Source organism: Episyrphus balteatus, chromosome 2 (genome assembly GCF_945859705.1).
Source record: "Episyrphus balteatus chromosome 2, idEpiBalt1.1, whole genome shotgun sequence".
Lineage (NCBI taxonomy): Eukaryota > Metazoa > Arthropoda > Insecta > Diptera > Syrphidae > Episyrphus > Episyrphus balteatus.
Window position 1 is genome coordinate 8,661,539 of NC_079135.1, and position 123,029 is coordinate 8,784,567.

Below are 123,029 nucleotides of genomic sequence, written 5' to 3' on the forward strand. Positions count from 1 at the left end.
ACAGAAACGATCTTAGTTTCAAATTTCAGGGAATTTTATTGCCTTTAAAATTTTTTAACAAATTTATTCAAATAGACCGGCTAGTTGGGCTATTTTTTCTAAATTCTAGGAGACCACAAATAAACCAATTTTGCACCAATGACTTACGAGACTTGAAGATACGTTAGTACCTACATAGGTTTTGAGTCACATGGCTGATATACCTCTGGCCTACCTTACCTACGTCATTGAACAAAATTTATGTTTATATTCGTGGTGGGCCACCCCTTGGGACTTTCCAAACAAAACATACATCAACGACGATAAATAATAAAAATTCTTTAAACTCGCACCACCATAAAAATTACAAACAAACAAAAAATTTGCCTAGAAACCACACACAACACACAAATTTCATTCCTATAACAATCCTATACAAAAAAAAAGAATTTATGTGTAAAGTTCCCCACTAGGTCACCCTTTGTTTCTACATCATCGCACTCGCGGTGAGCGGCTGATAATAAAAACAACAACAACAAAAGTCGCCATGCGACACCGAATTTGTTGTGCCAACATAATTGCACACACACCAAACTTTTTTTTCGTTTTCTTATAAAAATACACCTCAACTCGAAAACCAACAACAACACCTGCTCAAAAAAAAGAGAACCAGCCGTCTGCCAGTAATTTTCTGTGTCTTATATTTTTGTATGTCTGTCTTCCAATTCCCGTTGTCAGTTGGTTGCATATTATCATTAATAAAAATATATGCACCAAACACAAGTCAAGTTGTAGTCATAGTCACTAAACATCTTCAAACAAACCAACAAAAAAAAAATAAGGGGAAGGATAAAAAAGAGAGAGAGCAAGAAGTCGACTCACCTTTTTGCAATAAAAAAAATTATGTTATAACTGCACAAATCAATTCATTGACAGTTTCATTTTCCGAATTACGACAAATTATCGTAGTTTTTGTAGTAATTTGTTGCTAAGAGAGAGAATCCGTTTGAATTTTTTTGTTAATCGCACAAAATTTTGCACTCTTCTTGAGAAGAAAAAAATGATAAACACGAAATTTTTTTTTGAGGGCCAACAGCGAAGAGAGTAATCCCAAAAATATTTTTCTTGTCACTTCTTGGTTTTTTCTTTGATTTTTCAATATTTTCTTCACTTTTTCTTGCACTTTTCTTTCAAAATTCTGATCGAATTTTCTTTGCAAAATTTTCCACTTTTCTTTTTCGTTTTATAAAAAAAAGCCACAAAATATAGATTTTCTAGCGAGAGATATTGGAATGAGAATTTTTTTCTTTTATCAATAAATTTTTGTGTTTTTATTGAAATATCCTTTTTTTTTTTGGTCGAGAGAATTATAATAATAATTTGAGAGAAAAAAAACACGGTTTTGGTTGGGAATAATTTTTGTATAATATCCTTGCTCTGCAACGAACCGTTCGCAACTGAATGAGACTTGCTATCGAACGAATAGTTTTATAGAAAACACCTCCTCCGGCAGGCGATTCTTTTGCTTCTGGCACTGGCAGACACTCGCACTCTGACAGGCGGCTAGCAGCAGAGCAGAAGAAAAAAGGCAGACAGTCGTCGTCATCGCCGTTCGTTTTGTGTTCACCGTTTTGTCTGCATTTTTCGTTGACGTTCGATTGAGGTTGGTTTTTTGGTTGTATCAAACAAATTTATGCCATCGGCAAAATTTTCTTATCTTTTTTTTCTTAGTAAGTTGGCGTTGGATTTCAAAGAGAATGCGCAATGAAATTGAATTTTGTTGGTTAAAAATGTTCGAAAGCGTTTGATGACTCTCTTTACAACTCAAGTTTTCTCTTTTTCTCATAAAATAATTTATGCTTATCGACCATTAGAAACAAAAAATTGATATAACTTTGACTTGACTTGAATATGATTATGAGTCATTCTTAAAATTTTCATTAAATTTTGTTTTTATTATTATTTTTTATTTCATTCACCTTGTTTGAGTTCGAGAGCAATGTGTCCATTCAACAACGACATCGAGCATTCGATTTTTTTTTTTTGCCTTGAAGGTTTTTGTTGTTTTTTTTTTATTATTATTATTTGTGTATGATTTGAGTTGGTGAACATTGTGTTGACCCATGTTTGACTGGTGTTTTTTTTTTGTAATTGTGAGGGCGGGTTATTGTAAAGGGATGAGTAAACATCTGTTTTGAGAAAGAGGGTAGGTAAAAAAAACAATGATGAATGGAAAATGCATAGAGGAAGGAATACCTTCCTCTATGGGAAAATGTGTGATGAAAATTTATATTCCCTTTCCCATTATCTTAATTAAGAGATTTTTTTAGAGCTCTTTAAAAGTGAGTGGTGCAAAATTCAAATTTAAATTTGCATAATTTGAACTGACTCTCTTTGGATGATTTCATTTTTTTGTAATTTTTAAGTGATTTTATGAAATAGATATGTATTTGGAGGAGGTGGTGAAATTTAAAACACTTAGCAGGTAACTCAAGTTAATACTTATTTGTGTTTTTATTTTCATGTTGCAGTAAAAATAGAAACCTGCAGTTGAAAAATCCTCCTCCAAAATAAAGGTTATGAAGAATTCTAATTTCTAATTAACAAGAAAACCGTACCTACCTATTTACCTTCAAAAAATAAAATTTCGATTTTTGAACACGAAAATGGCATTTAAATTATTTATTTACCTATAAAGCGTTTTGCAGATAGGAGCAAACAACAAATTGTTGGGTTGTGATTGGAATTTACTTACATTATGGATTTAATTTTTATTTGATTAAGTAGGCAAGTAGTAAGAAACCTACGAATATTGCAAATATTGTCACTTTCGTAAGTTTTGACAAGTTTACATACAAGAAATTTGTAATTCAGTGTAATTTTAGTGCTTGGAGAAAGAAGATGTTAAATTTTCAAACATATTCGACATATGTATACGAAATTTTAGCAGCTTCAAGCCATTATTTGAAATTTGACAGGTCAAACTGTCTCTAACCACCTCAAAAAAAAACACTCGTATGTATGCATGAAGTATTTCTTAATAATTTACTGTAATAAGTCGGCTTAGAACGATTTTAGATTTTTCGGTATAAAACTTAAATTCAAAAAACCCAAAATGGGCAAAATGGCCTACTTAGTACTCGGGTAAAATGGCATACTTACTTTCACATGCCATTTTATACTTACTTTCACATTTTCATTTGTTGATAGTGAAAATGGTTGCTAAACATAAACGATCTACCAGAGAGCAAACCCTGGACTGAGGAAAGTCTTTGATTTCGTCCAAAATCTGAAAAAAAGCATCCAAAATTCGAAGTTCCAAAAACTACAGTAAGGAGACGAGAAGCCAACGTGTACAGGGTTTTGAATAACTCGCAGATAGATTTGGGGGGATTAAGCACCACTTGTTTCAAGAAAATGGAAAAGGAGCCCTTTGACTCGATTTTTCATTCAAAATCACTTATGTTTGGACAGTGTGCCATTTTACCCGGGTAAATTTGATCAGTGAAATTTGTAGACGTCTTGAAAATTAAAAAATTTAAATACTTTTTGGAATTTGTTTAACTCGCAAAGCAAACAAATGTGAGAGTAATTAAACTTTGAAAAGTATATAGCATTTAAGTTTGAATGTTACTTTTTTCGAGATATGGGACATTTTCCTTAGGGGGGCATTTTAGGCCACCTTCCCCTACATATATATTGATTTTGAATATAAAATATGATGCTCTATAATTTTCCCTGAGATTGAAGACATAAATTTTGAATATCCGACCAATAGAACTCTTAATATAAGCTTTTTAACCCAACACTATCGAGGCTTTTTTTTTTAAAGTGATTCAAACTATACCAAAATATTGAACAAAAAACTCAAAAAAAAAAACTCTAAAGTGCGGCTTTAAAAATGTTATATTTTGGTCTCTATTTTTCCGATATTCAAAATTAGGGTCTTCAGGCTCAGGAAAAATTATATAATATCAGCATTTTGCATTTAAAATACACTTTTAAGCTGTAATATTGAGAAAATCCATAAAAAGTGTTGAATGCAAAAATGCATTTTATCAATTTGTTAGGCACGTCACAGGGAAAAAACTTTTGCAAAATACTTTTGTGTAAATTTGCCCATTCTCCTTTCTTTATCATTTTTGCTCCCTAAGCCATCAGGGTTTTCCTTTCAGATTTTCGGAAAATGCTCAAATTATACCTAAATATTTAATAGTTTGTCCTTCGAATTTTTTTTATAATAAAATTATTAATTTTTCACGTCTATATCTACGCTTTATTTTTTTTTTTTTTTTAATAAATGATTTATTTTATGTATTATTACGATTCATTGTAATAACGATCATCTCAGGACATTTGAGTTAAAATTTAAAATCTGAACGTTTTCTTAAAAATTGTTGCTTAATAACATAGCTTTTGAGGATAAAATGGTCAAAAACTTCATACCCTCTTCTTAATAACTGAACATCAACAGAAATATCTTCCTTACCTTAAAATTCAAATATTGAAAATTTCTCATGTATTGAATAAGTAAAATTTGAAAAAAACAATTCAAGAAGTTTCTCATATACACTGCCGCTCATCTGAATAGGTTCACATTTTAGTTCATCTTACTTTTAGCCTGTCTTGGTATTTAATGCAATGGCACATCTTTTTTATATAAGTAACGAGAGAACATCTTTATGCGCTTAGTTTAGGAGAAAAAAAATTGTCTTGGGGCCTACCGTTCTTCTCACACGGTAGCTAGACCAAATCTAGTCAAAAAATCAAGCATATTTTTTGGCTCATCTGAATAGGTTCAAAAGCAAAAAATGTTAATAAATGATGAGTTGCATGGGTCTGTTTGACTCAAAATTGTGTCTGTAAATAAATCTGATTGTGTATAACCTGTAAGGATGAAAACGGGTCGTGAAAAAATCTTTAGGCGCGGAAAAAATGGGGAAAATAAAAGAAGTCTTTGAATCAGCCCGAAACCAACAATGCATTGGGACAAAAACAAACGCAAGTTAAAATTTAGTAAGCAGTTATTTGCGCAATATCCAAGGGTATAGAAACAACATTAAAAGTCGATGCAACTCAGTCACAACATGGGCCGATAGATGTGCAACGATCACAACAGCATGACTTCGGTCTAAAAACTAAGCTGAAAACCGGTATAAAATGCAGTTTAACGACAACAAAACGGGTTGTTAGAAGTGGTAAACATTTGAGAAGAACAAATCTTCGCAAAAATTACCACTTTATAAACCACGGAAAGAAACTCGCCGACAATAGTAAAAAAAAAAATGTGTTACAAATTGCAGATCGAAAATTTTGTAGAAGGAAATAGCTTTGCACTTAATGACACTGCCTTCACAGTTATCTAAACACATTAAAATAATGCTTCTCTCTACGAAGGTCATAAAAATAGGAATTTACCCCTCAGCGCCGGTTGCAAATTCGACTTTCACGACATATTTTTTTTTTTTTTTTATTGTAGGCGAGTTTCTTTTCGTGGTTTGTAAAGTGGTAATTTTTGCGAAGTATTGTTCTTCTTAAATGTTTCCCACTTCTGACAACCCGTTTTGCCGTCGTTAAACTGCATTTTATACCGGTTTTCGGCTTAATTTTTAGCGCAAAGTCATGCTGTTGTGATCATTGCACATCTATCGGCCCATGTTGTGACTGAGTTGCATCGACTTTTAATGTTGTTTCTATACCCTTGGATATTGCGCAAATAACTGCTTACTAAATTTTAACTTGCGTTTGTTTTTGTCCCAATGCATCGTTGGTTTCGGGCTGATTCAAAGACTTCTTTTATTTTCCCCATTTTTTCCGCGCCTAAAGATTTTTTCACGACCCGTTTTCATCCTTACAGGTTATACACAATCAGATTTATTTACAGACACAATTTTGAGTCAAACAGACCCATGCAACTCATCATTTATTAACATTTTTTGCTTTTGAACCTATTCAGATGAGCCAAAAAATATGCTTGATTTTTTGACTAGATTTGGTCTAGCTACCGTGTGAGAAGAACGGTAGGCCCCAAGACAATTTTTTTTCTCCTAAACTAAGCGCATAAAGATGTTCTCTCGTTACATATATAAAAAAGATGTGCCATTGCATTAAATACCAAGACAGGCTAAAAGTAAGATGAACTAAAATGTGAACCTATTCAGATGAGCGGCAGTGTAGGTAATTTTGAGCTTGAAGTGAACACTCATTGGTCGTAATGAAGAAAAACAACATACCTAAACCTAGAAACAAGTAACCGTCCCGTCCTACATACCTATTATAGGTATGCATATTGTTTATGACGGTCTAGAAAAGTACAAATTTTTAAGATCGTTTTTAAAGAATTTTTCACTCAGAGTGTTGAGTTTTCATAAAATGTTTAAAACAAAATGTGTGAACCAATTTTACTCATATTGGATAACTCGAAATTTGATATAAATGAAACTTTTTAAAAAAGTTATCTTAAAAGTAAGACCCAAAAAAAGCTAAAGTTTCTTTTTTTCCATAATTGACTTTCTATTGATCAGAATATTGAAAAACGTTAAAAACTGTTGCAATTTTGCGAGCATACCTAATAGACAATATATGTGCCCATGATTATGAAAGTGGACTAAGTCACTTTTTGCATTGTTTAAAGAAAAACGTACATAATAATTGTCCTATAACGATTTAGTTATATTTCTTTTATGAAATCACTAGAGGAGCAATAAAGAAGTTTATTTACTGTAATTTTGCTTTTAAATAAACCCTACCCCTTAAAAAATAATTATTTTAAGGCTAGATTTGAGGCCATTTTTAGTAGTGACTTAGTCCACTTTCATAATTAAGGGCACATATCTCAATTTTACTCAAAAGAAACACGATTTGGAGCTTTTATTAACCTGACGGGCTTATTAATGCTAGGTAAATTTCTATTCTTTTCATATTAATTAGTAGGAGGAATTATAAAAGATCAAGATGCCTACCAAGCTACCACCTATCAAAATTCCTCTCCTACCGTTGCTTTATGGGTATCTTTTTTTATACATTTACCTATAAGGCTTCAATTTGAGCTTGATTTAATATAAGTATCGTTATTCATCATTTCTGCAGTAGGTACCTTACGTATGCAATTCCAATTTAATGAGTCAAATGGAAGTGTAGTTAATAATGATAAATGCTGCGAAAATTTCCAAAATTCTTATTATTTCTCTAACCACAGTGACATTGCGTAGTTATGTTTCATCGTGATTAATAGGTACATGAAAGATTTAAAAAAAAAAAATATTCAGGTTTTAGCCATAATAATCATGAATGCCGACAATGATGGGCGATGACTGTTTGTTTATTGAATGACAAGTTTACAAATTTATTAATAAGAAAAATGCACCGGTACTTGACTGACTATCGGAAGTTCGGAACTGCATTCCACAATGCTCATACATTCAAATGTCCGATCTAACAACAATAAATAATTCTCTCTTACCTCTATAATCAATCGAATTCCGTAATTCAATTTCATTATTTTTATTTAGCAAAATCCATTTCAAACTCAAACATCATTCTTTAGTTTGAATTGAACACAAAAAAGAGCATAATAAATAACTTTGATAGAAAGAGAAATAATTTCTTAATCATTTGCCGGAGCTATCAAAGAGAACTTGTCCCAAAAAAGAGAGAATTATACTAACATTTATTTTGTCATCTTTTGAACATTTCTCTTAAAATATTAAAACATCATTCTCTTTTATCAGTTGAAAAAAACAAACAGTAGAAATGATTATTTGGTTAACAAAACAAATAAAAACAACATTGGTTTGGTATCTCTCTTTAAAGGTCGAGGGGCTGGCCTGGCACGGGCAGCGATCATAAAACCATAAAAATAAACCTCAACCAAGGTTTTACGTGATCTTCCAATCAGTGCATTGGGTTTTAAATTTTATTTCCTACCTGGCTGAATTCGGGTTTGAAAAAAAAAATTGAAGGAAAAAAAAATGGTCGATAAAAAGGTTGACTCTGAAGAATGGGCAGAAAAAGTTTTAGGTACCTAGTTTTTCGGCTCCTATTTAAATTTTGTTTTCTCAGGTACAATTAATTCGAAAGAGTTTATCAATCAATTTATAACCAATGACAGCGGAGTAGTCAGAGGTTTGGAGGCACCAAGTAAAAATTTGATTTTTACATAATGTTTCCAAATGCGATTAAATGTAAGTTTAAACATTTTTTAAAGTTTTAAAGGAAGAAAAATTAATTACGAAGATACCTACCTATACTTTTCAGTGTTCAGCAACATAAAACTTTTTTCACAGAACCAAAAAAAAAATCAATTTTCTAAAGGATTTTTGTGTCGTGAGTTCAAATCCAAAGTCAGAAAACTTCTATCACAACATGTTTTTTAGATATTCCCGTAAGAAATTCAACGATACAGCTTTCTCTGTTATGTCTTAGAGCGGGGTTATTTGTTTTTAATGAATTTGTAATGTGTAACTGTTTTTAAAAGAACTTATTTTTTTTCTTTTAAGCCCTTTTAAATCTTATCAATATCTTTTTTCTTCTTCGAGAAATTTTAAGTTTCCTGCAACTTTTCTCCGAGAAGCTTCAAACTATAGGTACGTTAATACCTACTTTAATTTTTTCAATGAGGAATAACGTGACACTCTTATTTTGCAGAAGCTTCTAACAGTACATTCAAAATTTTTTGTTTTGGTCCTGTGTTTTGTGTCATGGCGTTTTCCACAATATAAAAAGGACCTAATCCTTTTCCTTTCCCTGAGATAGACGAAAGACGATAGCAGTAGCATAATAGAGGTTGTTTGATTTTTGGAATAACGTTCTATGATCTGTGAGTAGTTCTGCTAATCTGGTTTCTGGTCTTCTAAACAGCAATTTCGTCTTTTTGTTAACAGGTTTGGAAACCCGATTCATTCAAAAAAGAAACCTGCGAAAAATGCGTTGAGTGATTTTTTTTGTCGTAGGTTTAGACAAACTCAAATCTTATTAACAGTTCTCTATACAAATTTTTAAGGTTAAATGAGAATGGAATACCTATAAAGAACCGTTTCTTAATTAACAGAGATTTTTAGCATTTTTTTGTGGGATTTCAAGGAGATAAGTACCTACTATCTGCCTTTACTAAATTGACAAGTTTACTGGGCTATGAGAATTTCAAAATATTGTCTTGTTTACCAGTTCATTGACTTGACTATTAGTCCATATCTTTCATCGTTTTTGTATTGTTGTAGATATTCCATGATAAAAAAAATGCCCGTTATTACATTTCTTATTAAAAGGCAATAAATTGAGTACTCTCATATGCATGTCCTTCAATGTCCTGTCTTACATTGCTAAGGGTGAAATAATATAATTTTTTTCTTCCTTCAAATCAAAAACCAAGTAGGTAATTATCTAGAAAATGATCAATGCAGCACATTGAACAAAAAAAAACACGACAGACATAAATAGACCAGCCAAAGCCAACAGCAAAGAAAAAAAACCCACAACGCAACTATACACTAATGACCCAAATCAAAAGAACAAAGGATAATTGCACAACACGATGGAACGTTTGTCCAGATACGACGATACGCATAACTACTTTGCGGCGCTGCCATGCGATCGAAACCGACAATCACAATTTGTGCCACCAAAAAAAACAACACACAAATTCCAAAAACCTGCCACATCCCAGAGAAGAGAAAAACAAAAAGACCACGAGAATATGCCTTTTATATTTGTACAACCAAACACCATACACCTGGTCTAATTACGTTTGGTGTTGACTTCAATTAGATTTGCCCAGTACAAGTACATGCCTATGCCTGGTATACTTATAGATAGCTTTGTCCTGAATGTCATTAGGATCTGTATTTATCTGCAGAGAATTCTAACTAAAAAAAACAACCCTTTTTCTATCCAAAATCAAAATGTTTCTAGTTTCCACAAAAAAAAAAAACCAAAGGGGTAGAGGTAGAGAGATATTTATAGAAACTTAGGTGTAGGGAGAATTCCCACGGTAGCCAAGGGATTGTCTGATTAGTGGTATAATGCAACCCCTTTTTGTATAGGTAGCTGTTACCAATATGTCTGGGCCACTGTCTGTGACCGTTCGGTGGGTAAGGTGAAATTGATATATATCTCTTCTTCATCCCTTGATTAACGAGTGACAATATTCAGATTGAATGGAAGCACACAAAATGAGGGAGCAGGCTATTGAACGACACGACGACGACGCATTTCCAATTTTAGTTGCAGTCTATGTGTAGGTAAAGGTAATTTGAAGTTGCACAACACAATGTTGCTGTCGCGCATATTAGACCCCCCTCACACTACCGGGAACCCTAAATTATGAGCCAGCTACATTATGCATAGAGCCAGACCGACACTAATCCTTTCGGTTGAGTGCAAAGGTTGTTCCATTGCACTCTGTATTGCACCGCAGGCCCAGGCCGCCTGCCGCCACACCGACCGATTCTGCTAATTATTCCTTTTTGCAATATTCGCCTAGATGTTTTGCAAACTCGTAATGTGACACTGTCATGTGCTTACTGCCTTAACACTCTCCCTCTTTTATTAGTGATGGGATTTTCTTCTCTTGTTTTAACTTTTGTTGTTGTATTCTTCATAACCGATAACTACAAAAATTATTGCAAATGAAAACAGTGCTGTCGTCGCCGTCGCTAAAATTCGCGAATATTGGCGCCATAAACGATGAGTTGGTCGATCTTGTAATACAATTTAGGTGCCCCTAATATATTATGCCAATGAAATCCTCAATTGGGCGCCATTTTCCACCAAATTAACGGGACATTGTAGTGAGTTTGTTTTTGGCAAGGGAAAAAGAAACAACTAAATTTTACTCATGTATGTCAAGTTTCACTTTTTTTCCAGAGCTTAAAATGATTTTTTTATCAGATAAGAGTCATAAAAGAATTGGTTATTTGGAAAGTCGGTTTACGGACGATGATTTTACGTGATAACGTCGTAAGAAAACAGGTTTTGTGCTTTTAAAATGAGTCAATCGAAGCATTTATTTATTTCAAACAATCATAATTTACAAGAAAAAGCTAAAAAAAATCACCTTTTTTTTCTCATTAATTTTTTATTTTAAAAGCTTACAAATAAAATTATACCATTAAAAAGCCAAATATTTCTTCTAAATAATCAAACCGTTTTTAAATTTTTACAATGCGCAAAAAGTATTAAAATAATTTATTAAAAACAATCATTTCTTATGAAATAAATTGCACGACTGGGGTCGCACGTACTTGCTCTTATGCTTAAAGTAACTATAATGTTAAAGCTTTTTATTCAAGAAATTTAAAATTCGATATTTTGAAGAAATTTCATAAGTAGTATAAAAAAATTAAATCTGTTTTTATAATGAACTAGCTAACACCACCCGCTTCGCTGAGTGCATTTATGAAAAAAATTGAACCTGTGTGAAAATAATTTAAAACCGAAAAAGTGAATTTATATTTTTGCAGTGAACATTTCTCAATTTATTCTAATGTTTTTTGGTTAGATCAATACCTCATATTTTCAACAATGGACTTTGCGCTTTATTTATGTTTAAAACGAATGTTTGAAATCATAAAGCAAGTCCGACGGAATCATTTAAATTCGAAGAATCAAAACATCTTTTTCTTTGAATTTTCCCACACAAAATGGTAGCTGCAATCAGAGTTGCCATTCAATTCTTTACGGGAAGTCTGGTACCATTACAAAGTTTAGGTTGATTGATATTATATCATGATAATATAATTGGCGCTCCTATTGCGGAGTTCCTGGTTAATCGAAAGAATTCAATAACTCCGTCGGGTAATTAACTACATAGTTTTCACTTGTAATTGTGTCAACTGATTTGTGTAGGCTAAAAATTTTTATTTAAAAATACAACTGACTTTTCACTGAACGATAACAAATTGATAAAAAATCACAAATATTACAGTAATTTTTCGCCGCCTCAACTGAACTTGCTTAATTTACAGACGTGATCGATCATACTAAAAGACACGTATTTAATATTGCAAGTGTTGCCAATTTTACTTTTTTTCATACAACGTAGTACAAAAACGGTCTTGCCGCCATAGGCGCTCTTGCCCCCACTTCCCCTATAGTTTTTTATTTATACACGAACATTGTTCCAATATTTTTTGACTTTTAAGCCTCAGTTTATTTCCTCTCCATCATATTTAAAATCACCATTAAAAATTAAAAATCTGTCAAATCGCATACAAATTTTATAGTTTACCGTTTAAAGTTTCCCATTTTACGTTAAAAATCACAAAAAATTAAGAATTGAATATGGAAATATGTATGTAGAAATGGTCACACTTTTTAACTTAAAGTTTGTTTTGCTGACCAAACAAAAACACTTAAATATAGTAAAGAATTTTTCTGATTAGGCTAGTTCCATTATCAGCTTACACATGTGGTTTAAATATCACACGACGCTTGCGATTTGCTATCCTGAGTAATGTTTTCTTAATAATAATGCCAAAGTCAGGCTTTAAACGATAATAATTAAAAATTATTTTGAAAGCCTGTCTTAATAAATTTGTTTACAAATTAAGCTAAGCTAAAATTTTTAAAAAGCGAGAGTGGTTTTTTACTCGTACATATTGACAGCTATGCTATGTATGCGAGAAAAGGTATTATTTTTTTTGATACAAACCATCTACATATTAATACCTTTCAAACAAAAAAAAAATTACCAAAATCGGACCAGCCAAACGCGAGTTTATCGGCCACACACACTAAACGAACTCATTTTTATATATAAGATAAAACTCCGTTTTAAAATATCTTAAAAAAAAAAAAACAAATATGCCATTTTGTTTCTCGTATAAAAAGGTATTTTTAGAAAAAAAATTTTGAAAATTGTAGTAGCCGTTTTTTAAAAAAATAATTTTTTATATATTAAATTTTTTTAACATTTTTCAAAAAAAAAGTTGGTATGCCATTTTGAAGAAATAATTAATTTACACATAAAAACTAAATTTCAAAATTTTTCATTGATCCGTTTTCAAAAAATTGATTTTTCAAAAAAAAATTTTGAAATATTTTTTAAAAAACCAAAAATGCGTTTTTTGAAAATTTTCTAAAATTTTAATATTATCTTTACTTACACACTTTTGTATAAAAATTTTCATTTAAATCGGGTTAATTTTGTACGAGATATTCAGAAACGAAAAAACCGTTCTATGACAGGTACCGTTAATAACGGTACAAAAAATATTTTTTTTATTTAAAAAGTTGGCCCTTATGTGTAGTATTACACACAAAAATTTTAATCAAAATCGTTAGAGCCGTTTTTGAAAAAAATTAACTTTTCTATTTCCGTTATATGGCAGGTACCGTTAGTTTTGGTCATAAAAAAAAAATTTCAATTTCCCCTCTAGGGAATCACCAAAAACTGCTAACACCAAGTTTGAAGAAAATCACTTCACTCGTTTAGGCTGCAGCTCCAGATAGAGACAGACGGACAGACAGACAGACAGACAGACAGACAGACAGACAGAATTGCCGGACCCACTTTTTTGGCATTCTCCATCATCGTAATGTCATGTAAAATTGTTATCTCGAGTTCGATTTGTTTTACGAATCCTAAACTTGCCCTATAGTACCTATATCGCAAGTAAAAAGTGAAAATATATATATATCGATCATGTCTTGGCATCTACGAAAAGAGCTAGAATTTTTTGAACTCGATCAATTTTCATCAAAAAAAAAGCAAAAAAAAAAACATATAATTTTATGTTCTCACGCTATTGAATCAATTTGTTTTAGACAACCTATAAAAAATTGTATATCATGTAAAAGCCTATAATTTCACCTTTCATATGACGTTTCAATCTTATTTCTGCGATGCCTAGAAAAAAAGTTAGAACTTTTTAAAGCCAACCATGTCGAAATTCCAAACTGAGATTACGGTATTTCCCACACTGGTGGCTGTTCATGATCAACAGATTTCCACAGGTGTTTTGAGGTATTTCGCAAGTTTTTTCATTCAACATTGTGTAGCTTGTAGTGAATGTACAGTTATGTGTGATATACCAAATGAAAGGTAACATCATCAGGATGATCAATAAAAATTTGTATTTGCTTTAGATCAAAAGATAGAACCTGTTGAATAATAAAACTTTATTTTACCGTTATCTCAAAATTGTGACTACAAAACTTATATATTGCACAGATATAGTCCTGTCTATTATCTATCTACAATATAAATTTCATTTATTTACCTGTTGAAGAGAAAAAGATAAAAATAAAAAACGGTTAAAAAAGGTCAAAAAGGGACAAAAAAACTTGTTTTACCCGTTATTCGGTCAAAAACCATTTTGAAATACCAATTTTTTGCACATATATGCGCACAGTCATAGACTACGTGTTCTATAAGCTTGAGATTTTTTGAATGCTACAAAAAATTTAATAAAATTAAAACTCACCCAAAAATACCCCAAAATAAGTAGGTGTTTTTCAACAATTCATATTTCGAAACGCAGAGACTTAAAAAAAAATCCGTGTCAGACCCCTAACCTTTTTTTTATTATCTTTCGAATGAAGTTTTTCAAATTGTTAACAAAAAAAAAAATTCCCCTACCTATAATCACTACTTTGTCAAAGGTCTACCTCATGTTGTAGTTTTAGAAAACCGTTAATAGCTTGGTTTTGAATTTTTTTAGGATTTTTTTAATAATATTGTCAGTCTTGCAATAAATTTATCTATTGAATAAAAAAAATCAACTCTTTACATTGTCGCGTTTATAAAATAGCCAATTTTTTGAAATTTTGTTTTATCGCTATTTACCCTATTAAAAGATGGAAGTTTTTTAAATCCTTCAAATGTAGGTATTTAACTTTAGGATAATAATCTTTCAAATAAGCTATAGAAGATTTTTGTATCTCTAATAGTTTATTTTTAATTAAAGTGCGAGAGTGGAACGGGAGAAAATGGTGTCACTTTTTTGTGGTGGCTACCATGGTTCATCGATTTATAAGACGTTATCACGTAAAAAAAACTCATTAAACTTAATGTTAGCTATTGATTAAAAAAAAAAGAATCTTTTGATATTTTTCTTCTCGTCTAAATTCTTCTTTACCTTTTTATGTCCTAACTTAAATCTCTTCTGTTTAAAAATTCAATATTATTTCAATTAATTTTACAATAAATCTCTTCACTTACTAAGAAACTTAAAACAAACCAAAGTTAGTTTTTTTCGGGATTAAACTCTGTAGCTTTTTAATACCTTTTCCCAATAAACTTTAATTATCTTTTTTTTCCCTAAAAACTGTTAAAACTAAAAGCAAAAAAAAAAAAAGGAGCAACAAACACAAAATAAATAAACTTTGAGTTGAAGTATACAAAAACTTTGAGTACACTTCATGACACCTTTGCGAGTTGCACTTCAGATCGAAACCCCTAATCCATTAATTGGTTAACGAACATTTTCAATTTCCTAAAAACTTTTTCGCCATCTCATTCTCCTATCTTTAGACTCGTTCATATATATAATATAAACGAAATTCTATACTCGTATACCGAATATATTTCTTTTTCATAAAAATATATATAAGGGTGAACATGGGCAGGGGGCAGCAAAAGCAGTCATGAACTATACTCAAAAACTTTTACCACGATGAAGAAAACGTCCTCCTCGACTCGTCCGTCCATCGTCGTCGTCGTTGTTGGAGGTTTCACTTTGAAAACAGTGTGTTTTCCATTAATGGAATGACTATGAAACTTTAGTCCGTGGGTTTTTTTTTATGTTATACCTTTCCTCTTTCTCCTTTCTCTGAATTTTTTCGATCAGTTTTCTTTTTATACATATGGGAGGTACTTGCACTTCGAAATCGATTTCTCTTGCTGCCAAGGGCTATGTATAGTACTATCCAGTCTTCAATATACTTTACAACTTCTTTTTAGAGACAACACTAACAAATGCCAGAAAAGTATAGTTCTGACCGCATCCTAATAATACCACTGACGTTGGATTATGTCAACTGATTTATTTACCAAAACCAAAAACCAACCCTTGTCTGTTGTCTCACACTCTTATACTAATGACCATCATTGTGTTGTAAAGTTGCAACTTGCATTATTACAACCCCCAAAACCTGGTGACTTTTATCACTACCAAGCCAGAGGCCAATTCCTGAGCAGAGAGCATACATGCAAAATAATGCATTTCGGGGGCTTCCTAGCTGTTCCACTGTAACTGTAGACAGACTTTAACTTTTTTTTTCTGCAGTAATGCATTCAAATGCGTGACAGGTAGAAAGCAGTGCTGTCAAAATAGCAATAAGAAGGTACTTTTCAATTTTATGAAATACTAAAGTTAGTATTGATGGAATATGAAGCTAGAGGGCTTAAAATTCAAAATCACCAAAAAAGAACATTGAGTCCTTTTTATGTCAGTCCTTGACTACTTGTTAAAGCTAATTTTTTCACTGCTAGCTCTGATCGGGCGCCATTTATCAGATTCCTTGAAATTAGACAAATATGTCAATCTATTATCTATTTTATTGGATCCAATGTATTTCGGGGGCTTTATAGTCGTTTCACTGTAACTGTAGACAAACTATAACTTTTTTTCTACAGAACGTGAGGGGTACTCGTACAGTTTTTATAGTTCATGTACAAGTAGGCGAACTTTCTGTAAGGTAATAATTTTCTTAAACGTTCAAAAACACTTGAGCTAGAAGAATAAGTAATATGGAAGTGTATACGTGCAACCTAGTCACGTCATTTATTTTTTCAAAATATGACAATGACGTGGCTTGTCCTTTAATTTATACAAACTCCTCTATTACAATAAATCTAGATACCAAAAAAAGTAAAACTACATGGGCTTATCTCATGACTAAAATCCAACCACGTTTTAATTTTAAAAAGCGTGCCATACTCGACAAATCCCTTTTTCACCTTTTTACAAAACAAAAAGAATTAAAGAATTTCCGTCTAAAAACAATGTTTTTTAGTAGCCACTCTCCGGAACTGAAGTACGAGTAGGAGTACTCAGCTATACATCGTAGATGAAACAAAAGCCAAGCTTTGATATCGATCATCTCATCTTGTTGGCAAATAATACCAAACCATATAAAAGGTACTTCACATCTCTACCTTCTTTATACATGTTGGTTATAGGTTGTATAATCTCGTTTACCAAATTAAGTGATTGCCATCGACATTTATCGTGTCATCTGCCACTCTAGCACACACTTTTGTATACCCTTAGAACAATAATAATTGGCTTCGTCTTGAATTACCTTCAATCCGTACAATATACGTACCTATCGTTCTTTTGTTATTTGTTATTTCTATATGAATATACGATAACATACTCGTACTAAGGAAAAAAAATAATAAAGCTATGCCAACGAAAAATAAAAGAATATGACATGTAAAACTGTGTGCACAACCACCGAAAGTAAATAAAAGTAGAATGAAAACTCGTAAGGAAAAAAAGCAACTCCATTACAAGGAAATCATTATATCCTATACCTTCGTCGTCCCTCCGTTGGCCATCATCACACAAGAAGCCAAAAATACCGGAACACATTTTATCAACAACCATAGAGCTCAATATTTTAACAGGGTGTTTTTTTTTAGAAAAATAAAAGTAAGTATTAAAAATAAATTTCTGATTTTGCTTCTATGTATAAAGTCTTATGTATAAAGTTTTATGTATAATTTTTTGTCGGGATATTGCAAAGGCCAATATAAACAAAAGAACATCAACTTGAATTGATTCATTGAGTTATGGAAGAATTTCTTTCAAAAACATAGGTATACAAAAACTAGTCCTTTGAAATCATGAGAATCAACAAGAACGAACATTTTCATATGATAGTTTATATTGAAATACTGATTGAATTGCTTGAATGAGCAACCACCATCAACTTTATGGAAATATATTGAGACACTTCATTCAATATTTCAATATAAACTGCCATATGAAAATGTTCGTTCTTGTTGATTCTCATCATTTCAAAGGACTGTTTTTTGTATGATTTTTAATGAAAGACTTTTGTTTCTCAGTGAATAAATGATATCACATTAAAAATATAATAAAAAATCAACTGTGAATGTTTGCTAAAAATCAGAACTACCCTTAATTTGAAACACCCTGTAACTGAGTGGAACGAAAAAGCAAAAACACCTTCCCTTAACAAAAGGATGTAATTTGAGACGATCAACAAAGACGATGATGCATTAGCATCAGCATCAGCCTCACACTCCAAGCTTCCTTAAAAATGTGTTCCTATGCTGCTTCTAAGGCTTTAAGGATATATATCAGAAGAAAGGTGCACGCCATATCGCCCAGAAGTTAGAACCAACAACTGCGAGATGTATAGATGAATCAAGAACGGCTGGATTGGATGTTAAACGATAACAATTCGTACGCTCGCTCGTGTCATATCAAGGTCGACGAGATCGAAGTAAGAAAAAAAAAAAAATACCTTTGCACTGCAGAGATGACAAAGATACGGAGCGAGTGATTGCATATCCGGCATGTGCAAAAATTTCCACTTTCGTCATCTCCTTATCATCCGCCACTATAGTGGCAGATCGTTGTCGTTTCTTGTTTGTTTTTTTTTTTCCTTCTTATTTTTATTGTTTGCATATCCTGACAAGGACTCTAAAGAGAAAGAACGAGGCTCTCGAGGAGACCACCATTATGGTGTTTGGCGTGTGTTCGGCGGATTTTTATTCGTTGCAACTATCTGACAGATACAATCTTTGCAAATCAAGTTGGATTTTTTTTTTCTTTTTTTATATTTTTTGATTTTTTACTCTGATTTTTTGTCGGAAATAAGGGGGTGAGTTGAATAAGCAGCAGCAGCTTGCGTGGTCCTTTTTTTTATATGTTTTTTATGTTTTTATAAGCCAACATGCTTCTGTAGAACGTGTTCTTTGAAGGAAAAATTTTATTCGTATTTATTGTGCAAACACAACGCAATAGGATAATTATAGCGTTGGGGAACGTAAATTTGTAGTTTGTGTCAAAAGGTATGGTTAATGAGATTGAATGTAAGAAAAAAACATGTTATCAGTGCGGAGAGAAGAAGGTGTGGCGCATATAGCATATGGTTATGAATCAATTGACATTTTTTTGTTTTGTATATGAGTTGCAAATATGAAAGGTGCATCTTGTATTTTAAATGAGGCTGTGATGGGCGTAAGAGCTGTGTGATATTTGAGATGAAGCCATGTGTGATGTTTGGTTTTTCATTCAGTTTTTTTTTCTTTATTTAGGTATTTATATTATTTTTTTGGATAGAGATGTGATGTTTTCAGGATTCTTACCCAAAATAAATGCAGAAAAATCAAAAAAGAGATAACTAGTATGTAGTATGTCCTGAAGCATTCTGTAAGGATTGCTGTCTTTGAAACATATTAAATGAATCCTTTGTGATATTTCTTATTGAAGACATAGGTATTTGCTCTTTAAATTACAATTGTATTATGAACAATACTGAAGTTTATTTTTTGGTAACCAAGCAAAAAATGTTAAAATACCAAGAATTGTTTTGAAATCACTGAGTGGGACATATTTTTTTAAATACTTTATTCCGTAGCTTTTCTTAGAAAACTGAAGAACTTTTAAGGGACCTCTCTGATAAAACTTCAAACCAAATCCCCTATTTTTTGAAGTGGTCACCTTCAATGTTTTTTATTAAAATCAGACCCTTTTAAAATTAAAAGTGTAAATCCTTAAAATATTAATTGGCTTTTTCTAGTACTAATTAATAAATCACTTCTACGTATTTTCATTTTTTTTTTTTTTTTCAAAACCTTTCATGTTTAACAGAGCAAAGAGAAACTACCAGCATACACAAATTAATCGTTAGAAAAAAAAAATAGATACAAAACATTCATACTCCTTTGATTTTATGAAAAGGCACTCAATAAATTTTGCTATTTTTGCATCATTTGTTAGCCTAAATAGAAGTTAAACTAAAAATATTTTTGATTTTGTTTGGTTCAATAATCCGTAAGGATTATTTCATATCGCCCCTATTTTGGTTTTGAATAGCAAAAACATAGAGAAAGATAAAGATACCTACAAAAAAAAATTGTATCAAACACAAAAACACATCGTTAAAATCTGTTTTGAAAGATATAGAAGATTTGTATTCGATCTAACAAACAAAAATGGCATCAAAAGAGGAATCAGATATCGAATTGGTATTCATTTTTCTTTGAAAGGATAAACGAGGAGATTTTAGCTATCAATTTGATTGAACCTTATCGTATTAACAGACAGAAGAATTCTGGTGTTTGAGGATGATGATGAGAGATGATGGAATGTTATGGTTGTTGCGCCCTTATACAGTAGAACGAACACAAAAATTATGTGGGTCGAGAGAGGCTAAAATGTATTTGTGTGCACCTTAGTTGAAATAATGCTATCAATCGTTTTTTGAGGGCACCAATATGCTTTTCGACGATATATAGCAACTGTTATCCTTGAAGGATTTCTGTTTTTATATTCTAAAGGAGGAACTGCTACATGTTTGTAACAGGATTCACAAAATGCATCGTGTATAAGTGGTATAAGGGTCGTTGACAACACAGGCACACACACACACAAACATATAAATCACGGAGTCGTAACAAAATTGTACCTAAATAAAGTTGTTATAAAGCAAAAAAAAAAAAAAAACACAACAAGAAAACTCCATAATAACACGAGGGATATAAATAATGAAATGAAGTCAGCGGATAATTTTGTTGCATTAACCTCCTGCACCACGTCAACTTGTTCCGGTGTCAAATTACATCCACAACACCATACTACATGCGCGCATGCAGGCATATCTACACTATACGTACGTGCCAGCAGTTCGAGGACCTATTATACGTGCTCGTATACAATTAAATATTAGAATTTGTATGAATTTTTTTTTTTTTTTTGTTAATAAAATAGATAGAGGACGTACATATTTTTGGATTAAATGGTTTATGATTGCATTGATAGTCGAGTAAATTTATAATCTGAGCCAGCATTTTTGCAAATCTATTTTTAAATTTAATTTTGGGGGAGATAATAATAAATCTGATTTTTCGAACACCCGGAACGCATGCTTTTGAATTAAATTTAAATTTTAATTAATAATATTTATTTCAATTTGTGTCTATTGTACTGAATTCAGATTTTAGGTTTTTAACCTTGTTAGAATATAAATTAGATATCTATTTGTGTGATCAATTTTTTGTTTTCATTGACGATAAATTGAGCCTTTAGAAAGTTTAACGAAATTTTGCTATAAAATATAAACTCCAAGAAAATTAGGTATTAACTCTTGCCGAAACATCTAATGTGTCAAGAACTATGATGTTTTCAATATTTATATTAATTAAAATATGAAATTAAATTAATAAAATATAAAATATTAATCAAATATTTTTTTTTTTTAATTTTAAAACAAAATCTTTTTGTCCAAAAATATATTTTTTCCAATTTGAACAAAATTATCAAAATTTACCACGTTTAAAATGTCTCTAAAAAGAAAAAAAATTCATAAAATGTACATAAAAATGACCATTTTAGATAGTTGCGTTGTTTTTTTTTCAAAATTTGTAAAACTAATATTTTTACACAAAAAAATCTCAAAAAAAACATAGGGGTGATCAAAGTTAAAGGATTGACAATGGTGTATCAATAAAGCCCAAAATCCAACAAAATTAATTTTAAAATTGAAATTTACGTAAAACATAAAAAATAGGTACATTTTCACAAGCTTTTACCAAACTCGAAATATTTGTGTTAAAGATATAAAAATATAATCGGCATTTTTTTCAATATTTTTGTAGAAATGTTAAAAAAGAACTTTTTTAAATAAACTTTTAAATCCTGCAACTTTAACTATTTTTTTGGAAAATAGGTCTACTTTTGCCCACAAATAGAAAAAAAAAGTTTTTTCAACTCAACCCCCTTTTTTCTCTTAATCATATTCTGCTAATAATTACCTATTTAAAATTTTGGACTCTGAAACCTTGTTAGAATTTTGACTATCTTTAAAGACATCAAATCACGTGTATTTTGGATACAAAAACACCTTACTTTAAAACAAGAAACATTATAAAAAGAAAACAAAATGTATACCTTTTACCTTTTTTAATTTGGATGCACCAAAACCATAATTTATTCAACCCTTTCAGAGTTTGTCGTTTTTACTTAAAACTTAATTCAAAGTCTCATGAATATAAAATTTATTAATTCCTCTGCAATAAATTTAGAACTTTTCTTATATAAACTGTGTCTTATCTACACACAGTCTCATTGAAATAAATTCAAGAACAAACGAATTCACAACTTTCAATTAAAATAAAGAAGAGTACGTGTGTGATGCCTCTCGAAACAAAACGTATTACACAAAAGTTACACCAAAAATTCATATGAAAAGGAAAATATTTTAAGAAGAACACCTGCACTTTGAGCTTAATTTTCCTTGAATCTTTTATATGCATTTATACATTTCCAATTCCAGTACCTACCTGGAGTTTTAGTGAAATATTGGAAAAACAATTTTAAAACTTGGATACCTATATGCATGAATGTAGAAATAGGTACACCCTTACCTTCTTTCTCATTCATGTATACGAAACTAAATATTAGACAAAAGTTTTATATCAAAAACTTCGCAGATCAACTTGCATATAAGCACTCAACAGCCCTGAAATACGATTTATCCCTCCTCAGCATCACTGGCATTGGCATGGCTTAGGCTAGCTTTGAATTTTTTGGTGCACTCCACCTCTCTCTCAACTCTTTTGGTTCACTTTATTTGGGAATTTATTCTTTAAAAAAGCGAAACAACGTATTCGCTTAAATTATTCAATTCATTCAAAATTTACATATGAATGCTCCCTCGTTCCCTATATTTTCAAGAGCTGCTGGCCTGCGTCGGATTTAGGAATTCCAAGTCAAAATCGGAGCATGCCACTGGAACTAACCTGCTGGCAATAGGTATATAGCAGAACAGTACACACAGACACATAAATTCTAGACTTTTCTACGCTTGAGATACTCTTTATAACGTTTTCCAGAGTTTTACGTTTTCATGGAATGCACGTATTTTGGTACTTTTGTGACCGACCTTATATAGTTGTATCGTGGTGTGGAATTGTGGTATTCCGCCACACTTTATTCCGGACGCGCGAAAAGACTTCTTTTATATATATTTTTTTGTGTTTGGCCCTGTGAATTGGAGGATTGAAAACAAAAGTCAAGAAAGGAAATCCCAGTGTCTGAAGTTGTTAAAAACCAACGACCCAGAGTTGCAGGATTTTGGGATCCCCAAAAAAAAAAAAAAAAAAAACAAAATTGTCATTTTTTTTGTAAGGATTGAATTTTTAAAAAGCAACACGCTACACGGACAATATACAGATCCTTGCTTTGTAACGTGTGCTGCACGGGTACACGCTGCTGCTGCTGACTCTTGTGGCGTGTAATTCGCTTTAATCTGTCGTCGAGGTTGAAATAAAAAGGGAAAATACGGGATTAAAGGGTTATTTGTGTCTATATGAATTGTGATTAGGGGATATCCTTGTACCAAACATAGGATAAAAAGGGTAGGAAAGGAAGAAATTATTCGGGCATTATGTGGTGGTAAGTGAACCGTTTTATTACACCGGGTTTTGATGGTAATTTAATTTTTTTTTTTTTTTGAAGGGGGAACCTTGTTTGTAATTCGTGGATAACATCCCCAGTGAGTATAATGACTTATCTAAGGTACTGGAATAGAGGTGGGCATTAGGCATCACTGACGCAGAAAGAGATTATTCTTTGGGGTCCGCAGAGCAACACGATATGGGGAAAATTCGTTGACTTTAGATCTCGAAAGGGGATGGATATGATTTATTCTGAAAATATGAATCCTTTAATTGTGTCCTTTGGTTGGTTAAGTAATGTTTCTAAAAGTCATTTGTTAAACTGACACATTTTAGAGGAAAGAGGATACCTTTAAAGTCATTGTCAATATAATGTTGTTTAATTTATGAAGAAGGAAATATTACACGAGGTATATTTATTTTGCAAGCATCAAATATAAATAAATATAATTTATTTATGTAAGCATACCTTAAACGTAATTGAACTTGATTTAACTGCTTAAATTTGGTAAGCTAAATTAAGAATTAACTCATTAATTACACTTTAAATTCAGTTAACTCAGTTGGGTTTTAAAAGTAGTGTAGAGCAGGGTTGTAAAATATCAATTAATTAAAAAAAAAGTATTTACTGCAAATAAAAAAAATTTGCATTAAAAAAAAAAAAAAAATATTTATTGCAACTGAAAATATTGCATTAAAAAAAAATTTTATAACAACTGAAAAATATTTGCATTAAAAAAAATATTTATTGCAAATATTTTGCATTAAAAAAATGTTATTGTGACTGAAAAATATTTGCATTTAAAATAAAATTTGTATTGCAAGTAAAAACATTTTGCATAAAAAAAAATTTATTACAAATAAAAAATTTTCACCATTAAAACTCTAAAAACTTGTATAAAATATATTTTTTTTTTAATATCCGTCGAATTTCTTAAAATTTTGATTACTTCATCAGCTATGTCAAAATTGTAAGATATTTGACGAATATTTGAAAAAAAAAGAATATTTAATGCACTCATTTGCATTAATTTTTTATTTTCAATACTTTTTTTTTAATTCAAAATATTTTCATTTGCAATACAATTTTTTTTTTCAATGCAAAATATTTCTACTTGCAATAAATATTTTTTTAATGCAAATATTTTTTAGTTAAAACAAATTTTTTTTTAATGCAAGTTTTCTTATTTGCAATAAATATATTTTTTTTAATTTGTAATGGAAAATAAAAATGCCGTAAAAAAATATTTTTTACAACCCTGGTGTAGAGTAATGTTGACTGAAACGAGGCTTCTGCATTGCCAACGTTATATTTCTAAGGACGAAATGTAAGTACAAATAGACCATTATCAAACTGTTTGGAAAATTGCGAATTCTAGCAATTTTCTTAAAAAACATTTCTAAATACATTTCAGTCTTTTAAATTAAAGTTGGTTAAAAAGATATTTATTGAATTAAGAACGTTTATAAAATTTATTTTCGGTGGTCGTACCACCTGATTTGAGTAAAAATAATCACGACTGAACGCGTTTTACTCAAAATCCCTCCACCATTTCCTATTCCTATACACAATAAAAATACGTGAATGAGGAAGCCTCCTTGTTCCTTTTTTCATCCAACAGGAAGAAGAATGAACGAAAGAAAAAAATCAAAGAAAGGAAGAAATTCCTACATAGCTGAACCTACAAAATAGAACAGATGTTTTGAAGACCGTGTGTGCAATAATTAAAAGGAACCGTGTGCCGTATACTTTCACGTGCTCCTTTTAGTTCACCGTCAAAATATCCTTACTTTTGTGTATCTAAACAAGGATATACCCAAAATATGGAGACAACAGAAAAAAAAAATCCATTATTATTGCAGGTTGATATTTGTCGAAATGTGTTCCATATCAAATTCCACTGACTACACCTATTTTTGGTCCCAATTTAAGACGTGTTTAGGAGACTGCAACGCAATTCAGTGCCTTTCTTATAAAACAACAACTTTCAGTTCAAATTCAAAGATCTTAAAGATAAATCACCTTGAAGAAAAAAAAAACTACTCTACGTGCTCCTGTTTCGAAAAAAAAACTATCCCAATTCTTGATAAAAACAGAACCCACCCACCGTCCAAGCAGTCAAGTCGAAGGAACAACATTTGATGAGCCTATTTATATCGGATTGCCTGCTTGTAAAATTATACTAAACGCACGTGTCATTGAATTAATTCTCTAGATATCCAAGGGATCCTTTTGTATGTTGTGCAGAGAGAGTATATATCTATTCATTCGGTGCAATGCGTATTTTCACTTGTCCCGCAGGATACGTGTACATTTGACAGGACAACGATTTAATTCGGTCGGGAAAATGTTCGAATTACATTCACCAAACTCTATACAACACAATAAACATATTGATAATATTCCACAAAGGATTAAGAATGTGCATTGTTAATGCTCGTAGCACACAGACACAGGGTTTTCCTCCTCAGAGAAATGCGTGTCATTGTAATATTATCATCAGCTGTATCCACCGGCTTGTGTTGCGGGCACGTACTTTGGCACTTTTATTCATCTTTCTTCGATCCTTTTGGTATATGGGCATCTGCAGAAATTTCAATGTTGTATTCAATATGAATCCCTCTATAGTTCCTCAGCTCAGCAGGTTACCCTATCCCCTGGATCTGACTTCTCTTTGGAACTTATTGGGTTGATTGTTGGGTTTTTGGGTATATTCTATCCTGATGACTATGTTCTATCATGTGCGGGATGTTTTGTGGATGGATACGGATATACAGAAAACGGCAAAACGGACGTGCGTTGGTTTTGTGAGATTTCCATTTTTGGGATTTGCAATAATTTTATTTGTATTGTGTGTTGATTAATTGCCGAACATTTAACTCTTGGGCAATTTCATTTCTTTTGCTAATAATAATGCCATACCTATCAAGCTGGCAGATTACTTTTTGTTCAATAAATTATTCCTTAACTGAAATGGGATGTTTTGAATAAATATATTGGGTTGCTGATTATTGGGATAAATTCAATTTGTATTGGTTTTTCATTTTTATCACTTTAACCTTTTTCCAGGCGAAAATGTGTAGAAGCATCTGCCCGCATTTAACATAGAAACCTTAATTTTAATTTGTGTTGTTTTCAAAACTAATTGTTCTCAAGGGAAATAGGCATTTCACCTCTGTAACTAAACTACTTTATGTGATGGAGCATGACTTCTTGTACTGCTGCCTTCTTGAACTGCGCTGACATGTTTACACATGTAGGTGATTATTTAAGGAATGTCATGATTTACGACCGCCCGTGCGCTGTCATGTTAAGGTCCTCAGGATGCACTCTCGGTACACTGAAGTGTTTTTAGTTGACATGAAGAATTCTAACATGCGTCGGTAGAAACAAAATGATCCTGAACTTCCGGCCAAATGTAAAGAGCATGGTGGGTCTTAGTGAAAAATTATAAACATCGATCGTTTAAAGGAATTATCTAATTGGAAAGATTGTTATGTGGAATGTTGGTAATTTTTCAAAAAAAAAAAAAAAAAATGTTAGGTAAGATTTTATTTTTACCAAAAGTTAAAAGCAGTGATAAATTTATGAAATAGATACGGTTTGAACTTAAACTCCTTGACCTTACTTGCCAAAGCCAGTCTTAAAATTACTATAAACTGCAATGCATAAAATCTGAAGTGCATACATTACATAGGTACCGGATTGGGCGAAGTAATTGAATTGAAAAGGTTACTAGCCGTAGTTATTGTAAATAAGATATTTAGGTACCAGTGGCGAAGGGTTCATATAACTCGATTATTTCCGTCTTACCTTTTGAAATTCTCAAACTCAACAACATAAACTTCTGGCAACATGAATATAATTTCAATCAACACCTGCACACGCCGTCAACATTATTTCAAATAGGGTCAATGTGGGTAAATGTAAACAATTTCATGTCTTTTTTTTCTTTTGACTTTAGATTTTAATATATTTTCACGCAACAACTTGAATGGTATCTTCAAATGCAAATATGAAATGATGGCAATTCTTCTTTATAAATAGAAACAAATATTTCCCCAATTGTTTAAATTACTGTCAAATATGACATGTTTACAAATACCCCACCGTGTTTGTGTTTTTTTACAAATTCGGGGTAAATGTAAAATGGTTTAAAATTTAAGATTTTCTCTTTATCATATGGATAACGACTTGAAAAACGTTCAAGAAGGTATTTGACAAAAACTTTTTCAAAGTCCAATAATTTTTTTTGTTTTCTTCCCTTGATTCTTTATATAGGCACCCAATATGCATCCTGAGCAGCTCTGAAAGTCATATTTTTTTCTTTTTACGTCAAAGACCGATTTTGCAACATCATCCACTGAAAATTATGGTGTTGACTTCTTTAAAATGTGACTCCGCGGCACTTTAGCAATAGTAATTGACTAAAAATACGTTATTTTTATTAAAACCAATAATTTCAGCAAAAATATATGTTTATATTTACCCCCAGAATACGGTGTTTACATTTACCCATTATGAAAAATATTCTGGGGTAAATGTAAACACATGCAAATCGACATAAATGTCCTGTATTTTAAAATTTGCTTGTATCACATAGAATCTACATCAAAATTCAAAACTAAAAAGTATTTGCAAATTATACTGACTTAATTGAATCTTCAAAAATATTTAATTTTTCTGAAAGACTAACGACTTGTTTGGCACTTTAAAAAATTATCTTTCACGGAAAACACGCTCGTCGAATGAATTCTCTCTTGACAGCAATGAGCTTGACGTAAAAGTTAAAGGATACATGCGTCCGCGATTTGTACTTATGTATGCATCAAAGAGATTTAACTGAAGCTTGTTATGAGCCATGTTTTCATTTACCCCTGTTTACATTTACCCACATTGACCCTACTCTTCTTTCAGTTCTACTCTACACACCTATCTGCTTTTCAACTCACTCCATGTGCGCATGTCAGTGTCTGCGTGAAGTAGGTTTCATTTTTCATAGGAAGAAAAAAAGGTAGAATAAGACGGTTTCCTCCGACTTATTTGGGGAATTTGTGTGTTGTGTTTTGTGTATCGCGCAATCGCTGAGCTGATGAGCCAAATTATGTTGCGCAGGTTGTAGGTGAGGTAAGTTTTATTTGAAGAAAATCAGTTAGGAAAATATAAAAGGCATAGAACAAGAAAATAACACGCTCCTTTCTGACTTATTATCTGAATTTGTATGTATCTCTCCACTGGGCTGCTGTGTCAAAGGTTTCCACTATGATAAGAAATATGCGTGGATGTTATATTTAATGTCATAAGGTATTTTTGTTGGCAGATAAAATAACCGAAATTTGCATAAAGTGGAACAACTGCCCCAATTGAATTCAGCAAGTCACAACTCCCAAGCAGAACGCAGTGCAATTTTGAAAATAATAAAAATTTAGAGGATGCAAAAATTGTGAAAAGTTTTTAGATACATAGTAAGATTTAGTGTATTGATTATGAGTTATGACTTTAATATCATTGTTCGACAAACAAAAAAGTCGAAAGCAAGAACTATGCTTTGTGATTTTTTTTTAATTTAGTGTTCTGAATTTGCTAACCTCTAAGATTTTGAAATAAAAATTTCTATTTGCAATAATCTTTGAAAACAAATAATTTTGAAAAGAAATAAATATGTATATTTTATACAATAAAATACGAGTATGACTTTTTGACATTCAAAAATTTGTTTTCTAAAAAATACACGTTGGTAGAATTCCACTTCAAAAGTACCGAAAAAAAAAGTTTTCTATCAGTTAATATTCAAGTAGGTATTTCAAAAACGTGACGGTCCAATGCAATTCTCACTTCGGGAAAATCCTTTAGAAAAGTATGATGGTTTTGTTCAAGCTCTATTTTGTTACTTTATAGGTATTATTTTCTCTTAGAGGATTCAAATAATTTTAATCAGTTTAGTTTTATGAAGAAACCAAAATTGTAGTTAAAGGACGTATACACCTTAGATAACTGTTGCTTCTGTCGGCGTCGAGAGATCTTTTTAGTTCTAAGGCGATGAAATCGCATAGAAGATAGGCTTTCTGATCTAGCACTTATATGTATGTATCTATAAGTAGAAAAAAACTTCTTCTAAATTCTAATTACTTAAAGTAGACTTGACTTTTAAGAAAAATTCTTGCAGAGTTTTATGAAAGAAAAACGTAGAACTTTGCACACTTTTTAATGGAAACTTTATTAATAAAAATATATATGTATGTATATATCTTATGTTTTTGAAAATTAGTTTGAATTGCTTAACTTCATGGCTTGAAACGCAGAAATGCATTAAAAACTTGGAATTGAATTTCTTGGTGACTAATTTTTCTTCGACTTACTATTTGAAATCATTCACACCTCGCCACTGTTAGGTACACCTACTGAATTTCTTATAAGCAAACGGGTCTAAGATCCTTTAATATCTTTTTAAACTTATTTTTGTATGTTTGTTTAATTTGTGTCATTTACCTATTTCACATAATCTATTTCGTATCTATTTACCTTTTCAAACAAAATGCTTATTTTTTTTTAATTTTATAAAAATCCGAGGCAATATTTAGATATTTTGTTAATTTTAGCTTCTGACTAAAAATATGTAGACAAATACAATTATCAACGTCATCAGGTAATACGGAACAAATAAGTGGTACTAAATATAATTTTTGGAGGGGATAATCATTTTATTAATAGCCAGATCATTAAAATAAAATTCAAATTCACCTTATCACGTCACTAAAGAATTTCATTCACAATTTGATTTTGAAACAGCAGGAATAAAAACTATACGTATACTCGTAAACTCGTGGTTATATAAAGTGGGCGTCCGAATAAATGCTTCATACGTCATTGATGATGAGTCTCTGTTCATCATCAGTAAACAAATCGATTGAATGATCCAACACACAAAAAAAAAAATTGTTATGAAGTAAATATAAATTGCACAATCCATGAATGTACACAACTTTATTTGGCTTGATGATTTGATGGTGAAAATAGGGAATGTCTAGTACAAAAAATGCAATTCAACTTCCTTTGAAGAAACAGACTTTTTCAAACAGTAATTTTGGAAGGGGAAATATATCGGTCTCAGAACTTTGGGATCTGTTGAGGTAATTCCGTGGAACACATTTCCTTACTCAATATAGTTGACTGTTTTGCGAAAACCCACGTTTTTTCACGAAGAAAGTTTTCACGTTAAGTTTTAGTTAAGTTTTTCAAAAATGTTCGAAAGAATTTTTAAGAACTCAATACACAATCAAGTGCGAATATTTCTTTTGAACGCATTTTCTATCATATTTCAAACTTGTATGACTTCAAAGTTCAAATCTGAAACAAATGCCAATAACGAACTATAAACCTCTCATGTAATTACCAAGAACTTTCCTCATTATCATCGCCAAACAGAACATTAAAACAAACAAAAATTGTAAATCGAAAAAAAAAACTACCTCAGATGAATGCATTTTTCTGCAACAATATGTTAAATTGTCGTGTATCTGATGTTGTCTGCCGCTTTATTTCGCTGACAAAGTGTCACCTTTTGCGACCGGATTACCAACCTTTTCCACCCGCTATATACCTACTATCGAGGCTATACCGCTGTACTACAATATCTCTGCCGGGGACTACTAATGCAGCTGAACAAAAAAAAAGAACTGAAAAAATATCCAACTACACACGTGAATTTCATAATCGGATTGCACAAACACGGGATTTCGGTGTCGGCTGATAGCTTTGAGAATTATTTTTTTTTTCTTTTTCATTTTTTGATATTTTGTTGTTTTATAAATGTAAAGTGAGGAATTTTAATGCCACCAACAACAAGCTGCCGCCACCACCGCCGTCGTCAGAATTAAAAAAAAAAAAGTAGACAATCCGACAGATTCAGATTCGACTAAGTGAAATGTTTTGAGATTTAAAAATAAAATTGGCTAAGAAATCGCATGATTATAAAAATGAAAGAGAAATGCTTTACAGCAACAGTAGCAGAAGGCTCATCATTGGCACTAAAAAGTAAAAACAGAAACAGAGTGTGTGTAAAGTGTATAAAATTGTAAGGGCTGCTGCAATCAATGATGGGGTGTTTATTTTTAATTTAAACAATTTATATCATTTTCTGTTTTTTTTATTTTTTTTTTTGTGCAATGGTAAGTTGTAAATTGTAAATCTATACCGATGTAATGGCATCAAGTTATTGAGATTTTAATGTTTGGCAAGTGCATTTCAGTCATTAATTATGGGGCTTTTTAAGTGTTTTTCGGTTTTTCTTTTCTTATTTTTGGTTGAAAATGTAATTCAAGGTTTGTGGAATAATTTTTGCTTTTTTTTTTAAGAAGGTGGGTTTTTTAAGTTGCCTTATTGAGATGGATTTAAGATTTAACTCCAATGAGATTTTTTTTAATTAGAACCTAATTTCTATGAGTACTATAGGCAAGTTTAGAATTCGGAAAAAAACAAAATCGAACTCAAGCCAACAATTAGGCATGATAATACTACGATTTTTGTTCGAAAATTACAACTAAGCGTACTTCGTATAGAACTATTTTGTATGCGCACTGTGGCGTATACGTGCTATTTTTTTAAAGAAAAGAAAGTATTATTTTTATGTATAATTATTATTTATTTTTGTATTTCTTCGCAAAAAAAAGAAAACAAATACATACTTACTTGTATTATTTGTTTTTGTTTGGGGTTTAAAATGAAAAATTATTAACTTCTGAGTAGTACCTAGTAAAAACACGACTTGAGTAAAAAAAGTTGTTTGCTTTTTTTTCCTCTGAATTTTATGTTTGTTTGGTTGTTTTAAATTTAAATTTACCAAATTGTTATACCAAAAGTTTAAGTTTAAAATTTAACAAACTTGTGACCCAATCGCGTATTTTCTTGACATTTAATAATTTTAATCAATTTTCTACTGCATGAATGGGAATATAAAGTTTTGGGAGTTATTTCGTTATAACATTGGCATCACAATATCGTTAAGCTCCGTAAACAAACTGCCAATATCTAGACTCCTTTTCAAACTCTAATTGAACTTCCATAAAATGAAATGCCAAACATGATGATAATATAAGAAATGAACATGACTTTTACTTTAACTTTGACATTGCTTATAGCTCAAAACCAGGTAACTCCTATACAAGAACAACAAAAAACGCCAACTCAACCACGGTTGTTTTTCCCATAAATAGAAAGATAGAAACACCTAAGATAGAGTAAACTTTCATATAGATACATCTTCCTGGCAAATAGCTCGCTAGATGTCGTGATGAGGATTACACCGAAAGTTTTATTTTTTTTTTTTTTTTTTTTGTTAGGGTGGATCCTTTGATTTATATTTGTGGAAAATTGTGAAAGTTTCACAAGGAACACATTTTTGCTGGGTCAGAGATGGCTTGCTTTTTGTTGTTAGAATTTAGAAGAAAACATGACAACGTTTCTATGACACTATGGCACCGCGAGCAAGACGATCCACATCTACCGCCAACGCCACTATCTACCACCATCATAATACCAACAACACACAACAATAATATGGCAAAAGTTTTTCGCAAAATTCTCAAACACTTTGGATAAGTTTCAAGTTTCCTTGGCACAATAAAACTATTAATGTTATTGAAGTTTTTAAGTGTTTTGACATATGCCGTGGTCTATCCCGCTCTCGCTAGCTATCTTCTACTTGCTGCAAGAGTAGCCTTAGTCTCTCTGCAACATAAAATACTGTACAAAAGATGATGATTCGTTGAAAGTTTCTTTTTGTGTAAACTATTCCCATTAACCTCGACCAAAGAAGGAAACGAACAAAAATATAGCTATTGCAGAAAAAAAAAGCTATTAATTTTGCACCAGTTTTACTATGTGGAAGGAATACCTAAGTCAACGAACTTTCGCATAGAAACACTTTTGATGGAGAACAAAAGTGATTCTTTCCATCATCATTTGCCCAATCTTTGTATAAAATAGGTGCTGGGGCTGGTATTTGAAATCAGAGAACGAAGAAGTGGAAAATTTATTTCAACAGCTGATAAAAAGCACACAACAGATCTATGTTTAACGTTTAACGTTTAACATCTCCTCGTTCTCCGTTTCCATACACTAAAACGGAGGGTGACACTTTTAAAGGAAGGCAATGTCAAATATGTACGTTCTGGTACTCCGTCTAGACAGGATGTCCCGCAATGTCTGTGTACACGACTACCCAATCGGTCGTATAGCAGAGTGGCACTTGCAAAATTTCATAGAAGACGACGAGAAAATGCAGTTATTTTTAGCCAAAGTAAATGAAAGTCTCTCGCTGAACAACTCTGTCCCTCCTCGTTCCTCCTGCCTATATAAAAGTTTGCTGGAGAGACTTAATGATGTTTTTGATGTTGTCTCCAGACTTTCGTCATTTTAAGATTTTAGAAAAAAAAAAAAAAATTATACACGAAAATAGCTTTGAATCGGCTTGAAATAGGGGTGGTACTAGACGCCGCCGTTTCATTATTAAAACGAGTGAGTGTGTCGACAGAGTCGAAATGATTTATTAGCAGTGAAAATAGCAACTTGTTGCATCAAGTTATTAATGTGTCAAGTTTTTTTTTGTGTGATTTCGGCAAACATTAAAATTAGTGTGATCTATGTAGATGATGCTAGTTTCCGGCGGATAACACCAGAGAAAGATGATGATTTAAATCATGCCAAATGGAACGACAATGAATTGTCATGTTAAGAAATGAATCAAAAGTTTTGATTTATGATGAGTATTTATATGTTTCTTTGTTCTTGTAGGGGGTAGAGCTGTGGAGAAATATGCAACTGCTATTTCGTAGGGTTATCAATCTTATATGTTTATATTTTTGAGAATTCTCTTCTACGATTTAAAATGAAAATAATGAAAATCTTAAAATACAAAACAGTTTTTAGAGCTTAGATGCAAGCTTACTAATAAAAGTATACGGAACATTACGACCGAAGAAAATGTTGGCTGTGTTTTGAAACAAGAGACTGAAAACTTCTTTCTCTCTACCACACTTCCACGAAGGGCAATGTTAAAACGATGTTATGGCTAATTTTTTAAAAGGATACCCAATTTTATCGAAAAATAATTTTGATCAAAAACTGAAATCATTTAATTTTTGGAAAATAAATATTTTTCAAAAAGTTGATTTTTCAAAAATTAAATTATAATCCAAGAATGCGCGTATTTCAAAATTGTTATTATTTCAGTTTACGGCTACTTAAACACTTTTGCATCAATATTTTTGTTGAAATCGATTGAATTCAGAGTAATTCAGAAGTGAAGTGAAGTGTTAGGTTTAAACATTTTTTTTTACTTTGAAAGTATGACCTTATTTGTCATATCACACACAAAAATTTTAATTAGAATCGTTAGAGCGATTTTTGAGAAAACGCAGTTACCGTTAATTTTAGCCCTTAAAATAGAATTTGAATTTTGCCTTTAGAGAATCTCATCTCAAAAAACTTATAATTATCAAGTTTTCAGAAAGTCGTTTAATAGTTTAGCCTCTAGTTTATGATACGACTAGATACAGACTGACAGACAGAATTGCGGGACCCACTTTCTCTATCATCGTAATATCATGTCTGATTCTTTTGTAGAATTCGATTTTTTTGCAAAAAATAGTACGTATACGCCACCAACACCTACCAAATACACTAGCTCAAAATTGAATTTTTAAGTGATAAAAAAGCTTTTCATTAAGCTTCAAGTTTCTTTTTGTTTGACTCTTCTACGATTAATATATCGCACTAGATAGTCTCACAACTCAAAAAGTGTCGATTTTGATTTTTGGGTTTCTCCTAGGCATTGTAATATTAATTAAAACCTCGAATATTTATCTATCCTATCATTTAATCGAAAAACGGGGTTGACTCAAAGAAACTTATAACAAGAAATATGTAATACAAAAAAACGCTTTGTGTGATTTCTCAAAATAAAAAAAAAATCATTCCAATTTTTATTTATTCTCAGTTGGCGTCCTTTAATATTTTATCAAACTATTTTTATGTTATTGTGAAATATAAAACCAGATATCAATTCATTTGGCATGAAAAAGTAATTCATATAAAAATAAAAAAAAAAATAAAAAAAAATAGTACGTATACACCACCGAGTCCCAACAAAAATTATTAATTTCATTAAAAAAAAAGTATTTTCAACTTACACAATGAAACAAAATTACTACATTTTTGTGAAAGAAAATAACCTTCACACTTTTTTTGACGATGAGATTTTTATTTTCAAATTGTAATGTTTCCCTGATTTATTTCCTCTTCCGACCAAAAAAAAAAATATCTATTTTCCCATTCAATGAATCAACCACTGTCGAGCAATAAATAATGGCAACTAAAAATAACTAGACTAATGCATTTTAAACACCCACTACTTACATACATTTGCCAGTCATTTAAATGAAGAATACACACACAAAAACAAAAAAGAAATATATTCGCTAGTATCATTTTCTAAAACAATACAATCCTGTGTCGCCACAAAACTCATAGCGGAAAAAGGATATACAAGTAGTGTATACTTTTAATTTAGTTCGAAAATGAACTCCAATTGTTTTACGGATTTACGCGAGTCTGCTGGCTATTGTGAGTGACAAAAAAAACTGTGAAAAAAATCTACAAACTAATGTGGATCCTGCAATTCTTCATATATAGCTTCTATTTGAATGGAGATGGCCTTTTGTAGATTGTCGACATAGTATCTACGTAATTGCACACCAAACAAAAAAATGCAGGCAGAAAAATCTGCAACAAAACCATATACAAAGTAAGTTTTGTGAATATTTTTTTTGGCAACTGGCCAATAAACTCCACCAGTCCGTCGCCAGTTTCGGAGCTATTGCCCCAATTTTTTTTTTTATTCCGTTCATTCGTCGTATTTCTCCTTACAGTGGCAATAAAAATGCAAGTTGAAAATTTGGTCGAACGCAGCAATAAACGTCACATTGTCTGTTGGACTTAATTTTACTCCTTATCCTTTTTCTTATCGATATGTTGTAGAGAGACAGAAACGATGTCGGATGTTTATGGTTGTGTGGGAGCCGACATCTTATTTCGATCGCTCCATTGAACACAGATCCAATAATGGGATTCAATTCAGCATGGCGTACATATATCTATCGGAACACACCAAACTTAGATTGTTTTCGAAAACCAATTGCAAGCAAACGAACAATTGAATAAAACCAAGCAGAGTACCCTTCACAACAATGTTCGGTGTAATGGGTTGAAGATAAAGTTATGTTCCATGTGAGTTGAGTACTATTAAGGGCGATATAATAGAAGATGGGAGAAGGGAGCTTTGGAGCTTGATTTGCTTTCACAAAGGACAGATATCGAATTTCATTCATTCAGGATATGGTGTGTCCTTTTCAATTGGTCGTCCGTTGGAGGGTTATAATATTGGCATAGTTCAAGTTCATTGAGAAGACAACATAGTTGCTGGATTTTCAAAAGTATCTCTCTAGTGTATTTCCACTTATATAAATGTCGATAGATAGAGTTAAACCAATTGACCCAAAAATAAACATTGAGTGTGTTTTTTTGGGGAAAAGGATTTCTATCTGGCCAACAATATAAGTGTTAACTGTCTTCTTATACTCGTCCATTTATATCAAGGAAACCACTCTTTCTCTCTCTAAGGATCTATAAAATTTTCTTTGTATATCTCACAGAACGAATTTTGGGTTCAATCAACAATAATATTTATTTGTCAGACGTCATTGAACAATGTGAACATGTTTGAGAGTAATAGGAATATTTTCATTCTACATTTTGTTTTATTTTATTTTTTGTTTTTTTATTCATTTCTATTCAATTGAAATCGGAAAAGAAATCAAAGAGCCAATATACATTTAGTTTGTGTGTGTTTACATCTGGCAAGTGTTGTATTCTTCCTGCCGTAATACGATTTCCTAATCACATGATATCGACTCGACTCGAGGGTTATGGAGTGTTGAACAAATAGAGTGGATAATATTTGTCGGAGAATGCTTAAAATTATGAGGTGAAAATTTGTTCAATTAGAAATTAGTTTTGATCAATACTTTTTATATAGATAGACAACATCACGAGTTGGATGCAGAAATTGAAAGAAAGTATTTTTGTTTTATATTTTTTCTTACAGTATTGGAAATAACATTTTTAAATATGTGAGCACTGATAGAAATCAAATTAATCCACTATGCATCGATGCACGATGCATCGTTATGTCTTGTAATAAACAAAAAAAATTAATAACAACATAAAAATAATAAACAATGTGAATGTTAATAGAAACATTTTCAAAATAGTACTTACTAAAGTCAGCTAGTTATTTTATTTTAGTCCTCTTTTTTAAAATCGTCAGTTAGACCATCAGATGAATACAGTCTATATAAAAAAAAAAAGAGTTTATTCGTAGGAATAAGCCTTAACTGGAGTTTATCTAGATAATGAAGAATTGGCTCTTAATGAAATAAAAGGATTTTGAAAGGAGTTTTCAAGATTTTATAAGTAATCAAAGCGAAAAAACCAAAAATTTTAATAATTTTGTTCTTTAAAAGAACTTTGCCTAAATTTAAAAAACCAAAACTTGCTTTTTGTGCAAAATATTTTCTATTTGACTTTGAACTTAATGGGCACGTTCAGGAAATATTAGGGACTAAATATTTATTCAACGTCATTTTCTGAACGGAAATTTGAGTAAATTGACTAAATTAGTTTGGATACAACATTTTTGTCAAATTTCGTACACTCTGAGTACACTCAGAAAAAAACAACAATTTTAAAATTATTGCTCAAGAGAGATATGAAAATGGCTTAAAGCTATTATGAAAAGCGACATAGTGTAAGAAAAATTGCAAAATTGTGAACTTTTCTATTTTTTACTTGAGAATTTTACAAATCGCGTGGGGCAGACACCAAATTTCACTTTACTTTAATGAATCATATTATTAATTATTACCGATAATGCACTTTTTACTTTTTTTTCACACAAATAAATTTAATTCTGTTATAATTAAGAACAATCATCTGTCATGTTGACAAAAAAAACTTTCCTAAATATTTAGGGAAAATTTTCTTACCTAACTTTCCAGTCAGCTTTCCAATAAAATTACCTAAATTGGAAGGATTTTTTTTTTGACAATTGACCAATCAGAGCCCGAGAAATTACCTAAATATTTAGTGCCTAACGTTTCTGAACCTGCCCAATTTCTGTACAAAATTAATGTTACAGAAATCTCAAATTGTAAAATAACGTTATCACTTTTCAAACAAATTGTTAAAATAATACAAAAACCAGATAATAGTCCTGGGGGGTCATTCCGTAATTTTGAAAACGATAATCGAATCGATGATAATCGTTTTACAGTTTGAGAATCTTTAAAGCTATTTTAAGTCAATTCTGATTCAATATTTCCTAAATAGTTTACATATATAAATAAAAGTTATCGTATCCTTAGAAGTCGTGTTAGTCTAGGATATTAAGTAGTTGCCTCTTACTCGGGTGTCCGAGGTTCGATTCCAGAAATTAAAATTATTTTTTTTTATTTTCTCAATAATCGTCAATAAATAAACGATAGCTAAATAGGTCTCGTTTTTGGAGAATTTATTCGTTTTTGGATGCAATATTTGATTTTTTAAATTCTCCAAAAACGAGCTAGAGTTTATTTATTGTCGATTGTTGACGATTATTGAGAAAATAAAAAAAAAAAATAATTTCAATTTCTGGAATCGAACCTCGGACGAGTAAGATGCAACTACTAAATATCCTAGACTAACACGACTTCAAGGATACGAAAACTTTTATATATATAAACTATTTAGGAAATTATTTCTATCTTCGTGACCTTTTTTAATTTTAATTTTGTTTATCTTAATAAATATTAGGATAAACAAATTTGACCTCAAGCCCACTTAGGAGTTAATATTATCTATTTAGGAAATATTGAATCAGAATTCACTTAAAATAGCTTTAAAGATTCTCAAACTGTAAAAGGATTATTATCATCGATTCGATTATCGTTTTCAAAATTACAGAATGACCCCCCTGTTTAAAAACTGTTAGAGATCAACAAAAGATATGGGGCGAGTTCATAAATGTAGGACTGCAGCAGTTCTGCAAGAACTTCCATTTATCCAGCCAAAGACTGTCTGTTGAAAAATTAATCCAACTTTTTTGAACTTTTTTGGCTTTGTTTCTAAGAACGAGTACTAAATTAGTCAAAATTCACTCGTAATTATAACAATATTATCAATTCATTTTTGCAGCAATGTTGCAGTCCTGCATTTATGAACTCGCCCATTATCTTAATTTTTTCAATTTGTATCATTGTTTTTGTGACAGCCTAAATAAATACAAGTTTTCAAATTCACATCTTAAGTCAAAATTTCAAATTTATTCGGAAGTTTTTTTAAGAAAAAACAATTTATTTTAAATATAGTTATGCAAAAAAATTAAGGCTTCTAATTTTTTTATAAAAAAAAAATTGTTAATCTGGTTGAACCGTTTAAGAGATAAGCAATAAGAAGACGGTTTTAAATTTGTAAAAAAAAGAAAGGTGAACAAAATTCTGATTTATATTTATGTAAGTAGTAATAAGTTTTGAAAAAAAAAAAAAAAAATCAATTGAATAATAAAAAAAAACTCTGATATTTATTTATATAATTTTGACTTTGCAAATTAATGAAATTAAAACTATCCACCAATAGAACTTGACTAAGCAACAAATTTTAATGATGAATTTGTAGCTTAAAGAAAAGCTGTAAGAAAAGCTCTAAAAATTAAATTGAATATCATTTATTTTTCAAATTAGTTCATGGGTACAGTTTTTACAAAGATCATAACACAAAAACCAATTTCAATGTAATAGCTTAGTAAACATCACTGTGTCAAGGTGTTCAATAGCCTTCAATTACAGGATACAACAAATTAATTAAAATCAATCAAATGTATTCAAAAAAATCCATACCTATCCTATCATTTCTTGTTTTAAAGCTGACGTCATTACTTATGATTCTCTTAAAACTACTTATGTGGTCTTAAAAGTTACATCAATAAACAAAAACACTCTGATAAATCGACACAATTAATAAATTCACCCCAAATGCACTTCCCTAAACAAAACAAAAAAAAGAAAAAAAAAACTGTGTTCAAATCAATGTGTTTTTACATGTTTATGTTTAGTCTACAAAACAAAAATAATCTATAAACTATCCACCATGTAGTTTTCTATATGAACCTCGATCTATAAACACTTTAAATATTAATGGTAAAATTGTATCCAAAAAGTTAATTATATCTCACATCAAAAACTATGTTTAGAATTGAACAAAGTTGAGCAACAGAGGGCTTCCTATTTGATTTTGGTATGCTTGTTTATTTAGCCCAGTTTTTTTGAAAACAAAATATACTTACACTCCCTTTTGGCCAAAATTCAATTGAGTTTGATTTTCATCAACAAAGATTGAGTGGGTAGTGATGTACCTCTGCAATGATACTTTCCCATGGAAACGATCCCCCATATTTAACAAAATCAACAAAAAAAACTACTCAACAGATAGTTTTAAAAAATCTTAAAATCATGACATTAACACTCTTTTCACATAGATTCTAGAAGATTTTTCATCGTTAATCAAGTTCTTTCCCATCATTGGAAACTGTGATCGACAGATAGTGTATGGTTGAGATCCATTAGACCGCCCTCAAGTTTCGGGTCACCGCAATCAAAATAAATGGCTTTTTAAGTTTTTTGGTTGGTTTTCAATTTCAAGTGCATTCAAGTGCAATTGCAAAAATTTAAATTCAATTTATTTCAGTTTGTGATCGGTTTGATGGAATAAGATGACATCTTTGTAACGATCACTTTGGAATCATTAATCCTGCCCGTCATTTTGAAACCCGCATTTCTTTTGTCGGAGTTATTCCTGGAATCTAATAATTCCTGACGTGTGCCTCATAATTTTCCATCCATGAAAAATGAAATATGAATATTAGTAACAAGTAAGGCACGGAAAAAGGGCGTAACATTAATGGCTTTTAGAAAACATTAAGAAGTTCCCCCATACGTCAGGACCTTAAGACCCGTGCTCCGATGTTTAAAAAGGAAACAATGAATATAAGAGCATCGTTATATTTTAAGGGTGAAAAAAAAATGAAACACTTAATTTTATTCTTCTTGCTACCAATTATCACATATTTTTGAACATATCTTCACCGTTGACATAAATAGGGCACTTAAGAGTATATGACATCGTCAAGAGTGAATACGTTTAGGAGGTTATATAGACGACAAAGGTTGAACGAGAGTGTAATTTAAATTTGTTTAACAGCCTTCTTGTTCTCCGTTTTATTAAAGGTAGGGAGCCATATTTGAATGAGTTTTTTTTTTTATTTATTTTTATTTTTATGAATTTGAAATTATTTTGAAAAAAAAAGGAAGCTATTAGGTGTTTAGGTACATATACTTGTCTGGATGAGTATGGAAATTTGAATTAATGATTCGAAAATGAAAGGAGCGCCTGATATAGACTACTTATGGATATTGTTGCTCTTAACACATTTTGTGCGTTTACATAAATGAATTTTTTGAAATTTAATTTTAAAAGAAAATTAATTTTGATGATTATGTTAACTGGATGTATAGGGTAGGTATAAGCATAATAAAAAAAATAGTGTTTTTGTTCGGGAGTCACTAAACGATTGTTCAGAATTAATCATTTATTTGGCAAGACAGAGCTTTTCGGTGCTTGGAGGATATAAGTCCACAGATTAATTATGGATTTAAAACCCACCGAAGTCTGTCGAAAATCTACAAAATAGTCAGCCAGTATAAATATTTTAGAGAGAGATTAGGTGATCGGCCAAATTTCCACAAAAATTTTGTGTGAACTTTTGACTCTTTTGAATGAGTTGTACGTCCATAATTGATTTGTGGGCTTATATCCCACACGAGTGGGTCAATATTCCACAATGAATTTTTGGCCTGTGGACTTATGACTAGGGCTATAAAAGTATCGACAAAATGAGTACCCGCATGTATACGTTACTTTTGATACTAGTACCCGCATCAATAATATCGTTACTCGTTACTTTCGTATGTTTCGCATTTTTCGCATATTTCGTATGTTTCGTGTGTTTCGCATGTTTCGTTACTTTCGCATGCTTCGTGTGTTTCGTACATTTCATATATTTCATGTATTTGATACGTTTCGTATGTTTGGTATTTTAAGTATGTTTCGTACGTTGGTATACCTAAGGGTGTAAAAAAATTTTTTTTTTAAAAAAAAACAAAAACAATTTCTATAATCTAAGCTACATTTTAAGGTCATAAACATTAAAATTAGTTGCAGCATTCTCATGTCATAAGAGTTTAAAGGTAGCTATATTGAATTTTTTTCGTTTTTTTTTTTTTAATCAAACGTGGAAACTTTTTTGATTTTTTTCCAAATTTTTAGACAAAACTTGGGTAATTTTTTGTTTATATTCTTTCAGTAATCTTATCACAATTCTTTAGAGACCTTTATTTCAAAAGTGCAACGCGCAGATCTCGAAATATTGACACTTCAATACAACCGTGTCGAACAATTTTTCAGTTATTTTTTCTATTGAGAGTGATTTTCAAACCTCGTTTTCTCTGCTTTTTTTTGTGTTGAAAATTTTGCACCGAAAATAAACTAATTTTTTGAAAAACCAAAAAACTTTTGTCATTCTTAAGCTAAATATCAATGCCATTAACACCAAGGCCATAAACAGATTGGTTGCGTCGTGGATATACATATTTCGGCCAAATAGAGAAAATACAAAAACGTCTCCTTTGATATTTCTGTATAAATTATCGATAACACAATGATTATTGAACCTTGACACTACTGTTTTAATCAAGACAAAAGTAAACTCCAGATAATTATCTGCAGTTAGCATTCTGACTATGGTTACGATACCGACACGAGATGCGAAATGCGACAAATTGAGTGTAACACTTCATTTCGTATCTCTTACATCGGATTTAGTATTAAAACTGGAATCGCGTCGTTACTTGTATGTTTCGTATCTCGTACGTTTCGTATGTTTCGTTACTTCAGTACCCAGTAACGAAACATACGAGTAACGATACTGTTTAGAAAGTAACGTTTCGTTACTCGTTACTGAAGTGAATACCCGCATTTTAGTAACGAATATACATATACGATTTGTTACAGCTCTACTTATGACCCTACACTTACATTATTTTTAATTACTAGCTAATCTGCTAGTTGATAGAATAAATTATTTAATTGTTTGAAATATTGAAATATATGTACACATCCTTATGGTGTGCCAACTTAATATAAAATTTTAATTTTTCTAAAAGTCATTAACTTAAGGTGGAAGCAGGTCAAAATTTAAGAGGAGTTTCTACTTACATTAAATTTATTCTTGTTTCCTTTAAATTATCAATTAGAAATAATAAATAGTAAGCTAAGCTAACATAATGTTGAAGCCTTAAATTCGTATATCATTGTTTGTTATTGTAGTTGCTTAAGTTCCTTCGCCTTATGATACAAATTTCAATTGAAAAGCAACATCTTTAATCAGTAATATCAATAATTCTACTGTTTATTTTTGACTTCATCAGACCAAACAAAAGATTTATCATGAATTAGTTTGTCATGTCACATGCAATTTCGAAAATGACAATATTATTTCACATCCCTTGACAGACAAGAATACATCAAACTTATCATACATATAATATAGTCAAAAGGTACCTACTTTCGATACTTCCTTACAAAGACGATGATGATGGACAGAAATTAGGTTCATATATGTATTGAATTCATTTCCATATATTATAATTAAATATGTATTGAAGTATCTGAAATAATCGCTTCATTTCACAATACACACCCTACACTTTTATGCCTTAACGCATTTCAAGCAAATATTATAGATTTTCAATTGAAATTATACAATATGCAATGTTGAAGGATGATAATGATGGTATAAGGACGAATTGATGCACTTGTGACATATAAGTAAAGTATAGAGAAACTTAACATAGACAAGTGTGTAGATATGTATATAATAAATAGTTGTGTGTACATATTGAATGACTCTTCTCTATAAAGGTAATCCTTCTTTGAGTCCTTTTCAAATGCAAGAGGGGCTCTTCAATTTCCCAGTAACAATAATAAATTCATCAAATTCAAAGAGAATTGCATGTGCTGTGGAAATACTGTCTGTCTGTATACATAGTTAAGGATTTTGCATAATCCAAATGGTGATTGAAATTATGGCATATCGTTGAATTTCATATACTATAAATACCGACCTCTCCAACTCGACAAGGTGAGTGTTCATATCAAGTGTTTTGAAGAATATATGGAATTAAATTTATAAATTTTATTGAATTTCTATTATAATAATATCTTGATGATGATAAGATACTTTATTTGATAGTTTTGTTATAAAATATTAAAACAATTGAATTGAATTGGAGAATGAATATTTATAAAGTACCTAGAATTTTACACTTATGCGGTGTCAAAAGTTAACAAGATATATTTATTAATATAATAGAAATTATTATTTCTAAATGCTACAAAAATCGGTATTTAATGGGACTAAAATTATATTTTGATGTTTAGAAATAATTAGGTACCAGCTTTTCAAAATATCTATTTTGAAAATATATTAGCCATAAATGCAAAATTTTATAGCAGACCTATTAGACTTCTAATCATTGGAAAGTCTTATATGTAAAAGGTTTGAAAATGATTGTCTATGACACATTGACACTTTTATTTTGACGCTTAAATAAATAAACGTTGGCATCGATATACTGTATGACATAATGTAGCGTTCACAATTTTAGAATTAAATTAAAAACTCATGTGAATCAAAAAGTACGGCAATTAAAAATTTCTGCAAGTTGACTGGTTTGGGTTGGGGTCGAAATTTTCTGTGTGTGCCAAAATTGGGATTCCAAAATTCTGTATTTTGAAATTCTGTAAATACAAAATTCTGGATTTCAAAATTCTGTATTCCAAAACAGTGGCGTATCCAGAAAAAATTTTGGAGGGGGCTGGAAAATTTTTCAAAAATTTTATATGCGAAAAAATTTTCATTTCTTTTTATTAATCTTTGATCGAGAGTTAAACGCCTGTGCTGCGGTACTGAAAGTGGTATAGTAGCATTATATACTGCTCTCGACAGATTCGTACTACTGTATCCTCCTTTCACCTTCAGAGTACTTAGTGTTTTTTCAAAGTTCTTGTGTCCCAAACATTTTACACAAACAGCAATTAGTTGAGTCATCCTTAAAAAAAAACAAAAAAAAAAAACACTTTATTTCGTTCGAACTTTGTCATGTGCTGAATCCAAAACTGTTTACAGATTTATTCCTATCACGTCAAGAGTTTTTGAGCTATACTCATCAATATTTTCGTTATATATGTACACTCCCATGTTCCGAAAATCGAACGAAAGTGAATTCAAATCACTTTTCAATTTCACGTGAAATAAAATATCAATATTCTTCATTTCGATCGGTTTCGAAAACTTCAAAATTGTTTCTAACTGTCAAAACTGAAGGATCTTCTATTTTTATTTTGTTTCTAAAGCGAAATTACTGCAATTGCAGATTCATTCAAAAAGGCTGCCAAATTCACGAACAGAAACATAGTGAATTGAATTCGATTAGAAAATCTAAATGAGTGAAAAAATGCAGAACACCTATTTCATTTTCGGCAAGTGAACATGCAGAACGTGAAAGTCCCAAAAACTAATTTTGAATTAAATTCTTTTTGATGTTTAATCCGAAATATATATGTTTTTTCGTAATATGTTGCTGTTTTAATCCAAATTGGAAGTGCAAACTGCAATTTTCTTAAAGAAACCTGTTGGCCACTTAGATTTTGAGATATCAAAAATATCTATTTCCAATATCTTTGAGAAAAATATTATTAAAAAAAAAGCAAATATAGGTACTTAAGACGATCAAATACACTGAGGAAAAAAAATAAATTGAAGTTGAAACGTCGTTGTTTCAAAGATGAACTACTTTGATTTATGTGACTTTAAGATACGAAACCATCAAAAATTAACATTTTTTCCACGTTGATTTTAAAATGTTTCAACGCAAAATCATCCCTAATAATAGTTAAATCAATCTGGTTTTTTATTGATTTTACGTTGTTTTATGGTGGTTTTTCCCTCAGTGTACGGCGTTTTGAGATTACATAAGAACTTTTGCAAAAATTTAACGGTGATGTAATTGGACGTCAAAATACTAAAAAAAATGATCTAAAGAATTCGGAATTGGACTAAAATCCGAAAAAAAAATTATTCCAACCCTCATCGTCAGCTAAGGCTCTTACTCAAATAAACCCAAACAGCCGTTTCAGAATTTGGAGGGGGCTCGAGCATCTGTGCTGCCTCTAAATCTCTAGGATTAACGAACAAGTTTCAGTTAATCATGTACATTATGATGAAATCAGCTATAAATAAAAACATGATCTTGAAGGCTTGGGGGGGGCTTGATCCCCCTGAGCCCCCCCTCAATACGCCACTGTTCCAAAATTCTGTACGTAAATGATATAAAAAATATTGTTTTGATAATGAAAAAAGTGTGCACTTTTTTTCATTATCAGAATAATAGAAAAGCAGAATAATGGAATACAGAATTATGTTCATACAGAATTTTTTAATCAGATACAGAATTTTGGAATACAGAATAACGACCCGTTCCTGACTGGTTTTATAAACTGCCAGCACGTTCAGTCAAAAAAATATCAACTTGCATTCAAAATTTAAATCAATTAATTTCCAAAAGAAATTTGCAGATGTATACTCAACAAAATGCAGAAAAAAACTCAGCATGACAAAGAAAGCGAAGCAAAGTTGATTAAAAGTAGAATATCTTCTATACATTTTAGTATTTATATTATTTAAGTCTATTAAAATAAAATTAAATTTAAATACAAACTAAGTCATAAAATTCATTTTCTATTACCATAATATCAATTTACAATTTGTTCAACCATAGAAATACATATTTATCTAAACATAAAAATTAACTCAAAACACAAAAAAAAATTAAAATGTTAGGTGCCGCAAATATGTATAATTTTGGAAAGAGGCACTCCCCATACCATTCACTATGTTTTTTTTTTTCTGACTCACTAATATGTGAATAATTGCAAAATGTATTTATCACTTAATTTGCATTTAAATGTGTTTAAGATAAGTTTTCAACGGGTTCATCTAATTTACATAAAATAGATTCCAGCTCTTAATAATAATACCTTGTGGCTATTAAAGTATTTCTAAATGTTATAGGTATATAATTGACGTAGAACATGGTGTGGGTGGGTTGGGTTTTTGGTGTACCACCGAATTGGATACTTGAAATATTCACACAATACTTAATAGTTTTTTTTTGTACATATTTCTTAAAAAACAAGTTCATTAAAATCTTTAAAAACAAAATCAGACAAATTTCTTGAAATATTTGGATAACATTTTATTGGAAACTTAAAAACACAGTGAAAATTGATCTGATTTCCATTAAATTTTTTGTTTGTTTCTATTTTTAAGACAAAACTGAGGGTAAGCTTGATTTAGTAGCGAAAAAAATATTTGGCGACACTTGAGATAAACAAATTTGTATAACTTGACTTAATTTGCGTCATTTAACGCCTACAAGAAAATACTCAAAACTCTGCACAACTTTTCTTCGCTAAATTCTTTTGATTTTTTCCAAATTTTGTTATTTTGTATTCTTGATTAGTGAAAAAGAGCCAAATCATGCAATTTATTGAACGAGTAAATTAATGTATTTTCAAACAAAACAAGTAATAAACTGAAACAAAACAGAAGCATACAAAGAAAGAAAAAATAAATAAATCACAAGCAATATTTCGTAGAGTTTTTGTGTTGATTTCATCAATCACAACAATCTCAATGATTCAATACCTAAATAACTAATTATTTTTACCTTATATTCGGTTATTATGAAAGAAAAACAAGAGGATTCTATTTTCCGGAACAAAATCTGTGTACACTACCCCAAAAATTTTAGATCTTTTTTTTTAAAGATAAACAATTTTACTTCCTGAGAAAATAAACATTTTTTTATTTTGTGAATTTTGTCTACATTTACAAACGACCACAATAATATAAATTCCTCTTTTCCAATTCTAGAAAAACCAATGTTTGGAATTTTCACATGAGTCTTAAGAATACAGTAGGTATAATTTGATCGCTATATTGATTAAACATAAATTCAATTCAAATTTATTTTTAGTAACGATACTGAAGGAAATGCAAACTACATTATCCGCTTCCGGTAGCGAAACTATGTGGTTTGTGTATAGACTAAGTTAATACAATTTGAAGTTGGTGAATGTATGTTTTTTTAAAAACTGCAATAACACTGGTGTTTTGTATATAAATTTTATATACAAAGCACTGGTGAATGTTTTGAAATTTTTTTATTGATTGGTTTGAATATTAGATAAGTTGCTGTGTCTGTATGTAGATTTGTATTTCCGCCGTTAAAAACTTATGATTTGAAAAAATTCTTTATATTTTCGAAGACATAACCATGTTCTATGCCACTTTTTGAATTGGTCTGGACATTTTTTTCGTATGTACTACATATGTCTAATAAAATTGTCAATACGCTTGCTCCTACTAGGCATATTTTTATTAATTTTTGCCCCCATAAATTTGTCCCTCTAATATGCTATTGAAAATAATGTTATCTGACAGTTTTTGTAATAAATCAATTGAATAATTAAGAATATTTTATAACAAAATTAAGCAGGACAAATTAATGAAACCAAGAAACAAAATCTGAAAGAAAAATCAAAAAATTATATTTTTTTAATTTAAACATTTTTATACATTACTAAAGCTTTTGATTAAAAAAAAAAAAACATTATAAATTTTCATTGCAATTTTTTTTTTACAAAAGTTTTGATATAGTTACGGTGACCATCCGTCCCGGTTTACCCGGGACTGTCCCGTATTTCTACAACTTGTCCCGTGTTTTTATTTAAGAAACCCGGGACGTATAAGTGTTCCGTATTTTGTTATTTGTCCCGTGATTGTCCCGTATTTGCACATTCTATTTTCAATATTTGTACAGAAAACAAGAAAACAGTGGTTGGAAATTAAATTTTTTTTATAATTTTTAGGATAAAGCATTCAGCTCAGTACGCTGATGAAGCAAAACGAAAATTTTTCTATGTCTCCAAAGTTAAAAACATTTTGGAGCCAGAAAAATTGACTGGACAAATAAATGGGAGTGACAAACGATTGAAAACTCTCCAAATATTCTAGCACAGCTAAGAATTTCGTTGGCTAAACTGCGTAATGAGCAACGAAAAGAAAAAATTTCCCTTACGATTTCGTTGTGCTGGTTAAGTATGAACATTTTCTCTAGAATAGGTTTTAGTTCTTAAAATTGTTAGTCAATTAATTAGTTCCAGGTTCTGTTTGTCAGGCTACACCAAGAAATTTTTTTTTCGAATAATGAACAACAAATGAAAGAGTAAAGAAGAAGAGTTTATAAACTTTTAAGGACAAGTTAAAAGTTGAATTAAGGGTCATACAATTTAAAATCATTTTTTTTTTGAAAAATTAATATTTTCAAAATGATCTACGATTTTTTTTATCTGTCCCGGGTTTCGCTTCCAGAAATATGGTCACCGTAAGTAGGCATAAACTTGAAATTGAATTGAACAGTTCCGAAGGGTTCTAACAATAGCCAAACAAAAACGTTGTGTGATTCGTTTGGTTTTGTTTAGAATTAAGCCTTAAGTCTGACCAATTAACACCATCCTGTCCTTAAAGTACAGTGTAATGTATAGGGATAGGATTTTCATGCACTTAAAAACGAAAAATATGCGCTAAAAATATGCTCTTAAAAATAGAAAATATGCACTTTAAATATGCATTTAAGGCCGCATGAATTTGTGAAATATCAATATTTCTTTAAAATTATAAAAGGATTTTACGTAACTTTTATAAAATCTAAATACGAAACCATTTCCGAGTTTAAAGATGTAACTTTTTGGAAATATTGGGGTTTAAAAAAAAAAAAAGTAATAAAATTGCCGAAAATGGAATAATCGTGTGAATGATCGTGTTTTTTATGAGTTTGGACAACGTTGGTTTGTCAGTTTTGCACAGCATTTGCTTACGTTTTTGACTTTTTTCCAATTGACTTTCAGTCACTTTTAGTCACAAATTTCAAGCGTATAATTTCGTTATTTTTGCCAATTTCGGGAAAATAATCACGAAAAACATGCATTTATTTCCAAAATATGTCAAAATAAGCACAAAAAAAAGGCAAATAAATGCAAAATATGCAAAAATATATGCACAATGCACTAACAATTGATTGCCAATTTAAAGTAAATCTCCTGATTCGTATACATAATTCGTTGCCATGCTTCTAAGGTGTTCCTAAAAAACATGCAGTTGCATGGAAACCCGATCCTTAGTAATGTACAAGTCCTTCGATTCAATAATTTGCCTTTAAACACCTCTGCATTGTTTTCCGCTAGTCCAGAATTATTTTACAAGTTAAAATAAAAATCATTTTTATTTAATAACACTGGTAACTTTCGAATTAATTGTCTTCCTAACCTCAAGCAAACGAATAGCAAAGTTTTGCAAAAAAAATTGCATTTGAAAATGCAATTTTTTTTTAATTTTGTTTTAAAATTGTACGCGAATTTGTATTTCCTTTAAGACGAGGGGGTTACAGGATTCAAATACCTCTGTCAAAATAATAAAGACAAAATAATATTTTGGGCGTAACAGAAGATATTAAACAAAATTACGCTAGTTTTAGGGTAGATGTCTTTTCGAAATTTCAAACGGCAATACTAATTAAAGTAATGCTTTAGATTACTCACTAAGGATTTTACAATATTCGGCTCTGATTTCGTCAGCTTTCAGGTATTTATATATTCAGTTATATTTATTAGATTTTCTTAAATTGATTTTCGAAGGTTATTTTAAGTGACCTAAGCTTTCTTAAATATTTAATTTGCCTTTAGACAAGGTTGCTTAATTAAAATAAAAAGAAAGGTAGGCCTAAAAACTCCTGGTACAAGCAAATGCAAAAACACCAGCATTCAGTTGGCCTCAGAAACGGAACAATACAAAACCGGGAGGCTTGCCGCCGATTTCTGAGGTCAACCCGGCGAACCCTACAGGCGGATCACTAGTGTGAAGCAGTAACGTGGGAAGGTTATGATCCCCTCGACATCGAGATCATAACAGCGCCGAGAAAAAAGGAAGAAGAAGAAGACAAGGTTGCTTAATTCGTATCTATTATCGGTTTAGTCAAAATTAAAAAAAATATTTGGATTTTAAATCCATACAAAACTCTACAAGCTTAACTACAGCTAAACTTGTAGCCTATCAATGCCTTATATTATCGAACGAATCAAAATAATCCTAATCCAGCATAGCGGTAGCTAAAAATATGACCACATCCCCAAATATGGGAAAATAGTTAGTTTGAATACCGAAAATTTTTTTCACTTTTAATTTTCGTTCATGTTCTAAAACTTCGACATTTTGAACATTAACAATCCATTGATTTGGCAAAACACAAGAATATCTAATTTTACTCAACATTTCGAATTCAAATCGAGAAATTTTAACAAAATTTTGAACTTTGAAAACACAAAACTTGCATAGATGGTTTTTCAAGAGCCATCTTTTTATTGGAAATCTACAAATCTCAATAGTTGATAGAAAATGTACGTACTAAGTACAACCATCTGTCATCTTCTTGAGACCACAGGGTTTTTAAACTAATGAAAAGAAGTACCAATCATTGGCGAAACCGGGGGATCCGGTTAAATATATCACAACAAAAACATTACTGTTAAAAAAGGAGCCAAGTTCTCCTATGTTGAAATTATGCTGGAACAAAAAGTACTGAGATGTAAAAGTGTACCAAGTTCTAAAGTTTGGGTTCAAATTCGTATCAATAAAATTTTGATTGGAAGTTAGAGGGGGGTCGAAAATGGCCTGAGTTGTTTCCTGTAAATGAGGGTGTAGTGCCAAAATTGCTAGAGAACTTGGCTGGGCACTACCGTGCCCCTTGATTCATAAATTTTCAAACGCCAGCCGTTTTCTCAAAATCATACGTTTCTCAACTAGACACCTAAATATTTCTTATATCATTTCTTTTGGGCATTCTTTTTTATTCCCTATCCAAAACTTTAGTTTCTCAAAAAGTTAGATCATTTTACCTAAGGCAAAACCATTTGAATTTGTACTCGGGCAACACAAGACAAAATTTACCTTAAAAGGCTTTTCACATTTAAAATAAATTTAAAGACAGTTTATCAAATTACCTTTACTTCCTCCACTCGCAAAAAAAAATGCAAATGAATGAGTATGAGTACATCAAAATTGCCTATAAATGCAATAATTCTCATCATACAATAATTTAAAAAGCTTTATTTTGTTTCCGTTTTTTTTTTTGTAATTTTATTTCAATAAATCGTCTGCGACCCGACAGCTGCTATCACTGAGATTTTCAATATCAATGAACTTTCCCAAGGTCAAAGTATTACATTATAACAAAACAAATCAATGTAGGTGTAGCTATGTAAATTAATACATATTCAATTTTAACAAGTTTGAAATTTTACAAAAAAAATTTTTTTGCTTTTATTATGATTTTGTTTAATGTCGACAACCGCTTAAAAGCCTATTAAACTAAAAAATACATTTAGCTTTGTTGCAGTGCATCAGCTTGCTTGCAAAATTGTTGACAATGCACACATGGCTCACCATATCGCCACTCAACAGAGTTCAGTTACCAGAAAATACGATTCACTGCACAGTGAATGTGTTTCTGTTTCTGTGGTTTATATCTCTGAGTGATGAGCTTTTTTCAGCATGACCAGTGTTGCTATTTTACTTCACTACTTTGTTTAAAAGAACGAAAATTAAAGACAAAAAGCCTTTTAATTTTGTGAGCAGACTGCAATGCACTGTCGCCTTTTCGTCAAAACATTGAAGATCCTTTAACAACATCCAAATACGGTTTTTTCGTATGAAAGATGTCAAAAATGTTCAGGACATTTCCTCACTTCATATCTCACAAAAAAAAGGTCTTAATATTTTGAATAGTAGCTTAATTCTTCACATGTCACCTTTATATATTAGGTTTTGCTCAAGTTGTGAAGAGTAATAAAAACAACTTTTGTTTCAACCTTGAAAAGCTTTTCTATGAAAACTGAAAACGGCAACACCTTTCTGAAGTAAGCGAAAGTTCCTATACATTTTTGTTCACTTGTTTAGTCTTATTGAAGATTGGAGTCTTGATACTGTAGTAGAGAAGTTTCATTTTCAGTCAGAGAACTTCTGTGTTTGGTTAAGGTTTCGTTTACTTAACCAACCTTATCTGTTTGAAGTCGGTAGCTATAGTGCGTTTCAAGTAGTGTGGCATCCTCATCTCTTGTCAAAGTTGGTTTAATACTTAATTATCCAGCGGCAATCAATTGTTTACGTTATTATTTGTAAAATCGCACTCTTGTCAATAAATCATAAAGCCTGTGTGTTTTACTTTTCACAAAAGAAAGTCCAAAATTAAACAAGAAAAGATTGTGTGTGTAACATCGCATTTTGAGAGTTGAAAAGTGATTTTAAAAGTGTCATAAAAGAATTCATTGTTTACCGACAATTTAAATAGGAGAAATCTACCACAAAAAAGAAATAAGAAGAAAAAAAAGAGGCCCAGCGGAAGGTGTAATTGGTGACATGTCTCAACACAAAAAGACACCTGATCTACAAGATGATCAAAGATTTGCCTTGATGAAGGTAGGTAGCTATAAACCTTAACTCAATTACTACTTTGCTTGATGATAATGATGATTACAATTTTTTGTTTGTGGTGATTTCAATTAGTGTTGACTTACAACAAACAAATTCGTGGTGACTAATCGATATTTGAGCGAGCATTCATCTGTCAAATTTGAGATGAAAACGATGTACTTGCGTAGTAGGTAGAAGATTGTTTGTTATTTTTTTTCAAGGGTTGTTTACAAATTAGGCTCTAGAGAAGATTCTATAATTGTTTGGATTTTGGGTCTTGACTCTATAAATCAAAATCTTCTTGGACAAATGTCAAATTCGTGCAAAATGTCTGTTAAACATTTAAAGCTTAGTTATAGGATTGCTATGCAAGTTAGAATGTATAAATTGCTGAATTAGATTGTGTCTTGGCTTTTTGCCGCTTTGTAAGCTTTTTATAAATCTTGGTTTGCAACTTCTTTTGTAGGTCAATAATGTTTAAGAAAAAAAAAAACAACGCAAACAAAACTTAACTGATTTATTTTGCAACGTGACACTAATGAAAAAGTATAAAGTAACCAACGGATATTTAGTTTCTTGAATGACTAGATTCTGAAAGAAAAAACAAAACTTGTTTTGAATTGTTATTTCCATAAAGATATTGGTTAGATGTATACAGAATTGTGAAGTAAGGTTTTAAAGTCTGTTACTTGGTGGTGGACATTTACGAGCCAATATAATTGGCATAGAACGAGTTCTGGTGTTGGGTTTATTATTGTATATAGTTTTTGTTTTTTTTTTTTTTTTTTACCTAATTAAAGTCAAGCTTTTAAGTAATGACATTCAAATTAGAATGTTTTTTACCCTATGATAGTTGAATGGGTAAGGTATTAAATTTTTTGCATAATTAAGATGTTTGAATAAGTAATTGTCAATGACGTTTAACATTAAATTACTTATTTGTTGGTTGGGTTGTCCCTACGTATGTAACTAGTTTAAATCAACTGCCATATTATTGGTAAATATGTAAGTTACATAAGATAGGTACCTTCACGAGTAAAGGTACTAAGAAGCAAATTCTTTTTGAACGTTTTTCGTACTTTAATCTGAATAATTTTGCATTTTAATTGGGGTGCTTGCCCTTTTAAGTAAATTTGGTAAGTTTGAAATTTGTTAGGAATGAATTCTATCTGCCTACGCAGATTTGGGAGATTTTTTCGCAGTCACATGAATAACCACAGACGGACAGGGTTTAAGAATTCTTCACTCATTGCCATTGTTTGAGCAGGCAGCTTTTTGATTTTTAAAATATTATACCCGAAGTTGTGTTTTTAAGTATAAACTCATAAGAGATCTCAAAAGTTGCGTATTGACAAGAACATTCTTAGAATGTACTTAACTTTGGAGATAACTTTTGGGCCTCTACTAGCAATTACATGAAAACCCTATTTTTATCCTTTAAAGACTGGGCGAGCCCAAAAATTATTGTTTAAATATAAGTAAGTAAGACCATAAAAAAAAAAAAAAGCAAAACAACAAACTCTATAAAATGACGGACACTCTAACTCCACAAAGAGTTATTTTTCGTATGTTTTGCAATACAAAAGTATTTTTTCACATTGCTTCAAAGTATCTTTATTGGGTTTAGGGACTTCTCAAGAATGCAAAAGTGGTTTCTTTCTAACATTCAAGGAAGTTTTCATTAAAATCTATATAAATGTATTGGTTGGATCGAAAACCAAGTTTTTTTTCAAAAACAATAATTTAATTGCACTAGTATTATTTAATTACATTTTATAAAATAATCATAAGCATTTTATTATGATAAAAAGGTAAAAAAGAAACTTTATCATTATTTTATTTGCACTACTATTATTTTAATCGCAATTATATGTCAAATTATTTAGTTTGATTTAACAAGAGCTCATATCTTATGCAAACTAACAAAAAAAATGTGGGCTTGTCCATGAATGAATTGATAAGCTTTCTTCAGATAAGCATTGATAAGTTATCAAAATAAGACCATTATAAAACAAAACTATTCATTGAAGAATTCTTGAAAAAAGCATATTCCTTAAGAACTGGTTAAGCGATAGATTCCACGGATTTATGGGCCTTAATTGATAGGTTACACCTCCTTGCAAAAATTTAAGCTTTTTAATTTTTGGGAAGCATGAAAGAAAGTGAAAATGTGTTATTCGAAGAAATATTAACTGTATACCATTAATTGAGAAACTCTTTAATAAGTTTCTGAAAATTAAACATAAAAAGTTCAGTATTTGAAAATTTTAATGAGAATCGCTTAGCAATTTATTATATACAAACAGTTTATTCAATTCATTTTTTTTTTTTTTAAACAAATCACCAGGATAAGATCATGTAGTTTTAAAACTTAAGTATGTATAACTGTTTTAACTAATCTTTAAAATAAGTATTAAATTAATTCGAAGATGATAATATAATTTTTGATTTGTTGTCTCATTACAATTAGCAATCATTTTAAATAAAAAACCAGACTAAATTTGTATCACTATGATTTATTCTAATAAAATTCATTATTCCAAATACTAGTTACGTTCTTGCTTTAATTGTTTAATTTAGTTTCAATCATTTCAAAATATGATTTAAAAAAAAAAAAACAACAACTTTATAGTTATATTTTTTGCTATAAAGAATTGCATTTGCATTTGTTTTGTTTAATCACATAACCATAATCATATAGAATAATAAATGCTACTACGCCTTCAAATCATATTTGTAACACAATAATTTGGTATCAAGTTCGATTGAAGAGCCTTGTACTGTCTATAGTCTATACAAGGGTTTTAGATGTAAAATGTATAAATATCTCTGAGATACATTCGCATGTTTAATTGCATACACTTGATTCATTTCTAATTTTTTGTTTTTATTTCAAATGAGTAATCGTATACTCTGACGTCTAACCTTGCGGATAAAACTTGCTTTACCTGCAATACTATATAATTTAAATTGTTTTCTTGAACAAAATGAAAAAAAATTATAATGAAATTACTTCTAACGAACTTTAACTTTTTAGCTGCAATCAAAAATAATTTTATTTCAACTACAGGGTGTAACGTTCTTGTGGGAATTACATATATCTAAAAAAAAAAGCAAACAAACAAAAAAAAAAAACAATTTTCAAGGTCAATGGAAAGATAAATGGTCAAAAATCTTCTTTTTTTTTTTTGTTGATAAAATTGTAAATTATTTGTTCAAATAAATCAATTTTCTTTATTAAAGTTTAATGGCCCAAATTGTTGTGACTTATTGAATTTTATAAAAATGTTTATTTTATTGATAAAATAAATTTTCAACCTTTCAAGTACCTAATTTAATCGTAAGACGTAATTGCATTGTTTACAAATTCGCATAAATCTAAGCTCGAAAGAGCTTTTGTGACTTAAAAAACACAAACTACCTGTGAGTGCCTTTTAATATAATCTGCACGATATGTTAATGAAAATACCGACTTGTCCTTCGCAGTATTTTTTTTTTTTAATTTTTATACTTCAAGTTGGTCATTGAAGTTCGACTTAATTTATGAACTTTGCATAGATTTTTGTTTAGTTTTATTGTAGCTTGTATGGTATGGTACCATATAGAATGGTGTATTGCATTTAAATATATCTAATTAAAAACAAATACACAAATATACGGCTAAAGAAACTGAATGTCTGTTATATCTTAAGAAAATAAAAACATAAACATTGGGTTCTAAAACTGAAAGTACTGTTTTATGCCATATCAAATTGGTAACCATGGAAATTACCAAATAAAAACAAGCTTTGCAAATATTTGTACAATAAAACAGACAAAGTAAAAAAAAAATTTAAAAGAATATTATCGAATCTTAGTTTTATTTCGGTTACCTATTAAGTATCATGTTTTTCGTTTGTTTTTCTTACAACCGGTTTGGGAGAGTAATAAATTTTAGAGAAGTTAACGAAGTGAATCACAATGTTGTTTTATAAAATTTTACAACCACAGAACCTGTTTTCGCGCCGATAAGATTAATATTATTCTTGTGCACAAATTGTGTTAAAACAATTTATTACTTGAAATGACATTGAGACATTCAGAATTTTGCAGTTTTTTTTAATAAAACAACATTGATTGTTGACCTTTTTACTTGCGATATAGGTGCTATAGGGCAAGTTTAGGATTCGTAAAAAAAATCGAACTCGAGATAACAATTTTACATTACATAACGATGATGGAGAATGCCAAAAAAGTGGGTCCGGCAATTCTGTCTGTCTGTAAGAACCTCGAGCTAAAGCCTAAACTACTGAACCTATTTTCTTCAAACTTGGTAGTTAACATTTTTGGGTGATTCCCTAGAGGAGAAATTGAAGTTTTTTTTAGGACCAAAACTAACGGTACCTGTCATATAACGGAAACAGAAAAGTTGATTTATTTCAAAAACGGCTCTAACGATTTTGATTAAAAATTTTCTGCTTACTGTTACAAATAAGAGCCTCCTTTGATAATGAAGAAAAATATTTTTTGTACCGTTATTAACGGTACCTGCCATAGAACGGTTTTTTGGATTTATGAATTTCTCAAAAACGACAAAACAGATTTCGACCAAATTTTAAATACAGAAACGTTTAAACAATCATTATTTAAAAAAAATTTTAATTTTTCAAAAAACACATTTTTGGATTTTTAAAAAATATTTCAAATTTTTTTTTTGAAAAATCAATTATTTGGAAACGAGTTGGTAAAAAATTTTGAAATTTTGTTTTTATGTGTAAATTAATTATTTATTCAAAATTGCATACCAACTTTTTTTTTTTTAAATGTTAGAAAATTTTTATATATAAAAAATTATTTTTTTAAAAAACGGCTCTAACGATTTTCGAAAATTTTTTTTTAAAAATTCATTTTTATACTAGAAATAAAATGGCATACTTAGTTTTTTGTAAAAGATCATTTAAAACGGCATTTAATTATTTATAAAAACAGATTTAATTTTTTTTGCACCACTAACGAAATTTCGTGAAAATATCAAATTTTTAATTTTCCCTTATTTTGTTCAATGAAAAACATTCAATGAAAAACATTAGAGTAACTTTTACCATAAGAGCAAGAGCGACCCCAGTCGTGCAATTTATTTCTTTTTGATGTCTCAAAATTGGAATACACCATGTTGCGTAATTTTTTGTATCATAAGTTATTATGATTCTAATGAATTAAAGCGGAAATTTTGGAAATATGAATTACCTAAAATTTTTTTTAATTAACAGACCATTCCCTTACATCCAAAGTTTATATTCCTTAATTCAAACGACACTTTACAGGGACTCGGATAATAAAGTAGGTCAATAAAGTTAATTCACTTTATTTATTTGGGGAAATGAGAAGAAAAAACATCGGTATTATTTTACTGATTTAAACCTTTTTTATTTTCCGCATTTTCGTAATTCAATCGTTTAGTCTTGCGTTGAAGGTTTGAGAAAAAAGACTCGCAAACACCACAGCATCAACGCAAGAGCAGAAGATTGATACTGAGTCACCGCACTGGACCGTGTATTTTTCCTGTAGCAGCAAATGGCGTAAAAAAACGCTAGTTTGCACGCTGCCTTATTATTTTTAGTTGCCAAGAATGGTACCTTGAGTAAAGGAACACAAATCGTTAGACATTTAGACTTGAACTTTACTTTCCCTTATTAGAAATTTTGTTTCCTTATACTATATTTTAAATAAGAATCAGCATCGCAGACATCAATTTTGTCAACCACCACCTCATCTCTCTTATTTTAATGATTTCTAATATTTGTCGTGAAAAAGTATAATTAAACAACATCAGATTCGTGTTCAGCACCTCCAAAAATATAAAATTAGCCATTAAAAACAGTTTAAGCAGAACTTTCCACTCCAAATTACCATTTGACTATAAGTCATTAAGTAACGTGAGAATCACCAAGAACGAAAATATTTCTTCTAATTCAAAGTTTCATTGCGTAAAAGCATAAAAATATTATTTAATAAAGCCATTTTATAGCCTTGTCTTTTTTCACATTTTGTTCACGAAAAACAATTTAAACTAATAACGTTTTCTTGCTTTTGCGTGTTGTATTGAATAAAAAGAAGACTTTTATAGCTGTACCAAACTAATGTCAGATTCCCAAAATTGAAACTGTTGACTTAATTTCGAATTAATACTCAGCAATGTACTTGAAAAAATAATTTTTATTACATTAAAACATCCAAAAGAACTGTGAAAACAATTACAAATTCATGAAGCACATTTAAGGTGACCCTCATTCCATCTCTCTTTGGTCAAAATTCCTTCTCTGTAATTTAGAGGTACGCAGCAAACAAACAAGCACGAACAAAAAACGGGTCTCTTTTGGTACGTAATTAATGATATTATTATTTAAGAAGTAACTCTTTGCTCGAACATGAACTCCTCATTTTTTTCTTGTTTGAAAATTTTACTTTCAAAGACGAATGAGAAGTAGAAAAATAAACAATACACAAAAATACAACAATACTTTAAGGTCAAAGACATTTCTTGAAAAAAAAACTATTTGCATTTCAGAGCGCTCAATTAACTTACTAACTAGCTATAGGTTGCGCCTGCGCGCGTGGATTCATTTGCATGCCAAGCAAAACCTTCATTCATATAACCGTGCCATTGTCAGGTAAAAAAAAAATAAATGAAAGCTTATCAGTAGCTCCTCCGATTGCCAAAATATGCCCCACATGGCAATATTATAGATTTCCGGCTAAAATAAATTTCCGATTATTTTTTTTTTATTTTAAAAATTGAAAATGCAAAGTTAACGATAGTTTTTGATAGCGTTTGCATTATTTTGCTTTCGATTTCATTTTCGATTGAAATTCAACAAATGTGTTTGGCTGGTGTCTTATTTCAACTTACGTCTTCAACTCCACTTTGTATATAGTGAAAATTCAATATAATTTAGGTGTTGTGAAACAAGTTATTGACTTCGTGCATTACCCGTAAAACAATAAATTTTGCTGCGTGCAAATTGTTGCTTCGTTTTTGTTGTTGTTTTTCAAAAACAATTAAATTATTTAATTTTTTCTTCTTGAAGAGTTTTGGAATAATTACTATGGTGTTATGGAAGTTAAACGCTGCATTGGTTTTTTCTTTCATTGCTGAAACGTTGCACGCTTCAATTCAATTAACGTTACTTCATTAAAGTTATAGACTAGTATGTATGCACTATATAGATATATAAATATGATTGAAGTTTTTCTTGCATTCGTGCTGAGTATTTATAAAAATATATTTTTTTTATGAAACATTTTGTTATTATTGCGCCTTTTTCTTCTACCACTAAGACAAAGTAGTTTAAAAATCGAAATGGAATTTGTTTTACAAGCCACATAAGCTACTTTGAATCCTTTATGGCTTAAGAGTATCTTAGGATAATAAAGGGACGAAAATTAAATGAATATGTAAATAAAATTTACAAGGTTTTTATGAGCTCATATGCTAGTTTTATGCTATTCTGAAAATAAAGTTGATTTTCTTGGACACAAGGATTCTAGGAGTTCACGTTTTTCTCTTTCTGTTTTATTGAAGTAGTATATATTGATAAAATAAACTTAACGATAAAACCTAATAGAGATTTTTTTTAGTCATTATTTAGTTATTACAATTTTTTAAATTAAAGCGGTCACTGAGGCGTATGCGTAACATATTTTTTTTGTTTTGGGAAAAAATAAAAAAAAGACAAACATATAAATTCGTGAGACAAACATTTTTCGCTATTTCAATAGTTTATGGAAAACCTCTATATCACAAGTAAAATGCATCAATTCCAAAAAAATAAATTCATATCAAGCTGTAGTAGAATTATACGATACTTTAATAAATGATGCGGAACATTATTATACAAATTATGGCTGATTATATTTTTCAAATCCATATTTACAATTAAAAATAAATGCAATAAAATATTTATCAAAAAACATTTATTAATAATAATATGTGCCCATGATTATGAAAGTGGACTAAGTCAGTTTTTGCATTGTTTAAAGAAAAACTTACCTACATAATAATTTTCTTATAACGATTTAACTATATTTCTTTTATGAAATCACTAGAGAAGCAATAAAGAAGTTTATTTACTGCAATTTCGCTTTCAAATTAACTTTACCCGTTAAATAATAATTATTTTAAGGCTAGATTTGAGGCCATTTTTAGGAGTGACTTAGTCCACTTTCATAATTAAGGGCACATATTGTAAAATACTGCAGCAATGAATCTTATCTTAATCTCTACAGCTCATTGCCTTAAGCACATTTTCTTTGTTTCCTGCTGTTTTTTTATATATTTGTTTTTTTTTTTTTCTATATTCCTAAGTCAAATTATTGTAATCAAGGCAATTATACTCCTATGATGACGATATTGACAGTAATAAATTGCTGATAAATTAGAATGCTTTATAGATTTCAATGTACTACGCAGCATAAAGCCGATGAGCAAAATGTATATCAAATCTAAAATTTGTGTATTTCTTATAACTACATATTAAACATTTTATTTAATTAAAAAATTGGAATAATGAATGTTTTTGAAAACCTTGTAATATTTGTTATTTTTAAGCAAAAGTTGAAACTATTTTTACTTTTATTAGCTGTTTAAGTACAAAGTATAGTTTATCAGCTCAAAGTTTATTCAAAATCCCATAGGAGGCGTAACTATGTCGTATTTCTCTTGATAACAACTTAATATCTGCTAAACGTTTTACTATCACTTCTAAATAACTTTTCATTCAATTTTTTTTTTAGTTTCGTCGAAGTGTTGCTGATGTTATTCAACCTGAACATGATGATTACTACCTTCTTCGATGGCTTCGAGGTGAGCATAAAATTTGAAACATTGCATTTGAGAGAAGTTAGCTTTTAAAGGCACCTCAATTGATTAATTTAATTTTGTTCAATCCTTCTTTTCCTTATTTCAGCCAGAAAATGGAATGCTGAAGCAGCGGAGAAAATGTTGCGAACTGTAAGTTCTAAAAAAAATTACAACAAACTCAGTTTTGTATTTTATCATATTTTAGAGTCTTAAAACCCGTGCCATGTGGAATGTAGATAACATCGACAAATGGGATTGTCCTAAAGTACTAATTGAATATACACCATCTGGACTTGTTGGATTTGATAAAGAAGGATCACCAAGTAAACTTATTTTAATCTTTATAAAAAAAATGTAACAAAACTAATACATAACTTTCTACTTGCAGTCATTGTTTGTTCTTTCGCTGGCATGGATATGTGGGGAATGCTTCATTGTGTTACAAAATTTGAATTTCAAAAATACACAGTCCTGCTTTTGGATCGATACATGAGAGCTGGATATGAAAGTAGCAAAACATTCGGCCCACAAGCTCGACAATTAGTTGTCTTCTTCGATATGTCTAATTTCAATCTCAAACAGTATGCTTGGCGACCTGCTGCAGAACTTATAATTACCATGATGAAACAGTACGAAGCTAATTATCCAGAACTTCTCAAAATGTGTTATATTGTAAATGGTAAACTTTAATCTATGACAAATATTTTTCACGTCTTATTTATGAATTTTTCTATCTTAAGCTCCTAAACTATTTTCGGTTGCTTTTAATTTTGTGAAGAAATTTTTGGATGAATACACAATGAGCAAGATTAATATTTATAAAAGTGGATCAGATAAATGGAAGTCACAAATGTTCTCTCATGTCGATCCAGATGTATTCCCAAAGAGATTCGGAGGCAATTTGGTGGATAAGAATGGTGATCCTGATTGCAAGTCTCTAGTAAGTTACATTTTACTATTCTTCTTTAATCAACAAATATTTCAAAAGTTAACTAAGTTTGAGTCAAATAAACTCAGATTTTCGATTTTCATTGTGTTTGGTGACACCAATTGATGAGAATCAACAAGAACGAAGTTTACTCCATTTTTTTTTTTTTTTTTGTAAGAAAGATTTGTTTTGACTATGCGAATAATTTTAATTGGTGACATTTTTCTATGAGAATTAGTAGAAAGAATGGTTTTTCAAACAACAAAACCTTTCAAATAGTGATTTTTAGCTTTTTTATTATTTCCTTTAATAGAATGAAAAGACTCAATCACTGTAAAAACTGTGTAGCTTTACGTTACAAAGTCCTTATTTGAAATTAAAACAAATTGTTATGTATACGTTGATAAATAGCTCTCTAGCAATTAACTTCGATTTCTAAAGCAGTGTGATTTATTTTTTAATCAATAAAATTTGTTTCGAAATCAATCATTTAAGATTATTGATATGTATGTATATTGATGAGAATTTCGTGGACAATTTCAGATTTGCTATGGTGGTAAAATTCCCAAAGAACTGTACACCCAACAGAGTGATGATAACGACAATGGCAAGACTTTCATCGAAACCACTGTCAACAAGGGCAAAAAGCTGAAACTTGAATTTGATGTGGCCGAAGATTCCAGAGATCGCTTACTGACATGGGAATTCCGAACAACTGATTATGACATCAAATTTGGCATTTACAGTATTGATAATAAGACTGGTGAAAAAACAGATGAAATCTCCTTAGCCACAGTGTACTCCAATGAAATGGACGAAATAGGCTTTATCAACTGTCGACCAAATTCCAAATGTAAGTTTCTAAAATTTGTTCATATGTAAATTTGATGAGTTATACTTTTTTTCATTACAGACGTTGCAGTATTTGATAACTCACATAGTTATTTGCGAAATAAAAAACTACGTTATTGTGTCGAACTTGTGACAGATATTGATGATGAAGTTGAAGAGCTAACAGAGGATTTCCAAGCAACAGCATTAGTTGAAAAGAGTTAAATTATTATCGTTTTTTTTTTTCTATTAAAAAAAAAGAAATTCCTAGTAAAATCTTTTAATTTTTTTGTATATTGTTATAATGTATTTACGTCTATACTCATTAAGCAAGGGTGGTGTATGTTATGTATAATACTTATTATGATATTGTAAAAAAGATAAAGGGATTTATTGTATATTAAGTTTATTTAAGCGGCAATTTTTGTACATTTTATTTTTACCAGAAGCCAAAAAATAAAATAAATAGTCCTATCCAACGAATTTGTGATAACTTTGTATAAAAATAAAAACGTTAATATGTTTTGTTAAGTTAATACAATTAACACAAAAAATATTAAAAACAAAAAACTATGTTTTACTTTTAACTTTTATTATAGCGGATTGTATTAACTTTAGCAAGCTGGATTAAAGTGGTTGATTTTCGTTCCCATTTACATTTAAATTTACATTTAAATGTTTGACACTTGCCTAAAAATCGGTTAGTGTTCAACTAAAACTGGTTATAATTTTACTATTTAAAAGAGATCACAAATGGAGCGTTTTTAAATTTTATTTTCAAAATGTTATTTCCTCGTAAGCAATGCAACGTAACGTTAAGTTAAAATTGTACTTAGTTAGCTCACAAACCTTCATTTTTTCGAGTTGAAGCAGTAGCAAAGACAACAACCTTTGTTTTGTTTATAATCTTGTACTTTTATTGATCATTTAAATAATCTATTACATGCATGAGAGCTTTGTTCAATGAGGAAGATAAATACAATAAAAAATACGAATTACACTGGTCAACAAGGTTTTTAAATATTACCGTTAGAAAATGTCAAAAAACGTCATTTTGGCTGCTTTCGAGGTTATGTTTTTATGTGGGGTAATACATTATGAATAAATTTTACATGTCGGATTTCTTAAGAAAAAAAAATTTATCTCGGTTATTTATGAAATATTCCCAACAATGTTATACCATTTTGAAAAGAGAATTGAACACAACAACTTTTGAGGCAACTTGCCGAAATATCGTAGTGCATTTTTTTTTACACTACGGCTCATTGAATTAGAGTCATGTAAAATTTTTTAGTACTAAGTTGGGTAAAAAAGTAATATTTTCATTAAAACTGATGCAGATGAGTTAAAATTTTTTAATGCATTTGATAGCAGGGTTATTCAAGGTTCCGTAACAAAAGAAAAAAATGAGAAAAATTAAGATTTGTAGTCACGGCACATGAAAAACCGTCACAGGGTGACCATATTTTCGAATTTTTTTCAAATGCCCATAACTCCCATAATATATGGCTGCGATTTTTTTATTATTTTTCTGATAACTGTCACCACCTACCCTATCTACCGTTTTCGTTTCGACGTTAGCTTTTGGGACACCCTGTATACATATTATGTGTATATGTAAATTGATTTTTGGTTTGCTTTACATATTCCGAAAAATCTGAAAATGAAAGTTCATGTTTTTTTGACGCTGGAAGATCCAGCGGGTTTTCTATTTACTTGTTTTCTTACGCAATATCGTTGAAATTGAGACAGGTTGTGATGATTTTAAAATTTCGTGTAGGTACATATGTATGTGAAAAAATAGTTATTTTTTGTGTTAAATAAAATCTCACTTTAGTCCAAATTTATTTTTTTATATTAATATTTCCTTTTTAGTCTAGCCAAAAAAAGATTCAATCTCAGAATAAATTCTTATAGAATAAGTTTTGTAAATATCTTTGATTTGATATTCTATAACTACCTGAAAAACCTAGAAAATAGATATTTTAACATTTTTTCACTGATTCTTCTGTCGTACGTAGTTCGTGCACGAAACATTCCTCGTTAAAAACACATTTTTTTTCATGATTTATAGGAAATATTTTAGATTTTTTCTCATGGCCAATAAAATTCTGATAAAATACAACAATATATTAAAAAAAGGACCATGAATTTCGCTGGACTCTTGGGATTTCTTACCAAAAAGTGTCTTGAATTCATTTTTTTTTTTTTTTAATTTTATGAACCTGCACTTTTCCAGACAACGACACTACCTACAATCACTATTTAATACCTTTTAAGGTTAGAAATATTTTTCTTGTTTTTGAAAGGGTTTACGTATGAATCTTAGCATTTTAGATTTTTTCAAAACATATCTTACAAGAATTTGGATCCAACCCCGTTTCGATTTTTAAATCATGTTTTCAATTTGTTTAAGTCTCCAAATGTTTGTTTCTGTTTGTCAAATCACAGTTAATAGGATAATTTTTACAATAATACTAATATTTCCTATATTTATTGTAGGTAACACAAAAACCAATCACAAAAAAGACAATTAGTATTAATGTAGAAAATAAAATATTTAAATCTGGCCCTTTGATATTTACACCTTAAATATAAAATTCTGAACGACGAATTATATTAAATGAATATAATTAAATTTAATTATTATTTTAAATATAATTAAATTCTGAAAATAATCATAAAATATTGATTGGTTCGCAGTGAGGAATAGAAATTTTGAATATATTATCTTTTATATAAAAATAAATGTTACGTATACGCAACAGTGAACTAATTTTATATACCTTTAAAAGATTAGTTGGAAATTTTGCTTCGATCTTTAAAACTGAGATACCAAATTAGGAAGTTATAACAACAATTTCAAGATGTTCAACACAACATTTTCAAAATACACATATAACACAAAAGAAATTTTGGAAAATACCTTTTTTTTTTTGTTTATTTCCTACAAAACTATAATATCGTACTGTCCTTATACATACATATTACATCAGAGTTTTTCATTTCTATTTTGGATTGGCTTTACATTCTCAAGTACATTATAATAATATCTCCAGCCTGCATGCACACACATATAATATTTATAATATTATTTTTAAAAATAAAAAAAAAAAGAAATTCAAAACAAAACTTGATTCCTAATATTTCTTATAATTTTTTTTTGTTCCTTCTACTTGCAACAATTTTCTACATTATGAAACTTCTTCATTTTTATCATTATTCTCTTGTAGTATAAATTAAATAATAATAAAAAAAAATCAGATATTTCCTTTTTAGTCAATTGAAAATGTATAATAGATAAAATAAAAAAAAAAAAACGAAATTATAATTAATAATAAAAATATAATTACTTGTAACTAAAAACAACTTATAATTAAAAATGTATTAATAACTTAAACATTTGCTCTCCCACTTCCTTCCTCCTCATCAACATCATCGTCGTCTGTCTGTCTCTTCTATCTCGACCTCATCTCAACAAAACTAAACTTTTATATACCAACATGGGCGCCCCCATCGTCTTAGGCCTACGGTGTTTCCGGCGGTTCTTCTTGCATTAGGCGCCTCTGTGAATTCTCTAAGCTAGGACTGGGAATAACAACTGGCGAATAAACTTCTTGAACTGAATTATCCTCGCCATCGGAGAAATTCGATTGACCCGAATCTTCTTCTGGCAATGGAACATACTCAATTGTTGGATAATCTGTTTGGAAATCTGTCGGATTTTGCAATGGTATGACAGCTTGGATTATTTCATCTGCATGTTGTAAATCTATCGGCACAGATGGTGAATCTTTTTGTGTGATCGATTCTATTTCAATAGATGGCGCTGGTGTTGTCGTCGTGGTTGTTGTAGTTGTGGTTGTAGTTGTCGTTGGTGGAGTTGTGGTGGAAGTTGTTGTTGGCGTTGTTGACAGAAGACTTGTCAAAGGAGGAGCTGCTGCCGGTAGAGCTTTGATGTACTGTGAACTACTCGGTGAAATGATCGCTGGCAACAAATCTACCTTTTTCATAGGCTTTGGTTGATATGGAACGGGATTTAATGGGACAGCAACGAACTGGAGTATCTGTCCAGATTTTATAATCAAGGGAAGATTATCGGAATATGTTGCTTGGAGAAGTAATGGTGTTTCGCTACAAACTTCACGATCATTTTCGTAGCATTGTGACTTGCCACGAATGCTTGCTTCTTGTGAGGACATTATTGGACAAAGCTCGTTTACACGTTCAAATTCACACATAATTGGATTATCTGTGGAAAACGAAACAATTATTATTCAATATTATTCTGCAATTGAAAATCTTTATTAACTTACGTTCAAGCCAAATTTCAAGTTTTCCCGGAACGCCGTGATTGGAACACTTAGTTTTCGAAACAAGATCAGCTGAGACAGAGGTAATTTGATTGTGCATCAAATTGGCATGACACAATACTGGCAAGCCATGGAAATCTTTTTCCAATTTTGTAAGATTATTGTAGGCTACTCGTATTGTTTTCAATGATGGAAGAACCGTCTAAAATGATAAAAAGCAAAATTGTTAAAGATCGGAAAATCGCTAATCAAATACAACAAACTTACCGTTGAAGTTTCTTCCAATGTTAACAGCTGATTATGTGACAAATCCAAAGTATCCAAACTCTCCAAACCGATAAAATCATCCGGGTCTATGCGTTCGATTTGATTGTGAGTCAGCATTAACTTCCTCAATTTGTTGAGCCCCATTAGGGCGCCATCTAAGGATATCAATCGATTGTGATCCAAATACAATTCAACTAAAAACGATTGCTGATCGATTCGATTCTCTTGCCGTCCAGTGAGTTTTTGAATTTTGTTATACGAAATGTCCAGCTCTCTTAAATATTCCAAGCCTCGAATTTCATTCATCGAAAACACTTCCATTTCGTTGAATGAAAAATTAGACTTGATCAGTCGTTTCATTGGCAAGAGGGAATTATTGAGTGACTTGATATTATTGTAGGCCATGTCAATAATTTCCAAATATTCAACCTCAAGGAATTCATCTTGAGCCAAATACTCAATTTGATTGTTGTGAGCTTTGAATTCTTTAAGTTTTTTGGCATTTCGTAGAACACCATCTAAAGATTTGAGTCGATTGTTTTGAAAGAAGAGCGAGTCGAGATTAGGCATGTCTCTCATACTTTGGGGAAGTTTTTCAAGACTGTTGTTTTGGGCAAGAATGAATTTGAGATTCTGTAAGGCTGGTAATTCGTTTTCTAGAGATTGGATGTTATTCATGTTTATGAAAAGTGACTCCAAGTCATGGAGGTCTAATAAAGTTCCATTTAGAGTTGTAATTTGATTTCGACCCAAATGTAAGGATTTGACTTCTGTGGGAAATGCTCCTTTATCTAATCTTGCTATATTGTTACTAACCAATATTAAAAAGGTTATCTTGGGATTCCCTTTAAAGTCATCTTGTAGAACTGCTTTTATTTTGTTCTTCCCCAAGTCTAACGTCGATGTTTTCGGTAAATGATGCAGTACATGTCTCGGTATTTCGTCTAAATCGTTTTCAGCTAAACCAAGGTATTCCAAGTTTGATAGTCCACGGAAAGGCATCTCTGGAATAGTCCTATAATTAGAAAGAGTACAATGATTTGTTGAATTTTATTGTTATTGTAGGTGTAAGTATATTTTTGTTATTGTTGTTGAATTAAATATGCATAAATTGTTATTGTTGTGATAAGGTATGAATTTTTTTTTTTTTTTGTTAAATATATACGCATAAATCTGGATGGCGCTGAAGTGAATCATCTGGATGATTTCCATTCATGAACTTATTTTCTTTCTTTCTGTTTTGTATAATATAAAACTGTCAATCATGAACTTGTTTATTTACCTTATCAGGATTTTTGTTTATTTATAGAAAAAGAAACCGTGCGAGCGCATAAGGTTTTGTTTTTGTTATGATAAGAATGTCTGCGTAAATTAAAAAAGACTTAAAAAATTAAAAAAAAAAAAAGATCTAGGGTAAGTATTTGACATAAGTGACACCTTAATTTCTTATATATCAAAGTTTAATAAGCTTGCTCAGGAGTGATGCAATCATAGATAGGTCTTTACTTTTAAAGAGATACAAAAAATATCACGCTTAGCCTTGGGAACATACAACAAAAATTAAATTTCTCAAATCAAATGGTTCCAAGAGGATAAATTCCAGTTTATTCTTTAACTAACCACATTAAACTACAGCGGTAACAGCTTAGCAGGCTGGTCACCTCCCTGGAATTTAAAGATCCTTCCTTAAATTCTATTAACTACACAGAGAAAAATAGACCACATAAAATAGAACAAAAACAATAAGATTTCTCTATGGTTTTCATCCAAGAAGGAAACCTTATTAAAACAATCGGGTTTTCCTTATTGTTTTAAAATCTGAAAAAAAAAAAAAAAACGATGACCAGGCTGGGAATCGAACTGGAGACTTCAAATCATTAGTCGCCCACCTTACCACCTGAACCAACCTGCCATGAAATTATTGATCGCGATTTTTGTTCTAGTGCTAAGTTGCAAAAAAAATCAACTTTTCAGTCAAATTTTAATAAGATTTTCTCTATAAAAATAATAAGAAATCTCATTAAAAAAAACCTTATTAATCGTTGATTTTAATAAGATTTCCTTATGAAATGTATGGACGGTAAAACAATATGGCAATCTGTTAGTTTTTAGCGGGTCATATTTTTCTCTGTGTATTCCTCTACCCAATTTATTACCTGTTCCTTAGGGGAATCGAAATTTGGTCTCGGATTTTCATGGTTTAATTGGTTTAAGATCACTTCTTGATAGTCCACTGTCACTTAAGTATACATACGTCAAATGTTAATTTCCGATCGCTAAATTATCCGCTATTCCAAAACTTGTACTCTTGGTTAAAAACTACGTAGTTAAATTGTTTAAAACCACCATTTAAGAAGGTTATATTTACCGATCAACTTGTTTATATTTATCAAGAAACTTGGTAAAAATTTGAGATTTTGGTAAAAATTTAACCGAGAAAGTGGGTAAGATTAAACAATTTTGAACAACCGAGTCAACTCATGTAATTTTAACCGGGTTAGTTTACAGGTGCTTTATTAACAATCTCCCTCTGTTAATTTTACACGAGTTTTACGTTGTTTTTAACCAATCATTTTTCTGTGTGAAAGGTCGTTCAGCTTTAACTCTTCTCACTGAGTTAACGCAATCTTGTATTCATGCATTGTTATTGATTGCGTTGTTTAATCCAAGATTGGATTTATTGTCAAATAAACATGCTTGGCTTAAGAGGTCATATCGTGGGCACAACGCCAAAACCACGAATCTGCATAATTGTAGTTTTGAGAAAAACGACTTTAAAGTTTTGGAAATTCATGAAATCTTATGGGAACTCGTGCAACGGAAATTGATATTTATGCTTTTAGGAAACATATCGATGATTGGGGTCGAAGCAGTGGATAGAGGGACCGATAACAAGTTAAATGACGCATTAAAGTGAAAATGTCCAAAAATGCAGATTCGCGGTTTTGGCTTTGTGCCTACGATATAATTGATACTATGGGAGTTTAAAAGGGTTTGAATACAGAAGTTTTATGGTCAATATATAAAATTTGTCAAGTTCCTCAAGGAAGCCATTTAGGTCCGATTGTATTTATTATATTTGTTAATGGTGTTCTTCATAAATAAGATTATGTACGCTAAAACTTAGCAATTTTGTCCTGTTCGAAGTTTAACTATCGCATAGTTGTATATTGAACTATTAATTATTTTGCATGCTTACCAAAATTGCAAAATTACCATATAAAATTATTAATTAGCATTTTACTCTATTAAAAAGATTGCATATAAAAAAACTTGCAGTCACCTTTCAATGATGTAATTCTTATACATAGGTATAGGATAACTTCGCAGTTTTTAAAAATAGCTCTCACAGTTTAGCCTGTCACTCATCGATCTTTTCCATCGTACATATCCTTGTTGAAGTTGTTGCATAATTTTAATGAATATGTATAATACCTTTACTTATTTTGAAATGTCATTTTTCCACAAAATGCATGTCTATTAAAAGCCGTCTACAAAATATAATTAATCCTGAAAGCGCCGTTAATTGGAAACACTTAATTTGCATTAAAATTAAAAATAGAATCCTCCACTTGAAAATCAACGCAAGAGAATATTCAACCACCACCGACCGTCCTCTAAAAATAGCCCACAACACGACTATTTAATAATACCTTTTTTGCCTCCAAGGCATAGCGCCAGCAATTATGGAAAAATGCGTAACGGAATGTGCTTATAATAGCCAAGAAGACGAGTTAATTTATGTATATAGAGGAAAAGGAAGGAAATCCCTTGAGTTTCTGATCTCGTAAAAGAAGCAAAAGACGACTAGGAAACGACTTTAGGAGCCAGGAGGCGGTGGTTAATGAATAAAACATTTAGCATGTATTATAATATTAAGTCTTCCTGAGCCAACAACAGGTGATGTCGTTGAGTGCAGTGTCCTGCAGGCGTGATCCTGGGACATACAACAACCCTACTGTCAGACGAATGAGTAATGGCTTAACATCTGTCATCGTCTTTATGTCCACATTTTCTCATTTCACGTGGTCATCAACTGCAAGTCTCAGTTCTTTCTTAGTTGGTAAACAAATTCCACGACTTCAATCACCCAATGTATTAATTAAGACAAAATAATAACTCGACATCATTATTTACTTAATTAAGAACAACCTGTCATAAATGACATTTCGAATTCGAAATGCTCTTTCCTCATTTGCTTCGAAACAAGTGCGAATTTAATTATTATTTAAATGAATTAATTTGCAAATTCAGTTAAAATTAATCTAACTTTACTCAGAGAGATAGAGAGAGGAAGAGAAAGAGAGATAGAGGCCAGTTCAATATAGTGTCACCCCATAGCCATATAGTGCATACACTACATCAAAGTGGGGTTTTATAGTAAATTCCAAAACATTCACTTCAATTGCAGTGCAAAAGGCCAACAATCAAATTGCTATCTACACTACGAGTATATATACAACAACCGCACCATTATATTGTGCGTTGTGATGATGTCCGAGCGAATGACAGTAGTTCTCCAATAAAAGTATATCACTTCCAATTCAATGCATGCATGAGTAAGTAATACAGAAATATGGTTGTGGTGTTGGAAGAAATATGACAAATAAAAAAGAAACAAATTATGAAGAAAATTAACGATCTTCACCCATTGTTCTTCATCAGAGAATACAGTAGAGTGTCTTCATTAAGGGAAGTAATTGACTTAGAGAATGAAAGATGTCAAGTACTTGGCGCTTGGCGCCTGGCGTCATGCATGCGGTGTGGATTGTTGATATATTTAACTCGAACAACACTGCTTTGACAAGCAAAGTGCGTTTGTTTATTACTTATTTTATAATGAGATTAAATCGGATTTAAATATTATGAAGAGTTCTGGCGTGGTGGAAGTAGAAAACTAGCAAGAAATTTAATAATCAGTTTGTTTATTTCCGTGGTTCTGTTGTTTGTTACACTTTTTAGTTTTTTTTTTGTCTTTGCGTTTTTTTTTTTTTTTTGTGTTGGATTTGAGGAGAATTATAGTTATCTGTACAGACGAATGGAAAATTTAATATTTTCAACTGTCACTCCATAACGTACACAGTGCACATCTGTTGATAGGTTTGTTCTTGTTGATTCTCATCGATTCAAGTAGCCGTTTTTTTTTTTATTTTGGTGATTGTTGGTGGTCTAAAGGTGTTCAGCTATCGGGTTGTTGTTGTTGTTTTCACTTAAACAAGATTCCACCCGGAAAAATTTAGTTTCACTTTTCCCCTATTATGAGTTCATGCCGAAAAGCCATGTTTTTTCTCACTTAAACTTTTGGTTGCAAATGAAAAACAATTTAAGTGGAAAATGTAAATTTCCTTCACAGGAAGCTCACAACAGCTATTAAAATTCCGGGTGAACAAAAATATTTCAGGTGGAAAAATTTCCACGTGAAACTCGTTCTTCTTGATTGATTGGAATTTATTCACATTTCTACTGCCATTTCAACCTTTCATATTTGATACTTTCACGTGAATCAAAAAGTTGAAAAGGGCTTTAAGTATTTTTAGAAATCCCTCTTTAAAGCTTATTTTACATTGAGACATGAAGTCGGAAAATTGCAATAGATCATCTAATTTATATAAGAGTTATGTTCTTAGATTGAAGCTAACGCTAAGTATATGGAACAGTTGCTTAAGTCCACAGTGTGAAAAATTTCAAAATTGAAGACTTTTTACATTGTTGAGCTTGGGGATTAACATTACCATTAAAAAAAAACACCATATATAATATATCAATGAAGAAGAAACGACTATAAAAAAAAATTTCAAAACACCATTTTTAGAAAGAGCTCCAGTAAAACATAAGTGTATTTCTTCTACGTTGGGCGCCACTTTTTCAATTCGAAAAAAATACTTTAAATACAAATTGAATCATTGTTCAGTATTTTTCAACAAAAGCAAATCTCTGATGATTTGATTCCCTATTCCGTCATCTCAAAACTATTTACGCATATTATTATTTTTTTTATCAATCACAATCAACAGAAAAAACGCTACCTCGATTGCAGTCATTTTCAACATGAAAAAAACGTCATTTCAATCTATTCGCTGTCAGAGAACAGTAACACACATGTCACACAAATAAGAAAACAAACCAACACTAAAACAAAAAAAAAATATCAGAATAAAATATTTTCTTGGGCGCAAATTAAATGATGATCAATTGTTATGATCAATCAAAGGCCAAAGGCCAAATAGGTCGTGTGACAATTATATTAAAACTGATCAAGTTCAGTGAATGTTGATCCGACGACGATGTTGATGATGATGATGTTTTCATTTTATTAGGTACACCCTCCATCCCACCCGATTCGATACTTTCATACATAAAATTTCAACGTTCAAGAAGACTGACGACGAAGGAACGAATGAACGGACGGACGCAACGTACGAACAACGACGCGACGCATTGCTGATATTTCTATAGGATCTAGTCATCATAGTACCACATGAGTTTTCAAGAGTCGAAGTGTAGAACTACTGGACTTCCCGGCACATTTCATTCCCATTTACGAAAAAAAAAAAAAAAAAAAAAAAAAACACTTCAATAATTGTCAACCTCATCAACATGAAATGATATGAAAAAATATATCATACACATATTTGCAAGTATAAGTGTGTCCATAGAGAGTCTTTTCGTTGAGTGTCCTCTTGGGTGACAGTATCAGTATATCGGAGAAATAAACACTCATTCGCAAAGCGAAGATATCAGGAATAGCAATGCGCAAAAGTTCCACGAAGCCGCCTCGCGCCGCCGACGACGGACGACGACGAGCCGTCAATTTCGTCAAAGATGAGCGACTAATTGAATTTAGTTAAGAGTCGTGTAGACTCATATTCGCAATCGACAACGCAAGGCACACAAGAAAATACAATAATAATAAATAATTGTTTGAATTTGATTTGGAAATTTTACGAATTAGTAACTTCCTCATTTACATAAACAAAAGACCAACAACCAATTCAACAAGTATTTATTATTTTTTTTTTTTTATATTTTTTTCTTGTTTTTGTAAATAATACGTTGTTCTTTAGGACATAATTGCTTGAATATAATTGTTTGAATAGTTGTAAATAGCGTATTATGATATTTTACTCAAGGACCGCACGTAGGTGTACCTACTTTAATTTATTATGGGTGAGCAATTTTACTATCACACATGGGTATTTACTACTTTTTTTTCAAAGATTTGTTATTTACATAAATTATTATTTTGAGATACGAAGTCTTATAAGAAATTTTAAACTATGAGGAATTGCTAACTAGAAAAATTAGTTCTTTTAAAAATTCAACCTCGAGAGAGCAATCAAATTGTTGTTATTTCTCCTTAAAAAACCTTTCCTATTGCAACCGAATTTGGGGGTTTCTCCTGATGCTTTAAAAAACTTCACTGAATTTTTGTAGGTACACCTTATTAACCCTCTGTAGGCAGACCTCTTTTTTGCGAATTTGGTTCATACTTTTTCATGTCGCTAGAACTTTTTTCAGTCTCACTATTTAATAGAGAATCATATATCGTGGGCACAACGCCAAAACCACGAATCTGCATAATTGTAGTTTTGAGAAAAACGGCTTCAAAGTTTTGGAAATTCATGCAATCTTATGGGAACTCGTGCTACGGAAATTGATAATTTAGGCTTTTAGGAAACAGATCGATGATTGGGGTCGAAGCAGTGGATAGAGGGACCGATAACAAGTTAAATGGGGCATTAAAGTGAAAATGTCCAAAAATGCAGATTCGCGGTTTTGGCTTTGTGCCGACGATATGAAATTGATGTAGAATTTTCCGAGGAATTCGAATATTCTATTCACAATTCCAAAAAAATGTATTTTCACCCTCATAAAGGCATTTTTTTGTGACCACTTTTTATTTTTGTCCTGCCAAATTCGCACCCGTGTGCCGACAGAAGGTTAAACTTTATTAAAGCGTTCATTTTAACAATTAAAACAAGGAGATCGTAATCAAGGAGATCCACAATCCTCTGAATTGAAACTACTTTAATTCTAAAAACTTTGGTTTCGTCCCGGATAGAAACTAAATAAAACACTTGTTTTTATGTTTTCTAGCAACCAATTTGCCAACTTAATGCTGACGGTTTTTCTAAACACGCAACATCCAATGTCATCTCTCTGGATGCAGTAAATCTTATATTTTCTAATCTTTCTGAAAACAGTTGATCTTGGGAATAACATTTTACTATGAATATCTTAGCGAAGTACGGCAAAGCTAAATTTTGGGTTTATCACTTTTCTTTATTTGAGAATGAAGTACCATGAGGTACTGGTCAGTTAAATGTAGTCTTACCTTAAATATCCTATAAAGGTCTTGTAATCTTTAGGAGGCTCTTGGATTTAAGTGGTTTTCTAGTTGTTTACCTAGGTGACTGAAACATCTAATTCGTTGATACTCTAAAAATCTGGCCATTTACTTAAAAAGAACCTTGAGTTGGAATGCGCTCATCAATTAATTTTTTCAAAAAGCTTATGGAGCTCTTCGATTATTCCAACAAAAAATTTCATTCCTCTGAATACCATAAAAATCTCAAATCGCAGGTCGCAGATACTTGTCAAACCAACATTCTTTTTTTGGAATAGCGAATGAAAAGTTTACTAAATTATGAATTTTAAACTGGGTGGTGTTTCAAAAGGAACTGTTATTATAGAACCGCGCCGTTATGGCTAACTATTCAGGTTGATTATATCATCCCCAGTTATTTCGCAATCAAATGCCGCAATTTCGGTAGCCAAAAAAATCACACAATCAGTGACAAAGTTGAGTAAAATATTTATTTATTTACGCAGTTTTTTAGAAAAAAGTACCTTTGACTTGAAATTATTTAATCAACGAAACAATTGGATTTGGGTCAGATACGATGGTTATTTATTATTTATTATTGTTTACTTTAATTTAAGAGAACAGACAATAAATAACAAAACAAACTTTATAATAATTATTAATTAAAACTAGCAGCTTTACATTTATTTGCAACTATCTGAATACAAAATAATCACAAAAAATTGGACTGCATTGATTCCGTTTACTTAAAAAAATCTACTCCAATCCCTATCACGTGAACTTCCTTGCGTACTCTGAACCTGATGATGCCTATGACAAAGCTATGGTATTATACGCATCTTCATGGATCACGCACAACAACAACTTTTATTCAATAACTAGAAAATATAATATCGCCATAAAAAAATAATATTGCTGGCGCCAATCGTAAAAATGTCAAAGTGGTCGTTAAACGGCTGCAATCTCGCAACAGTCCGAAGCGATAACCGCGAGCGTTTATTCGATCAATGATGTTTTGAATATCGATGACACGGTGTTTCCATTTAAAATTGGGTTTCGTTCGTGTATATTTTCGAATTTGTCCCCATTGCAAAAATAAAAAAAAAGGTGAATTTAAAAACGAGATGTGTATATTTATGTATTCCTAGAAGATTACAACTTGTTGTGAGGATCTTAAATTGGTTACGTACAATATACGACAACATAATCAGTAGATCATATTAAAATAAATATACGATATTATGAAACAGTGGCAAAACCAGCAATTACCGGCTAAATAAGAATAAATAATAATTGTTGCCATTTCGAATCTTTTTGATATGAGATGAATATAAAATTTTCTATTTGATATCTCTAACGTTCCTTTTTGAAAATAAAATTGAATGAATTGTCAGTGTGATTATGACAACGATTATTGTTATCAGTAATCTCTTAACCGCCACCAAATGATTACGATAAGAATCCTTTCTGACGGCACCTACATTATAAGTTGAGTTATGAGTATGTGTGTATTTAGATGGATGACCTTTGGAAATATTTCATTGATAAAACTAAAAGAAACAAAATTTTTTAATTTGATTCATATGTGTTTGTATGTAGAAGAACGATTTGTTATTCTTTATCACCTAAGATGCACATTTTTTTCGGCTGATAAGCAAATGTGAAAAGATTTATATTTAAATGTAATGATTAAGTTTTTCGTTGTTGTTGGATTTTGTTTATGCGTTTGATCGAGTTAATGATGTTTTTTTTTTTTTTGTTTTTCATTTAATCAGCTGATTAATATCAATCGGCGTTTTTTACTCGTAGTATTTTTAAGTTTAAAAAATTCATTAAAAATTACCGAAAAATAAAAAGGTTCGTTAAACAAAACATAGTTTTTTAAACTCAATAGCTGTGTTTTATTTTGCCTGTGATCCGGATCAGATCATTGTATTTATTTGCTTTACAATAACAAAACGAAATCCGACTTTTGTTGTAAAGCAAATAAAAACAATGATTTGATCTGGATCACCAGGAAAATAAAACACAGCTAATATCAATACCTATTTTTTGTAACTTTAATTTTTGGGTTTATAAAACTGGCGAAATGGCTTTTTAAATACTCTACTTTGGAGTGTTTTATAATTTCATATAGACCAAGAGCTCACAACAATTTTAAGGTGTAATCCCAGTAATAACAACTAAAATGTATGACTGGGTACTTGCTCTCATGATTCAAGTAGGTATCATAGATTTCTATAAAGCATTTTATACTATTTATAAACATTTTGTAAAATACTAAACATAAATTAAATTCGTTATTTTTTGGAAAAAAAATTATGTTTTATTTTTATTTAATTTTCAATAAAAATCATGGCCCATTGGTGACATCGGAGGATTAAACGATTTTTACCTAGGGTTGAAATTCCAACACTTTTGTTAAAACAAAAAAAAATATCTATTTCGATCAACCCCCAGTTGGGTGGAAAATTTATTTAGTGTCCGGCATAATTATTTTGATGGATTTACAATTTTCGATCTGATGAGAACAATTTGTAACGATTAGACTTGATGAAGGTAGAATAAACTGTACTTTAACAAGTATGTTATGGTGAATCTTATGGTGGTCAGTCAGTCATGGGTGGTATTTGGCTTTGAGGCTGCATTTTTTATTTGTATTAGAAGTTCTATTCTTTGAATGACAAAAGTATTTCGACCTACATACATTCTTTTTTAATTTTAATAGGGCAAATATTTTAGATATTAAATTTTTACATATTTAAAACATGTTTCATAAAATTCCAGCGCCTTTGTTAAACAAATAAATGAAGAATTATTTTTTTTAAGGCAAATAAACAAACACAAGAGAACTAGTATTGCGTAAAATCTTCCAAACTACACTAAAAAAAACAAGCTACTTTTGATATACAATTCACTAAAAATCTCGGATTGGCATACCTTAAACAGGTGTAAATGAAATTACTCCGGCAGAACAATTTTGATACATATGAAATTAGAAAATAATCCTCTTTCCTTATGGAACAAAGTTTTTTGGACCAATAAAAGTTCTTTTGCCTTCCTTGGTGATCTGTGACCAAGAATGAATTTTGGTCGGAAACGGTAAAAAAAACTTTGACCGGAAAGAGGCCCTGCCAACTGCTCTTTTCTGGAATTTCATAAATTTCAACATGTTCTTGAAAATATTTTTCTAACTGTTTATGTCCCAAAATTTTGTTGTTATGTTAAAGTTTATATAATGGTTTCCAAGTTATAACTCTTCAAATATAGTCAATTTTGTTGAAATCGAAAATTTTGTTCAATACTGCTTCAAGTGCAAGAAGGCCAGTAAGGCTGGAATTTGTGCTTTTTAACGTTATTTTATATAAATGTTTGTACATATTATTTGGATATTGACTGCTTTGAATATTTAAATTTTTTACAACAAAATAAAAAGCTCTATCTTACATTTTGAATAAATATCTAGTTAACAGTCCGTTTTACTTTTATTAAAAAAAAAAAACTACCTATTGAAAGCAAAGCTTTGAAAGGTTAGGACAAACCTTTTGAGATGAAAATCAAGTTGGCAATTTTTTTTCAGTTTCTAATTAATTTATTAAACAAGTGCAGAAAAAAGTGTACGCAATCAGCAATTTAACAAAATTAAGTTTTTGGGCAGCATTTACACTTCACCAGCCAGTCTAGTGTAATTTGGAAATAGAAACAAGATTGTTGCAAAAATTGTTTTAAACATGCAATGGAGAAATTTATATTGCATAAAATATTAACTTTTGTCTGGCACGTATTAGGGACGTGTACGCTGTGTTGAATATAATTTTCCCGGATTTACACCAATTCCAATTATTGTCAGTTTTTTGTGTTTTTCTTAAATAAAAACGAATTCACAGATGTATTTAATCATAGAAAGATACCAAAATTATAATTTCATTCAATTTTCAAACGATCAACAAAAATGTAAGTAAAGAAATGCAATAAAATGTGAAAGCGTTGACAGTAAGAAGTGTTTTTTTTAATTGAAAATTTGTGTTGTTATTTAAAAATGTATACTCCAAATGGCTCTACCTGTTTATTAACTGATTAATGAAATCAAATCTATAGAACTGTATAATGAATAAATCCCACTTTTCTCAAACACACAAAATATATAAAAATCTACCGAAAAAAGCTACTTTGTTGGGCGCCATTTGGATATTCTTCAATTATGAAATATGTATAATTTTGTCATTGCTTTGTGATCCACCGACAACCTGTTAAACAATTTTCCACTAAGAAAATCATCATTCCTACGATTCTTTGTAGAATTTTACATTCTGTTTTTGTCGTTATCAATCGTAAATGTGACGTATTTGCACGTCAAAAGTATATTTTTAAACCGTTGCATTTGTATTCTGTTCCCAAAAAATGAAGTACATTGCTCGTGAAAGAGAAAGAAAATATAAGATATTGGTAAAGAAAACAAAAAAAAAAAAAAAAACAATCTCAAGGGTGATTGTTCCTTAAGAAGAATTTCAAATCAGATTTTGTACAGCATTCGAGTGTGGTATGACCTGTTGATCACGCTTTTTTTTTTAAGAATAAACAATTATTGTTTTTACAAAATCTTCTTCTAAAAAAAAATAAGAACAAATAATAAACCAGAAACCACATTTCTTTAAAGAATAACTTGAGATGTGCCGCTTATTCTGTTATATTTTCATATTTTTTTTTTTCTCATCACAACAATAACAATATCAGTTTCTTTTTCAATAAAATTTAATCTACATACACAAACATTACACTCTTCCAAAAGAATAAGAATTTCGTTCCTATACTTTGTCACTTTATAAAATTCAAAATAACGAAAAAAGCAAAAAAAAAAAAAATAAAACATAAAGACATTGATGATAAGAGGCCTTAACATTTCTGAGGAATTCTCGTTCAAAACATCCATATACACGCTTTCTCCTCGTTCTTTGGAAGAGAATAAGCAATCTTCAGAAAAAAAAAAAACAGAAACAAAGACTCGTATAGCAACTCTATATCTTTTGTTGCAAAAATTTTAAATTTCAATACAAAATTTAAAAATATCAAGAAAACAATTAATGTTTTTTAAATATTTACCTTAAATTATCGGATATCATTCGAAGTTTAATCATATTAAGCTTCATTTCAGAAAAAGATCGCATCTCCAAATCATCGAGTTGCGAATAAGATATTTGCAAACTTATTGTTAAATTCGACGAGAACTTGCCCGCCGCTAATGCATCGACAATTTGATTGAAAGAATCGACTTTCTCGCATGATAGTTCGATGCGATTTTGAATAAGCATTGGCTCACAAGTGCACGGTGAGATTTCAGGCCGCGCTGCACAATGCAGCGAGGCTATGTTCCAAATTATCATTAAAGTGTCCATTTTAAAAGGGGTTTGAACTTTCTATTTAACGTTTTATTTAAGGGTTTCACTATAACTTTTTGTATAGGTATTCAAATTGTGAGAGAAATTTCTATCACATTTAAAAAACGAGAATCTTTTGCACACACTCAAAAATTCAAAACTTCTTTTTCTATCTTCGTTATTCTAATACAATTTTATTCGAGATAGTGAAATATGTTTAATTTATTTTGTATTTTATTTTTCGGGGAAAATCCCCTTTAGTTACACACGTTTAACATTCAAATGTGTATTGCAACACAAATCCACAAAAATCACTTTCAAAATATAATACACAGGGCATTTAACGGCAATGTGACTGACTCAAAAAAAAAAAGGACAAAAAAGGACAATCTGACCAGATGTTTGGTGTTTCCCAAAAACGATTGCGGAAAATTATCCAAATTAGCTCATTAAAATTAGGAAAACCCGAATAGCTTGTTAAGTAAAATAAGTATCTCAAAGATACACACACAAAAAGTCCTTAAGAAAAAAAAAGGATCTTCTAGTTTTGGAAATTGAATTGAATTGAAATTTTAAGATTAAAAACAACAACAAAAAATAATGTAGGTACAACGTATTCGTAAGAGAGGAAGCTAATTTCACGTCTGCATACCAGCACGGTTTGGATTCGACTATGGAAACGATAACGATTTTCAATGGAAGAACCACGATAGAGTCCCTAAACGATCACCGCGAACTTCATCAATAGCAGCAACAGCCAGCCGCAGCATCATCTTTGTCGTCGTTGTCGTTGTTTTTGTTGTTGTTGTTGTTTTTTTCTCCACTGATGATTATATTATTTTTTCAAGCAGCTAGAGCTAGAGTCTCAGAGCTGCGCGTCATTGAGTATAATAATTCTCAGCTAGCTCACAGTGTCTCCCGAACAAAACAGAAAAAAAAAGAGTCATATCGCGACAAGATCAATTCAAGAGAGTCAGTGATGCTGTGAATGCGAACTCCTCTCATCTACAACAAGATTTTACAGCCACAGCAGCGTAACCGCTGCGCTGTCGTTTGCCTTTGATTTTTGCTTCTGTGGTTGTTGTTGCTTTTGTTTTGGGATTTCTCCCTTGCAACTTGTGGCGTAGTCGCCAATCAGAAATGACATCCCCGCTCTATCACCAGAGGAATTCGCATGAAGTGATTGTGTGCGGTGCAATTTGATTTTTTTGGAGAGATCAACGCAAGCTTTCCCCATTTTCTCAGTTATTTTTGGGGTTTATTAGAGCTTAAGATTTGGATTGGCTAGAGTGTCATCAGTTGGTAGCTGTTTGGGGACTCTATGGGCAGCTCATACAGCAACCCTGCAATTATTACATCTGGAGGTTGTGACGTGGGTAATTCCATTACATTTATAGATGACGAGCTGAATATTTGTGATATGTTGCGTTTCTTGATAAATCGAAATGATTATGTTTTTGATTAAAAAAACCTGTGGTGTTATAAGTTGATCTAATAAATTTATTAAAAGATTATATTTTGGTTTTTTGATTTTCATTTCTGAATAAGCATTATTTCCCCGGAAAATTTGAAAGGAAAAAAAAGATTAACTGATTCCTGTAGTAAGGAAGTCGTTTTTTTTGAATATGTTTATGTTGTAAGCCGTTTTTAAAGAAAAAACAAAATGAATAACTGGGTCGCTCACTATAGGGGAAACAGCTCAGAAGCTTTATATAAAACCGCAGTCGACCTTAATTCTGCTAAAAGCAGCCCAAATCAAAAACCTGCCAATGTCCTTTTTTTTGCCTTATGTCGACGTCTGATCGGGGAATGGATATTTTTCTTCTCTGTCTCAAGAAAAATGGTTAGCTTTGAAACTTAATTCTTATTAGCTGCGTTTCTTTGGGAAGGGGAACTAAAACTAAAATTACTTTGAACTACTTTTGCTCTATTGAATAATCATTTTTATCAAAAAACAAAACCGACTTCCATGCATCAAAACTGGGTTTTATGGTTTTTTTAATAGTTCCTATGGCTATAAATGAACGAAATTGAAATGGGACCACACTGCAGCCACCAGCTTTCCAATACAAAAAGAATTATCAAAATTGGTTCACTCAGTCCAAAGTTATGAGGTAACAAACATAAAAAAAAAAGTCATGTGTGCAATTAACACGTGGTAGAAGTGAAACCTTAAAAAATTATTTTTCTTGCAAAAAAAAAATAGAAAAAATCTACCTATCTTTATTCTATCACCTTCAAATCCATGTTTTTTATATGACAACCTAGATAAATTTTATATTATCTGAAAGCTTGTTGTCTTAGCTATATATATATATCGATCAAGTCTATGAGACATCTACAAAAAGAGCTAGAATTTTTTAAACTCGATCAATTTCCATCAAAAAAAGCGAAAAAACACGTATTTTTATCTTCTCACACTATTAAATCCATTTTTTTCCCTAACAACCTATACAAATTTTTACACCATCTGAAAGCTTATTGTCTTAGCTCAAAATATATATATCGTATCGTATTCAAAATGGTACAACATTGTTGGGAATATTTCATAAATAACCGAGATAAAATTTTTTTTCATAAGAAATCCGACTTTTTTTTAGGTAATTTTTCCATATTATTTAAGTTTTTGTATTCTGAAAGGTTCTGAATTCTGAAAGGGTACAAAACTTGAATAATATGGAAAAATTACCTCATAAAAAAGTCGGGTTTCTTAAAAAAAAAAAATTTATCTCGGTTATTTATAAAATATTCCCAACAATGTTATACCATTTTGAAAAGAGAATTGAACACACCAACTTTAAAGGCAACTTGCCGAAACATTGTAGTGCACTGATACAGCTGAGTTAAAATTTTTGAATGCATTTGATAGCAGGGTTATTCAAGGTTCCGTAACAAAAGAAAAAAAATGAGAAAAATTAAGATTTGTAGTCACGGCATCGGCACATGAAAAACCGTCACAGGGTGACCATATTTTCGAATTTTTTTCAAATGCCCAAAACTCCCAAATTATATGGCTGCGATTTTTTTTATTATTTTTCTGATAACTGTCACCACCTACCCTATCTACCGTTTTCGTTTCGACGTTAACTTTTGGGACACCCTGTATAAAAAAAAATTGTTTGCAAAAAAAAAAGAAAAAAAATGTGAATTTCCCTTTTTCGATAAAAAAAAAAATAAAAATATGATATTTCACTAACTTTTTGTAATAATCCAGTAACTAGGCATTTTTGTCTTTCAATTGAGCCATCGAAACCTAAAAAAAATTATTTAATGGAGTATTTTTTACGAATGTTTAAAAATATGTTACATGAGAGTAACGCTGTGTCTGAAAGGGTTAAGGGTTTTCATATTCATGACATCTTCTTTCTATATTTTGGAGTGAATTCTGATGATTATAATTAAATTAAAAGTATTTTTAGTTCAGTCTTCGTCTAATAACTGGGATAAGAGAGACGTAACATTTAGAAAAATCCCGTACCAACCGTTGTAATGGAAATTTTTTTTTTATTTTTTCTGATATAGAAACAAATTTCGAAAGAACTTTAGAGTGCTGCATACATTTGTTTTTGTTTATAATCTTCAAAAAAAAAATCATTTGGTTTTCTACAAAACCCGGTAAATCCCGGTAATCCAGCAATCCAGCTCAATACGTTTAAATAAGTTTTATTGATTACCTTTAAGAAGCCATTAAATTAAAAAATGTTGACCTCATAAGAAATTTTAAACACTTTTTATTTGCCAAAAAAATGAACGATTAAAATTTCTTAATTGGATCAAAATCATGTGTCCGTGCCTTTATTTCACCAACATTTGTTTCTTCGTTTTGTTAACATTCATATTTCCTCATTCCCTTACTCTCTAGTCTCTACCTCCTCAAAAAGACATCGAGCCCTTCCCGCCAAATTATCGTAAGCGCCAATCTAAATTATGAATTATGGACAAAATATAAATGTATTTTTCCAAAACTAGGAACGAAAAAGATATAACTTTTTTGTCTTAATCTTATCAATAAATTGTTCAAGAAAACATTCACATCAACATCGTTTCCAATTAGTCTAAAAACTAATAAAAATTTTTCTGTAAACAAAAACATCGTAAGCACCATTTCGCTTACGATAATTTCGCGGGAAAGGTGCGATATTTCCACCCAAGATATTATTATAAACTCTTCTGAGACTTTTTACTTAGTTTCATGAGACTAACAATTTTAGTGCATATTTTATGATTATTTTTTTCTGAAAGTATTGGAAGTCTCACTTCATATTTGGAATTCTAATAACTGCCCATATAATAGCACCGTGGTAAAAGTGTATTATATAAATAAATATATTTGTATAAATACTCCTTAAAAGTTGTTTTTTTTTGTTTTTATTAATCATTTGTTTATTATTAAAATATGAACCACAAATTCAAGGAAAATAAAAAAAATGTCGTTAAAATTTCATAATCGCTCATTCTGGCCCACCTCATTTGACGTATTTAACGTTTTTTACGTAGGCGAAATGTATGCGTTTTTTTTTTTTAATAGAAAACAAATTTTACTTAAAAAAAAACACTAATCATGGCTAAAAATAAATAACATTTGATTAAAAATAAAACAAACAATAAAAACTAATTTAAAACAATTTTCTGGTAAATTCCTTTCTCTCAAGGCGTCGCGTGTGATCAACATTATTGATTTTTTTTTTTTTTTTTGTTTTCTTTTGATTGTTTTTATCCAAAAAGGTCAAGTGCATTATGGCGCCACTGTAAGCAGTAAGCCACCATCAATAATATTTTTTCAAGGTGTGGGTGTTATTTATAGATGAATTTTTATTTTTATTGTTAACAATAATCAACAAGAAGTCATTCTAAAAATAAAAATCATTTGTTTATATCAGAAATAAAAATAATCCAATTATTGTCATCATAATTTAGATTTTAAAAATTCCTGAATAATATTAATAGAGAGTTTTGTTGTTGGTATTAAATAAAATAAAAGACTTATAAACTTGTTTATTTTGTGATGAAATTAATTAAGCGCATTCCATTTAATTTAAGCACATTGACTTAAGGTGAGTTTTGGACAATAAAGTATTTGTTTATTTGTTTGTAATTCGAAGTAAATAAATTATTACAAAACAAAAAAATAAAAAAATATTTAAAAAAAAAATCCGTTTATTAAAACGACTTTTATTAAGTAGTTTGTAGATGACCGGATGTGAAAAAAGCTTTTAAGATTTAGAAAAAAAGCGACTTAAATGACTTTCATTTATTTTTTAACGTGAGAAAGTATTTTTTGAGGAAAATTGGAGGGTTTGGAACTAATACCGAAACACCCTGAGAATTAAATCTAATACCTGTAAAATTCTGTAAAAGTGGTGTACTTGGTTTGCTAACCAAACGAGTCAATTCAAATATTCAATTTGAAATGGTATTTTTTCGAAACAAATTAAGAATTACAATTTTACAACTGAAACAATTTTACCATAAGAGCAAGTACGTGCGACCCAGTATTGCATTTTATTTGTTTTACAGCTTAACTGTGAAATAAGTTTAAGCATACTCCAATTCTTGGGTAAACTCATATTTTTTGAAAGTGTTTCTTTTAAATACGTTCACAAAAAATAAGGTAGGTAATCAAAAACATAGAACTATTTTAAATATCACTTTTCCTTTCTTTATTTTGTTGTTTTTTTTTTATTCTAAATTGTAACTTGTATAATTCATTAAAACACAAACAAAACGGAACAATTGAGTTTTGCAATAAAAAAAAGTTACGTATACACCCAAGTGACCCACTAAGATAAACCGCTACACTGCTTTTTCTGACAGAAACAGAGTAGGTAGTGAAAAATAAATAAATGTACATCATTAAACACTTTCCTGAGTTCTAAATTTTGGAATTTTGGTCAGCTTGTTACGGTAAAAAATTTGCCGTAACAAAAACTATTCTTGTTTCCATTCCCACTCCCAACTTAATCTTTCTTTTTGACAGGTTTCTTTCTTTGCCTTACTGAGGGAGAGTAGGACGGCTATGGTTTACCGGCTACTTGTTCTCTCTCTCAGTTAGGTAAAGAAGATTGAGTATCAACTGATAAAAATGGATGCCGCCGATATGGATACGGCGAAAAAGTGAAGCCAAAGGGCAATGATGCCATACCGCTTATAAATTGTAAAGCGGGATTTGAAAGGCGGGACGGCCTATTTTAAAAACTGAAGCGGTCATCCTTAAAGCGCGTTAGACATTTGCTCCCCGACGCTGAAGTTACTCATATTGAGAATAGCCGCTGGCCCAACATAATTAATTAAAACCAAAATTTTAATTTTTGAATAATTCGTTTTAAATTATTATGGGAAATTATGCAAGGATTCAAATTTCATGCTTTTGTCACAAAATCTAAAGGACCCCGCACATTTTGTATGGGAAGTGGCCCTCTGTGAAATTGTCTGAAATTTTAGTATGTTGTTCTCTTGAAGCCCTAGATCAAAAGTCGATATGGGCAGAAAGTCGAAAAATGGACAGTTTTTAAAATAACGGGTTTTTTCCGATGACTATCTCAAACCTTTTAAAAGGGATAGTAACTCTCTAAATTGTATTTTGCGCTATTCTAATGTGGAATCCATAGGTTTTTAGGGTCGCTGAAACCGAATCCAAAGTCCATTTTGCCACATCACGTCAGGTTTTCAAGATAACCTCAAAAAATATCACAGCCCAAAAAAAAATGTTTTGTTTGAACTGGGAGTGCGACAGTGCTAAATATATGTTTTTCGGGTCGCTAAAATTAGATTCGAAGTCTTTTTTGCCCTATCACGTCAGGTTTTCGAGATAACATCAAAAAAGAAACGAACATCTTTTTTGAGGTTATCTCGAAAACCTGACGTGATAGGGCAAAATAAACTTCGAATTTGGTTTCAGCGACCCGAAAAACATATAATAAACATAGTCGCACTCCCAGATCAAAAAAAAAAAATTTTTGAGGATGTAATATTTTTTGAGGTTATCTTGAAAATCTGACGTGATGGGGCAAAATGGACTTCGGATTCGGTTTCAGCGACCCTTTAAACCTATGGATTATACTAAAAAATAGCGTAAAACACAATAAGAGAGTTACTATCCCTTTTAAAAGGTTTGAGATGGTCATCGGAAAAAACCCGTTATTTTAAAAACTGTCCATTTTTCGACTTTCTGCCCTTATCGACTTTTGATCAAGGGCTTCAAGAGAACAATATACTAAAATTTTAGACAGTTTCACCGAGGGCCACTTCCCATACAAATTGTGCGGGGTCCTTTGTTTGCAAGGTTACTTTTAATATTAGTTTTTTTATTACAGTTAAAACAATTTTTGGTCAATTGAAATTTTTCGAAAACGCCTCTATCGATGGTTTAATTACATTTCATAACATACATACGTAAAGCTGAAAGTAATTCTGATAAAAATGCTTTTTTACTTTTTGAAATAAGAAATGGTTTAAGTTATTTTATTTGTATCAAAAAAAGTTTTTTGTGTTTTGTTATTGTTTAGCAAGTCGAAAAAATGCTAAACTGCAACAGTATTATCAACCAAAAAAAAGATAAACCAAATTTAACAATTCAAGGTCTGAAAACTGATTATAAAATAATTTTTATTTTTAAGAAGAAAAATTTAAAAAAAATGGAAGCGGGTGACGGTTCTTTCCCATAATTGTATGCAATACTTGGTATAGTCTCCTCTAGCGCATATGACAACCTGGAGTCGTTTGTCCATTCCACTAATTAACTTTTGAAGGTTTTGTTTTAACACTTCTTTCACTGAAGTTTTCAGTTGATCAAGACTGCTTGGAGGTTGATTTCGGTCGCGAATGCATCTTTTCAATATTTCCTACACATGTTCTATTGAATTCAAATCCAGATTTCTGTGTGGTTAATCCGAAGCTGGAATATTAAAATCTTGAAGATATTCTCAAACTACTCTAGCATGCATTATCGTGCATCAGACTAAACTGTGGACCAAATCTAGGGGTGATTGAAACCAGATGCTGTTCGAGGGCATCAGTCAAGTATTTTTGGGTACTTAACTTAGGTCTAGAAAGGATCGCTAACTCCGTAGGTGTTGTAAAGCAGATTTAACTCCATGAAATTTTATGACTCTTCTTTAAAAGGCTCGCGGGTTAACAGACAGACTTCAGCAAATCTCTCCCCAAATCTTCCCGACAAACATATTATTCCATACCTTTAATTTAAGATCACTATTGTCGCATTTGAGAAAATAACCATGATGCTGTGGCATAAAGTAATAGCAGGACTTTACTTTAAAATAAATAGGAAGTGCGTTAAATTTGAGCAATTTAAGTTAACTAATATTAATGTACTTCAAGAGCAAATACGTACAACCCAGTCATGTATTTTATTTTTAAAGAAAAACAAAAATGTTCACAATAATCATTAATTAATAATACCTACATACTTAGTACACAGCTATCTGAAAGGCCCATCCTCTTTTTCTTGTTCCTTACGTAAAAACCGATTGAGTCGATTTGCCCTGGAATTTTTTAATTAACTTATTGACTAAATTAAAATTCTTTACTGAGTGGCGTCTGCTTTGTGGCCGAAAAAAATTCCAATCCAAACGACTGACGACAGCATTCCAGAACAATTTGTTTTCTGACGTCTGATAGCAATTTCCATTCAAAAATGCGCATATTTCCTATTTAATTAACAAAAAAAAAAAAAAAAAGAATAATCAAATGAACCAAAAAAGAAACAAAAAAAGAAAAACATCCTTGATATTGTTGTTTTATTTTTAGTTAATCTGTACAACAAACTACTTGCTACATTGAGTTGGGGCATGTCTCGTGCACTAACAAAACTACTGACTGACGGACAGCCACCACCAGCCTCTGGCAGCCAAAAGCCAAAAGGCAAAAGAAAGGACGTAATATCACAACTTGTGGCACATGACAGAGAGATACAAAAGCCAGCTAGCCTAACATATCGTCGTTGTCGTCTTGGTCGTCCCTCTGATAGTCTGTTCTTCTAAGTACGTCATCAAATAGCAATTGGAAATGAATGCGAGTGCAGGCAATTAAACAGGAATATGGCGCCCAGGCGCCATCGACCATTGCCATTCCTAAGCTCGTGGATCACCAGCACCGCAGCACCCAGCACCATCGGCACGGTTATCTCTGTTGGTTAAAAATTTCCAAATGATTTATGCTCAGAAATGAAGAAACGTCACTTAGCAAAATCTGAAATGTTGGACGGCTGCTGTGGGATTGCGTGGCAGTGGCAGAATGGGAATCGCGGAATGCGAATGATGTGGCTGCCGGCCGGCGTCGCATCGGGATCGGGAATGTGCTGATATAAATCTAAACAAGATAATCCATCTCTGTGCTGATCGCTGAAGTGTGGCGCTGTGTGTATTAATCATGATGAGAATGGAGCCGAAGGAGAAAAGAGGTTGAGGGAGCTAGAGCTATGCTCTAGCTGATTGTTTTTCCCAAAGAGGGTATTCTTGGACTAGGGTTACCCTTTTACATATTACAAAAATGATTTGTTTACACTTTACTTCAAGAAATCAAAAACCCAGAAAATGATAACCGCAATAACTTATAAGACCTTAAAATTCTAAATTCACTTTTTCTTGTTGAGGGTTTCATGAACCCCAAGACCCTGAAACCTTATCTGCCAGCGTGAATGAAATCACAATTTGTAACTCTGGTAACCCTAATTTAGACTACACTTACTAATGCCATGGTAATTGGGTGTCTGTTGATCCCTGTGATCGTGATAATATCGTTGGTGATGGCTATGCGGCTACTGTTGGTAATTTGCAGCAGACCGGGCGAGTTCTGCTAATGTGGTAGCATATTTTTTGCGTTGAAATAACATGACTTCCGTACGCGCCATTTGAGATATGCACGTTTGAGATGATTAACTGCAAGCTCGCAATATGTGTCCGATGGATCGTTTTACAAATTGGCTTAGATTTAAGGCGCCGGATGTCTGTATTTCGCGGGTATAATATAATTGAATGGAAATTTTTCAGAGTTTTCACTCAACCAGAAGCCGGTTGGTATGTATACGAATTTGAAGCAAGTTGAAAGAAAGATGATTGAGTTTTACTTTTTAATTACAAATTTTTTTAAGCAGACAAAGTGTAAAGTAGAGTTCAAATCATCTTTCAAAAGGTTTATAATGTTTCAAAATGATATATAAAATAAAGATGTTAGTTGGGGAAATATGTATAACACAAACAGTTAGGTACGTCTTAACGATTTAATCTTAAAATACAATGTAAAAAAAAATAACTTAAAGCAGAATAAATAAAATGCACTACTTATAGAACGTAATTTCTCTTGTGGCAAAATTTAAAGAATAATTTTAATTTAATTTTATTGTTAAAATAACAATAAAAATATAAAATTTGCTTTTAAAATTATGAAACCTTTTTTAAAGGCTATTTAAAAATAAATATTGTTTGTTTCAAAAAATGTACACATTTTTTTTCAAAATTAATTAACTCAAATTTCAAAAAATGGCTTTTCAAAAAAAAAAAACACTATATCAGAAAAAATTTGAACGAAAAAATCATAGTTTTTATTTAATTGAAAAAATTGTTATTTTTCTTTTTTTGAATATGAGTTTAAGGGACTATTAGGGACATGCTCGGGATATCTTTGGGACATGCTCTTGACATCTTCGAGACAGGCTCGGGACATCTTCGGGACATGCTCGGGACATCTTTGGGACATGCTCGGGACATCTTCGGGACATGCTCGGAACATGCTCGGGACATGCTCGGGACATCTTCGGGACATGCTCGGGACATCTTCGGGACATTTTCGAGACATGCTCGGGACATCTTCGGGACATGCTCGGGACATTTTCGAGACATTTTCGAGACATTTTCGGGACATGCTCGGGACATGCCCGGGACATGCTCGGGACATGTTCGGGACATGCTCGGGACATCTTCGGGACATACTCGGGACATCTTCGGGACATGCTCGGGACTTGCTCGGGACATGCTCGGGACATGCTCGGGACATGTTTGGGACATCTTCGGAACATGCTCGGAACATCTTCGGGACATGCTCGGAACATGCTCGGAACATGCTTGGGACATGCTCGGGACATCTTCGGGACATGCTCGGGAAATGCTCAGGACATCTTCGGGACATGCTCTGGCAATTTCGGGACATGCCCAGGACATGCTCGGGACATCTTCGGGACATCTTCGGGGAACAATTTTGAAGAAAAAATATAAAATAAATCTCTCTAACTCGAATTCCCCTCTAACTCGAACCGATTTTCGAGTCCCGTGACTTAAAGGGAGTCGACCTTACTTCTTAATATTAAATTTTTACTACCTTTTTGATACATCAAAACTTTATATAAACTTGCTAACATCTCTATTCTGCCATCCGATTCACAGCAAATTTTAAAATAAGAAACGTTTATATGTATGGTGGTAAAATTTAATTTATACGGTTATTTCTTAAAAAATTGTAGGCCGAAATTTTAATTTTTTTTCAAAGTCAATTCGTATACACTGGCCAACAATTTTCAACTTTTTAAAATTTTCCAGAGAGATTTATATCAAATTTTATAGGTTTGGGTTCATTTAGCTCAAAAATAATATTGGTTTCTTTCTAGCAGCTCTAGTTTTAGAAATATGTAATTTTTCACATTTGGGGAAATATTCATACTAATTTTTAAGTTTTTCTTATTTTGAGGGTTACCTAATTAAAGTTTTCCAGAAAAAATTATATTAAACTCAATGTATTTGGGGTCAGTAAACCTAAAAATCACATTTATTTTTTTCTAGGAGCTCTATTTTTTGAAATATTTTAGTTTTCCACATTTTGGGGGTAATTTCGTACTTATTTTAAAGTTATGCTTATTTTAACTGTTTGTTAAAATTTTCCAGAAATTTTCTTATCGAACCTAATGCATTTGGGTTCACTTAGCCTAAAAATCACACTGGTTGCTTTCTAGGAGCTCTATATTTTAATTTTTCACATTTTTGGGGTAATTTCATACTATTTTTTTTTTAGATTTCATTATTACAAGCGTTTTAAAAGTTTTGTTGGAAAAATTTGTTTCGAATGTTTTTTCTTTGTCCATTTCTCCAGGCAAGACTTGAGTTAAGTCAAATTATTTTTAGTCTCAAATAAGTGGGGGAAATTCTAGCAACCATTAGAAATAACCGAAAAAATGCAAAACCGAAGTTATGAAAAACCAAAGCTATGCAACGTGGTTTTTGGTTGGCAACCATTGAGAGGAACGATATACGGGAGATAAGTACCAAAAAGCTAGAGCGTGTAGGTTTAGTTAAGATAAGAAAGAAAATTGTATGGAACGGGGTTGTCTATTCCTCCCCGTTTAGCTGGGAAGGGCAATCTTATTTAATCTCAACCTACACGCTCTATCTTTTTGGTACTTACCTCCCTTATATCGTTCTATTCAATGGTTGGCAACCCAAAAACCACGTTGCATAGCTTTGGTGTTGATAAGGTAGATTATATTGGAATTTTGAAGTTGGCCCAAAGGAATTCAAACAGCTGAAGCTACATGTTCAAACTAGGTTTTCATATGACTCACCTTTTATGTTTCTATATATTAACCACATTGTAGTCTTTTTTAAATAAAAAAATGTTTATTTGTTTATGTATGTATGTATTTTTTTTTTTTTTTTTTTTATAACTTTATTAAGTAAAAGTTAAGTGTTTGCTATTATTACACAAAGTTTTTTTTTCTTGTTTAAATAATTTTTAATGTAATTCTTGTTTCTTAAACTGTAATCACGTTCAATAGAACCTCATGTTCAGTCATCCAGCAAAACAGAAAAAATGTAATAATAATTTTTTTATAAAGTAACAATAATTAATATTTTTTTTTTTTTCAATTTGTTAATCGTTCTATAAAATTACAACAAACTCAAACTAAATTAAATAAAAAAGAAGAACAAACTATACCAGAAAAAAAAACACAAAAATATAAAAACCAATAAAAAACAATTTAAAAAATACACAAAAAAAAAAAATTAAAAAATATATAAATATATAATAATCTTTGTTTTGTATTTTTATTGGAATACAATTTAGATTTTAGAAAAAAAAACTTTTTAACACCAAAAGTAAATAATTTAAAATATTATAATTCCAAATATATCATAGAAAAAACGTAGGACAACAAATGCTAAAAGAATTCAACAAACAAATTGTTTGTCCGGTTCTCCTTTAAAAAAGGATTAGATAGTATCTCGGAATTGCATCTTGTTTTTTTTTAGTTTTTTTTTAGTTTGTGTTCATCTACTAAATTGTGTATGTTTTTTTTTCTCTTTTCATTTTTTTGTTTATTTGTTGTTTTGTATGATTGAATTGAGTGCGCAAAATATTGATTAATTTTGTTTATTAAAATATTTCGATGTATGTGGAAATTTGTCTTCTTTAAAGTCAGTGTCAGTTTTGAGACGTTCCTTAACACCAGAACGAATGGTTTCACAGAAAGAAGCTTGCACTGTGGTGTCTGTGGCAATAGCATTGGAAATTTCATCGGCGCTTTGAGTAGGATTCGATGAGGATGGATTTTGTAGACCAGTCGTTTGGATCGCACGTCGGACACTTTCAGCTAACAATGATTTAACATCATGTGGTGGTTTCGTACTTTGGATAAGCTTTCGCCTTTTGGCTGACATTCCCGAAATGTATGCATCTGAAAATGGTGGTTGTGGAACCTATTTTTTGATGAAAGATAAAAAGATCATTCGATGTTCTTTGGAAGATCAATTAAGTTTAAAAAAAGCATACATTATCTCGTGGGTGTAGGGCAATATCTCGTGTAATAACTGGCAGCCAAGATGCTGGAAAGTTTCGGTGCCAAGGATGGCTACCAACAATTACTGGTGGAAGTTCTTCTTCGGCTTGAGGTGGTGGAGTCGACATCTCAAAGTGACTACTTGATGAAGAAGATCCTGGAGGAGAATCTATGTCCATGGGCTTGAAAAAAAAAATTATTAATTTCGATCAAATGTAAAGTCTACGAAGAAAAGATGGGTAGAGTAAAATCTGCAGGAGTGATGAGGGAAAACATTTTTGGACGGGAATAAGCAGGGATGTTCGATGAGACCATTGGCGGATATAGAAGAAGAATTGGGAAAGGGGAGCTGGATAGGGGTGAAAGTGAGGGGAAGAAGAATTTGAACTAGAGGAGATGAGAAGAGATACGGCGAGAGGTAGGATGTAAGGCGAAGATAAGGAACTGTTAGGGAAATCAATTAAGTTTAATAGAGTAAAATAAAAATACAATGCAATTCTATACAAACTTACTATTTCTTCATTATTTGATGTTGTCTTATTTTTGGGGTCTTTTGAAACTAAGAATCGTTTGACATCTTCCAGTAATGGTGCGGTAACAGAATCGGAATTACGGTCTTTTATCTGAATACTCAAAAAGCTCAAAGCTTCACCTTTAAAACCTGAGATAATTCAAATCAATTATTACAAAAACAATAAATTTTTTGGTTTAAAAATAATCAATCTTACGTTTACGAATTGCAAGCAAGACAATATTCTTTATTTGAGCCCAATACAACTCCGCATTGATTTGTCCCACACAAACGAAAAGAATTCCAAACAATCGATCGAATAATGTTTTGAATTCTGCACGCAAACGGGACTCGAAATTAAAACTTTCTGTTGAATCATTGATAAGATTTACAATCAAGGGAACACTCAAACGAACCAATTTCTCAACCGAAGCCCTTGAATTGTATTCTTCTGTTGTATCGTATTGAGGCAGAAAGATTAAAATTTCATTTAGATATTGGATAGCTTTTTCGACAGCTGCCGACATGCCAACTTCGGATACTGGCGAACCATCAAACATTGTCGCACCGATAAAAGATATTAGTTGATTTCGCAAGCAATTGCGTGTATAGTTTGCACCAGCAGCGGCAGTAGTTGCTCTGCTACTACTGCTGCTACGCACCGATGGTGATGCAGAGCGTGGCGATGCGGCAGAAGATGCAATGCTAATGCCATCCAAATTGCCAGGTGAAGAAGTCGAATTGGGACGTCGAACGCGACGTATGAAACGACTTTGCACACGTGGTGGTGTGAAGGGTTGACCTACACTGTTGTTGTTGTTGTTGGTGCCATTTTCACGAGCTTCATTATCGCGAATGTGATGACTGTTGCAGGGTAAAAATCTAAAACAAGAAAAAAATTAGTCACAATACCATAAACCTATTTACTAGTTAGATTTACCTATCAAATGATGATAGCATATTTGCTGGTATCACACGACTATTCCAGGCCGATGGAATATTTGACACTTGAACTTGTGGACGAGCTGTTGAGCGTGTTTGAGTCGATGTGGTTGGATGTGTGGTTGTATCAACACGAGCCTGATTTAAACCAGTTGAAGTTGTATTCGAATCTGATCCTGTTGTAGCAGTACTTGATGCTGCTGCTGCTGCCGATGACGATGTTGTTGCTGTTGAAGAAGTTTCTGTTGTTGTCGATGATGATGATGATGATGATGATGATGATTGAGTACTATTTGGAGCTGTAGCAGAGGAGGATTGTGATGCTTGGGCACGCATATTTGCATTCAATGGCACACCAATTGATAGAATGCTGGGTGCATTAATTTGAACATGAAAGTCTGCATCAATTGGAGCTGAATTAACAACTGCTTGAATAAGTCGTGCCACTTGGAGTTGATGATTAGCTGAAGAAATAATAAAGTTCACAATTAATTTTGCAGGTTTTTCTTTACAACTTATTCGAAACAACGCTTTTTTAATAGTTAAACAAAAAAACTTGTTAAAACAAAACAAAAATAAACAATTATAATAACGTTTGGGTCCGCTAAAAAACCCTATTCAAATATGGCTAAAGTAATTTGAGAATCTAAATTGCGAAAGATCATGTTCCAATCAACTTAGCGTATGATGAAGCTGAAAATATTTATCTTACCATATAATCAAATAAGAATAAAATTAGCCATTTGGATATGGGACCAGACCAAACATCCCGATCGGCTGGTTTAAAAGGAAAACAGACCTTATAACGAAATAGCGAATAATTAACTCTTAAATGACCTGGAAAGACTGTGTTATCTTTAAAAGTTTATGACCTTGCTCAGAAAAAAGAAAGGGTAATAAAATCTTGATGTGTGTACTAACGGGTCGTTGCGCATTGAACATTGGGAACTAAAACTTTAAACTTCATATGACCGTTAGAGTGGGCCGAAAAACACTTTTTTCAAATTTCAAATCGTATATTATTTTTTGAACATAATAACTTTCGAAAACACTTATATAAGCTAAATATTAAGTAGAAAAAAAATTGGTTCAAATTGGTTAAGGACCGGTGCACCGGTCCTACCGCGGTGGCGCATGTAAATATTTGTAAATTTTTTATTTTTACCAAATAAGAATTAAAAATGAATTTGATACAATCATTGAAAGTCATGACGTCACTGAAGGCATACAAATCTTTCGTTCAAAAACGCTTTGGGTATTTATTATTCTCTTTGCCGGACAATGGTGCTTTTTGGCTTCAAAAATCATTTCCATGGACATTTCTTGATGAAAATTCATGAAATTTAGTACACTGAAGTATATGTAAGTATAAGAAATACGAAAAAGCTTCCAACTTTTGTTTGTTTATTTAATAAATATTTCTTAACTGTTCCGACCACAAACAATATTTTTTAAGGACCGTAGCGTCACCTTAATTCAAAACATTATGAAATATCCGGGGTCAAAAGGGTATTGCACCTTAAACTGTGGATCGAATTAGATACTAGAAGAATTTCTTTTTCATAAAGAATTACTGGACTTAACATTTTCCCATCTTCCATTGATCTCTAGATACTGGAGGAATGCCTCACGTCAATCGAAACATTACCCATTTCATTGACATTCATTGAATTGAAGTAGTTGACATGTGAATATTGATTTGTGGGTATCGAGAACTTCATAATGTAAAAATGGTATTGGAAAAAAGGTTTCACAACTTCTTTTTGTAAATTTTTATTATTTAAATGTTATAAAACCATTCAAACTAAAGGTAACAAACTAAGGGCCGGTTTGTTCACAGTCGATTATCGTTTAATCAAGGCCCTAAGGGTATCAAGAATTCTTTGAAGTTAGCTTTTTTTTTTAATTATTATTTTAAAATCTCTAAATCTAATATGAATCTTTCATGGAAAAATAAATAAACCACAAACTCAGTAAAACAAAACAAAAAAAAATGATTGCATAATTGTCCCTGAATGAATCATAAATGGTTAGAAACTTTGAAAAACGAAAAACTTTTTCTAATTCGCCACTCACAACAAACAAAAACAAAACCATATAAAAAATAAACAAACGTACGAACGAAAACTGCTCTTGGAGCAAGATTAAGTACGACCTCAACTTCATTTTCATCTAAAAAAAAAGTTTAAAATATTTTTTTTATAAAAAAAAACCTTGAAAATACAGTATTATAATATTAGCAAACCTGATAATCCTGCAATGGGTGAAGATGCATTAGCAGATTGTACTCCATTTGGAGCACTAGCTGGAGTTGTTGGTGGTGTGGCAGTTGCTCCTTGTCCACCACCACTTACACTGCTGCTATTGTCAGATGAGTTATCAGCAGATGCTGATGTTGAAGCAGCAGTAGCTGTAGCTGGAGTTGAGCTTGCAGATGATGCAGCTGGTGTCGAGGAACTTGCCGAAGCGGCGGCTGCTGCTGCTTGTTGTCTTGGAGTTGATGATCCAGTTTGAATTGTAACTGGCCCATTGCCTGATGGACTGTATGTAGTATAATTATTCGAACTAACATAGCCACTTTGTTCGACTAAAATTGGACGACAACATAAGTAACGTGGTGCTGGTCTTGAGACATCCAACATTAAATCAGATATAGCATGCTGAGCATGAGAAAGATAATGGAAAGCCTCTGAGACTCTATCGAAAAGTCTTTGAGAATTTTCGCGACCTGTTGTATCCTAAAATACAAAAATATTATAATTTCTTTTACAATCATCATTATATTTGAAATTCTTACATTTTCTTCAAATGTTGGTTCATTTTGCAACAACTCATAATACTGATCAATAAAAGGATTCAAACGAGCTTGGACTGTTCTCATTTGTTGAATAACCTGAGCCAGTACATGTGTTCCAGTTCTTTGGCGACTTGGACTCTGACCGGCATTTGGAGTTGATGATGCAGCTGCTGATGGAGCACTCTCGTCTGTCTGTGTGCTAGGTTCAGTTGATTCAAGTCCAGGGGCATTTTCTTCTGCCTCAGCATTTGTGGTAGTACTCTCCGATGTAGTCTCATCCATTGGTTCAACGGGTGCATTTGAATCGCTAGCACCGCTGTTTGAAGATGGAGCATCCGTATCAGATGTCTCAGATCCATTGAATACAGTTGGCAATTGAACAACTGTAACATTGGCATTGCCATTCTGACGTAAAGCTGCTGAAACAGCACCTTGCAAAGCTTCGACAAGATTTTGAGTGTTATTTTGTTGAATATCAGTAATGCCAACTTCGACGACAGTTGATTCCATAGTCCAACGGCCTTGAGCCAAAATATCAAGTGATGTGTTATTAAGTCCCTGAAATTTTAGTCATTTTTAATTAAGTTTCAATTAAAATTGTAATCGTGTGTTACCCTTTCTGGATCTTCCAAATAAGCTGCAATATTATTGGCACAATTAAGCATGTGTCTGGCAACAGTAATTCGGTTCATGCAGAAAGATGACGAAGATGAAGTTAATGGATTGATTGTTGTTTGTGGATTTTGCTTTAAAAAAATACATTGTTACATATATGTAATAAAATTTGTATGATAGCAAATAAACTTACAACTCCAGCATTCATTGGAATTGCCATAGCACCAACTACCATGCCATCCAATGCTCGGAAAAGAGGAGAATTGCGCATTCCTCGAGAATCCGAGCGTCTAATTCCAACTCCGCTAGTTGTGTTCGTTGTTGTTCTAGAAGATGGCGGAGGCCTTTCAGCAACATGTACGACTTTTCCATCGACATCTATTTTGTCGGTTAGATAATTATATTAAGAAAAGAGAGACAAAAAAAAAACAATTTTACCATATTCTTTGACTTGCTTATCATCAGCCAAAACTCGTCCACAATAAATAATACGTTGCTGCTCTGCCGCAATGTTTGTCTTCTCGGCAATTTTATCTTTAAATTGCCTTATAGTTATCTACAAAAAAAAAAAAGTGCTTTTACTGAAGGGTTTTTTATGCATAAGATTAGTTTTTAATTTTTGAATTTTCAAATAGAGGAAACTAATACAACGGGATGAAGGACCAGCAAAGCCTTCCCTAGAGCAACTAAGGTGTCCTTATACTAGGCTCTCATCATTCCAGTCCTGCTATATGGTGCAGAGTCATGGACTTTGACGATGGCGGATGTAAACGCCTTAAATTGTGGTTTCGAGTTTGTAAGCGATTTTTGGTCCCTTATGCATTGAGGATTATTGGAAAATAAGATACAACATTGAACTGTTCGGGTTTAACAAGGACACTAATCAAGAAAATTACAGACCCTAGGATTCCAAGGTTATAAGGAGCTCATGTAAAACAATGCTCCGTCCCGGAAAGTTTTCGAATCCAACCCAGAAAGACGTCATATTAAATGTGTCCCCTAGATTCAAAAACAATCTATTCCACTTTTTGTTTTATTGAGTTATTTGAAAAAACGTAAGCACTTTGTTCCGCTTTATTAAAAAAACAACTTCTGAATCGAATTAAACATGTATTTTTGATTTTAAACTGACTATGCTTTCCTTTGTCACCCAACGCGTTATAAAAGTATTTAACAATTTATTTTGGAATAGAGTTGTTTTGAAAGTCATGCATAGAAATAGTTTAGTTTTGAAACTTAGCAATAAAATTATTTCGCTTTATATCAGGAATAGTGTGGTTTTGATTCTCAAAGAATATGGAATACATTCATTTTGATGCAAACCATAATATTTCTATAATGTTTAACTCTGGAACAAGTTGGCTTTGAAAGTTTTCAACCACAATCAAAGAAAGAGGTTGAAAAATTGAGATAAACTGCGTTTCTAACTCATTTTTCACAAAAAGTGGTATAGATTGTTTTTGATTCTAGGGGACACAAATATTAAATAATTATTTCTTCACATTTAGGGCAACCGCACACAAGAGACTTTCTACCGGGCAATGTTTAATAAATAAATATCGGGCGTTAGGCTAGGCGCACACATGCGATTTTAGTCGCGCGATTATTCAGTCGCAAATTAGATGACAAGAATTTCAATGACTGTCGACACAATTTTCAAATTTTTAATCGCGGGAAACATGTGTGTTCACAGGCATTGAAATCCTTGTGATCCATTTTTGCAACTGAATAATCGCGCGACTGAAATCGCATGTGTGCGCCTAGCCTTAGAGAATTTTGTTTTTATACACAATTTTTTTCAAACAAAAGATTTATTAATCAGTCGATTTTTTAGTTCAGATCTACGTCTGTGATCTTCTCTTAGCTGCTGTAGCAGCTCAATCCTGTAGCAATCAATCCTCAATCGTTTCTTTTTCTCGTGTTGCCCCTGTTTTTTTTTTTTCTCATTGCGTTGTTCTTATTACACTGCTTTTTTTTTAATGTTATCAGTCGTATTTTGAAATCACCCTTCCGAGTTGAAAAAAAATTGGACCACTTAAATAAATGGAACCGTGCAAGTGCAACCAAGATCGTGTTTTTGGCTCCATACGGTCTTACGGTAACGGTCTTACTTACTTTCTTACTAAGGTAGCGGTTACAGTCCATGATGGATCGACATCAAAAAACAAGCCTCTATAGTCGGTCCCTAGCTAGCTATCTTCAGTTTCGCACATCTAGTTGCTTGAGGTTCATGTTCATCCAGCGAACGGATTTGACAGGGATGGCGAGACGCGTCGATCAGCCTGATATTTTTGGCATTTGTGTTTTCGTCCAGCCTATGCTTTCCGACCAAACCAAAGATGTCTTCTGACTCAAATACAGACAACATGTATCAGACTGTATTTAAATATAGCAGATGGGAATCTCCCCGTCAGGACATACAGACACATCGGTGTATTAAGCCCGAAGAACATCATGCCGAAGATGCTGGAATGTGAAGTGCGATGGCAGCAAATAATTGCGAAGGTACCTGATACACATTCTCAAGACCAAGAAATGAGAACGGACAGTTCACGAACAGATGAAAACCGTTGTTAATTAAAAAGGACTTTTAAGGTTTTGCCTATTAGACAGTGTCCTGTTATGACATCTATTACAGACCTAATTTGTGATCTCCTTAGAGATACTAAACATTTGAAGCCCTGTGATCTGTTTCGTCGCTATGCATTTGATGATATTATTCCACCTAAGATTTGTTTTATTTATAACATCTTGTTTTAGCAATAGTTTACACGCGCAAATTTTTATTTTCACACCTCAAAATTGATTCTTCCGTGGGCAAAACTTTATCACTATGAGACTCCAAACTAATAGTCTTTTGAACAAAATTTTGTTCTTCTTTGCTTTGTGCGAGTTTTCGAAAATTCAATAAGCTTTACAAACGAAACTCAAGTCAGTTAAAAAAAAACATAACATTTTCAACAAAAAAAAATTATAAAAAAAATAAAAAATCAATTTACAAATATACTTGAAAAAAAATTGAGCTTTCCCACATTGTTTACATGTTAATATCTTTTAAGCACCTTCCACATCTTTTTCGACATTAGGGAGTTCTGGCTCACTTTTGTGTGGGTTTCTAACACCCTTGTGTGGGTTGTAAGTCCATAATTGACTTGTGGACTTATAACCCACCCAAGTGAGTCAGTAGTCCATTATGGACTTTTGGCCCGTGGACTTATGACCCTGCACTGTTGGGCTTTGCTTAATTAATCACAATGATGGTTTTTGTCAAGAGTACATCCACTATACTGACATACCGTGTGTTAGAATTGGTCTGATAACCGTAGTGTACAGTCAATGAGTAATTTCTCATGGCTTCTTTACACTGCCACTGTGACGTTTTTTACTCCTTCTTTAATGTTGAGATTCACTAAAGTTTTTATCTATAAGTGATACCTATACGGTATATCTTTAATGGAAGGGGCTTCTATATGATTTCCTGAAGAAGAGGAAAAGATCCGTTTTGTGAGGATTAACATCTAATCCACACCGATCCAATTTCTTGGCTTGTTTAAGGCATGTTCTAAGAGATCTTTAAGATGAATGAATATGATACTCTTGGAGGGTTTTTCAATTCCTCGCTAGAGGCAGTAGGTATTCCTGGAGGTCTAGGCTGGAATACGAACCCAGACCTCTGGCGGAATAGCATATCACAATAACCATTTTGATATACTGTGGTGGGTATTTTGTCTGCAAACGTTTTCAAGTTGCAAGCGCGAATTCGTTCGAATGAAAATTATCTTGAAAATGATTGCCATCAAATGAAGTTTACATTTTTTCAGATAATTAATATCAAAGCCTTGAAAAAAACAAAATCCCGAATAACAAAACAACCCCATTGAGGCAGGTATCCCTAAATATAGAAATCCAAAAATGTTTTGAATGAGAAATTGCGCATTTTCTTTCACTTCCCCAGCTCAAAAATCCACAAAGTATAAAGTTTTTTTTCTCAATAAAATACAAAAAAAAAAAAATACGAAGTGCAGAATCAATCTTGCTGCTCTAAAAATTCCTATTTCTCAGTCATATACCCATGAGTAAAACCTGACGCCAAACTCATTCAACTCTTGGTTTATTCCAAAACTCAGTTTGTTTGGTTTTCTCACAGAAATTTTGGCATTCTCCTTATTCGTCGATTATTGCCAAAGTTCCTCCACCAGTCGCAGCCAGCCATTTCTATGTATACTAGGTAGAACCATGATGTGACTCACCCCAGTGAATCAAAAAAAAAAAAAAAGAAAAAAACCTCATCACGTAGCTATGCGATTGAACAGGAAAAAAATGCATTTTCAAAAGTAAAAATCGATTAAATAGAGGATTAACAATTAAAACCAACAACCTACCTCATTGTCAATGCTGAATTCATGTGTTTGCGAGTCCAGAGTCTTCACTTTAAGATTTATAATCATTTTGAGTTTTATTCTTTTGTTCCTTCCTCTGAAAATTCTCTTCTTATTGGTTTTATTGGATTTTGTGATTCACTTTACTAAAAAAAGGATTATTTATATTTTCTATCAAATAATTTTTCAATTTGAAAAAAAGGACGATTTTTTTGTTGGTTTTTCCTTTTGTCGAGTAAAAAAAAATAATTATGTGGTAGAGATGATGAAAATTGCAAACTGATAGCGATAGTGGTCACAAAACATAACCTCAAAACCGATCTGTCACTTTTTGTCACCTTTTTTTATGGGTGTTTGTTATATTTTTTTGTTGTATTCGTTTTTACTTTTTTTTTTGTTAGAAAAAAAGAGACCAATATATTTTTGTCACCACACCATACACTCACTCACACAACTAGACACAAGATGACTTGGAGTAGAAAAAAAGAAAAAATGTTTGATGGTCTGTTTTTTTTCCAATATGAAATAGACCGTGAAAAAACACTTCCGCTTTTGTAATAGCACTTGCAGAATATTTCCAACTGGTTTATTATTGTTTTAAATGTAAAATTATTGAAATAGAATTGGTTTTTCTAGTAGAAAAATTAATTCAAAGCTAAGTACGGTTGGAGTTTTGGGGCACGGTTGACTTTTCAGTTTCCTTCCACTATTAAATATGATGGGTTTACATGTGGCAGTTTTGTGGTATCTAAATTTGTGGATGGTTAAATGAAAATTTTTGTTATTTTTGTGTCCTAAGCTGCTAACACATGGGTGGACGCATTTTATAAAAAATGACGTGGTTGTTTTAAAAAATTAAACCTTCGTTAACAAAACACAATTTTTTAACTGCATCAAATATCACCAAATAGGATAATAGGGGAATTCATGCAACGGTGTTCACTCCAGAGGTCGAACTACGGCATACGTTCGTTGCTATGCGTCCTTATTTTTTCTACTAATTAAATAGAGAGAGCAATAGTCAAAACGTTAACGTATGATCGCAAAAAAAAAAAAAAAAAATTGATTCCAGTAACAATTGTTGAACTTTTAGGAAACGCTGTTTGTCCGTTAAATTTTGTATCAGTTTCTGGATTAAACCATAGGTATTAATACTGAATGTGTAGATTGGGTGGTAAGTGGGCTTTCTTAAGCGCGTCGAAAGATACGGTTGTATCAACTGGGGACTTGTATAATTCAATGAAACAGTGTTAATCTCATGCACTTGAGAATTTGGTACTGAAGGTTTGAAATCCTTGAAAAAAGCAACTAGAATTTTAAACTTTTCTTCTAAGTTGGAAAGTTTGTAATCGGATTTGGAAGATATTTTAAGGCTCTTGCGCAAATAGCACTGATTTTGTGAACGGCATCGTTGTGCGCATCATAAGGTTTGAAGGATCGAAGAAAACCTTTAGAGGTAAATGATTTTCTAACTGAATCAATACGGGCACTCACTGCTAAAGGGCCACCCTTTTTATTATTTTGGGATGAATAGAAAGCAGTTGGTCGAATGAAGATGTTTCGTACGGAAATGTTGACCCGTTTACATTTTACACTTCAAAATGATACGAAATAACCGTCTGTAAATTTTTATTAAAATTTGATTATGCTTTGATGAAATTACAAGCCTTAAAAATATGTTAGTTTTTTGCAAAAAACGGCAATGCCATATTTCCGTTCTCCGCATTTTTTAAGAAAAATGAAAAACGCAGTACACCAAATTTAATCGAAATCGTTAAAGCCGTTTTCGAGAAAATTGCAATACCTCGAAAACGGTATATGGGAGATGCGTTAAAAAGGAGATATTAAAAAAAAAATTTTTTAAATGGGTCAAGGAAATTACGCAAAAATTATCTGTACCCAGTTTCAAGCAAATCCATCCATCCGTTTAGGCCCTAGCTCGATGTACAGATGGACACGCATAGACGCACAGATCGACGGACGGCATGGGGCATATATACTTTTTTTTATCCATCATTTTGTTGGTTTTGATTAAAACCTCGATTTTTTTTTTCTACACGAAACATTAACAATTTTGCCTTATGTAAAAAGTTCTATGATCTTAAAATCGACTTAGTTGTAGGTAAACTGCCTCGAATCCAATTCTAAGTTTAGAAGTTAGATATCGATAACTTCCCGTAAGAATGTATTAAGCGACATTTTTTTCGAAAATGACTTTTTGATGTGGAAATATACTATATGAGTTGAGCGCCACGTTTTGGTACCATTTTGGTTGTTTTATCATGTATGCAAATGAAACTAGAGAGAAAATAAAATTGTGCAGCCCATACATTTCTTCACAGAATAATTTTGTTTTTTGCGTTTCCTGAACAATTTTAAAAATGTCGCTTAATACATTCTTACGGGAAGGTATCGATATGTTTTATTACAATTAATTTTTTTAAATTCCAGTTTAGCTTAATTCGGTTCAATTATAATTAATTAATAATTATTAAGGTACGGTTATTTTGACCTTTGGGCTTCAGCATTTACATAAGAGTAAAACGCGTTTATTACCTCCTTCTATACTATTAATTTTTGTAAGAAATGTTTGTATGTTGCAGCTGGATTTGAAGAAGATGGCATAATTTTGCGACCGTGGTAGTGAAGAAAAAAAAACTAAATATTTTCAAAATATGGACAAATGGTTTTTTTTTGGAAAGTTTTCATTTTTATTTGATTCATCTTAAATTTTAACGATATTTATTATCAAAATGCTAAATTTAACCCAAAAGAATTTGATTTTGTAAAAGTGAGAAGTATGTCCATATTGCTTAAATGGCGGTGAATATTGTAAAAAAATATTGTAATGAATTTTTTTTTACAAAAGTTGACTTTATTTGTTTATAGAGAATTAATGGGATGTTAAAAATGTATTCTTAAATTTTCTTTAATGTGATTCGTTGTTGAGATATTGATAGTTAAAGTATGATTTTTGATTTGATGACTTATGTTGCAATACAAAATCATCAAACAAAAAAAAAATTAAAGCTTAGTAAAAATAATAATAGTTTTATCAGAAACAATTATCCCAGTTTCTTATTTCACATTGATATTTGTCAAAAAAACGTTCATAAGTTGAGCCGAATATGAACAAAATTTGCGTTTTGAGACGATATGCCTCACAATAAGTCAGCACAAGCTATAAATTTATAAAATAAAAAAACACGCATTCAATTCATTTTTATCACATATGAATAGAATTTGTTTATTTCCAAACAAAGAAATACAAACTATTACACATTCATTTATTACGATATATTATGACACGTATCTATATAATTTTTATCGATTGCCTCTACTCCATTGGGGCCATTTTTTAATTATTGCATACAGTGAATCCCCTGGACTATTTGTAGAACTGAATTGCCTATGACCAAATAGTTTGTAGTTTGCTGATAATTTTCCATTGCGAACACCTTCAGCAATTAATTCTTTTGCAATATTAAGTGCATCTTCACTTGGTGCTTCAGAATCGAAAATTCCAATGAATGATATACCAATGCTATCAGTATTATGACCCCTAGTATGTGCTCCAACTTTGTTCCAACCTCTTCCCTCATACACGTTGCCATCGTTTCCGATAAGAAAATTGTATGCAATGTCGCTAAAGCCCATTACATCCATTTGTTGTTTTTGAATACTTTTCACCTTATGATCACAGGATGCCTGTGTGTTATAAAGATCAGAGTTATAGATTTAATGGTTTTAAATCATTTTTTTTTGTTCATCTTTTACCCTGTTATTGCAGGATCCTGATGCTGTATGACTGATTATGACCTTGTTTACTGGAGATTTTAGATTATCAATCTCTCCATCCGGTTCTTGACCGTGCCAATCTGCTCTTGAAACTATAGTTAGTCCACAAGCAGCACTCAATGTCCAAGCAAGACAAAGGAAAAAACCTAAAATTACTTTGGTCATCTTTTTATTATTTTAATTAAAATAGTTCTGATGACTGCACCGGGTAAAAACACAACTGAAACTGTCGTGTATTTAAACTTTTCCCAATGATCGCCAATATTATTTATTAAGCATTTGTATGGCCTTATCAATACTTCATCTGGGGAATCACATTTTTTATTGAATAAGTGTGATAGATACCTATACTTTGTTTTTCTGCAGAATAAACTGAAAGTAATAACAAACAAAAATTAATTGAAATATGGAGACAAGAGTTTTTTCTCCCGAAAAAAAAACGAACTTGAAAAAAAGATAGAATAGACTCATATTCAATAGATACTTAATTACAGTAGATACTAGATACTACAGATCTTAAGCGGCAAGAGACAATCATTTTTTTGTTTTTTTTTTTTATATCAACTGACTACCTGAACTGATCGTTAAACCGGTAAGCTTTTGTGTTTTAAACACTTTATCATTTGTTTATTTTCTTAAAGGTTTGACCTCATTATCTTAAACTATGTTTTGAACAATAGTTTTTTTTTAACGTGACTTTTAAACTTTACACTACCAGACCAAAAATCTTGGCAATTCTAGTATCGAGCAGTAGCTTGTCATAAAAGATAACAAGAAGAGAGTGTAACCAAACTTAGTTCTTCAAGGCAATAACGAATTCTTGTATAAAATTAAGTTAATAGCTTGTGACAAACAGCTTTAAATGGCCTTACGGAGGTCTTCCTGCAGGAGGTTTATCAAATACACAAACTGGATTACTTGCCTAGAAGGTTTTAATAAGGCCTTATAGAAGTTGTTATAAGATGTTAAATTTATGCATAAAAAAAATGTATGGAATTTCATTTCATTATTTTTGTTGTCTTTTGATTTTTTCTATTTAGCATTTTCTACTTTCTGTTTCTATTTTATTTTATTTATTTTAATTTTTTTCTATTTCGTTTTTTTCCTATTTTGGATATTCCACTGCTTTTTCTGTTGTTCTGAAATGATGAGAAAATTATTTTGATTGAAAAAGAACACATTTTTTTATTTTCACATGGCCCTGCCAGGAATCGATCCCACTGTTGGTGCATTTTGATTTGCAGTTAGTGATGACGGGTTTAGATCGAACGAGATGAAACTAAAATAACATCTAATAACATCCATCATACTAGTTTATGCCCTGACCACGAAGTTCTTTCCATATACATCTCATATATGTACATATAAAAACGGTGAATTTAATATCAATTCTCAATTAAAAAAAAAAATGTTACACATACACCACAGTGACCCTTTTTTTTATTTGAAAGCTCAAATCTAAGCTTATTATCTCGAGAACTATCAATAACAGAGATTCAATTCGAAAACATTTTTTATAGGGAATTGAATACTCTATAAATTTGTAATATACAATTTTATTATGGAATTAACCATTTTTGAAATAAGACTGAAAAAGACAAAAAAAAATCATGAAAAAATGACTTTCGTGACTGGTCGAAGATACAGTAAAGTCACCTATGACACTTTTATAGATCTTTCAATTCTGAGTAACTTGTTTCTGACTCGTTCAAATAGCATAAGAAAATCACTCAAACCTACTCAAATTTTAGACAATTTTTTGTTTGGTATTCCCAACAAAATTTTGAAAAATCGATGGTCACCTTAAAAAAAAAGCACCTTAATGTATGTACATATATCAGATAGAGAGATAATTTTATTAAAATTTTGGAAAGATTAATTTAAAAAAAAAAACAGCAACGTGAACAAATAGCTCTTATTAAATACTACGAGGCTTCATCATGATTTTTTAGTACCTACCTTACGCAGTCTTAAAAAAATGGTATGTTTTAAAAAGCGTTATAAGAATTAAAGTTTAAACGTGATACTTAGATTTATATAAAACAACGATTATTTTTTAAGGCATCGAATGTGTTTCTTCACCAAAATTCTATACGTTACGAGATTATTGTTTCCTAATTAGCTTATTCGAATTGAAAAATGAATAAGCCACGGTTCACATTTCATAATTCGAGACTTTATACAACTACAGCAAAGATCATGGATCAAGTCAAAGTGAAATGTTAATTTTATAAATTGTTCTCCATTCCTTTGATAATATTAAAATAACTTCGCACATAAAATTTGGCTACTCGCATTATTAAAATAATGACGGTTTATAAATGAACCCAAATAGCAAACGAAAGGTAACCTCTTAGATAAACCTTTTAGCGATTCCTGAACTGATATGATACAGTCATATTTGTTAGATAAAAAAAATCGTTGTCAATTTTGTACCTGCATATTATTTGTTCTAATAATAAAAATGCAATATTTCCATTTCATTTAACCTCGCACTGAGATATCAGAAAAAAAGATAAAGATATATGCCCAACCAAACAGAGTTCCTGTATTCTTCCCGCTGCTTAGTTAATCAGTCAATTTTTTGTTAGGTTAAGAAGCAGATCCTAGCTTTAGAGTTTAAATATAAATTAAAAACAAAAATGCGGTTCATTAGTGTAATGATCAGTCTTTTACTTGTGGCTTCAGCAATTTTTAGCATTTACCTCATTGTAGTTTTATTTTCCAATATAAGTAAGTATTAATTGTTACGTATTTTGGATATTAAGTGATCTAATTCATCTTGTTATAATAAGACGTTCCAGAAATGATTGGCGGAGCAGAATCATCAGAAATCTTCGAATGTAAGGAAAATGTCACTCAAAATGCACCTTGTTTTGGTCTTGTAATGGTTACTCGTCACGAATGGTTAGCACAACCGCCTATAACGCCAATTGATAAATTAGACTTACCAGCTGAAAACATAATTTTAACAGACACTAAAACTGAAGAGTGTGTAATGAAAGTAAGTTGCTTATTTAGAATTTGGCCAAGATTTTTCGGATATTATATTTGAAAAGATTCCAATACCAATACCACCAATTAGCATCAAATGTCTGTTAACAAAACACCATTTAAAAAAATAAATACTTTTTAGTATTTATTTACCATTGTTTAATAGAAACAAAAGTTAAGCATACGCCACAGTGACCATTAAAAATTTTGTTTACAAAAAAATTCTTTCGCCGATTATCATGAAACCAATAATACCAATCTCTGTTAATAATTAATTTTCATGACCTTCCTTGGGTACAACCAAGGAATTTAGATATCTATACCTACACATGAGAGAGCCATCCTTAATCAAGCTCAGAAGATTATTTTGTTTTTGCTTGTGAAGTAAAAAAAATTCTAGCGTTTTAAGCAAAATTGATGATTAGTTCCATTGCATTTATCATTCGTTCGATCCGCATACTTAAATAGATGAGTGAGTTTAATTTTTTAATAATTCGTATTTAATTTTTTGTATTCCAGCCCAACTGCAAATACCTTATCCGCACTCTCCAAGACGAGCATAATTTGCATAATGATGACATCGCATATAATTTTCTAATTAGTAGCCAAGGAGACATTTACGAAGGACGGGGATGGTTACTTCAAAGTGCAGAAGATTCTGAAAAGCTTATGAAAACCAGTTACTGGATAGGTCTAATTGGAAATTTTACAAACAACAATCCAATTCCAGAGACACAAGTTAGCGCAGTTCAGCATTTTATATTGCAGGCAAAGTCTTCTGGAAAATTGATTTCAAGTCCGAAAGTTCTTTGTTCGGAAAATATTTTAATCACAAATAAATTTACTGATGGTTTCTTGAACACATCTAATAAATATATGCAATGCTTGAATAAAGATTGAATTTTACGAGCCATAGATCTTTTTTATTTAGCAAGCATTCGTCCCTATCGAGGCATCCGTCGGAACGGAAAATTCTTCTATTTCATACTAATCATGCTTAGATGTGTGCTTCCGGTTAAAACTCTCCGTAAGCCTCTTGAGCTTTACAAACCATTTAAAGTTTTTTTTCATATTTTTAATCCGCTAAAGTTTCCAACAGTACAAAATGCCTTATTCGAGTAAATCAAATTTTTATTTAGTATTTTTTGTTTTGTTTAAGAAGAGAATTATTTTGATGAATTAATGATCGAAAAATCCACTACAAAATGGTTGTTTGCTTAATTTTGTTGATTTTCTTCGTTATGTTTTTTTTTTACCCTAATCCAAAAAGCATCAATAAAAAAGAAAAAAAAATAAATAAATAAAGTACGTAGTTAAAAATACATGTATTAGAATTTTTTGTTTTTAATACTGGAAATTCAAATGTATTCCATCATTTTTATTAATTCCTCCTATTTAAACGCTAATTTTATTTTTTGTTTTTGTTTTGAAAATATAATGATTGTATATAAATATGAACTTAAAAAAGAATTAATAAAACAACTAGTAATTTCCAACAAACTCAATTATCAAGGTGGAAGATAGCGAGTACACATATAAACGTAAATATATATTTTTGTAATAATATATATAAACGTATAAATATATTTTTCTTTAATTAAATTTGTTAATTATAATTCCATATCTAAAAAATCTGATTCTTTCGATCGGAAAAATATTCGATTAGCCACTTTCGTCCAACATCAGCCAATTCATCATCACCCGATTGCTTTCGTAGTACCTTGAGGCACATCGAATCGGATATATTGGGGCTATTTTCTTCGAGTTCCTTGAGTTCTTCTTCGTCGCCGACAATGCATTCCTCTTCGCATTTGATTTTCTCGGAGCTTTTGAAAAACGAACGTTCTGTCTTTCTCAAAAAGTTATACAGAGCAACGCAACCGAGAGTAATCTTTCGTGCATTCTCACTGTCGATTCGAAAGGGCGCTGAGAGAATCGGGAATATATTAGTCAACATGCGTAAAGCGCTCTCCGAGTTGTATTCTACTCGATCCATGGCATAGCAGTATTTGTATTCGGGACTACCATAATTGAACCACGTGGAACTTTCACTACTGCTATATGGAACATACTTGAGAGTATTCAAGAGGTATGGTTTAACTGGCAGGGCACCGTGGCCGACAAAGAAGTAATTTGGTCCGGTGTCGGGATGTTTTGGCAAGTTCATTTGATCCTGTTCTATTAGGCCTTTGATTGTGGATGATTCGAATATTTTTTCGCTATTATTAGGACTGGGTTCGACATTGGCGTAGACAAAATTATCATTGCTATCTACGATGCCGGTAAATATTAATGTGTCCTCGCCATCACTTTGCTTGAGGGGATGTTTGTTGAACGTAATGTGTTTCATTGTTAGACTACCAATGCAGTTTGGAACTCGAGTTTTTTTGTAATACGCGTTGGAAATGGTTTTCCATTCTTCTTCAGTCTTTGGGGTGGAAATGAAATGATCCTTCAGTGTTTCATAAATATTCATACAGATGTCGCCGATCATCTTCAATATCACAGGTTTTGATGCTCGGAAACAGTAGTTTCTACATGAATGGAACTCGCCTGTTTAAAGATAAAAAATAAAATAAATTAAAAAAAATAGTAAAATACAAGCAATTATTTACATACATATTTATTAAAAAAGTTTAAATTGAATAAACAAAATATATAGATATAATATTTGAATTGATAATACAATTATAGGTAACGCAAGCTCAAACCTCAATAATTCTTTTGTGCGTGTAATAATTTTAAAAGAATTGAAGCCTACAATTTTCTGCCGAGTCTCTCTTTGGAGGATTTGCCAATTTCACGCAAAAGGCAATACAATACAAAAAAAAATCTAGGATTTGAACCCATAGTGTATCACTACGTTCTATCTTGAGTAGAAATAGCTGCGCCATAAAATCCTCACTGAGGTTCAAAGTGAGATCATTAGTGCATGTGGAAATATAGGCAGAGATATGCCTAGACCCTAGGCCTTTTTTCCAATGGAGTTTCACAGAGTTGATAGCATATTAGATTGTAAGGGTTATAACTTCTTATAAACATTTTTTTTAAATATGTTCTATGCTAAAGACAAATATTTAAAAAGGTAAAGCTCGTGGTTTTCTTCTAAAAAGGTTGATGTTTCTCGTGATAGGAAATTTGGAGGTTTTGAAGACCGTAGAATAAAACAAGGTTTTTGCGGAAATAAGACGTTTTTTATTCACATTAAGAGCCCCCGCACACTACAGCATTTTTATTGGGCGATAGTTTAGTCGGGTTGGGCTCGTAGTGTGTGTACAGGCAGCCGACTAAATAGTCGAGTCGGTATGAAATATTTTAGTTTGAATGCAATTGTGTAGCAAAACAAACTTTTTTTTTCTTTCAAACGAACTTTTTGATCAGCCGATACTTAATCGTTGTAGTGTGCGCACTTTCATACATTTTCATACTGATTAAGAGACCGACTGAACTATCGGCCGATAGAAAGTTTGTAGTTTTCGGGGGCTCTAAGGCTCTTTGGAGTATCGTTTTCTTCGGTATTGTCAGAGTGTCTACTGAGTAACAGTTCTGAAAATTAACAGTAACTAAATATGCTTTTTTTCGAATATACATAAAGTAAAAACTTAATTCTCTTTCAGCTCTTAAAAAATAAACTTTTTGATCATGATACCGAATATTTAAAACTAAAACTTCACAGAAAAATCCTAAATTTAATGACCTTTTTTGTATGCCAGAAAAAAATCTTTTTCTGCAAGGAATTAAAGCGTCCACATCAAAAAATGACATTTTAACATAATGAATTGGATTAATGGAAAATAAAAATAAGAAGGAAATCAGAACATTTTTTTTGTATTGGAAATTAAATTTAAAACATGCAACTGATCTTGTGATGAGTGGCATGCTGAGTACGGCGAAGTGAAACTCTGAATAATTGAATTTAAACTTGGCCGTACCAGCTTAGGCGATGGTAAAGGACCGAGACTTCCAAAATTTTTTAACGCTGACGATAACATTGCCAAAATTTATCAAACGGTGCGAAACGACCATAGCAATAAGTGAGAGAAATAGCAGAGGTTCAAATAGACATGTGCAAAGAACGTGTTTGTTTAAAGTTTGATGAATGAAAAAGCTTTCTGTGAAATTGTTGTCAATTTTGAACACGTAACCCAAACAGGGGGTAGGTAGATTGTAGGGTTTGCCAACTGACATAATTTTCCTTATCGCCATAAACGACTATGAGGAAAAAATATTCAATTTCACAACGTTTCTTTTTTTCTGATAGATTTTATTGAGAGCTAAAAAATGGCATTGCTTGCCGACTCGGATAATGCTACTACAAAAAATCATGTAACAGCTACATTCTTCTAATTTTACAATTTGAGTACCAAATATTTTTTTCTAATGACGTAATTGAAATTACAATCATTATAAATTATTTAAATTTTATATAAAGCAAAGAAAAACTAATGTCGTTTTCGATTGGTTTCACTCAAGAATTGACTCATCCTGAAATCGAATGGAACAGGTCAAATCGCTTCCACTCAATTCTATTTTTTTTATTTGTTTGATATTTCAATTGTCAAATATTTGTATTATTTTTGTCCTTGCAAACGAAAATTATGGCGTTATAGTTGGAAAATTATGAATTATTATTCGAAATAAATGGTAATTTATCCATTAATTAATCCATTTTTGATTTGTAATTAATTTAAATTTCAGAAAACAATAAATTGTTGAATGAAAAACAAAAAAATACTGATTGAGTGTTTTTTTTTTTTTTTTGACATCTGAGTGAATTCTTATTTCAATTCTGTTTTGAAATCAAGAAGAGAATTTCTATTCTGAGAAGCGTTCTGCCTGTCAAACTCGGGCGAATAAAACACTTTCAGAAGGCTTCTGAATGATTCCGGACGCTTCCGGAGAGCCAATCGAAAACGACATAAAGCTTTTCAAAAAAAGTTAAATTTTGAAAAAAAAAATTACAAAAACGTTTAAATAACTCTAATTTTAAAATTAATGTCGTTTTCGATTGGCCGTCCGAAAGCGTCCGGAATCATTCAGAAGCCTTCTGAAAGCGTTTTATTCACAAAAACATGACAGCTTAAACGCTTCTCAGAAGTAAAATTCTCTTCTCGATTTCAAATCAGAACCGACTCAAAATTACTTATACATAGAAAATAAATGTCAAACAAAATTTTCTGGTACAAAATTAAAATTTTTTTATTTGATTATTCACTAACACCGATACAAACTTTCAGAATTGAGTGGAAACGATTCAAACTGTTTTATTGGATTTCAGAATGAGTGAATCCTTGAGTAAAACCAATCGAAAACGACATAAGAAAAATTAATTTTTTTATAAATTTTTTTTTTATACAACTAAAGGACTCTATAGAGGTCAAAAACATTTATAGAAGTTTTTGTAGATTTAAACCAAATTTTATATTATTTTTTAAGTTTTTTGTTTTTAATAAAAAAAAATATTCTTTAATATTCTGAGCAATTTTTAACATAAGACCATGTCGTGCATTTTTTTTAAATTGTATGTAGATTAAAAATGTATGAAACCTTGAAAAGGCCAAATGTTCTAATTCAACTTAATAAACATAAATTTATAAATATGTAAAGATGAAATTTAAAAAAATCAAGAAAACTATATAAGACATATCTTTAAATCCAGAAGGTTGAAAATGCTAAAATAAACTATAATAATAGAGTTTCCGCATACCATCCTGGCTAAAGCTAAGAGTACCCATCTTATAAATAAGATTCGGCTCTATTAGTCCCTAACACTAGAAGAGGTAATTAAAAACGAGAACTAAAGATATGTACTTCACTTTTTTAGTTGAGAACTTTATCTTTAAGTTTCTAATTTAACATACATAAAATATTTTATTTTTAATAGCTATTCGCCTTTCCTAATAAATTTTCTAAATTACTATGAATACTAAACTACCAGACCTATAAAAACAAAATGTGTATACGTGCGAGCCAGTGCACTTTGTTTTCGATTACAATGCAACTAAAAACGTTCATAATTTTAAGAGAATAAAATGTATCTAAAATACATATTAATCAAATTAATAATAATCACCTACTTTTACTAATTAAAAATTCAATAATTTCTTAATTAATTTACAAAAAAAAAAATAATAACTTCACTCAAGGGCTAAGGGTTGAATATTCCAATCCAGTCATCATCACTCTACCAGACATCAATAAAATATTTAATTAATTTGTGTCTATTCTAGCCAACTCAGAGTAATACCAATTCACATACAAACACACACCCATAACAACACTCATAATAATAATAATTTCAAACAACAACAAACATTTTTACTAGTTGAACGTGTGTGTATAAGCAAGTATCTCTACTTCTCTAATGACTTTTGCGTTGTTATTATATTAAATAACCTGACGAAATACTAACCTAAATATCAATAATATAAATTCGTCTAATTTTTTTCTAAACAAAAAATCTATTATATCCCAAGTACAAGAGAGAAAGATGTTGATGACGACACAGAGTAACCTTTTTTTCTGATAAACATTTTTTTTTGTTCCTACTGATGATAACTTTGCAAAAAAAGCATATAGATAGTATACCTACACTAAAAATGCACTGCAATGAGTTAAAAAAAAATGCCATTTTTTCAAAATGAGAAAAAAAGTCACCCCCCTATTAGGTATATCTCAGAAACAGAAGAAAAAAAAATTAATAGAGAACCATCCCTTGGAAAAGAATCGATTTTCTTTCAATTAAACTTGATGCAGATTTTTTTTTTATTATTTTTTTGCAAACTAAAAAAAGCAATCAAATGTTTGTGGACTAATATTATTTATCTTCTGCTGAGTTGGGACTGGTTTGTTGTTGTTGATTTTTGTTTGACGAGATAAAACAACAAAATAACAAACTCAAATTCTATGTGCGTGACGTGATTCACGTCAGGGCTTTTGTCTCTCAGCTTAAGTAAATCTCATCCAAAATCTAGCTACGACAACGATGACAATGAAGACAGAAAGAAAAGAAAAGGACACACCCCACCCATCGTCGTCGACGTCTTTGATAATTCAATAATTCCCAATCCGGGATCAAAGTGCATTATGTAAATCTCTTCCCACAGAAGAGATAGCTCAATGAGAAAAAAAAAAAAAAAAAAAAACAGAAAAGATCACAGCCCTTATCAAAAAATGACCAACCAAATATAATAACCAACCACCTTAATGCCCCTTTTAAATGTTTTTTAAATGAAATAAAATGGTTTTAGAGAAAAAAAACTTACCTGTAGCTAAATATTTAAGCGTTATAGCTAAACGTTCCTCAGCACTAAAGAATTTCTTCTTGCGATGTGGCTGATAATTTGTAATGAGTGGTCCCAATTTATTAACTAAAAATCGAAATTGCTTCTCCGTGATGTCGAAGAAGCAATTCAGATGATAGATTTCATTGCTGCGGAATTGAATTTCCTTGAGAATGTTTTCTTTAGCAGTGAATTGGTTTTGGTTCTTTCGCAGCCATTCGCGTGTCCATTCGAGGCGACGTTTGCAATGCAAAATCCCAGCCAGGTTATTCATGTTGACCGCATTGTCCTCTCGCAGAACTCCGATGAATTTAAATTTCAGATTATCCATGGCCATAGTTTTTTTTCCAAGTTTTTGGTTTTGGATGGATTTTTTTTATGTAATTTTTATTTTTTTTTTTTTTCTTCTCTAATTTTTTTGGTTTTCTGAGTTTTTTGTGTCGTGTGTAATTGAGAATGAAAAAAAATATTTGTTGGAAAACGTTTTGTTGTTTTTTAGAGAGAATTTTTCTACAAAATTTAATTCGCTTTTTTTAAGCGAATTAATGAAAATTTTAATACATTTTATTTTCTTTATTGTGTGAAGAGTGGAATTGGAAAATGTATTTAGGGTGTATGTATAAATTTCTAGAGCAGCAGCAGAGTTTTTTTCTGGGTGATGATTGTATTCTTTTTTTTTCGTTTTGGTTGGAGTTTTTTTTTCTGTCGCTGCTGCTGCTGGTTTTTGGGATGACAAAAGGAAAATTTCTTGTTTACCTCCTGCTTCCAACACGAAAAAAAAAACAACGACGTTGGATGTGGTTGGTCTCGCTCGCCGGAAATCAGCTGATTACATATGTGTGAAGGAGAAAAGTAGATAGATAGTGGTGCTGGATTAGCTGAATTTAACGTGTATATATGTGGAAAGTGTTTGGTACAATTTTTCTAATAAGAAAAAATTTCAAGTTCATGTGCTTTTTTGGATGGGTTTAGTACTTTTTTTGTGGATCATGGAAACTAGGTCGGAGGACACACTAGAACCGATTTATTTTGCGTTTACATTCGACGATCTTTCTTGCTGTAGTCACATGGGGATTTTTTTGCTTTGCGGGGCTTTACAGCAAATAGCTTGTGACGCACAGCGTAAAACGACCTTATGGAGGCCTTAGCTTCGCTAAGAAAACTATCACTTACATTGGATGTTATAAAAAGGCTTTATAGAAGTTGTTATAAGATGTTGAATTTATAAATAAATACAATTTTATTTAATTTTATTTTATTATTTTTGTTTTTTCTTTTTTTTTTTGACCATTCCAATGCATTTTCTGTTGTTCTGAAATAGGAAGAATTTTATTTTCATTGAAAAAGAACACATTTTTTCAATTTCACATATGGCCCGGTCATAAAGGTATGCGGAAATTTGTCACTAAACTGTCATTAATTACTTGTGCCAATTAAAATTTTACCACTGTTAACTGTCTTAACTACATTGGCCCAAAAAGTGAAAAAGTACAAAAGTGAAAATTTTCAAATGCATTTTTGTATAGTTTTTTCGGACTGGAAAATTAAAACAAATGATGATGATTCTGGCGTTTGCCAGAAAAAAAATATTTTCACTTTAGTACTTTTTCAAAAAGTGGTGTATGTAGTTAAAGGCTTAACTACATTCAACTTCAAAAAGTACAAAAGTGGAAAAATGTTTTGTCCTGTATCAACACACTGCGAAATTCTATCTTTTATCTCAGAGAAACAAAAGTAAAAGCTAAAAAGGTTTGAACTTTCACTTTTTGAAAATTTTTCACTTTTTGAAAACACCAACACATTCAAATAGGGAGTTAACAAAAATGAGAACTAGATGTCGCTTATAAGGGAAACTTTTGATGAACACGCCTTTTTTGACATTGTTTTTTTTTTTTATAGGTAGCAAAAAATGTAGAAGTCGCAAATAAATATCAGCACCAATGTGGAAGTTGTATTTGTAAATTATTTGTTTTACAGTATTTTAAACCTTTATTTTTACAGATTATACTGGAAAAATGGGTTAAAACATTCACCTACATTGTGTCGACGAGCAAAAAAAAAACTCAAATTCCTCCATAAGATTATAGGCCATGTCTTCATTTAAGGAAAAGAAAACTAATAAAAAGTATTTGTTTTTGAAAATGTTTTGTTTACTATTATTTATGTTGGTATGATCTCTCCTTTCAAATTAATTATTTAATTAATATTACACGGAGAATTCCTTATTTTTTAATTCTTTTGCTTGGAAAATTTGTTCCCTGTGTTGTTATCGTCTGTTTATTTTTTTTTACTCACAAATGTCACTTAAATTCATAAGTGTTACCAGCTCAGAAAAAAATTAATGAATTCTTTTTCGCGAGAAGATGTCGCTACGGTATGTGTGTAAAAGCTTTTCACTTTTTGTAGAGCTTTTCACTTTTTCACTTTTTGAAATTTTTTCAAAAAGTGGCCAATGCCCAACTAACAATTTCGATGTTATAACGATGGTGAGAAGCTTTTCGTCATCACTGATTTCACACCTAAAAGACTCATATAACCCTGTTTATCATCAAAAAGGCCCCCTTTTTTTACTCCTATTAAACCTACAAGAAGTACGATGAAATACTCCTGTAAAGTTTTTCA

The 123,029-nt window shown here is 31.2% G+C and overlaps 7 protein-coding genes across 11 annotated transcripts in view; 2 read left to right on the forward strand and 5 right to left on the reverse strand.

Moving 5' to 3' along the window:
- Positions 1-1,552, reverse strand: part of LOC129910296 (protein rhomboid) — a 16,789-nt gene extending 15,237 nt beyond the window's left edge. Inside the window, exon 1 of the mRNA XM_055987627.1 lies at positions 862-1,552. The gene's annotated coding sequence lies outside the window, so the exon portion shown is untranslated. The remainder of the gene's footprint in view (positions 1-861) is intronic.
- Positions 1,553-53,920: 52,368 nt separating this feature from the next.
- LOC129910553 (SEC14-like protein 2) lies at positions 53,921-65,425 on the forward strand. Its single transcript, XM_055987979.1, has 8 exons — positions 53,921-54,435; positions 63,202-63,271; positions 63,375-63,418; positions 63,474-63,591; positions 63,657-63,947; positions 64,009-64,208; positions 64,740-65,049; positions 65,110-65,425. Exons 1-8 carry the CDS (start codon positions 54,376-54,378, stop codon positions 65,250-65,252), a joined length of 1,236 nt encoding a protein of 411 aa, XP_055843954.1. The 5' UTR covers positions 53,921-54,375; the 3' UTR covers positions 65,253-65,425.
- Positions 65,426-68,447: 3,022 nt separating this feature from the next.
- LOC129909961 (protein artichoke) lies at positions 68,448-91,970 on the reverse strand. Of its 3 annotated transcripts, none has more exons than XM_055987143.1 (4): positions 91,731-91,970; positions 69,608-70,622; positions 69,344-69,542; positions 68,448-69,279 (listed from the first exon to the last, which is right to left on the reverse strand). In XM_055987143.1, the coding sequence occupies exons 1-4, from the start codon at positions 91,760-91,762 to the stop codon at positions 68,555-68,557; spliced, it is 1,971 nt and encodes a 656-aa protein (XP_055843118.1). In that variant the 5' UTR covers positions 91,763-91,970; the 3' UTR covers positions 68,448-68,554. The 3 variants fall into 3 exon arrangements, with proteins under 3 accessions (XP_055843118.1, XP_055843117.1, XP_055843119.1); XM_055987142.1 differs by lacking the exon at positions 91,731-91,970 and adding an exon at positions 83,034-84,056; XM_055987144.1 differs by lacking the exon at positions 91,731-91,970 and adding an exon at positions 72,891-72,931.
- Positions 91,971-96,547: 4,577 nt separating this feature from the next.
- Positions 96,548-107,033, reverse strand: LOC129909254 (large proline-rich protein BAG6). 3 transcript variants are annotated; one of them, XM_055986312.1, is made up of 13 exons: positions 106,783-107,033; positions 106,336-106,478; positions 102,392-102,509; positions 102,147-102,331; positions 101,953-102,084; positions 101,339-101,896; positions 100,787-101,279; positions 100,660-100,713; positions 98,540-99,005; positions 97,817-98,481; positions 97,601-97,749; positions 97,082-97,270; positions 96,548-97,008 (listed from the first exon to the last, which is right to left on the reverse strand). In XM_055986312.1, the coding sequence occupies exons 2-13, from the start codon at positions 106,399-106,401 to the stop codon at positions 96,673-96,675; spliced, it is 3,411 nt and encodes a 1,136-aa protein (XP_055842287.1). In that variant the 5' UTR covers positions 106,402-106,478; positions 106,783-107,033; the 3' UTR covers positions 96,548-96,672. The 3 variants fall into 3 exon arrangements, with proteins under 3 accessions (XP_055842287.1, XP_055842286.1, XP_055842288.1); XM_055986311.1 differs by having other exon boundaries at positions 106,336-107,033; XM_055986313.1 differs by lacking the exon at positions 100,660-100,713 and having other exon boundaries at positions 106,336-107,033.
- A 2,515-nt stretch (positions 107,034-109,548) lies between these two features.
- On the reverse strand, positions 109,549-110,368 carry LOC129910252 (peptidoglycan-recognition protein SD-like). Its single transcript, XM_055987552.1, has 2 exons — positions 110,110-110,368; positions 109,549-110,040 (listed from the first exon to the last, which is right to left on the reverse strand). The coding sequence occupies exons 1-2, from the start codon at positions 110,293-110,295 to the stop codon at positions 109,657-109,659; spliced, it is 570 nt and encodes a 189-aa protein (XP_055843527.1). The 5' UTR covers positions 110,296-110,368; the 3' UTR covers positions 109,549-109,656.
- Positions 110,369-112,726: 2,358 nt separating this feature from the next.
- Positions 112,727-114,115, forward strand: LOC129910465 (peptidoglycan-recognition protein LF-like). Its single transcript, XM_055987864.1, has 2 exons — positions 112,727-113,134; positions 113,644-114,115. Exons 1-2 carry the CDS (start codon positions 112,937-112,939, stop codon positions 114,022-114,024), a joined length of 579 nt encoding a protein of 192 aa, XP_055843839.1. The 5' UTR covers positions 112,727-112,936; the 3' UTR covers positions 114,025-114,115.
- Positions 114,116-114,452: 337 nt separating this feature from the next.
- On the reverse strand, positions 114,453-121,243 carry LOC129910464 (uncharacterized). The gene is made up of 2 exons (XM_055987863.1): positions 120,390-121,243; positions 114,453-115,677 (listed from the first exon to the last, which is right to left on the reverse strand). The coding sequence occupies exons 1-2, from the start codon at positions 120,742-120,744 to the stop codon at positions 114,749-114,751; spliced, it is 1,284 nt and encodes a 427-aa protein (XP_055843838.1). The 5' UTR covers positions 120,745-121,243; the 3' UTR covers positions 114,453-114,748.
- Between the last annotated feature and the right edge of the window lie 1,786 nt (positions 121,244-123,029).

Bases quoted from the DNA above. Each gene is read 5' to 3' on its own strand.
- LOC129910465 (XM_055987864.1), top strand. From the start codon at position 112,937: ATGATTGGCGGAGCAGAATCATCAGAAATCTTCGAATGTAAGGAAAAT. The intron at 113,135-113,643 runs GTAAGTTGCTTA...TTTGTATTCCAG, and splicing joins CTGAAGAGTGTGTAATGAAA to CCCAACTGCAAATACCTTAT.
- LOC129910464 (XM_055987863.1), bottom strand. From the start codon at position 120,744: ATGGCCATGGATAATCTGAAATTTAAATTCATCGGAGTTCTGCGAGAG. The intron at 115,678-120,389 runs GTAAGTTTTTTT...ATCTTTAAACAG, and splicing joins GCTTAAATATTTAGCTACAG to GCGAGTTCCATTCATGTAGA.
- LOC129910252 (XM_055987552.1), bottom strand. From the start codon at position 110,295: ATGACCAAAGTAATTTTAGGTTTTTTCCTTTGTCTTGCTTGGACATTG. The intron at 110,041-110,109 runs GTAAAAGATGAA...TATAACACACAG, and splicing joins CAGGATCCTGCAATAACAGG to GCATCCTGTGATCATAAGGT.
- LOC129909254 (XM_055986312.1), bottom strand. From the start codon at position 106,401: ATGATTATAAATCTTAAAGTGAAGACTCTGGACTCGCAAACACATGAA. The intron at 100,714-100,786 runs GTTTGCTAATAT...CTTTTTTTTTAG, and splicing joins ACCCATTGCAGGATTATCAG to ATGAAAATGAAGTTGAGGTC. The intron at 99,006-100,659 runs GTACGTTTGTTT...TTATTTCTTCAG, and splicing joins TCCAAGAGCAGTTTTCGTTC to CTAATCATCAACTCCAAGTG.
- LOC129910553 (XM_055987979.1), top strand. From the start codon at position 54,376: ATGTCTCAACACAAAAAGACACCTGATCTACAAGATGATCAAAGATTT. The intron at 63,419-63,473 runs GTAAGTTCTAAA...ATCATATTTTAG, and splicing joins CGGAGAAAATGTTGCGAACT to AGTCTTAAAACCCGTGCCAT. The intron at 64,209-64,739 runs GTAAGTTACATT...GGACAATTTCAG, and splicing joins ATCCTGATTGCAAGTCTCTA to ATTTGCTATGGTGGTAAAAT.
- LOC129909961 (XM_055987142.1), bottom strand. From the start codon at position 83,326: ATGGACACTTTAATGATAATTTGGAACATAGCCTCGCTGCATTGTGCA. The intron at 69,543-69,607 runs GTAAGTTTGTTG...TTATCATTTTAG, and splicing joins CATTGGAAGAAACTTCAACG to ACGGTTCTTCCATCATTGAA. The intron at 69,280-69,343 runs GTAAGTTAATAA...CGTTTTCCACAG, and splicing joins ACTTGAAATTTGGCTTGAAC to ATAATCCAATTATGTGTGAA.